Source organism: Salvia miltiorrhiza, chromosome 7 (genome assembly GCF_028751815.1).
Source record: "Salvia miltiorrhiza cultivar Shanhuang (shh) chromosome 7, IMPLAD_Smil_shh, whole genome shotgun sequence".
NCBI classification, from domain to species: Eukaryota; Viridiplantae; Streptophyta; class Magnoliopsida; order Lamiales; family Lamiaceae; genus Salvia; species Salvia miltiorrhiza.
In genome coordinates this window covers 51,250,811-51,366,057 of record NC_080393.1, presented here as the reverse complement: position 1 = coordinate 51,366,057, position 115,247 = coordinate 51,250,811, and the positions used below count along the sequence as shown (strand labels likewise).

At 36.8% G+C, this 115,247-nt stretch overlaps 8 protein-coding genes across 14 annotated transcripts; 3 read left to right on the top strand and 5 right to left on the bottom strand.

Moving 5' to 3' along the window:
• Nucleotides 1-9,207: 9,207 nt before the first annotated feature.
• On the top strand, nucleotides 9,208-13,207 carry LOC130994710 (probable phospholipid hydroperoxide glutathione peroxidase). The gene is made up of 6 exons (XM_057919783.1): nucleotides 9,208-9,729; nucleotides 11,212-11,288; nucleotides 11,785-11,846; nucleotides 12,071-12,189; nucleotides 12,712-12,879; nucleotides 12,955-13,207. The coding sequence occupies exons 1-6, from the start codon at nucleotides 9,496-9,498 to the stop codon at nucleotides 12,982-12,984; spliced, it is 690 nt and encodes a 229-aa protein (XP_057775766.1). The 5' UTR covers nucleotides 9,208-9,495; the 3' UTR covers nucleotides 12,985-13,207.
• Nucleotides 13,208-23,117: 9,910 nt separating this feature from the next.
• On the bottom strand, nucleotides 23,118-23,965 carry LOC130994708 (dehydration-responsive element-binding protein 1B-like). The gene has a single exon (XM_057919782.1). The coding sequence runs from the start codon at nucleotides 23,821-23,823 to the stop codon at nucleotides 23,221-23,223; it is 603 nt and encodes a 200-aa protein (XP_057775765.1). The 5' UTR covers nucleotides 23,824-23,965; the 3' UTR covers nucleotides 23,118-23,220.
• A 26,446-nt stretch (nucleotides 23,966-50,411) lies between these two features.
• Nucleotides 50,412-52,964, bottom strand: LOC130994707 (dehydration-responsive element-binding protein 1B-like). Its single transcript, XM_057919781.1, has 2 exons — nucleotides 52,213-52,964; nucleotides 50,412-50,633 (listed from the first exon to the last, which is right to left on the bottom strand). The coding sequence occupies exon 1, from the start codon at nucleotides 52,831-52,833 to the stop codon at nucleotides 52,246-52,248; it is 588 nt and encodes a 195-aa protein (XP_057775764.1). The 5' UTR covers nucleotides 52,834-52,964; the 3' UTR covers nucleotides 50,412-50,633; nucleotides 52,213-52,245.
• Nucleotides 52,965-57,908: 4,944 nt separating this feature from the next.
• On the bottom strand, nucleotides 57,909-58,675 carry LOC130994359 (uncharacterized). The gene is made up of 2 exons (XM_057919406.1): nucleotides 58,374-58,675; nucleotides 57,909-58,263 (listed from the first exon to the last, which is right to left on the bottom strand). The coding sequence occupies exons 1-2, from the start codon at nucleotides 58,673-58,675 to the stop codon at nucleotides 57,909-57,911; spliced, it is 657 nt and encodes a 218-aa protein (XP_057775389.1).
• Nucleotides 58,676-66,051: 7,376 nt separating this feature from the next.
• Nucleotides 66,052-70,016, bottom strand: LOC130994706 (uncharacterized). 4 transcript variants are annotated; one of them, XM_057919780.1, is made up of 7 exons: nucleotides 69,821-69,983; nucleotides 69,190-69,226; nucleotides 68,905-68,978; nucleotides 68,676-68,821; nucleotides 67,985-68,349; nucleotides 67,586-67,628; nucleotides 66,052-66,718 (listed from the first exon to the last, which is right to left on the bottom strand). In XM_057919780.1, the coding sequence occupies exons 4-7, from the start codon at nucleotides 68,794-68,796 to the stop codon at nucleotides 66,255-66,257; spliced, it is 993 nt and encodes a 330-aa protein (XP_057775763.1). In that variant the 5' UTR covers nucleotides 68,797-68,821; nucleotides 68,905-68,978; nucleotides 69,190-69,226; nucleotides 69,821-69,983; the 3' UTR covers nucleotides 66,052-66,254. The 4 variants fall into 4 exon arrangements, with proteins under 4 accessions (XP_057775763.1, XP_057775761.1, XP_057775762.1 ...); XM_057919778.1 differs by lacking the exon at nucleotides 68,905-68,978 and having other exon boundaries at nucleotides 69,821-69,984; XM_057919779.1 differs by lacking the exon at nucleotides 69,190-69,226.
• Nucleotides 70,017-90,495: 20,479 nt separating this feature from the next.
• On the bottom strand, nucleotides 90,496-92,246 carry LOC130994705 (protein COFACTOR ASSEMBLY OF COMPLEX C SUBUNIT B CCB1, chloroplastic). The gene is made up of 4 exons (XM_057919776.1): nucleotides 91,921-92,246; nucleotides 91,615-91,739; nucleotides 90,894-91,046; nucleotides 90,496-90,815 (listed from the first exon to the last, which is right to left on the bottom strand). The coding sequence occupies exons 1-4, from the start codon at nucleotides 92,242-92,244 to the stop codon at nucleotides 90,629-90,631; spliced, it is 789 nt and encodes a 262-aa protein (XP_057775759.1). The 5' UTR covers nucleotides 92,245-92,246; the 3' UTR covers nucleotides 90,496-90,628.
• Nucleotides 92,247-104,267: 12,021 nt separating this feature from the next.
• Nucleotides 104,268-107,550, top strand: LOC130994703 (probable glutathione peroxidase 8). Of its 2 annotated transcripts, XM_057919775.1 has the most exons (6): nucleotides 104,276-104,431; nucleotides 105,160-105,236; nucleotides 105,699-105,760; nucleotides 106,514-106,632; nucleotides 107,007-107,174; nucleotides 107,288-107,550. In XM_057919775.1, the coding sequence occupies exons 1-6, from the start codon at nucleotides 104,393-104,395 to the stop codon at nucleotides 107,318-107,320; spliced, it is 498 nt and encodes a 165-aa protein (XP_057775758.1). In that variant the 5' UTR covers nucleotides 104,276-104,392; the 3' UTR covers nucleotides 107,321-107,550. The 2 variants fall into 2 exon arrangements, with proteins under 2 accessions (XP_057775757.1, XP_057775758.1); XM_057919774.1 differs by having other exon boundaries at nucleotides 104,268-104,431; nucleotides 107,007-107,550.
• A 1,955-nt stretch (nucleotides 107,551-109,505) lies between these two features.
• On the top strand, nucleotides 109,506-115,110 carry LOC130994702 (DNA glycosylase/AP lyase ROS1-like). 3 transcript variants are annotated; one of them, XM_057919772.1, is made up of 21 exons: nucleotides 109,506-109,704; nucleotides 109,963-110,059; nucleotides 110,659-110,709; nucleotides 111,026-111,433; nucleotides 111,511-111,618; nucleotides 111,746-111,836; nucleotides 111,910-112,216; nucleotides 112,289-112,368; nucleotides 112,483-112,567; nucleotides 112,645-112,736; nucleotides 112,822-112,890; nucleotides 112,986-113,022; nucleotides 113,098-113,180; nucleotides 113,362-113,541; nucleotides 113,652-113,688; nucleotides 113,958-114,015; nucleotides 114,083-114,141; nucleotides 114,215-114,280; nucleotides 114,354-114,468; nucleotides 114,553-114,591; nucleotides 114,836-115,110. In XM_057919772.1, exons 2-21 carry the CDS (start codon nucleotides 109,987-109,989, stop codon nucleotides 114,961-114,963), a joined length of 2,166 nt encoding a protein of 721 aa, XP_057775755.1. In that variant the 5' UTR covers nucleotides 109,506-109,704; nucleotides 109,963-109,986; the 3' UTR covers nucleotides 114,964-115,110. The 3 variants fall into 3 exon arrangements, 2 of the variants coding, with proteins under 2 accessions (XP_057775755.1, XP_057775756.1); XR_009091888.1 differs by lacking the exon at nucleotides 114,836-115,110 and having other exon boundaries at nucleotides 113,666-113,688; nucleotides 114,553-114,576; XM_057919773.1 differs by lacking the exons at nucleotides 114,553-114,591; nucleotides 114,836-115,110 and having other exon boundaries at nucleotides 113,666-113,688; nucleotides 114,354-114,492.
• Nucleotides 115,111-115,247: the final 137 nt, after the last annotated feature.

The window sequence follows — 115,247 nt, the reverse complement described above, 5'->3', positions numbered from 1 at the left end:
ATAAGCGATTTGTGGGTAAAGCTCGGTTATAATCTTCTTGGCATAGAGATTGCCTGAGAAAGCTCCAAGAACTGAATCTTTGGCATCTCTAATCCTCTTGTCGCAGATTGCAACATCAATCGGTTGATCTGTCCCGGGTGAGAGGGCAGATTTGATTACCAACTGAATTGCTCCGATATGAATCCATTTCATCGTACTAGCGACTTCTGGCTTCATTCTTTTGAGATCCCGCCGGATGTCTTCGGCTGGTACAAGTTGGATCTCCATCTGGTTGCTTGTTATTTCAATTGAAAGCGCCAATTCTCGACTGGTAACGCCGAAATAAACATGATGCCTCCTTTTGAATGGACTCAAGCTATGTAAAACTTGATTCATTCTTCCACTAGAAAACCCTTGGTATGTTTGTACCTCTTCGGTTTCCTTCTTGAGTTTTTTCACGAGCTTCTTCACCACCTCTTCTTGTGGAATCAGAAAATGGCTGGTAAATCCCTTCTGATCCTCTTTTTTAGTGCAGAAAACCTCGTTCTCTTCTTTAGTCCGGCTCGTCTCCGGTTGATCCATCAGTCCAATCGGAATCTTCAGAGCTAAAGACTTCTTCTTGCTCGTATATACTCTCTTCAGAGGGTATATCTTTGAACTGATACACGGGTATCAATTCCTGGTGATAGAGGGCGTCTTCGATATCCGGTGTGGATTTGAATTTCCTTATCCCCTTTTGCTCGTTGTCTGGGCAATTGGTAGAAATATGCCCCTTTGCACCGCACGTCCAGCAGTTGCAATCTTTGAAACTTTCATTTGTCTTGGCTTGGGTACGCCTGAAAGTTTTTCTTGTCGGGATCCACTTTTGAGATGGAAACCGGCTCCTTGATGGTCCGCTCCGTTGGCCTGATTTGTAGGAGCGTGCCTTCTGTCTGGTCCACATAGTTCTTGGCTTCCAAGAACTCCTCTTTAATCTTTTTTCATAGGGTTGGTACCTATGTTTCTTTCTGCTCCTCCGTTGATACAGCAACTCAGCTCCAATCTCTGTTGGAAGATCAATGTTGTCGCACATCAATGGAGATCTTTTGTTGAGTCTTCTCAATTTTTTGAGATTTATCTGGTCTGCTGCCTTCTGACACCATTCGGACAGCTTCCTGTGAACATATGACATCCTTCTTGATGCACTATCAAGAGGATAATCTCCTGGTGACACGTACTCGTTGATGAGCATCTCCCTCCATGGACTCGGAAACTTTGTGAAAAAGAGGTCCTTGGCGGTTTGATCATCAACTACCCCCATATGGACATATAGGGTGTACAGGCGCAGATATTCATCGAGAGCTTTTGTCTCTAGCACTACCAATCGTAGATTGTAAAGTGCCTGTCGATATTTTTTGCGCTTCTCCTCTGATGATCCTTCGAAAAAACCCATTCCAAGAAAATAGATTTTAATCTAATGGGTGGCCTCCTCAAGGATTTCTGAAACTGATGTTTTGGTAAACAGCTCATTCTTCTCCTTGGTTGCCGCTTTATCCCAGAATTATTTTGCCATACCAGCAAAACTTGCCTCGAAGATCTTGATAAATTCTTCTTTGTCATATTCTATCGTGGCAATCACGATCTTCATTGTTGAAGCCCATTCGTCGATGAGTCCTTCCCAATCTTTGAAACTGGCTTCATCGAGGTTGAGAATCAATTCGTATGGATGGATTGGTTCAAGTGTGGCTTTTCCTACAGGGGTATCCCGCATTTGAGGCCGTCGTCGTCTGGTTCGTTGATATTGGCTCGAATCTTCTTGAGCCCCATCCCTCTTTGACGACTCTGCTTGCTGATGCTCGGCTTTAGGCACCTCTCCTCCTTGGTTCATCTTTAGATCAACCATATTGAGGTTAGCAAAAGATTCTGCTAACTCTTGTAGATCCTCTAATCCGATTCGATCAAGGTTATTCATGTTATTTTCCTTTCATGAGTCGAATTATATCCTTCGGCTGCAACTCCTTGGGCGCTGCATTGAGTGGTAGTGGATACGTCGGGTCTTTGGACCATTTATTCCGAATTCTTCCGGAACATGGTTTTCTCCGTTCGATGTCCTCCACCCTTTTCAAGATATCACGCAAGAGGTTTAGTGTTTCCTCTTGTTTGAGTGATATTTTGCTCATTTCCATTGGTAGTTCATACAGCTTGACGCCATAATACTCCACCGTTCTTTGAATCTCCCGCAAGTTAACGTTGTCGGAAGAATTTGGCTCGATCTTTTGGTAGCTAGGATAAGCTACCCCGGCTTTGTCATTCTGTTCCATCAGATGTGATATTGATGGAGGTTGGCTCTGGCTCGTCTGTTTGCCGATTTGGCTTCGACATTCTCTAGTAGGGCATCAAGATGCTCCTGGATGTTCGTAATGATCTCACGAACAGTCTCCTCGTCCTCGGTAATGTTGAGCATAAGAGCTCGCCAATACCATCGTAATTCACCCATTAGGCGACTAGCCTCTCTTTCCAAAATTTGGAAAGATATCCTGTATACAAGACATCTCGGACACTCGTCCGGATCCATACCAATTCAATGGAGTCTCCTCCCACATAGGTTAATCATAAAATAAATTAAATATAATATAATTCCTCAATTTTAACCCGCTCTGATACCATTTTAGGCGAGCGTGGGTTTACATATGTTATAATTAGGGTAATTTGAAAAGACAATTCCAAAAGTGGGGTTGTTGTGCAATTTATTATGTGATGAGGTCAATTTTACATTTTCAAGAAAAACAGGGGTATAATTTAAAATAGTCAAGAATAAAAACATGGGCAAATTGGACACAAATCAAAGTATTTGATATAATTTGGATTTTTAGAAGTTCATGGGGAAAATGGATTTTGAACATAGTTGGTGATATTATACGCAATTATCCCTATAAAATACTATTATTGTTTCCTTATTCACCGTCCATTCTAACATGATGAATCTATTGACCAAAAAATTCACCGATGACTTATATAATGATTAATACATTAATGTAATTAAATCAATACTCGATCTATGATATTGCTCCAACGTCAAACGGAGGATCTAAAGTTGAATTTTTAGATTTAAGGTTATTATTTTCATAGTCAAGTTCAAGAATCTCGGGTTACAATTTAAAATTTGGAGTAAGTTTCTTTAGATGGTGACAACATACATTTTTTATACATTCCACCAGTTTTATTTAATCTAATGATTTTTAAGGTTTTATTCATGCGTAATAGTTAATGATAGAAAAAGGGTTTAAATGAAATTCTTAATTAATGTGAAAATAGAAGATTGTTTTCAACAAAATTGATTTATAATCTATAAAGTGTAATGTTAATATTTTTATTTGAATTAAATAGCTTCACGTTTTATATTTGCAGCCTCGTTATGAATGGATGCGGCCGTGCATGCAAACCTATCAAGGACAGATTAATCTTTACGTCCGTCATGAAGTTTTGGCAGAGGTGGTAACGTGCTTGTACTCATTTGGGGCACATGTTTTAGACAAGTTCTTAGCTGGTCCTTTTGAACAGTTACTAAATATAAGGAGAAAAGAGAGCGCAAATAATGCATTGCACCATCTATTGGCGAGGGAGTTGACAGACCCCAGTTTCTCAACCTTTGAGAGATGGCTCCATATTGGTGGTACAGACATAAGATTTGGGAGGTCTGATTATGCTCTTGTGACTGGTTTACAGTTTGGGCCACACAAATTCAACCTAAATGTTCCACATGTGATTCCCCGTGACGACATTTATCATAGATTATTTCAGGGGGAAAAGGTGACAATCAATAAGCTCCGTGACCGATTTGTTGCCCATCAGTTGGGTAGGGACGTGGATGACTATGTTAAGGTGGCAAACTTGTTGGTGGCTTATTTGGTAGTGATGTGTCGGGACAAGAAAAAGGTGGAAGATTGGAGTTGGGTATTAATCGAGGACCAAGATCAGTGGAATAGTTTTCCATGGGGCTCCTACTCATTTCAAATACTATGCCACGAGATTAGTGTTCTTAAGAAGCACCCGAGCGAGATAGGTGGCTCGCGAAAGACATATCATTTCAGCGGTCTTGTGTGGGCGTTTCAAGTTTGGGCCTATGAGGCCATTCCGAATTTGGGAAATATGTGCTGGCTTCATGAAACTCCTTTCAAAATACCTAGATTTTTTATGTGGAAAACTTGGAAATCACCTGCTGACTATACGGGATTTTTTGATCAGAAGGTAATATTTCTCACTTAAAAAGTGTACTATATTTATAAATGTTTGTTGAATATATATTTATCTCGTTGTTTTCTTTTTTTTTGTAGCATATTTGTTATGCTTCGTTGGAGCCTTCTGCGGCAGAGTTAGATGCGGATTGTTATCGAAGTGCTATGGCTGATGACGCATTGATTGTTCAATATATGCCTGCTGTATATTCCCGAGCTACGGCTTCTTTGCCTCCACGTGTCCCTGTGTTGAATCGAGTTGCAAAGGCAGCAGGAAAGTTTACATGTGGAACTAGTTCTACTGAAGTGAGACCACAATCGAAGCGTGTGAGGCGTGAGACTAATTCAAAGGAACATGTGTCCAATGAGCTATCTGATGAGTTGATCAACCGTGTAGCTGACAGAGTCCATCGTACCATAGCCGAGGATGAGTCAGACACGGGTTTGATTGCCCGTGTGGCTGATAGAATCCATCGTACCATAGCTGAGGATGAGTCAGACACATGTTTGATTGCCCGTGTGGCTGATAGAGTCCATCGTACCATAGCTGAGGATGAGTCAGACACGGGTTTGATTGCCCGAGTTGTATCATGATTTCTCATTAATTATAAGTATATGATTCAAAATAATATAATTAATAACACCTAAAAATAAAAAATTACACAAATATAAATAAAAATTAAAATTATTACCTCTTTGTATGCTCTTTCTTTCAAATATACATTTTCTTCATAAATTTCATAGGATGAATGTCAAGATTTTTCCTCACTCGTCTTTGGCAATGTAGTTTTTGTTTACAAATTTGATACAATAATTAAGGATAGTGATATCGAGATTCTAAAATCTACCATGTAATATACATTGCAACTTTTATAATTTAAAAAAAAAAATTATGCATGCGCGAATATGATGCTACACTATATATGCATTGTGATATAGACAATTCATTCACATTTTTTCTTTTGGTACAATCTGAGATATTCACGTGAAAGTTAACGGTGTAATGAAACATTCATCGTAACATATACATGTTCTGTATATAGTAAAAAGTAGGAATAGAATTAAGTTGTGAGGTGGAAATAAATTGGAATGGGAAATAAGTCCAACGCACTCCGAATTTATAACAACCGGAAATTACAATTGGAAAACACCAATTGAAAGTTAAGTAGCAATCGGAACAAACATATCAATTGAAAATTTGAGATATTCAACAATGACGCAACAAAAATTTCACTTCATAAAAATTTGAGATATTCAACATTGCTCTATAATATGTCCTATCACTTCATAAAGACCATGATCAACATTCAATTTAATCCTAAAAAAAACCTTGCAATCTGTCTTTGTTATGTGTGTTTTTCTCTTTGTAGATACATTTAAATTGCTTGAAGAACTACATGTACAGTTTCTTCTAAGTTCTTCACATGCACAAACTAAAACTCTAGACACCAACCACCCAACAATATTATGTATTGTAGTTGATTTTTTAATACTAAACTTGATTTTACGAGCATGTTTTGAGTACAAATCGTAGATATCTTCAATCTTCTCGTTTTTTTATACCAACTAAAGATTAGAAATACTATCAACATCACCTACAAATATTAACTTCAATATAAATCACCACATTTGCAAGGTATATAACTTACACAGAAATGATACTTTTCTTATTATCAATGTTTACTTTTATTCAATGTAACTATTACTCTTGATAATTATCTATATCATCATATTTGTAAGGTATATAACTTTCACAGGAAATGATAACAGCAATGCTAACTTTTATTCAATGTAATTATTATTTTTGTTAATTATGTGGTACAGACAAAGAAAGTGGAACATATGCAATAATTAGTGATTTAGAAATTTACTTTGATCACATGAAATAATTTCTAAATCATTTTCACCATGTTCTTCAACATTCAACTCCATGAATCATCAGATTACATAGTGTTTGTATAATCATTTGTTTAATCAATATTATGAATCTGCATTCTTCTAAAAACAAAGACAACAACAACAACAATAACTTTTATTTAATCAATATGTTTAATCAATATTACTCTTGATAATTATCTATATCATCAGATTACATAGTGTTTGTATAATCATTTGTTTAATCAATATTACTCTTGATAATTATCTATATCATCATATTTGTAAGGTATAAAACTCCAATCAGAACAAATTTAATCAATATGAATTCTACTCAAATAATATTAGGTCATTATTATTAGAAAATATCATCAATTTAATAAAAGTAATACTTGTTCTACACAAAAGTAACTTTTATATTGAAACAATGTAATCATTTGAATTATACATCAATTTTATAGTGAAACAATGTAATTATTTGGAAGGCAATGGCGGCCTCTGCATGGGTTCAACCATTAAGCATTTATGTGCTTCTTTGCTTTCCGGATCCCTCGAGCGGGGATGGGGTTTTAGGCTTTGGGTGATGGTTAGTCCGAAGCTTGGAACCTGATTTTCTCACCCGACTTCGTTTTTGGTTTGGAATTGGGGGGTGCTCCTTCATTTTCTGATCTTCGAATCTCTTCATTATTGTAGCTTGGATTCTTGTTTTTGGATCCTTACGGGTATTCTTTTTTTCTTTTTGAAGTTTTTCTCACTGGGTTTTCTTCAAGAAGGTTTTAACGAGGCCCGACCCTTGGTCTGCGTTCCTGTGCTTTCAAAAGTTGTTACTTTCCTTTTTCTTTTCGCTTTTTAATAATATACATCAATTTTAATATATCAATATCTAAATTTTTAAATCTGATTTCACAATAATTTTACATTCCAACAAATTGCTTCGAAGAACATACAATTGTAGGAAAATTGAAAATTCGATTTTGTATTACCACAATTAAAAACCCCTAATTGATTTGAACAAAATTAATTAGGTCAAAATTATGAATTTAGGATAGATAAAAATTTGAAGTTGTACCTTAGGCTCTTCCTCGTATGTATCGCAAGCATTGTATCGCTAGGTCGCAACCGTGAATATGTTGAAATTTGTTGTGTTCGTCTTTGGCAGGAGACAACCACCGCCTCGATTCAACTTGAAACCTTTGTGTCGTTGTTTCTCGTCGAACACAATCCAAAATCAGCGAACGTTGATTCCAGTAAAGGCTAAGAAGTTGACGAATGAATTAAAGAGATAGGTGTGCGACACAACATGGAATGAAGGAGAAGAATCAGATGGATAAATAGTACAAATCTATATATTTATATTTCGGCTCAGGATTTATTGGTCGGGCTGGTCATGTGATAAATGTATTTAGTCTCCACATGTAGGGATGTCAATTTAGCCTGAAACTCGTGGGCTGACCCGATTAACCCGCTAATTCGAGAGGGTTAGGTCTAAAAATTTTCAATTCGATAAAAATTACAACCCGACCAGCTTGTAACCAAATAGCCAGACACCCAATAGAGTCGATCCAAAATTAACCCAAAACCCTATGGGGCTAACCCGAAAATAATGTGTTTGCTTGATTATATGAAAATTTTCTAGTTATTTGATTTTCAGCTTTATTACTCTCTCCGTCCCATTATTAATGGCACATATTTCATTTTGGGTTTGCTCCAATATAAATGGCTCGTTTTCCTTTTAGGCAATAATTTTACACTATAAAACATATGGCCCCACATACCTTTATACACTTTTAACTACAATCTTACTTTTCTTAATTTCCGTGTCCAAAAACAACGTGTCATAAATAATGGGATGGAGGGACTACTCTAATTATGAAAATTAGTATAATACTCCCTCCGTCCGCCAAAAGTGTACCATTTTTACTATATTTGGCGTCCGCAAAGAGTATACCACTTTCCTTTTTTGGAAATGGTCCCACCATCCACTTTAATATTTTATCCTTACAAACACTCTTTATTTACAAAAAAACCACTCCAAATTCAATTTCAACCACACATCTCATAAAGTGGTGGGACCCTTTCTCCACTACATCAAAATCATTACCAATTTTATTAAATCCCGTACCTAGCCAAAGTGGTACACTTTTGGCGGACGGAGGGAGTAAGATATTTTTTTAAAAAAAAATTGTGAAATGTATTTTAATTCAATATTAGAAAGTTATACTAATCATTTCACTTCTTTGTATTTTTAATCCAATACCTAACATAACATATTTTTATATCTCTAAGACTTGCATATTACTCCCTCCGTCCCATCTTTTAGTATCAAACTTTTCTTTTTGGTCGTCCCACATTTTAGTATCCATTTCTATTTTAAGTAAAAGTAGGTGGGATCCTTACTCCACTTTAATTATTTTAACACTCACATAAAAGGTGAAATTCTTATTCCACTCACAACCCACTCAATCACTTTATTAAAACTCGTGCCACTCTCAAATGGATACTAAAAGCCGGGACGAAGGGAGTAGTTATTATGTAAGTCGATGTTCAAATGTTATTTATTTATGCGTGTATTTATTTATTACAAATATAATATTATCAAAAACAATATACTCCCTCTGTCCCAATATTGTTGGCCACATTTTCTTTTTAGTTTGTCCCACTATTGTTGGCCACTTTCCTAAAATGGAAATATTTATCACATTCAATCTCTTATTTTATTACATTCTCTCTCTTACTTTATCATTCTCTCTCCTACTTTATCACATTATCTCTCCTACTTTATCATTATCTCTCCTACTTTATCACATTCTCTCTCCTACTTTATCATTTTATACTATATTACCCACACACTTAAAATACTAATCTACAACTCCTTAATTCCCGTGCCGAAACCAAATGTGGCCAACAATATTGGGACGGAGGGAGTATTAGTTAATTTTTTAAAATAAATTTTTGAGCCCGATTAGTCCGAAACTCGAATATTTAGAGTTGGAGTTGAAAATTTTTAACTTAATTTTTTTTTTAACCTAATTAGTCCGCACTCAAATAACCCGTAACCCGATACGGATAACCCATAATTCGATGGATTGGCTAGATTGACTGGCATACCATACCAACTCTAGATAACGTGAAAAAAAGGAAAAAGAAAATAGAGGATCGCCCAAAGACGGCGATCTAAATGCTAGTTTTCTTCTAGAATGATCCTCGCCGTCTAATTCATCCTCGCGAAATCGGACACGGCTCTGAAGCGTGGCACGTGGCGCAGTCGCCACGTGGAAACCGGCATCTTCGTGCACGCCATGCGCCACCGATTTCTGCGGCAGCAAAGATAGCGTTGCAGCTACGACGTCGCTGTCAGATTTCAATTACGCAAATCTAGTTGGCCCCATTAATATTAGTATTAAAATATTAATCGTCGTAATAAACCATGTCCCGTTGCGCAAGGCATCTCTTCAAATTCAAACCCGCAAACTTTTCTTCCATTTCCAATCGAACCCGTTTCAGCTCATCTCTATTCGGAAAGTATCATTTGCGTTTTCAGCAGGAACAAGCGGTTTCCAATTCTTCGACTGGTATTACTCAAAGAAAGAATCTGCTTTTCAGTCGTGCGATGGCAACTCAGTCAACCCCGCCTCAATCCATCCATGATTTCACTGTGAAGGTATTCAATTTCATTGGTTTCAGATTGATGTGCTCAACATTCTCCGTTTATTATGGAAATTGCTTTGTTTCTGAATTTGTTTGCTGATGGATGCTGGTTTTATGTTGGGATCTTACTTTTTGCTAGATTGAATTGTGTTGCTTACTGGTGAAATTAAGCAGGAAGTGAAGTATATTTAAAGCTTGAATTGAGGGGTGTTTAGCTTGAGCTGTTTCTAAAAATGACAAAAAATTTACCTTTTATTCACCTTTTACTTTTTCACCTACCACACTTAACAGACAAAATATCAATTTCTTAATTCCCGTGCCGAAAAAGAAATGGGTAATTCTTCATGGGACGGAGTGAGTATATTTTTCGTTGAAAACCATAAAGGTAAATTTAACTATCAAACCCTATTACAATTAGAATTGGAATTGTTAATTTAATAGAAAAGCCTTTGATTTCTTGGAGAAGGTTTTTGGGAGGAAATTGCTGACATGATGTGTGGGAAATCTTGATGGATTAGTAATCTTTTTGGAGAAAGTAACTGAGGTGGTGCCTAATACAGTTTTTTTGAGGCCCTACGCCTTTTGGCCACTATAGAGTAAAATAAGATGTAATTAGTCACTTCATAAGAGAAATAAGAAGTGAACTATTTGAGTTTTTATAGTTTTGTTTTATAGTTGTATTTTGTGTCCTTTGATTTTGAAAGTGGGTAGTATCATTTAATCCCTATTTGGAAACCGAACTAACTGGTTATAGTAAGCACCAAGGGGTTAAATGAAATCTGGGTCTTTTATACATATGTTTCTAAAGCATCTACCTAAGTTTGCATATTCTTAAAACAGTAAACATGAATGACACATAAATCCACGAATAGATAAATGTAACACATGAACAACCACATTAACTGAATGCAGCTGTTCCTGTGTTACATTGATTTGTTCATGGATTTTATTGATTTATTGTCGCAAGCTTTGAGTGGAAATTTCGAAGGGACTTGTGGGAGCAAGTAGCCACGTGCCCTTTGAAAAAGAAGAGAAAGGAAAAATTGCAAGTTGCTTGAGGCAGATAGGAACATGTTGGCATTGTTGTACCTGCCTACATTTGAGGCAATCTATATACTTTAGAACACTTGTTACTTTGAGGGGGTAATGCCTTCATATTTCGCGTTGAGAGATGTCCTAATTAAAGATTCAGCTCTTCTACACAAGAATGGTTAAATATTTCCTGGTGCTGGAGAGAAGAGTTCTCTTTTCGAACAAAAGGCATACCTTTTACTTCATAAATTTTGTTTTCATTTTTCTTTTGAATCTGTATAGATGGAACAGTTGCTGGCAGGGTGTGTAGCGCCTAAGCTTCCAATGTCTGATCAAATTATTGAAACATGTTTTCTTTCTAAAATGTCAATATATGGTGGTTCATTTTTTTGATAATATGGTTTTTAACGAGGTTTCTTTCATCGTGTCTATTGTTATTACATTCTTGGACTTATTTGTGCAGGATGCGAAAGGCAATAATGTTGATTTGAGCGCTTACAAAGGGAAAGTCCTGCTAATTGTGAATGTTGCATCACAGTGGTATGTGTTACGTTCATCTGATTCTTTTGATTCTTTTCTCTCCTATAAATGCAACTCACTAGCTTCTTTTTAGTTTTTATCCACCATTGCCTCGGTTGTTTATGCTAAAATGAAGCGAGTCTTTGCAGCAGACATAAATCTATGTTCTGCTCCTGTATTTCTGATTTTGCATTGTGAGATCGAGCGAATAATGTGGCTTTTATAATTTTTTTGGGGTGGTATATGATGAGGTTTAGGTTTTTGCAAAGAATGTGTTGAAAGAAAGAGAATCACCTTCTGTATGGTAACCGTGTTTAAGAGTTTTTGGATTGTTATTCTTAAACAACACGAGGAAGTTTATGTCTACTGGTTTATGGTTGCTTGACTAATAGTGATATTGGTGATATTGGAACCTCTCCAAGTTGGTCAACATTTTCTTAACTAGTTGCCAGTATACAAAACCTCCCGTTCATGTTTCTGGAAAAGTAACTGACTTGTGCCCTATTTTATGTGGCAGTGGGCTGACAAACTCGAATTACACAGAGTTGACGAAGTTGTACGAGAAATACAAGGATCAAGGTATGATCATGTTTACGGTTTTTTTGTTTTTTGGTTTGCGTGCTTTTTCCTTGTGATGAGTTGATTTCCTTTAGGCATCTAAATTTGATTATCTTTCCTCCCTGCTCTTGAGATTTAACAAGTTTTGAACTGGTACTAAGATATATATATTTTTCTCAGAGTTCGAATATAGGGATGGTCATAGTCTTAGTTTTCTGATCTCTTATTATTTTCTTGTTACTTAGGTTTGGAGATATTGGCATTTCCTTGCAATCAGTTTGGTTCCCAGGAGCCTGGAACCAATGAAGAGATTCAGGAGTTTGCTTGCACTCGTTTCAAGGCCGAGTATCCAATATTTGACAAGGTATGAAAGATTTTTTGGTAGCCCCATTATGGCCATATTTTTTTTTTTTAAATGATAGTTTGGATGGTGTTTTTTCGTTCTTTTAGGGGAAATGGGTGTAGGCTTAAGTCACTAGCTACATTATTTGAACATTAGAATCGTAATATTGACTGTAAACCTAAGTGCAGTTAGTTTATCTGTTTTGCAATATCTTATTTGGTAGAATTCTTTGCGAGTATTGCATTACTTTTAGTAAACATATATTGATAAGTTATTCACTTGTTGAAGCTACCTAACTATGCTTAGGTTCGAAATTGAAAAAATAAGACGAGAAAAACAAAGATCGATGGATTGTGTGGTCAAAATAAAATTTCTTATTGTGAGAACTGTGAGATCTCTTGCACTGAACATATAAAGTAACTTCACTGAACCTAAAAACTAACTGCACTGAACTCTACACTCAACAAATATCGCGATTTGAATTACTTGAAAGGTTTACTGCAAGAGTTCTCAAGGTTCTCATGAGCAAACGCGTGGACGCAGGTTGAGGTGAATGGCCCGAATGCTGCTCCGATATACAAGTACATGAAGTCGGTGAAAGGTGGGCTTTTCGGAGATAGCATAAAGTGGAACTTCTCCAAATTCCTCGTGGACAAGGAGGGTCGTGTGGTTGACCGCTACGCGCCCACCACATCTCCTCTCAGCATAGAGGTAATTTGTGGGGATTGTTGAGGTATGCATTCGGTATTACTGAAAGAGCTTAACTGGGTTTCTGTATTTTTGCAGAAGGATGTAAAGAAGCTCTTAGGTTTGTGAATGGAGTCGTCGTTGTGAGGGCTTTCCGGCATAGCTTGTCAATAACCACCCTGGAGTGAATAAGCAATATGTATTTGCAATGTACTTAATTTCTGGGGTTTCCAATAGCTGATCGATCAGGCCTTCTTATGTATACTAGTACGATTCTACTTGAAATACTTGTGTCCATTTATTCTTGGGTATACTTGAGTTTAATGTGATTGCATTGTGCGTTCGATTCGTATATGATTATTGCTGAAATTCAAGAATGGCAAGGGAAGTAATAGGGTCATCTTGTCTTGGAGTGTTTTATGGCACGTGTATATTGCATCGATTTATAAGATGTGTTCTCTTTCGTTGTAAGTTTTTTATGAAAAAAAATGAGGGATATAAAAATTATGGAATTTTTTTATTGTAAATTTATTATTTGAATATGAAGAATACGAAATACGAGGAAAAGTTACTATTCAATATGTCGGTGGTATTTTATGTACTTCCTTTCTTTTCTTTTATTATAAGTGGTTCAAAATTTTTTGGCATGAAAGTTAATGAAAATGTGTAAATTGATTAATAGTGATAGGGTTTATATTTTTTTAAGGGTTAAATTTTTTTATTTATAAAAATAGATTATTTATAATGGGACGGTTCAAAATGAAATAGATTATTTAGTTAAAAAATGAAAGAATTTAGTTTTTTTTTTTTTGAGAAACGCATCACATAGCTCACGAAACAAAAGAGTTTACATCAGCTGGCAAAAAAGAAGAAAAAACAGCAGAACAACGAAAAGAAAGGCTAAACTTAGCAAGACGATCAGCAATCTTGTTTCCTTCACGCGGGGTCCAGCTGAACTCGCAATCTCTCATCAACGCAGCCACCTTAAAAATCTCAGAAAGGGTGTCGCCAACATAGGATAAATCCGTATCTCTTTTAGAAAGACGCCAGAACAACGATTGACAATCCGTCTCAATAATAGCACTCGAAAAACCACGCTCCTTGCACAATAAAAGACCTTCCAACACAGCTATTGCTTCCCCTTCCAAAGCAGAAAAAACACCCTGTCTATGACCGTAACGACAACCCTCCATCTCACTGTCTCCATTAGATATAACAACCCCAAACCCCATCCCTGCAACTCCATCCAAAGCAGCATCACAAGAGATCTTGAGCTGCAAATCTTGGTTGTAGGTCAAAGTCACAGGTTTAGCAGCAGCCGACCCCAAACACACCCTCCTAGTCCAACTAGCTCGCTGCGCCATCCCAACACAATCCTCGTGAGATAAAACCTTCCCTTGAAAAACCAGTAAATTTCGAGCGTACCACAAAGACCACAACAGAGAAGCAAAAGATTGGTGAACTTCCTTTTGAGGATTCTGTCGGATTCTTTCAAACCAGTCCTCCAAAGAGATCAATCCATCCGGCGGAAGTGGCTGGATTCTAAGGACCGAGCTTTCCCAAAAAAAAAGAGGGCAATATCTAAGAGCATGCTCTGCAGTTTCCTCAGAGGCTCCACATATGCGACAAATCGGATCAATGTCAATAGAACGTACCACCAGAGCTTGAGAAGATGGGAGAGCTCCCGAGAGACATTTCCACAAAAAAAGCTTAACCTTTGGGACTACCTCAAGACCCCAAATCCAATTCCACAATGGATTCACCAACCGAGAGGAAGAAGCCTCATTGCGTTGTCGTAAAGAGCAAGCAAGTAAGTACCCAGATTTCACCGTAAAAGAGCCAAACTTTCCAGACAGCCAGAAGGGAGTATCCGGTCTAGAATCCAACAGTTTCACATGAGAGAGGTCAGTAGCTGGTAAAATGCCCTGAAGTCTGTCACTATCCCACGTATAATCATCCATGGAGAACAGAGAATTAAGCTTAGAATCCTTCCATTGCTCTTGAACATCAGCCACCTTAAAATTCCCTTTGCAATCCGGAAGCCACGCATCTCTACCAATACGAATTCTGTCACCCCTTCCCACTTTCCACGCAATACCTTCCACGAGCAGATCACGTCCCACTAGAATGCTTTTCCATGTAAAAGATGGGTTGTGGGCATTTCTAGCAAGGAGAATATCCGATCGCGGAAAATAGCGAGTTTTGAGAGACCGAGCCAACAAAGAATGAGGATTTTGTAGAATGCGCCAAGCTTGTTTGGCCAACATTGCTTGGTTAAACAGACTTAAATCTCTGAATCCAAGACCACCCACACTTTTAGGAAGGCACAAATTCTTCCACTTTTTCCAATGGATACGTCGTTCTTCATTTTTTTGGCCCCAAAAGAACGCAGCTGCAATACTATTCAAGCGTTGACAGATTTGATTCGGAATAGCAAAACAGCTCATGAGATAAGTAGGAATTGACTGGAGAACAGCTTTAATAAGCACCATTTTACCTGCACCCGAAAGAAAACGTCTCTTCCAATCTTTAGATTTCTTCCTCGTTCTATCCACAAGTGACTGAAAAATCTCCACTTTAGAGCGACCCACCGTGCTTGGAATACCAAGGTACTTCCCCTGATTAAACACACAACTCACCCTAAGTTGAGAGGAAAGGGCTTGTCTCACATCCCCAGGAACGCCCGTACTAAAAGAAATAGCCGATTTCTCAAGACTAACTTTTTGTCCAGAATCCGCCTCATATTGCTTTAGGATACCCTTCACCACTTCAATCTCATTCTGGTTTGCCCTTCCAAAAATAATGCAATCGTCGGCAAAGAGAAGATGAGACACCCGGGGGGCAGTGCGACAAAGACGCGCTCCATGAAGCAGCGAACGTGTCTCTGCACGCCTCAGAAGTCCAGATAACGCCTCCGCACAAAATAAGAACAGGAAGGGGCTCAGCGGATCACCCTGTCTCAAACCTCTGCTGGGCTCAAAGGACTTACCTGGATAACCATTAACAAGAACACGAAAAGAAACCGACGTAACACATCGCATGATCAAGTTAACCACAGGAGTAATAAAACCCAACTGACACAACATTGATTCCAAGAAATTCCATTCGACTCTATATAAGCCTTAGCCATATCCAACTTGAAAGCAAAACCCCCCCTAGCTTTTGGAGTGTAGATTTATTGATAATAATTTTACCACGATTATATATGAAAGTGAATTTCAAATCGCATAATTGTGTGTAACAATACTATTTGCATAATTTTATAACTTTATTATAGCAAATAATTTGCCTCTTAAAAATATCCCAACTACTACAGCTCCCTCGATGTTTGTAATCATTTCAAGTGGTCACTTAATTGTGTATAAATTACTTAAAATTTTAACAAATTCTCAAAATTTTAAAATTTTTATTAAAATTACTCAATTACTATATATTTTTTTCTTATTTTGTATATTTGCCCATTTTTCATCATGGTGACGTGAAAAATATATTCGTTTGACATGAATATACTTGCGTTTCATAAATATGACCGTGTGGAAAAATAAAACTGACATCGTATTGTATAATTGGATAGAAACGATGTCATTTTAGGCCCAAAGTTTGTCCAAAAAATGGGCGAATATGCAAAATTAGAAAAAAATAATAGTTGAATAATTTTAATAAAAAATTTAAAGTTCACATATAAAATAAAAAAATTATTGAAAGTTTAGTAATTTTTAGGCAACTAACCCTTCATTTTTTTCAAAACTTCATCTGAAATTTCGTAGAACTTTATCGAATTCTCACTTTCCTCCCAATCTCACTATAGTCTGTAACTCACATAGTCACATCACACTTATTAAAATGACAATCACAATTTACTAAAACAAATGGCAATTGCAATCCCGATCGAACTGTTTATTGTTCAATCATCATTCTTCAATTTCTGCAATTTATATAGGGAAAATGTGCAGATTAGCCCCCGAAGTAGTAGCCCCTATAGCGTAAAACCCCCTTTAGTCACTGTGTGTGAAACTAAACCCCTGAACTCCAAGAAAAGGGTGCAAATTCCCCCCCTCTGACCTAACGTCATTAACAGTCGTTAGTTAACTCTTTTTTTTAATTAACTCTCATCTCTCTCACTCAGCCCTCTTTCTCTCTCGGCCACTACACCGCCGCTATCGGTGGTTGAATCACCAAGTTGTTGGATCATCTTTTATCAGCAACACAAACGATTAATCCAATTCCAATTCCAATCAAATCGACATTATATAGAAATAACGAAAATAAGGAGGTTATGATCGTTACATTGTGAGAGGCGTCAAATTTGGCGATGGCGCCGACGCCTTGCCAAACATCACAAACTCGTGAAGCTTCAAGGCGACTGGCTTGCTTCTGCGGCATGATTTGGGGGCGACCTTCGCGCTGTCTTTTGTTGAAGCAAATCATAGAGGACGACCGCAAGTTTGAGAGAGAGCAACCGGTGGTGATGGAGAGCGTGCGCGGCGCTCTTCGTTCGAAATTCGAGCGGTGGAGGCAGGCCGGTGCTAAGGTTCAATCCTTCGTCCTCTTCAGAGGAGAATCGAGCAGGAGGCGGCTCTCTAGCCAGGTGCGGCTGCACTGGAACCATGGATTGGCTGTTTGCCGGCCTTTTAGCAGCGGTGACGGAGATTTCGCCGTATTTGAGAGAAAGAGGCGACTCCTCATCGAGAAAAGCTAGAGCTCGCGATCTGTCACAGATTGAGAGAGAGAGCATGCGGTGGGTGTCGTTGGCGGTAGGCGGCCGGTTTGCCGGATATCGCGGCGGCGATTTCGGACGGAAGGGGGGAATTAGGGCTCGCCCTTGACACTGAGCGTGTGCAGCTTAGATAGCTCCGGGGTTTAGGGCCCAGGAGAGAAGGAAAGGGTGGCGCCCTCGGCCAGCCTCGCCGGAGCTTGAATCAGCGGCAGCGGCGATCAGATTTTGGAGGAGGAGGGCTCCCTATTTTTTTGTGCGTGACTTTTTGAGAGAAAAGAGAGATGAGAGATAATTAAAAAAAAAGAGTTGACTAACGACTGTTAACGGCGTTAGGTCAGAGGGGGGAATATGCACCATTTTCTCGGAGTTCAGGGGTTTAGTTGCACACACAATGAGTAAGAGGGGTTATACGTTATAAGGGCTACTACTTCGGGGGTTAATCTGCACCTTTTCCCATTTATATATTTGGTGATCTAATTAATAGTATTCTATGTTAATTAAAGCAGTAACGTTGGTAGCACGAGGTAAATTCGGGTACCCTACCCGTGGGACAAAATCATTCGAAACCCCCACGCTCGCCCCGCCTACATGCTGTGGGTACCCGAATACCCGCAGCGGGGTACCCTCATATCTCGTAAATTTTTGATTGTTTTTAATTTTGCGGATTTTTTTGTTCCGCTGGAGGATATTTTGTCCCGCAATTAGAGCTGGCAAAATGGGTCCGGCCCGCCGGGCCTGCCCTGCCCGCCCGTGTTTAGGGTTGGGCTGGGCTGTACAAAATGTAGGCCCAAAAAAATCCGGGCCTAAAAAGCCCGCCCAATCAGCCCGCTGGGCTAATCGGGCCTGGGGCTAAAAAGCCTGGGGTTTTCAGGCTAAAAAGTCCGCCCGGTTGAATTTTTAAAATATATTTTTATTAATTTAATTATTATTAAATATTCTATTTTTAATTTTAATATACTAAAATTTGAGGAAATTCTATTATTGAAATGGGATTATAGCCAAAAAATACACGAACTTTGATAAAAGTTGCAATTTTCACCTGAACTTTCAAATTAGCCAAAATATACCTGAACTTATATTTTTTGTTGTAAATTTCACCTCGACGGAGTTCAATCATTGCAAGTTCAGGTGAAATTTACAACAAAAAATATAAGTTCAGGTATATTTTGACTAATTTGAAAGTTCAGGTGAAAATTGTAACTTTTATCAAAGTTCGTGTATTTTTTTGCTATTTGAAATTGGGGGACATAGTGATTGGTATTCATTTCGCAGGTTAGAGAAATAGTTTGTAAAATCAATATATTATTAAGATAATTTGTAGTGTTCAGAATTTCATATTTTTTTCATTCGTTCATCACTTTTTGTGCTTTCCTTGTGCATTATTGTTGGATTATGAAATGAGTTCGATTTATTAAATTATCATATAAATTATTTGATAAAACAAAATGTTGATGTCTGTGTTCCCACATTTGAAATAGCCGATTGGGGAGAGTTGGAAATTCTCACATTTAAAATGAGTAACAAGTGAGTATAAATGAGATATTTCTAATTTCTTTGCTTATCTTGTTGACGATTGTAGTAGACTTGTAGGATTTTATATTTCTATTTTGTCTATAATTATTATATGGATTTATTTTAGTTTATTTAATTTTTTGTAAAAAAAATACTAGGATTTAGTGAAAAAAAAATTATTGGGCGGGTTTGGCCCGACCACCCAGTGGCCCGGTCGAGGCTGGGCTGGGCCTGAAAATTGGCAGCCCGGTCGATTTCGGGCTGGGCCAGTCCAACCCGGTCGATTTCAAAAGCCCGCTGGGTCAGGCCGGGCCAGCCCGACCCGTTTTGCCAGCTCTACCCGCAATGTGCGAATACCTTCTTTACCCGCGGGTATTTTGTCCCTCATTTTAGAAAAAAATTGAAAATATCATTTCTATTTCATCGATTATCCATAAAACCTATGACGAAGAGATAATAAATTAATTATTAATTAGAAAAAAAAATTTAAAATATCCTTTCTATTTCATATTTCCTAAAAATTAATTAATAATTATAAAAATTATTTATTTAATTAAAAATTTCATGCAGGTATGCGGGTACTTCGAGGGTACCCGATACCCGAGTTCTTAGAAAAATAATACCCGCTCTCAATCATCTTTCTTGATTTTGCGGGTATCGAGTATCGGGGCGAATGAGGGATATCCGATCTAGGGATGGCAATCGGGTACGACGGGTACGGATAGTGACTATCCATAGTGGTTTTTAACCACGAAAACTATCCATGGATATCAAATGGTATCCATACCCACTACCAGCTACCTGTCGGGTATCCGCGAACCCGCTATCTGGCGGGTATCCGTCACCCGCTATTCGTCGGATACCCACTATCCGCCGGATACCCGCCACCTACTATCCGCCGGATACCCACGAAACAAAATTTAAATATAAATTTACAACAAATTTAATAGAAAAAAAAAATCAACACAAATAACATAGTTCAAATCCACATGTTGAAATCCACAAAGAACAATGTTTAAATTCAAATTCATCAACTAAAATATAAAATCCAACAAAATTCTATAATTGCTCAACAAAATTCAAATTTAAATTAGACTATTAGAGTTTGGGGTCTTGGTTGAGTTTCTGTCTGGGCCTATTTTAAGATATAATATGCTAGTCCATAATCTCAAAATATATATTCAAAGCCCATATTTTATGGATTTTTTTGTGGATATTTGACGGATAATTGACGGGTAATTGGCGGGTATTTTTCGCGGGTAAACGGGTTTCGCGGGTATGGATAGTAAATATCTAAACCCATACCCACGAACTAAATGGGTAGTAAATTGCAATCACGAAACTATTCGTGGATATCAAATAGTATCCAAACTCACCCTAATAGGTTCGGGTTTTCACGGATATCCGTTACCCGCAGGTAGATTGTCATCCCCAATCCGATCCCCACAATCCGAATTTACAACCCTAATGAGGAGGATCTGCATGTATAGCCAACGCTAATGTGTTGTAGGAATAGACAATACATTGTACTATTTTGGTGTAAATATTAATGCCACACACATATCAATATCATATATGTGGTGGAGTTTCGTCAAGGACGACTACGTGGGGACAACAAATCTCCCTTCTCTTTCATCAACACATGAGTTCTCAATGAATTCTTCTCCATTCTTAATTAATTACCTCCCACGTAGGTCCAGCCATATGAACAGGCTAGTGTCACAGATTTATGATCAATTCACGAAATCATTCCCACCTTCAATTTCATGCAACCTCCATATGTTAAAAAACGAATGATTTATAATAAAATATAAAATAAATGCTTTTTAAAGTATATTTATCAAAAAAGTATAATAGATATTGAAGATATTTTTTTAACCGATAAGAGAAATATTAGCTCTACCGCATTAGTAATGTTCCGCTACTTTTGGACACAAAAATTTAAAAAAATGTAGTTTGTATATAAAACGAGTTGACAAAAAATATTTAATGATTATTTTAAATGAGTTGATGTATAAAGTGATCAGGTAAGCCCATTGTTAATAATATTTTAAAGGGTTAAGTATCAGATTGCCCCCTATCGATGGCGTCCCTATCGCGTTTAGCACCCTATAGTCAGGGTAAGTGCTGCTTACTACCCCAACGTGGCAAAATCGAAGCAATTTCCCCCCCAACCTTTCGATGGAGGCAGCTCTCCCCCCTGACTTTAGGGGGCTAAACGCGAGGGGGACCCCTATCGATAGGGGGGAAATTGCTTCGATTTTGCCACGTTGGGGTAGTAAGCAGCACTTATCCTGACTATAGGGTGCTAAACGCGATAGGGACGCCATCGATAGGGGGCAAATTGGTACTTAACCCTTAAATGCTTTACTTTTTACTAACAAGTGTATGAGACATTACTTGTGAGACATATGAGGGGGTGGAGTGTTTGGCTAAGCTTATTTTAAAGAGCTTATATGCTCTTGAAACTTATTTTCAAGAGCTTTAAAGATGTAGTTTTCTAAGAGCTTATATAAGTTATCAAAATGTTAATTTGGATAATTGAGCTTATAAGCTAGAGAGAAAATTTTTAGTTAGAGAGAGAAAATCAAAGAGAAGTGAAATTAAAATGATATATAATTAAAATAAAAAATCATAGTTGAGTTATTTTTGTAAAATGAGTGTTGCTTATAAGATAATGAGAAAATAAGTTGGGGTATATGAACTTATTTTTTAGGGAGCTTATAAGCTCTTAGAGCTTATTTTTACAACTTATAAGCTTTTTAGAAACATATTTTGCCAAACACTTTGAAGGAACTTATAAGTTGTTTTAAAGAGCTTATAAGCTTAGCAATATAGTGATTGGCACATTATTAATGGAACGTTGGGAGTAATCATTCATGGGACATAATGATATTTGGTATATATAATGAATTATACATTAGTGTTTATATATTGATTTTTTATTTGAAAAAGTTATTTATTAAAATGAAACGTTCCAATAAAAAAAATGTGGCATATTGAAGAGGATGGCTATTAATAGCATGATGCTGTTTTTTTTTGGTCTTTAATTACTTACAAGACATTCCCTATAAATTCCGAATTGACTTTATTTATAAATATCCAACACCATATGGCATATGATGCGCTTTCCATACTTGTCTCTGACCTCTTATTAATAATGTGTATCATGTGATGATATATATATAGTCATTTTTGTTTGATTCATGTTCTGTTTTAGTTTTAATTACATGTACGATAATAAAATCCAAGATGTAACAGTTTAGTAACCAAGGATCTCAAATAGTTTAATTTAAAATATATAATATATATTTTTATTTTCATTCATAAAAATATAAATAAAAAATACTCCCTCCGTCCACGAAATGAGTACCCATATTTCCTTTTTCGTTCGTCCACGAAATGAGTACCCATTTCTCTTTTTGGCAAGTGTACCCCACACATCTCTTTAATTAATACACTCAAAAAGTAGGACCCTTAAACTATTCACACTACACTCCATACATTTCTTAAAACCCGTGCCGTCCACAAATGAGTACTCATTTCGTGGACGGAGGGAGTACTATATATACTGTAACTTTAAATTTATCAACCCTAATAATTGAACTAAAAGTACAATTTAATGATAAAAAATAATTATATACCTTAGTTAAATGTATTGAACCCTAGTTCAATGGCAAATTCAGGATTTTCAAATTAAGGATGCGATAAATAATTATATAATTACCAATATGAAAAAAAATTAATAATAAAAATAAACATATTCAAATATTTTTTAATTTTAAAGTTTATGGTTTGTTTTTAAATTTGATTTATAATTTTCTTTGAGGTTATATGTGTAATTGGGGTGTAAAAACTAAATCTAAAATAATTTAGATATAAATATTAATACGAACTTTTTTATTTTTTTGGGGATGCAGCTACACCCCATGTTCCTAGCTGGATCTGCTAGTGGCCTAGTTAATAATCTTAAAATTAAATTATAGCATACAATAAAATAAAATAAAATAAAATGAAAGTGAAACACTGGATCTCACATGCCAATGGTGCATGTTTATTTATTAAGAACATGTCATTTGTTGACCTCTTTCACTTTCCTTAATTTGCTAAAAAAAGAGTAACACACGAATTTAATGTCAAGTGTAGCTCCACAGTGGCATTTCAGCTTCCACTTGGGCGTCGTGACTGTAGAGAGGCGGCGGCGGCGGCAGCATCAACCCCTCCGCCATGCCGGAAAGCAACCCATGCAACCCTAACAGAGTTTCCTCGTCCACAAAAAATGAATTCTCCTCCAACGCAGCCGAGTGGGGGCGGAAAGCGACGGCCGCCTCCGCCGCGGCCTTCTGAATGTCGTGGGCGCTCGAGGAGGCCGGGGCGGGCAGCCGCCACGCGGAGTCAGCGAAATTGAGGCAAGCCGCGCGGCCTCTCAATGCAATGGCGGCCACGTCGTGCGCGCGCGCCGCCATTTCGGCGGTGGCGAAGGTGCCGAGCCAGATTCTCGACTTCTTGTTGGGCTCCCTCGTCTCGCAGACCCACTTGCCGGAGTTCCGCAAGCGGACGCCGCGGTACACGGGGTGGCGCGTCTCGCGGAACTTCTTCCTCCCCGCCGGCTTCTTCGGGCTGTCGGAAGCCAGAATCACGGCGTCGGTGGATGAGGAGGGTGGCCACGTGTCCGAAAACATAGCCGCAAATATATGAAGATCGATGAAGTGAAGGAGTGAGTGAAGATGTTTCAACATTGAATATTTATGTGCGTGAATGCGTAACCAATAATAGCGTACCTTCTATTTGCGAAAATATCTCAAGAAGTGAGATATTTTGAACACTTCACGTCGGCACTATATCACAAATCTCGTATTTCACCCCATATTTGTGGTGGCTTCCCACGCTCCTTTCTTTCATTTCACTTTTTAACTTATATATGAGGCCATTATTGGACTAGCAATTTGCAAAATCAAATATTTCAGTGATTCCTTTTCATACGAGGATAAGCGACTTAATATGGTTCCTACACGTACGCTCATATTCTGAAAGCGACGATAATACAATTCATTAATTATTCCCTTCGTCCATCAAAATAAAAAAATCTTACTTAAAGATAGATACATATTTTAATAAAGTTATTGTAAGTATGATAAAAATATAATTTATAGGAGTAATGCTAGTACAAAAAAGTATAATGAAAGTATATTATTAATTAAAAATTAGAATAAAAGTACAATTTATAGTTAAATATAAGAGAGAAATGTATGGTGTGGTGGTTTCAATAAATGAAATGATTTTTTTTTGTGGATAGGAAAAAGGGATAAATATGATTATTTTCCACGGGTACGAAATACTCCAAAATAGAGGTTGATTTTAGGATTTTTACTTAGATTTTTTGGTACTTCAGCGTGAGGGATTTTCAATTCACAGATACATCGGTTTTATCAATATGCTTATTCCTCATGCTTAGGTATAAAAAAATTTAAGTCAAAAGTCCTAAACTCAATTTCTATTTGAATGTATTTCACATCCGTCAAAAAAATCATAAAAATTAAAAGACAGTATATAAATTTTTTAAAAATATTAAAGTTCACGAGAAAAATCAAAATTTATTGATAATTCATGTATATATTTTACAGTAAATATTTATTTTTATTATAGCCTACAACGTCTGTCATGGGGATTTCTCATCGTATCACATGTTTAGTGAGTAATTAAGAAAACCCCTGTTTTCTTGTTAATGGCCATTATGAATCTATGATTAAAGACAAGAAATTGTACTGTTATTTCGATGCTAGCGCTCCATGTGAGGCACTTGATACTCTCCCTTCAGCTACATCTCTCTCTCTCTCACTTCTTCCGTTTCATTTTGGGTCGTCTCATTATAAGTGACTTGTTTTTATAAACAGAAAACTTTAACCCTTTATAAACTATAAATCCCACAACTTTTAATCAATTTACACATTTTCCTTAATTCTCGTTTCAAAAAGTTTTGAGCCACTTATAGCGGGATGGAGGAAATAATAAAAAATAAAAGATAAAAATAAGAATGAACCTATCACCTTAGCTTTTACTCCTTCCGGTCCACAATATCGATTTTATTTTTGCCATTTTAATTCGTACACAATATTATTTTTATTTTCATTTATAGCAATGAGGTCTATAAACTCTATTTATAATAATAATGAAATCTAAATTTACCTCATAATAATATTCACTATTATTCACTATTTCTTTAAAAATTTTGTCGTTCATGAAATGAAAACGATACGATGAATGAAGGGAGCATATTATAACACTTGTTAATGTCACAGGTTACTTTAATCTCAATTCAGTTACATCATTGTCAACTTAATTAGTCCGCTCGTTATTATTGGTTGACCCTTATCACTACCCAACAAAACAAACTTACTTGTCCATCTATATCTGATTCTGATTTAATTTTTCCCTTTCCTATTTTGGCCATTTCTGGTCGCACTATATATTAAAATTATAGAAAATAAATTAATATAAATTTTTACCACAGTAAATAAATTAAAGAATGATAATGACAAGACAACTACCTAACATTTCAATTTTTTACAATAGTAAATTGCCTAACATTTCAATTTTTCAGTTAGCCCAACTTTTAAATTCATATAATTTTAATTAAAATTATCAAAGTCTAGACGTTGATGATATATTTACATGAATCGATGTTAAATACTTACTAACGACGATAAATTATGCCCGAACAATTTCATACAATGGTTGGTAAGTTAGATGTCAAAATACATTACCAATGTCAAGTACTTGACGATGACTCATAGGACCTTGAATGAAAAAGAATATAAAAATTGCCCCGTAAAATCTCAAATAAATGAGAAAATTTTGAATCATTAATCGTATTATATCATTGCCCGCGATTCTTTAATTCGTTCTTCTTGATTTAACACTTGTAATTGGCCCGATAAGAACACCTCTTTTTATCATTCATGTTCCAAAATTAATATCACTATTTAAAAATGATTTATTAAAAACTTTAAAGTGCGGTCTAATAAAATTACTCCATTTGTCCCTGAAATAAGTTCATCTTTGGGGACGGCACGAGTTTTAAGGAAAAGTGGTAAAGTGTATTAATAGTGGAGAAAAATGTGTTATGATTAGTATTGAGAGTGGTGAAAAGGTGAAAAAGTGTTATACTCCTTCCGTTCACGAATTAAAGCCCTACTTGCACTTAAATTTTTGTCCACCAATTAAAGCCATATTGTGCTTTATGTACCTTTTTACTCTTCTTCTTTTCCTATATTTACTACCATTTCCCACTAATGGACCCACCTTACTACAACTTTATCATTTTTATATTCTATATTTATTACATTTTATTACCAGTGGACCCACCACACAACACCTTTAACACTTTAGTCAATTACTTTATCACTTTAGTCAAATACCCTTATAGTATTTCATCTACAACACATTTTTCAGCTTTCTTAGTCTCTGTGCCCACCCTCAAATGGGGCTTTAATTCGTGGACGGAGGGAGTAATTAGTATTGAGAGTAGTGAAAAAGTGAAAAGTAAGAATAAATAAAGTATTATTAATGGTGTGGTAGTTATTCAAAAATAGAAAGAAAGAAAGAAGAACTTATTTGGGGGACGTCCCAAAAAGGAAAAAGATGAGCTTATTTCAGGGATGGATGAAGTATTATTTTAAGATAAAAAATGTAAAAAATTTGAAACTTGTGTAGAAAAGATTAAGAAAATATTCAATTTTACTGTTTATCCCTTAATTCATGATCATTTGACCAAGTACAACAATTCACGATGAAACATATTATTGGTTGTGAATTGTCGTATGGGACGAATCACAACCATATATATAGACTCAAATAAAAATTATTATTATATAAATTTTAATTAACATTTATTATGAAAAATTAAAATTTAACAAAATTACATATCCTAATTATTTTATACAGCTATGCATCCATGTAGAGGTGGAAAATCGGGTTGCGGGTATCGGGTATACCCTCACCCGTCCCGATACCCGCGCGGGTATCGAGTACCCGATACCCGCAAAATGAGGGTGGAGGGTCGGGTGCGGGTATTGCATCCTCGAAAATTGCGGGTAGAGGGTACCCTCGGGTATACCCGCAGATACCCGCACTACCCGCAGATTTAACATTATAAAATTAAAATTAATAATTTTATTTAGGATTTTAGGAATTAAACCCCCAAAACTCTCCTAGCCCTAATTTTTCCCCTATTTCGTTCCTGCTGCCCTGGGCCTGGCCGCTGCCTTGGCTCTCGACTCTCTCCCTTCTCGACTTCGCCGCCGGCGCCGCTGCCATGCGCCGGCCCGTCGCCGCCGCTGAGAGTACGCTGCTGTGCTGACTGCTGCGCGGCTGCGCCTGAGAGTACGCTGCATCGCGCCCGGCACGTCGCCACCCCCTCGACGCTTTCTTCCTTCGCGCGGTCGCCACCACCGCCCACCGGCGCTGCCCGCCTCTTCCCGTCTCCGGCAGAACGCAGAACTAAGGTAATTTCTCAGTTTACTTGAATTATTTCTCAGTTTATCTGATTTGACTTATTTCTTGTATTTCGTCAAGTGTGTTAGAAGGAGTTTGGCGTTATGTTTGATGATGTGAATTATATGCAACTACATGTCTAATATTTCTCTACAAGAGTATTTATGCATATCATGTATGATGTATCAATCTGATTGTGCGGCAAAATTTTTTTTGTGAAATGCGGGACGAAATACCCTCTCGCGGGACGAAATACCCTCCAGCGGGACCAAAAACCCGCAAAATTACAATTAAAATCAAAATCGCGGGACTGTGAGGGTACCCTCATACCCGCAGCGGGTATCCGCTGCGGGTATTCGGGTACCCGCATCGAGGAAGAGGGTCGGGTGAGGGTGCCGTTTTCGGCAGTTTTCGTCCCGCGGGTACCCGATTTTCCAGCCCTACATCCATGTGCGTGAACCAAATGGGTTGGACTAGCAGTAGAGTCTCTGATTAATATAGATTAAAGATCTTAGGTCCATTGTTTCATGTTCTGTAAATCAAATTATTTACTTGTTAACTTATACTCCGTATATATATATATATAGGGTTGGGTTCCGGTAGTATCCAAGCTTATAATAGATCCGTAGATCCAAATCTAGACCACACATTTATGACATATGGCGCATTAAGATGGTGACACGTGGCAAGAAGCTTCCAAGCATTTCAAGGCAAAATCTGGAGATGGGTAAAATTGGAATGTAATTTTCGGATTTAATAATTAAAAAAAAAATTAATTTACTCAAAATAGATATATTTTAGATGCATAAAGTTTAATACGAAAATGCATGAAGGTTCATATAAAAATGCATAAAGTTTCATATAAAAATGCATAAGATTTCACCCCACCCCACCCTACCCCACCCCCTCACACCCCTGAACCCCACCCCACCCCCTCACACCCCTAAACCCCACCCCACCCCTGCCCCACCCCCCCAACCCCCACCCCACCCCCCCTCAATTTTTTTTTTTCAAAAAACTGATTTTCTAATTGCTGACCCACCCCCACCCACCACCCACCCCCCCTGCCCCCCCAATTTTTTTTTTAATTTTTTCAAAAACTGATTTTCGACCATTGACCCACCCCCACCCCACCCACCCACCACCACCCACCCCTCCCCCCAAAAAAAATTTTAATTTTCAATTTTTTTAAATTTTTGGGGATGCATAATTTCATACACTGATATGCATATATTATTACATGAAAATGCACAAAACATTAACTACAAATAATTATTTTTGCAAATACACCCTAAAATAAATACTAAACACTAAAACCTATATACACTAAAAACTACACACTAAAACCTAAAACCTAAACCCTAAATACTAAAACACTAAACTCTAAACATCATTAAACCCTAAACACTAAAACCAAAACCCTAAAATAAATACTAAACACTAAAACCTATATACACTAAAACACAACACACTAAAACCTAAAAACTAAACCCTAAACACTAAAACACTAAAATCTAAACATCATTAAACCCTAAATACTAAAACTCAAACCCTAAAATAAATATTAAACACTAAAACCTATACACTAAAACACTACATACTAAACCCTAAAAACTAAACCCTAAACACTAACCCTAAAAACTAAACCCTAAACACTAAACCCTAAACACTAAAACACTAAACCCTAAACCCTAAACCCAAAACACTAAATCCTAAACACTAAAAACCTAAACACTAAATCCTAAACACTAAACCCTAAACCCTATACCCTAAACCCTAAAAACTAAACCCTAAACACTAAAACACTACACACTAAACCCTAAAAACTAAACCCTAAACACTAAAAACCTAAACACTAAACCCTAACCCTATACCCTAAAATAAAATATTATAAAACGTGTGTATATAAAAAAGAAGAATGCATAATCAAGAACAATAAAATGCATATATTATTACATGAAAATGCATAAAACATTAACTACAAATAAGTTTTTTTGGGGGGGTCACCAATCAGAAAATCAATTTTTGAAAAAAAAAATTTGAGGGGGGGGGGGGGTGGGTCAGCAATCAGAAAATCAGTTTTTGAAAAAAAAAATTTGGGGGGGTGGGGGGTGGGGGTGGGTCAGCAATCAGAAAATCAGTTTTTGAAAGAAAAAAAAATTTGGGGGGGAGGGGGTTGGGGCAGGGGTGGGGTGGGGTGGCGAAACTACCAGATTTATGAAAATGAAGTGCATTTTTTGTATAATTTAATGCATTTTTATGTGAAAACTTTATACATTTTTGTTTGATTTTATATGCATGTGAAACATGCCTATTTTTGGGGGGTGGTAATGGGGAGGGTTGGGGGGTGGTGTGGGGTGGATTGGGGGTGGTATGGGGTGGGGTGGTGAAAATACCAAAATTGTAAAATCAAATGCATTTTTCTTCTCAAAGTTATGCATTTCATATGAAAACTTTATGCATCTTCGTGTGAGACTTTATGCATCTAAAATACATCTATTTTGAGAAAATCTAAAAATATATATATATATATATATATATATATATTTTTAATTTTTAATTTCGAAAATTACACTCCAATTATACCCGTCCAGATTTTGCCTTGGAGTGCTTGGAAGTTCCTTGCCACGTGTCACCATCTTGATGCGTCACATGTCATAAATGTGTGGTCAAGATTTGGACCTACGAATCTATTATAAGAATTGGATACTACATGATCCCACTCCTATATATATATATATAAAGTGTGATCACTGCATTCTTGAGATATTTTCAAAAGTTCTTAATTAAAAAATTAAATTTTTATTCTCCCCAAATTTATCGTGGGTTCCTACTTGTACCCCGCTGATTTTTGGATTAAATTTTGCAAGATCAATTATTTCAATCATTCTTTTCACATGAAAACGAATAATGCTTTGTGAAAATAATATGCTTGTTAACTTTAGTGGATGGAGCATGGAGGTAGACTACTAAATTATCTGATTAAATCAAGTATTTACCCCGTTTATCTTAAAATTTAAATAGATGAACAATCCAAGACCAATTAATTATGGTAAGTGATTAAATAAGAATACTTCACATCAATAGATATGGAATATGATTTAGGGAAAATATCTCAAAATACTCCAAAGTCCAAAGACTCCAAACTATCAGCGTCGCTTGACCTAGAAGTTTGTGTAGTATCTAAGCCCGGCCCATTACGTTGCAGCGTGGGCAAGTTGAAATAAATCAAATTTGTTACTCCCTCCATGGGATCGAAAATGAGACTTTTTATTTTACACCAAATTTAAAGAACTAATATTTAGTGAAAACGTAAAATAAAAAAGTGAATGAAAAAATGAAATAAAAGAGAGAGTGAATAAAAAGTAGCTTTAATTTATTTCAAAAAAAGAAACACATAAAATGAATACGCATCAACTTCGGTGGGACAGAGAGAGTATCAATTAAAACAAATTACAGTAGAATATACTCTACAAATCAATAATATTGTTATTGTAAAATTTATTAATTTAAGGAAATCTATACTATATTAAAAAAAGCATTTTCCAATTTGAAATCAATTTCAAAATTAAGTAGCAATTTTGTAGTTATAATAAAATTGAAGTTTTATGTTTAAACTATATTTTTCTTTTTATTTTTCATTTCTTTAACTTCTTATTTGTTGTTTTATTTCTTCCAGAATTATGAAATTCGATTAATTATAAAATATTTAATATGCATATCAAATTAAAGATCACGATAAGAGCTTTAATTTGATATATTTTATATAATTATTTGATTTAAAATGTACAAATTAAATTTTTTAAATATTAAAATTTTATAAATTTCTCTCTCCTCTCCCATCTTTTTGAAAAAAATGTATTTTTAATTTTTTTTATTAGTATTTTTTTATTTTTTAACTTTTTTTTTGCTTTTCATAAATTTAATTTTTATTATATTTATGAGTATGATAATTAAATTAGTATTAATTTTTATATAAATATAAAAAATAAAAAATATTTTTCCATGCATTGCACGGGATGCATGGAAACCAGAAACTCTAACAACATCTACCCTTGAGAGAAGACCTTACGAAACCTGGATAATTTCGACCCTTACGAAACCTGAAAAACTGATACCAGATGATGTGAACCTCGCCGGTCTTTGTGTGAACTTTGCCGGACCGAACAAGTAAATACGCGCGGAAGACTTGAAAATACGCAAGATAATTAACAGGAAAGATAAAGATGGAGTATCCCAAAATATCTGAACCTAACCCACGAAGTAATCTAGGCGAACGAATCCCTAAACCCCAACGTATGATTGACGCAGCAACTCGGGGACGCTGAATGACACACGACGAGGGATGATGAACTCGCCGATACGCCGATAAGTTGAATTCGTCTTGGCACAAACAAGAGGAATTCGAAGAACTCAATAGAGATTAACTCACAATTTCATATATCAAAATTAGCTAGGTTTTTTGTTCACATGTAGCCATATATATAGGCAAACTAAAACCCTAATCTAATGAAGAAAATAACGTAAAAACAAGAAAACTAAAAGAAACTTGTTCAGCATGCTTTGACAACTCTTGAGAATGCAGCTCTGCAAAACGCCCGCTCTGGAAAACGCCACTCTGGAAACGCCAACTCTGTTCTGAACGTTAGCTCTGCTCTGGACGTTAGCTCTGCTCTATACTTCAGCTCTGCTCTGAGACTTAGCTCTGCTCTGGAAGCTTATTCTGCTCTGTTCTGGACGTTCGCTCTGCTCTGCAGGTCTGCTCTGCTCTGCAAGTCTGCTCTGCTCTGTAGGTCTGCTCTGCTCTGCAAGTATGCTCTGCTCTGGTCTGCAGGTCTGCTCTGCTCTGTAGGTATGCTTTGCTTTGCAAATCTGCTCTGGCGCAACTTCAGCTCTGGCGAGATTGGCTCTGGTCTGGCGCAGGATTCAGCTCTGCCCTGGCGCGAGCTTAGCTCTGATCTGGCTGCATCACTAACCCCGGTGGCTAATTGGCAGATAGCCGATGTGCATTTCTGCAAAGGAGAGAGAGATTCTCGACCGATTGCATCAGTGCTTATATGGAAGAAAGTTTCTTCACCTTGAACAGCATCGACGATGCACAAGAACAATTCCTTCTGCATTCGAAAATGAGGTCGGAAAAAAGTAAGACCGTATGTCGGATTGTCATTGAAGTAGTCTTGCATAAGACATACATGGGCCTCCTTACGATCACGGTGGTCGTATGATCGGGGACGTTTGACACGCGCCGGCTCTGGCGCCGGTTGGGAGCAGTATGGAGTAAGCACTTGTTTCTGCAACTCTACCCACTCCACGAACTTTTCAGCTACATCGTCGTAATCAGGCGAAGAATTGCCGGGGTTCTGTCATTTTTGGAAGAACAAAGATGAGATTTTTTAAGAAAAATTGAAGGAGGTAGAAGGAGTGGGTTGTGATGGATGAGGGAGGGAGAAGTAGTATTTATAGAGAGAAAAGAGAGAGAAAAAAAAAATTAAAAAAATGCCAAACGGCTAAAATAGCCGTTGAATAAAAAAAAATAATTTACCCAAATAGCTGTTGCCATTTTTAAAATTTAAAATTTAATTTTTTTTTATTTGAGAGCGTGCCGTGCTTGCGCTGCTCGAGTGCTACACGAGCACTCGAGTATGGCTCGAGTAACCTCCCCCCCTCCGCAACGCCCCTACACGAGTGCAACGCTCTACTCGAGTAAGTCATCGAGTAGAGCGTTGCGGATGCTCTTAGTCTGTTTTTCTGTGCTTTCAAATATTCTTAGATTTTTTTTTCTTTTTCTTTTATAAAATCATAATTTAATAATATATATTCAATCATACATGTTTCGTGGTGGATGGGCAGTGAAAATTGATGGTGGACAAGACAATAATATTGTACTGTATTTTGGGTGGGAGAAGCTGGAGCTATTTATGGTGGTGCTTCCTCAAGGTTCCCAGTGTCCCCAGTGTGGCCCACAATCTCTCTTCTCTTCAACAAATTGAAACAAAATGAATTTAATCAATCAATTGAGAAATCATTGTCAACGTAGTCCGGCCCACAAGCCACAATCACAATCATATACGATTAATGTGTATTAATTCTTCGTCTTTGTACATGCTGCTTATAATTGCCTATATATAAATTCCCAAACAGACTACTTTATTATTTCTTCGTCTCAACTAATTTGATTAATACTTTTTTAATCATTTTAATTAAGTTGATCGATTTTTTTATATAAAATAATTTTTCACTTTATTCATTCATTCTATTATTATTATCAAACACACTTTAAATACTAAACATTAATTCCTTAAATTACGTATCAAAAAAAAAATTGATGAAGTTAGATGAGATGAGAAGAATATTAATTAAATTGTTAATTGCCTATATCTACACGAACTAGCTTGATTATCTGAATTCCGAAAATATAATTGAAAGTTCGTGATCTTTTAATGATACTATATTATTGAGTTTTGATCGGAAATGATAAAAAAAAAAGTATGAAAGTTGATGTCATGAAATTCTATATATATATATGGGTGCGCTCTAATGAGACCCTTATTTTTCGTGAGACACTGAGACCCTTATTTTTCAATTAATAAGACATATATACTGATGAACAAGGCAATATATACTGATGAATAACAAAATTTAAAAAGTTGGTAATGAATAAGACATATATACTGATGAACGAGGCAGTATATACTGATGAACAATGCAGCATATGCTGATATATAACAAAATTTAAAATATTTCGCTCCCTCCACCTCCAAGATTCGAACACTGTGAAAAAAATTCATCCTCTAGTTACAATATCAGCCATAAGATTGAAAAAATAAACGCACGAGATCGTGTCTAAAATCTCACTAAAAACCCAACACTTTAATTAATATATATATATATATATATATATATATATATAGGGTCAAGTTAAACAGAGAATTATTATATATTTCATTTTGAACAAATCTATACATTTTACGAACAGATCAACATAACTAAGGAACAGACGTATTTAGTGAAAAAAGAGAAAAACTTGCCACCAGCAGGATTCGAACCCAGGGCAAATTGATGTTCATGCAGTAGATTGATTTGTTCGTAAAAATTATAGATCTATTCGTTTTTATTTCACGAATTCTCTATTCTCTAAATATTTAGCATTCTCTGTTTAACTTTTCTCTCTCTCTCTCTATATATATATATATGTATATATATATTGACCACTTTCGATGACCAAAACCCAACAATATAGGTATCATTAGAGAGCTATTATCAAGATGTTTTCAAAAATATATTTGAATTGCCCATCGAATTTCATACAATTAAGTTATTGGTCAACAGACTTTTGCAATCAGGTTAAATTCCAAAAAATTAAAAGTTCATTTATTTTTTAACCAAAAAAATAGATCTAAACAAAAATTAAAATTCGAGTATAATTTATGTATTTACAGGCAATTAACTCTTAATCAAAAATATATAAGCCCCTTTCTATATATATATATATATATATATATATATATATATATATATATATATATGCTGCTTCTCATACCTAAGAGCATCCACATCGGCTTAATCGAAGGGGCTTACTCGAGTAAGTTCGGCGATGAGTAAGCCGATGTGGGATGGGGCTTCCTCGAGCCTTACTCGATAAAATATGAGTAAGGCTCATCCGCTCTTTTCCCCCCATCGCATGTAGTACACGCGCAAGTTTTTTTTTTTTTAAATATATATAAAAAAATTGAAAATTATCTGGAGGCTGCGGTTGTGGCACCATTGAAGGGGGATGAAGAGTGAAGATGAAGCGCAGAAGGCCTATTATGTTAAATGAGTAGTTATAGTTTTAAAATTATAATTGGGCTAGCTGAAAATGTTTGGGCTTCTATTTTAAATGATCATTAGTTTTAATTTTAAAATTATAATTGGGCTGAAAATGCTTGAGCTTCTATTTTAAATGAGTAGTAAAGAAAAACTGAAAATGATTGGCCTTCTATTTTTTATTGTAATTTTTTCAATTTTTTAATTTTTAAATCTATATTTTAAATTTAGTAATTTAAAGTAATATAATTTAAATTCAAGTAATTGTGCAATTTAAATTAAATGAAAAATGTAAAAATCAAAACTAATGGACATGAGTAAGTGGATGAGTCTCTCCAATGCAGGCTGCTTACTCATAAGTGGTCCCCTACTCCGTTGAGTAAGCTCCTTACTCAACGAATATGGATGCTCTAACGTCTTACTTAGATTATTTTTTTTATTATGATGTAATTTTACATGTTATATATATATATACACATTAAAATTAAAGTTGTGAGAGGCAAAGGATCTCACGAGTCGATGATGCTTACTTATTAAATTATGATTATGTTTTTTCCGTATTTGTTAAACTCCACAGTCACATATCAATTATCATCTTCCATTTCACTCAGCCGCCATGCGAAATTCAGGCAAGCCGAGGCGGCCACATCGTGTGGCGGCGTCGGAATTCCGGCAGCGGTAGATGGGGCGGCGGAAACTTGTTCTTGGCAGCTAGAATGATTTGTTTATGATTGATGAGGATTGCAATTTGCAGGTCATAAAATCATATGTTTTGGAGAAATGCTAGGTAGGTGAAGAATATGAACCAAGTAAGCGAAGAGTGATGAGTATTTATTTTCAATAAGTTATTGTGGGGTATATCAAAATATTCAAAACGGAAATAGACTGCCCTAGGCATGCACTTTCTTGTTTGCCCCCTAATTTTTCGAGGTTCCCATTTTTGGGTCCAATTAAAGCCTAAATGGATGAGTGAACCCTTGTTAATTATTTTAAAATTATATTATTAAAACATATAATAAATTGAGAGTGAGACATAATTGGACACAGTAAATTGTGGGACATAAGATCCCATTTGCTTTCTTCCTTTTCATTTCTTTTCACTCCAAGCGCATCAACAATGGAGGCTTGGCGAGCGGGCGCCGCCCCATGGGGCCCGCTCTCCCCACCCCCCCATGTCGCACCTCACGGGTGAGCTCCTGTCTCCTATATGCACATGGGGCTTAGATGGAGATAGGATTGCGAGCGTACACTGCACGGCCCAATAAAAAAATATGTCACATAAAAAATATATATAGATTTGGGAACGACTCTTTTTAACGAAAATGGCATTTTTTTTTAGAAAGCCGTTGCAACGACTCTTTGATTTTCTTTTTCTTTTTATTTATATTTTTATTCTTTTTTTTTCTTCTATACATACTATCATCTCCCAATTCAATTTCACACAACATTCTTCCTCCTCTTCATCTTCTTCCTTCTATTTTATTTTAGAATGAAAATTTAAAAGAGTAAAAATTTAAAATGCCCACTTCCTTATCTTTTTTTGTAAAAATGCCCTCTCTTATTATACAAAGCATTTTATGCCCTATTCTTTAAATACCCTTTGATGTTGATGGGTGTGCTTGGTTTTCTGTGAAAGTCTTACACATTTGACCGATTTGACAGCTATCAATCATAAAAGTCAACGATTTGACAGCTATCAGTCAAGAATACATATGAACAATGAGCGGCTAGATCATGTGTCCGCCCGGGCGGACACATAATTTCACCGGGCGGACACATTATTTTATCGGTCGGACACATGATTTGGGTGGCAGATCATGTGTCCGGCCGGTGAAATTATGTGTCCGCCCGGGCGGACACATAATTTCACCAGGCGGACACATCATTTTATCGGTCGGACACATGATCTGGGTGGCAGATCATGTGTCCGACCGATAAAATAATGTGTCCGCCCGGTAAAATCATGTGTCCGACCGGGCGGACACATAATCTAGCCATCCACGGTCATATGCACTCTTGACTGATAGCTGTCAAATCGTTAACTTTTATGACTGATAGCTGTCAAATCGGTCAAATGTGTAAGACTTTCACAAAAAACCAAGCACACCCATCAACATGAAAGGGTAAAATGGGTACTTCACATAATTAGGGCATAGAATGCTTTGTATGATAACTTAGGGCATTTTTACAAAAAAACTTAAGGAAGTGGGTATTTTTGCCTATTAACACAATTTAAAATGCCATATTTCTTAAGTTATATGTGAAAAATGTCATCTTTTATTAACATAAGCATTCTATACCCTATTCTTTAAATACCCTTTGATTTGATGGGTTTGCTTGATTTTTTGTGAAAGTCTTACACATTTGACAGCTATCAATCATAAAAGTCAACGATTTGATAGCTATCAGTCAATAGTACATATGACCGGTGGGTGGCTAGATCATGTGTTCGCCCGAGAGGACACATGATTTGACCGGGCGGACACATGATTTCACCGGGGGGACACATGATTTTATCGGTCGGACACATGATTTGAGTGGCTAGATCATGTGTCCGGCTGGTAAAATCATGTGTCTGTTCGGTGAAATCATGTGTTTGCCCGGGCGGACACATGATCTAGCCACCCACCAGTCATATGTACTCTTGACTGATAGCTGTCAAATCGTTGACTTTCATGATTGATAGCTGTCAAATCGATCAAATGTGTAAGACTTTCACAAAAAACCAAGCAAATCCATCAACATCAAAGGGTAAAATAGGTACTTCACATAATTTGGGCATAAAATGCTTAAGTTTATAAAGTAGGACATTTTTCATATACGACATAAGGAACAGGGCATTTTTGCCTATTAACACTATTTTATCTTCTTTTCATTTAAATTGTGCTAGAAAAATAGAGGATAATTGAGGAAATTGGTGAAACAACCACCCCCAACATCCGTCTCCGGCTAATCCAAATTCATTAGACGGAACCTTCTCAGCTCGCCGTTCTCTTAATAATCAAACGTCGTGCTTACGACGGGTCTTGAGGAAAATAACTTGAACGTCAATTTTGCGGCGATAACGAACGATGAGGTGGAGGAGATACCCGTCATACCGACGACGATCAAACAAAGAGGTGGCTACACTCAAGCCGAGACGACACTTGACTCCGTGAAGGGAGCCGACCAAAAGGATGGCGTATATTGGGGCGGCATCGTCACCAAATACAACGAGCACGGCCTCCCAACACCATTCCACGTGACGTGAAGCAAATCAAGTCGCACTTTCAATGCGTCCAAAATGAAGTCAAGGTGTGAGAGGCCATCTACAATTAATGCCGAGCAAATTGGGCCTCCAGTATGTGATCATCGCTCAAACGCAGCAGTTGTATGCATCACAGCATGATGGTGTATTCAAATTAATATATATCCCTATGCTTGGAATGTGCTCCGTGAAATTCAAAAATTCGCATCCATTGGCTATGATGTCCACTTTGCCAAACGTTCAAAGTGCTCGGACAGTCGCTACACAACGACTCTAGAAAGCCAAGCATCTCAGCGAGACTTCAAGGCCAAAAGGCCTCTAAGAAAGATAAAAGAAAATGCAAGAAGAAGGTAGAGTCGTCCGTCGAGCAGAAACGAGTTGTCGAGGCCATGGAAAATATGGTGAAAGTCATGAGGCTTTTCTCCTAAACCCAACAGGACCTCGCGGATGGCATCATCATGGGCAAGGACACGTTGTAAATAAATCACGATGAGTTGGAGTTGCAGTACTTGAAGCAGGTTGAGGATGTGAAACGTCGCTATGGATTAATTTATATTTTTATTTTTAATGTTTTTTTTATCTTGAATTAATTTAGGAATTTAATTTTATGTTAATGTAATTTTAATTTTTAATCAATGCAGTGTTAAATTTTAATTTAAAAGAAATTTATGTTATTGAATTTAATATTAAAATTAATTTAAAAGAACATTAAAAATAAATTAAGAGCCCAGATAGAGAGAGCCCTTATGGGGAAAAAAAGGCTCTTAGGTACTGATGATCACTTTTAAAAGTTTATATGGTGAAGCTGAATGCTCTAACTTCTATCTCACAAATTGTTGGATTAAAATAAACAATTTCAGCTCTTTTGATATCAAAATAGTACTATCACTATTATTGTTTTGTAAACTATATGCCCCCGTCTTTTTTATCCTTTCCACTTAAGATTCTTATGGTAAGGGTATAATGGTCAACTAATTTTGTTTCCTGAGTTCATGTGATTTCTTCTTCTTCTTCTTTTTCTCCTCCTCCTCCTCCTCCTCTTTCTTCTAAGTTACGTGATGCGTCGCGGCGTGGTGGTAGACGATGGTGGCTGATGCGCAGTTGCGACGGTTGCCGCAGCAACCACCGGTGATTTCTCACGTAATAATTCAACAATTTTGATAGAATATTGATGGATCTATAGACATAGAGGCTATGGTGGTTGTTTATGACGGAGTTTACCGGAAATTAGAGAAGGAGGTGGTGGATTACAGAGAAGTTCGCTGGAAACACGAAGAAGAAGGTTGCAAAACTGGTGGAGGAAAATTGAAAAAGATTTTACTGTCAAAATTAAACCATGCATATCGTGTCAGTAAATCCTGCATATTTTGTTAATGAACCCTGCATCTCATATCAACGAACCACGCATCATTTTTTTTTCCTGAAATCTGCTATATTTAAATAGCATGAGAGATTTAGATTTATATGATTATTCAGTCACTTTAATTTCTAATGATAAAGTTGTCAATCACTTTCAAATAATGAAGACTCGTCGAAAATCGGAGAATCGCCGGAAATTGGAGAAAGGGGCGGTGGGTTACAGAGGAGTTCGTCGGAAACACGAAGAAGAATGTTGCAAAACTGGTGGAGGAAAAATTAGAAAGGATTTTGCTGTCAAAATTAAACCATGCATATTGTGTTAATAAACCCTGCATATAATGTCAATGAACCCTGCATCTCGTGTTAATGATCTATGCATTATTTTTCCTGAAATTTGCTATATTTAAATAGTATTGAGAGTTTTAGTTTTATATGATTATTCAATCACTTTAATTTCTAACGACAAACTTGCCGATCACTTTCAAATAACGAAGAGTCATCAAAAACTAAATTAGATATTTATATGTTTTTCTTTTAACTTTAAAACTTTACAATGTTTCGAAATGTATTACATTTAACATTAAATATTTTTTACGTTTAAGATTATGTAATTATTTGTCGCACCTCAAATTCAAAATCTTGGATCCACTACTGGTCATACACATGGTTCTTGCAATTAGTCATGTATTGTTCTATTTGATATTTTTGTGCAATTAGTCGTGCATGATTTTGTTTTATAATATGCATTGTTCTGTTGTGCAATATGCAGTGTTCTGCTTCGTCATATGCATGATTTTAGCAAGAAACGGAAAAAATGACTGTTTTGCCCCTCCGTATTTTTTTTAACAATGGAATCTTTTAGTGTCAGCGCCATGTGCCGTTCATCTGTGCAGTCCGTCTTTTTCAATTAATGGTGTAGATTTGGACCTATATACTACCTAAGGGAAGGGCTATACCGAAACCCAATATATATATATATATATATATATATATATATATATATATATATATATATATATATATATATATATATATATAGGGGTGGGCTACCGTGAGAGCAAATCTTAAAATAAGAAATAAGAGCAATTTTTAATGTATGAATTTTATGTAGAACACGTATGAATTCGCTATATAAAAGTATGAATTGTGAAAAATAAATTTTTGCTACCTTTGAGATTCGAACTCATGACCATAAATCCATCCAACAGGATTACGAATCAACCGTAGATTTTGATGATCTAAGGGCTGAAAATTATTCTTATTTTATATCTTAAGAAATGCTCTTATTTTAGACCTTTCCTATATATATATATATAGGGGGCCGCTCCAATGAGACCCCCTAATTTTAGTGAGATCTAGGGCACGATCTGGTGCGTTTATTTTATCAATCCTATGGCTGATATTGTATCTGGAGGATGATTTTTTTTTCACAGGGTTCGAATCCTGGAGGGAGCAGAATATTTTAAATTTTGTTATTCATCAGCATATACTGCATTGTTCATCAGTATATATGTTTTATTCATTACGAATTTTTTTTCATTAGATATACGTTTTGTTCATTAGTATTATATGTCTTATTCATTGTCCTAGTGTTTCACGAAAATTATGGGGTCTCACTGGAGCGCGCCCCTATATATATATATATATATATATATATATATATATATATATATATATATGGATGAACTCCAGTGAGACTCTTATTTTTCGTGAGACACTGAGACCCTTATTTTTCAATGAATAAGACATATATACTGATGAACAAGGCAGTATATACTGATGAATAACGAAATTTAAAAAATTGGTAATGGATAAGACATATATAGTGAAGTGACCCGGGTTCGATCCCTCTTGGGAGCGAATTGGAGATTGGAGATATAAGGTGGATTTGGTGAATGGGGAGATAAGGTGGTTCTTGGAGTGGATGGAGAACTAATTACTAACATCTAACATGACTTTGCCCGATAAAAAAAAGACATATATATTGATGAACAAAGCAATATATACTGATAAACAATGCAGTATATACTGATGAATAACGAAATTTAAAATATTTCGTTCCCTCCAGAATTCGAACCCTGAGAAAAAAATTCGTCCTCTAGGTACAATATCAGCCATAGAACTAATAAAATAAACACACGAGATCATATTTAAGATCTCACTAAAAATAAGGGTTCTCATTAGAGCGCTCCCATATATATATATATATATATATATATATATATAGGAATGGGATCATATAGATCCCAATGCTTATAATAGATCCCTAGATCCAAATCTTGACCACACATTTATGACATGTGGCGCATCAAGATGGTGACACGTGGCAATGATTCCAAGGCAAAATCTGGAGGGGTAAAATTGAAATGTAATTTTCGGATTTAATAATTAAAAAAATATATATATTTTTTTAGATTTTCTCAAAATAGATATATTTTAGATGCATATAGTTTCACACAAAGATGCATAAAGTTTTCACATGAAATGCATAACTTTGAACAGAAAAATGCATTTAATTTTTCCAGTTTTGGTATTTTCACCACCCCACCCCATACCACCCCCCAATCCAGCCCACACCACCCCCCAACCCTCCCCATTACCACCCCCCAAAAATAGGCATGTTTCACATGCATATAAAATCAAACAAAAATGCATAAAGTTTTCACATAAAATGCATTAAATTATACAAAAAATGCATTTCATTTTAATAAATCTGGTAGTTTCGCCACCCCACCCCTGCCCCTGCCCCCTGCCCCCCCCACCCCACCCACCCCCCCACCCCCCAAATTTTTTTTTTCTTTTTTTCAAAAACTGATTTTCTAATTGCTGGCCCACCCCCACCCCCACCCCCCACCGACCCACCCCCCACCCCCCTCCCCAAAAAAAATTTTATTTTTTTATTTTTTTAAAAACTGATTTTCAAAAAAAAAATTTGGGGGGGGGGGGGGGGGGGTGGGTGGGTGGGTGGGGGGGTGGGGGGTGGGTGGGTGGGTGGGGGGTCAGTGGTCAGAAAATCAGTTTTTGAGAAAAAAAAAAAAAAAAATTGGTGGGGGGTGGGGGTAGGGGTGGGTCAGTGGTCAGAAAATCAGTTTTTAAAAAAATAATTTTTTTTTTTTTTTGGGGGGGTGGGTGGGGGGTGGGGGGTAGGGGGTGGGTGGGGGTGGGGTGGGGTTCTGGGGTGGGGGGGGTGGGGTTGGGGTGGGGTGAAATCTTATGCATATTTATATGAACCTTTATGCATTTTTATATGAAAGTTCATGCATTCTCGTATGAAATTTTATGCATTTAAAATATACCTATTTTGAGAAAATATAATTTTTTTTTTTTTTGAATTTCGAAAAGTACATTCCAATTTTACCCCTCTCCAGATTTTGCCTTGAAATGCCTTGCCACGTGTCACCATCTTGATGCGCCACATGTCATAAATGTGTGGTCTAGATTTGGATCTACGGATCTATTATAAGCATAGGGATCCACCGGAACCCAACCCTATATATATATATATATATATATATATATATATATATATATATATATATATCCATTATGGTTTAGATATCGTCCATCTTTTTCATTGAAATGCATCAAAATATCTTTTAATTCTAGTGCATACCGTGGCTTTACTGTGGCTTTTCAGTTTGAGAAACATATAAATTTATTCTTCTGCTGATATTCATAATGAACGCCCCAAAGGCCAAAACAATTCGCAGAACAACAGTGGCTTTACTGTTACATGACAATATATATCACAAAAGAAAATGGTATTACGTAAATATATAAATTTAGAGGTTTTCTAAAATTATGCTTTATTTTTTTTACATATAAATACCCGACATTTTAAATTTTCTAATTTGCACACAATTTCAAATTTTCTAGTCGAAAATTTCAACGTGGCCGAATCAACTACAAAAAAAAAACGATATAATATTAGAACACACCATATTAATAAAAAACGATGTTCTGATGTATTTTAATAATGCATTACGCACTTTTTTTTATCACTTGTTTGACCACATTGAAAAATTTGACTGCCAACTCAATTTTAATTTAGAGGAAATTTTAAATAATATGAAAAATAAAATAAAAAATAGATTTTTAGTTAAGAAATTAAAGGATTATATATAATTTCAGAAAACTTACAAAATTTATATACTCTCTTTGTCCCTTATATTTATGAATTGTTGTAAATATATATAAAATATATATTTCCCTATTAAATGACTTAACTCTAAACCTAACCCTAGTTTTGTATCTCCTATAAATAGAGACATTTAGTCCTCATAATGATACGCTCATACAGATTTATTCTCTGTACGCTCTCTACGCTAGTCTATCTTCTTCTCCTCTTCTCTTTAGTTTATAACACGTTATCAGCACAATCGTCTCTAATCACGATTGTTCTACATTCATTGTTGAAGGTATGCCCTAGGAAAGAATCGTGTCTTTCCTGCAAGGTACTAATAAATTTATTGAATTTGATTTTGATATTTGCAATCAAATTCATTAAAATTATTTTTATTCGATTGCTTCAATTTCTAATTAAATCTACGATTTTAGATCTGTGAATGAGTTTGTGATGAATTAGTTCTAATCACGGCGGCTGCATATTATATTAAACATTCGATTTTTATAATGATGGATCTCTAGTAATTCACAATTATTTATAGAGAGAGAGAAAGACTTAAATTGTGTCTTGTGTTTGGTAATCACAATTCATATATCAAAATTTGGAACACGAAAATTGTCAATTATAGTAGTATTACCTCTAGTTTTGTCTTTTAATTAATAAAGTTGAAGGCAGATTTGTTCATCAGCAAATTAAAGTTTTCTTTATACTATGTTGCTCGTATATACGTTCGTCTGTCGCTTGTTTGATTCTATGTTAGTCTATATTACACATAAATAATACAACTCGCCTACTTTAATTGCTTTATCAATCGAATTGCCTGTTTTTAATTGATTTATTTATTAATTATTATTATTATTATTATTATATTGTTTCCTGAAGAAACAATAATACATGAATTTACAATTCTTAATAATCTATAAGATTATTAAAAGACAATGTGTTTCCGATGAACACATTTGAATTTATTTATTAATACAATCCCTGAAGGATTGCTTTATTTTATTAATTCATCATTATTGAATGAATTTATAATTCTTAATAATCTTGAAGATTATTAAAAATAAATCGTTGAAGTTCTTGATAAAAATACAACGATATAGCTTCATATTAAATATGAAATATAATGTGTTCCCGATGAACATGCGAGATAAAATTAATATTCCGGAAGAATATTAAAATATTGAGATTGAATTTTTATTTTAAGCTTTATTTTGATATTTCCTTATTATTTAGTATTTAATTTATTATTAAATTGCTTTACTTTATATTGAATTAATATTGATGCTCCCAAAGCAGCACAATTAATATTCCTGAAGAATATTACATGTTCTTGAAGAACAATTTATATTTTAGGTGCTATATGTTTATTTTTGAAGAAAAACAACATATACACATAATTTAATTATTACAAGCTCTTGAAGAGAATTGATCTTCTCAATTCAATTGTTTTTGAACTATTATTGAGAATATGAGTTATACAATTAAAAATTGATAACATTTTTGTATGGGCTCCGGAAGAGCTTCATTGATTTTCCCATGAGAATTGAATAATTATACATGATCTATTGTTTTTATCACATAATCATGTCAAGATGAATTTCAAATTCATACACCCAAATGATTTTAAAATAACTCAAGACTTGAGTATTTGGGTTGTCTACATTACAATTAGTGCGTGATTAAAATACCTCCCGAAGAGGATTTTCCCATCTACTAAATTCTTTTATCACCATTCAAATGCACTCATAGCTCTATGAAAATTATATGTATACTTTGTGAAAAATACATATATAGAGCCAATAATTGAGGATCAATTCATATATTGATACTTTGATTATCCAACTTGAAATATTTTTCGGCATTAGAGGGAGATATATGTGAATGATGAATTATACAATGCCGTAAATTTCTTGTTGGATTAATTATGTTAGATTCACGCATTAATGAACCAAAAGTTCAATAAATTATTATTGACTGCCAAATGAGTGAAATTTCATATACATGTTATATTGCACCACAAATAATTGAAATCCTAGATGGACGAATTTAATTCAATGCTCATTGACGCCAGAAGCGTAAACGACTTATTGGTGCCCAAGATAAAATATCCACAGATTACAAAATCAAATAAAGAAATCAAATCATTCCAAAAACCTCATGAAGAGGATCGTCCATGAAGACGATAATCCCAATACATTTTGCACGTGCATTAAATTATCGTAATATTGAGATTATGAAACAACTAGACCAAATATTATGGGAAATGGTGAAAATTTAGTTTTTATAAAGTTGCCATGAACTTTGGGAATACGTGAGAATCGTATAAAAGAAAAATGATAGTTGTCGACAACACTTTTTGCCTCAACAAATTGTTAGTTCAATTTGAAGATTATTTGGATCCAAAACAAATGATATTAGAGTGCCAGAAGCACTGAAAAATATAGAAATAAACAATGAGGCAGAGCCGAACTCGCTAAATGAAAATAATAAGATGTTAAGCGAGATTAGTAGCTCAAGGGTTTGAGAAACCCAAAATCAATCAAATATATTCTCATGTTATACGTGGCATTATGTTTCGTTATTTATATAACATTTATGGCAGTAATCATTGACATAGATATCAAATTTATGGACGTTATGGTTATATTATTATATAGGCCATTAAACATGGATATATATGTGAAAGTCCATAACCGATTAAATGAATTCTTTCCGAAGAAAGAACATTTGTGAATACTCAAAACTTGAGGAAGTTAACTCATGTCTAAATATGAGTTTTGAAAAACTTAGTTAAACTAAATATCATCTCGACCCGAAGATCGAGAATCTCCCAGATAGAGTATTTCAAACCAATTGACTATATTTTATATGTATTAGTCGACCTACCCAAAGAAGATTTTGAATAATAGCACATCCTTTTAGCTATCAAACGATTATTCTATCACTTGAAGTTGATAAAGACACACCTAAACCAAAAGAAAATAACGAAGTTATTTAGGACCCGAAGTTCCTTACTTGTGTGCTATTGAAGCACTGCTTTTATCATGCATGATATACAATTTGAAGTTGACTTGCTAGCAAGATTTAATGTTTCTTCAAGAAGGAGAATTTTAAATGATATTAACCATCTTATTGGTTATATTCAAAGCAAATTACAATTGGTCTATGTTATGAAAGAAATCGAAATTCAAAATTGATGGATGATGTTGATTATTTATTTAATTTCGAAAACTATAGTGAACACATTCAAGATTGTTATCTTGAGGGGGAGCATGATCTTTTAAATAGTTTCGAAAATTCGACTTTGAAGGTCAATGGCCCTGAAGGCCAAATGGTTGTACTCTTTTTCCCTTACTAAGTTTTTTCCTACAAGGTTTTCTTAGTTAAGGTTTTTAACGAGGCAACTAGTGTAATATATGAGTAAATATACGTCTTGTACTTTTTTCCTCTACCGAATTTTTCCCATAGGATTTTTATGGAGAGGTTTTTAACAAGGCGTGAACATCTAGACTCTAACATCAAATAAGGAGTTTATTTGAAGTCATATTGCACACAACTCAAAGGATACATGAAGTTCGATCAAGCGATAAATTGGTGGACTTATTCACAAAGGCATTACCAACATCAACTTTCAGAAAGCTAGTACACAAGATCGACATGCATCGACTCAAAGATATACAACGATCATTTTCAGGGGGAGCAGCTGTACTCTTTTTCCTTACACTAGGTTTTTGTTTCATTGAATTTTTCCTAGCAAGGTTTTAAGGAGGCAGCATATTTTTAGGATTAGTCATTTAAGGGGGAGTGTTGTAAATATATATAATATATATTTCCCTATTAAATGACTTAACTCTAAACCCTAACCCTAGTTTTGTATCTCCTATAAATAGAGGCATTTAGTCCTCATAATGATACGCTCATACAGATTTATTCTCTTTACGCTCTCTATTCTATCTTCTTCTCCTCTTCTCTTTAGTTTATAACATGAATGCATTTCTTTTTTGATATGTACTTCAAATTAATTATACACACTCTATTTTTGGATATTGCTCCACATATAATTTTCATAATTTTATTTTTATACCTTACACTATTTATTTATAATTTTTTTTTATAATATCTCAATATAGGATTTTTTTTCACTATTAACATTTATTTTTTATTAAAATTTATATCGTGATCAACTATATATTTATGAGGTACGGATGTAATATTTATAAACAAATAACCAAAGGAAAAGGTATGGATGTGTCATGTAAAAGGGCCCAACATGAATAAATGGAAATAAAATAAAACAACAATAAGAAAAGTTAAATTAGGTTTAATTTGGTTATATATGGCTGTGAGAAGGCGAGACTGACAATTTATTTCTAAACAAGGGACAAAATCTGATCCGGTTTTCATCACTGAAACGCGGGCCCCACGTGCTCACCCAAAACCCTAAATGCCTCTATTATTTCGTGTTTCTATTTTGGGATATTTTCTGCTAAATATAGATTAACTTTCAATATTTTTTTATTTTTTCCATATATTTAAAATTTGAAAAAAGATACGGCATATTTCAATTTTTTCTAATTTTTTTCATAGTAACTCTTTCCGATGAAATTAAAGTTAATGTACATAATAATGCTAACATGCAAAATAACTTAAGTGAAAATCATTCTCTATGAATTGAGGAGACATAATAAAGTTGATGTAAAATTCCTCGTGCTTAAGTATAAAAAGTTTAAGTCAAAAGTCCTAATTAGTTTTTATTTTGGTGTATTTCATACCTGTGAGAAAAATCAGAAAAAAGTTGAAAGGTTATGTATTTTTTTAAAAAAAAAAATTAAAGATCGTGGGAAAAATCAGAATTTGTTGAAAGTTTGTGTATTTTACGACAAATACCTCTTCTATTTTCTATATTATCTCGTGTATTTTTTTTAATAATACTATTTGGATCAATTTGATTCGAATTATATATATTATATTGAAAATAAAACTTTTATTAAATATTTATATTTTCAATAAATTTTTTGACTTATTTTCTGATTGTGAATTAATATTATTTTCTTTGGAACAATAAAGTAATTAAGTAAATTATAATTTCCGTATGTTCACGCTTTAATTTTTTTTGGCCATGATTAAAATGAATCATGCTCTAGTAATACATCTAATTAATCTTTTCTTATTTATAAATTTTATGAATTTGTACATGTATTCTTTTATTCTTGTTTAAAAAATTATTTTCGCTTAACCCATTCCCTGTTTAATGATTCAGAAATACTATGATCCACTGATATTTTATAGCGCAGCATATCTTTTTTAATATTTGATTTGCATTAACATTTTGTTCGCTTTTTTATTTCAAAAATGTAATACTCTCTCTCTCTCTCCATCTTAATTCAATAGGTTAAAAGGCTAATACTCCTTTTATTTGGAAGGTATGAGAGCGGAGTACCTTTTTTATATATCTTATCAAACGTAATATTGATATTTAATAAAATAATATATATGACAGTCAAATTAAGATATCACATATTTATCCCATATCACGTAGTAAACGAGCTCTAAGGGGCTGTGACTGAGTATTTTTATCCTCAAAAGTAGATTTTTACAATCTCACCCTATCAATGAAATATGAATCAGTTTAAGTGATAGACATAATCAAAGGTCTTGAAATATTTCGAAATTTTAATCTATAAAAATAAACAAAAGGTTAATTTTATCATTTTTATCTATCAAAAGTAATCCGTCAAAAGTAAGTGCATCTAAAGATCTTAGTTGTAACATGTCTTCACGTTGAATTTCTTGCTCACATTTCCTTTGAAAGTTTGGAGCACTAAATTAATTTCGTACGTGTAAATCCTTTTATAAGTAGATCTGTTATGTTTCTTAAATCTCACAACTCTAACAAGATAACTCTCTATTCAACAATACTTTAAGGAGGTTTTACTTTGCATGATTGAGTAATTTTACCTTTAATAGGATTTCTTCAATCACACCCTTTCAATAGAATAAAAATCAAACAAAAATAGTTTTAATATAAAAATCATCAAGGGCCTTGAGATATCACAAAGTTCGAATCTATCAAATAAAACAAGAGATTAACCTTACTATTTTTATCTACCATTACATAATTGTAAAAATGCATGATCTAGTATTTGTTATCCTACGGAGTATGATTTCTCTAATCTCACTCTTTCAATGAAATGTAAATCAAACAAAACTAATTTAAATAATAAAAAATAATCAAGAACTTTGAAATATTTCAAAGTTTCAATCCATCAAAATAAATAAAAAAAATTAATTTTTATCTATCAAACTTAATCCTAAGAAATAAACGTCCCTGATAAGACTACTTTAAATTGTTCCTCAATTGTTGCTTCACAATTGATCATATATATCTGAGTCGAATCTATCTCGTATCTCCATAGATAGTACACACACTGTTGTTTGCAAGTGCAACAGCTGCCTCTAATTAAGGAGGGATACATGAGCTGCCAACAGATTCCTCATATGCTATGCTTATTGACCTGCGAATTTCAGAGCATTAAATTCTCATTCTACAGTGGAGTTAGAAATACAAGTTTGTTTAATTGTGCAATGTGTTTAATTTAATTGCGTTTATGATTTTTTATTCGACTCTCATATTTATCCATATATTTTTTTAGTACGTTTCTTGAATTTATGTACATCCTATTTTTGGATACTACTTAATACATAATTTTAACAATTTTACCCTTATAACAACACTATTAGTTTATCTATAATCAAATCGACTTAACAATATCATTCGTGTGAAATCCTTTTCTACTATCAATACTCTAAACAACTTTTATTAAAATTATGTCGAAAGCAACTATCCATATTTATGAAAGATGAAATGAGTATGTTATACCTGTGTTTAGGAGTGTGTATTTTTGGTTTTCGGTTCGATTTTTTTGCTAAAATCAAATCAAACCAAACCAAATTTATATTTGGTTTAAAAAAATCGGAACAATAGAACTGAAAAATCAAAATAGTCCCAAAAACCGAAAGAATCCTAAAAAGGAAAAAATTACGAAAAAAATTAAATTAAATTGTACTCCTTAATATCATAATTATATATAAGTATATATACATATTTTAATATCAAAGTTATATATCAGTATGTATGTATATTTGTATATATATATTAAGTAGGTGGGCTAAAATAAAAATATCTCTTAAAATATAAAATAGGAATCATTTTCAAGATCATCAAGATTTACGGTTGATTCATCACTTTCTTGATGAATTCATGGTCCTGACTTCGAATCTCATAGGTAGTGAAAATTTTATTTTTCGCAATTCATACATTTATACAATGAATTCATACATTTTAGCTGGTTCGTATTTTATATTTTAAGAGTTGTTTTTATATATCCTAGCACCTCCCTATCAAGTATATATATATAAGAGAGGGCTAGGGTATAAACACTTGTTAACATATAAAATATGAACTAGTTAAAATGTATGAATTTTATGTAGAAGACGTATGTATGAATCGCGAAAAATAATTTTTTTGCTATTATATTACTATATAAATATAATTCGGTTTTCAATTTTATTCAGTTTTTACAGAATCTAATCGAATCGAAAAATCAATTTTATAAAATAAAACCGACCAAATCAAACCGAAAAACTAAAGAGGTGGTCTCCTGTACAACCCGGGTTGTACCCGACCCAGATCCTGACCTAATTGGACTATCCTGACCTATTTTTTCTTGAAATGACACTAACACTATAACACGATATTGGAATGATACTAACACTATTTTGTTTTACAAATGACAGTAACACTATATATTGAAATGATACTAATACTATGTGTAAAATAACACTAACACTATACTGAAATGACACTAACACTATGTAAATGACACTTACACTTGACATTCGGATAGGATAGTCTAATTGGGTTAGATCCGGATCGAGTACAATTCGAATGTACTGTACACCAAAGTGTACAGAAAATTTTGTGAAAACTAAGAATACCAAAATCATATTTTAATATTTCGATCTAATATTTTCAAAATACCAAAGTCATGTGCAATATAGTACTATATCTGTGTAGTTTTCTCCTTACCTTACCTTGTTTGTGGCTAAAAAAGGTAGAACACGTTTTTAATGCTTTGGGATAGAGTAACTCCAGAGTGACATATCATCTTGCATTTGGAAGTCATCATTGTAGAGAGGAGGCGGCGACATCATCAACCCCTCCGCCATATCCCACATCAATCCTTCCATTCCAACCACACCTTCTTCCTCCATGAGCAATGATATCTCCGTCGTCGTCAAGGCGGCGGTTGTGCGGGGACGGAAGGCCTCGGCTGCCTCGGCCGCGGCCTTCCGAATGTCGTGAGCGCTGGAAGATGCCGGAAGGGGCAGCCGCCACGTGGAGTCGGCGAAGTTGAGGCAGGCGGAGCGGCCCCTCAGCGCAATCGCGGCGACATCATGTGCACGTGCGGCCATCTCGACGGTGTCGAAGGTGCCGAGCCAGATTCTCGTTTTCTTGTTCGGCTCTCTGATCTCGGAAACCCATTTGCCGGATTTCCGCAAGCGCACGCCGCGATAGACGGGGTGGCGCGTCTCGTTGAACTTCTTCCGGCCGGCCCGCTTCTTGGGCTGGTCGGAAGCTAGAATCACTTCGGTGGCGCTGCCGCTGGAGCCGCCGAAGTGGGATAAAGAAGCAGAAATGCCAAGCTTATCCATGTAGTAGCTAGTGTTTGGGGTTTGTGAGTGAGGAGTTGAGAGTAGAGTGTTTGCAATTCAACATTATATATATTGGGAGTGATGTTTATAGTGATGGAGATGTTTTGGTGTTTGGTTTTAAAAGGGCAAAAGGCAGGTCGAGGAATGAGGGATTCAATAATAGCGTAGTAGGCGAAGCTGTTACGTTAACTTATATCAAATGTCTACCCGACCTAATCTAAGATGCCAACACGTTGCCCAAGTCGTTTTTCTTCAATTCAGTGCTTTCGGTTTTATAAGAGCATCTTTGTCACACCCCAATTCTGGAAAAAATAATTGCAATCGAATCACAACAAATTCATAGAATTAACACAAGGGAAAAATTTGATTGACACCCGAATAGTAGGATGACAAGTCGGACAACGCCCCTTTGGATCATAAATTTTATTTCATGCTTCTGACAACCGACATTCATTAGCATAAAACTAGGAGTTAAGAGTCTAGTTCAATCAGGGATATCATTTGAAATATGACATTAGATAAGAGTAAATGCTACAACGGAAGTCTAAATAGGAAATTGAACCCTAGCCCCAGCTCAGTCCCGTCAGCACTAGCCAGTCAACCTGAAAATATTTGAAAGTATTTGAGCTAAGTACTAATATATTTTGTGGGCATGCATTTTCTAAAACATTTCATATTTTCGTAAAGACAGTTTATCCAATTATACTTGACATAGAAAGTTTTAAATATTTTTGTTTTATTATGTTTTATTCTACGCTGAATATGCATTTAGATGAGAGAGGAGAAGTGGTATCACCTCCTTCGAAATTGCAAAGAAACTGTTAAAAGAATTGTATTTTTTTTTCTTTCCAAATGTATTTACACTGCATTTATTTGTTTACATTCTGCTTCTTTTCCTTTCATTTTCATATTTTTTTTTGTTTTGCTTTTCATTTTTCTTACATTTTATTTAAATTTTTTTATTATGTTTTATTCTTAAATACATATATAATTACATTTTGTTTTAAATAATTTTTATTTATATTAATTATAAATAAGTAACAAATTAATTTATACTCCTCCGTCCACGAAAGAAATTCTTATTTTTCTTTTTTGGGACATCCACAAAAGAACTTTCTACTTATTTATGGACTATACTCCACCACTCTTAATACTAATTAAAACAACATTTCATCATTCTCAATATACTCAACAACCTTTTCTCCACTTTCAATACACTCAATAATTTTTTTTTTAAATCGATCTGTGTCACTCCTTCCTAGGGGGAGTTCTTTCATGGATGGAGAGAGTAGTATTAAATTATAAAAAAATATGAAATTTAAATTAATGTGAATAAATATTAAATTGATGAAAAATGGGTTTAATATAATGTCAGCAGTAGGCATTGTTGGAGGTGAAAATAAAGAAAAGAAATAATTAAGATGATGTGTATTTGATGATATCAGCAAAAACTTGTAACTAAGCGGGTACGAACAGAGATGCTCTAAGAGCACCCGCAACGCTCTACTCGATCGCCTTACTCGAGTAGAGCGTTGCACTCGAGTAAGGCGTTGCGGGGTGCCCTTACTCGAGGCTTGCTCGAGTGTTCGAGTATGCACGAAGGAAGGGAGTGTATGGCGCGTGCAATGCACGCGCCCGAATTTAAAAAAAAAAATGAATTTTGAAAAAAAAAATTGACTGTTATTTTCTTGGAATTCGTGCCTTAACCGTCTGAATTTTTTTTCTCTCTTCTTCTCTTTAAAAACCCTTCTCTTCTATTTCTTCTCCACACATCTTCTTCATCTACAATTTTCTTTCTTCCATTTCTCCTGATATTTTCTTTCTTCATACAACCCTTACTATGATCCTAATTGGAGCCCCAATCTCTCCGCCGATTATCACCCCGATATGGGGGGATCAACTTGGAGGAGACCCCAGCAAGTGCCGAGGATGCCCCAGCAAGTGCCGAGGAAAGTGCCTCCAAATCAAAGAAAGGCGGTCGGAGGAAGGAAATCGCCCACAAAATCAAGCACGACAAGCCGACGGCGGAAGGAAGACTCCGTCATACTTATCTTCCCGAGCATACGGATCTCATCGTCCAAGTTTGGACGGAGGAGACGAACGACGCCATCCGTGAGACGGATCCAAAAGGGGAGGCGTATTGGGGACGGATCCGCGACCGTGTCAACCCCTTCATCGGTGTCGAGCTTAAAATCCGGCAAATTCAAGGCCACTGGGCCCGAGTGAGCGCGGATGTGCGTCTCTGGGAATCTATTTGGGTGGAGACACGCAACAATTGGCCTTCCGGCCATTCTGACGATATGCTCCGTGACAATGCCCAAATCCTCTTCAAGGAGCGAAGCCCACAAAAGGCCGCATTCAACTTTTGGAACGCGTGAAAAGTTCTCCGGAACAATCTCAAGTTCAAGTCGATGTACCTCGCCGGAGACATGCATGCCTCCAAGAGGACAAAGACTACGGAAGAGGGCGGCTTTACCACCTCGGCGTCGGGCGAGAAGATCTCCTCTTCCCGGTCCATTGGCAATGCGGCGGCGAAAGCGGCAAAGGGGAAAGGGAAGGCATCGGCGTCGCAGATGAGCTCGGAGCCTCCACCCGAAATAGTGGAGAGGTTGGACAGGTCCGACCAACAGATGAGGGCATTCACCGCCCAGTACACCAGGAGGAACGATATCAAGGAGAGAGAGCTCGATATGCAGCTCCTCAACACGGATACGACGCACATGACGGACACACAAAGGGCATTGCACGCGTCCATGGTCGCCGACGTGCTCAAGCGTCGTGGTCTAGACTAGAATTTTAATTATGTAATTTTAATGATGTTTTAGGTGTTTTTAATTTTTATGTAATTTTTAATGATGTTTTAGGTGTGTTTAATTTTTATGTAATTTTTATGATGGTTTAGTTTAATGGTGTTTTTAACTATTAGAAAAATATGTTATTTAAATTTGAGTAAAATTAATTTAAATGAAAAGCCTAAAAATCAAAATTAAAAAAATCAAGTAGGCTATCAAGTAACCCCAATACAGCACTACTTACTCAATGTGGTCCCCTACTATCAAGTAAGCTATCAAGTAAGCCCATTGCGAATGCTCTAAGTAAGTTGTTTTAATTTTATACTTTTTGATCCTTTATTTTTGTTTTCGAAAATGTGCATGACTTTTATGAAGCCACGTTAAAGGCAGCTATTTTTTATTTATTTACCAAATTTGTACTAGATTTGTTTATTTTTATTTTGAAAATAGAACTCCTCTTTCTCTTCAAAAATGCATGGCCTTTTATTTTGTTTATACATTAGGGCGTGTTTGGTATCTTGGGATAGATATAACAGTATTGATTAAATCCGGTTAGATATGCTAATTAAACAAAGATTAATTACTATAACCCGTACAAAAGCACTAATACGCCCTAATCCATGCAATCAATATCAGGTGGGTTTGTATATTTGATATCAAATAGAAGATATAGCGTCAAAAAATAATGTATATATAGTGTAGAGTTATAATTTAAAATAAAATATATATTACGTATTCTATTATTAAAAAATAATAAAAATCAAAGAAAAAAACTATGTGGGCGGAAAAATTATTAAAAGACTTTTTTACCTCAACATTTTTATTGTAATTTTTTTCATAACGTCAATCCTATCATTGTGAATTCTTCTTTGTTCTATTTTTTATTTTGTTCTATATTAAACTTAAATAGTGTATTTTAGTTAAAATTACATGTTTTTTTATTATATTTATAAATAAGATAATTTAGTTGGTATCAATTTTATATATATGAAGAAATATAAAAGTATTTTCCGTGCATTGAACGAGATGCAAATGCCAGTAATATACTCCATCCGTCGTGCATTGCACGAGGGAGGCACGAGTTTTAAAAAAATTGTGTTGTTTATTTAGTTAGTGGAGAAAGAAGCCCACAAATAAAGAAAACTGGAACAAATTAATTAAGTTAGTGAATGGAGAATGTGGCTCACATGTTAGTAAGTGGAGAAATTGACACACAAATTTACTAAAAATAGATTATGACAACTTTTTGTGGACGGACCAAAATAGCAAGTTAATTAGGACAACATTTCAAGGACGGATGGAGTATTAAAAAGGCAACTTTAAGTTGAAATCAATTTTAAAAGTAAGTGGTAATTTTGTGATTATAATAAAATTGAAGGTTTATTTGTCAACTACTCCCTCTGTGCCGAAAAGAAACATGACATTTCAGCTGGGACGGAGAGAGTATATTTTTTCTTTTTCTTTGTCATCTTATTTTTCTATTTTATTTCTTTTCAATGATTAACAAAATTCAACTAATTATAAAATATTTGGTCAAATTAAAAATCACGACAAGTGCGTTAATTTGATATAATTTATGTAAATATTGAATTTAATATATAAAAATTATATTTATTTAATAATTAAAATTGTAAAAAAAATCTCTCTAATCTCTCATTTTTTGTTGAATAAATTTAATTTTTATTTTTTATTTTTTTCGCTTAACTTATTTTTTTTCTTCATAATATCAGTTGTTATAATTATGAATTCTTTTTTTTCATTATTAAGTTCAAATATATTCAGTTAAAATTTTATTTATAATATATATATAAGAGGAGTTTTTTACCGGTAAATTTTCTCTATGCTTTCAATTTTTTCCACCAAATTTTCTTTCTCTGCTTTTTTCTTATTCTAATTCTTTTCAAAAGTCGTTCACTTCAATTCAAGAAAAAATATTCAATATTAATAATAGAAATATAAATTTTATAAAGAACCAAGAAAAAGCAAAAACGAAAAAAACCCTAGAAAGCACAGAAACACAGACTAAGGGCCGAGCCTCATTAAAACCTATCGTGGAAAAACCCCAAGGGGAAAAATCCAGTATAGGAAAAAGAGTGCCCGTCAAAGCCGAACACAAAGAAAGGGAAAAGAGAAACGATAAGATAGCTTCAAAGACTCCGGCCTAACCATTGTCCCTAAACCATCCGGTTTTCTCCTCCCCAACAACAAAAAGAACTAAAGAACAAGCAACAAAGGAACGGCAACAGCCAGCTCAATCTGCCGCAAGAAGAACTCACGAAGCAACTAGTCGACCACGCGAGTGAAGAAAGGAAGATAAAGATCCTCCATAACCAGCTGTCTAATATCTGCAACATCATGAAACCAATAACCTTCATCTTTAACATGAGAGGCCAAACAATCCGCGACTCTATTGCGCTCACGATAAATATGAGAGATGCGGTAAGAAAAGGTAGCCGCATAAGATAACGCCTGAATCCAACGAGCTTTGAAACGCCAAGGAACACTTAAAGAGCGAGAGCTCAGGAGACTAACAGTGAACGTGGAGTCGGCCTCAAACCAGACTTGCTGCCAACCCGTTTTATGGGCGCTCTCTATAGCAATAATGAGAGCAAAAAGCTCCGCTTCAAAAGCCGCGCCCCTACCCCCAGAGAAATGAAAGCAGCCGATCACCTCATTGAAAGCATTACGTGCAACCCATCCAGCGTGTATGATGCCATTTCGGATGGACCCATCAGTATTAATTTTGACCCAGTTGGGAGGAGAGGGAGCTGCCACGTGATGTAGATGTAAGTCAGAGGCCGCTTAGCCTTGCCGGGGATCGAGAGAGCTCTAAGAATTAGAAGGTCCAAAATAGAATTGTTCATCGGCCCTAAGTCGAAGTTATTTGCCGCCTCAGTCAAGAAAACCTTGAGCTGAATCAGAACAGCATGTCGAGAAGGGGCTCTAGCGTTGAAAATAATATCATTGCGATGATTCCATAAGCTCCAAATCAACGAAACGACCCCAACCTGCCAAATGTTATACACTTGTTTTCCAGCCTTAAAACCCATAGCATATCTGATGAAGCTGCCAATATCATAATAATCCGACAACTCTAGATTAAACTAGCTCATGAAATCCTTCCAAATAGCCTTAGAAAGCGAGCAAGACCAGATGATATGGTCTGTTGTTTCCTCATTGCCGCAACAAAGGGAGCAGTGGTTATGCCCCAAGAAACCATGTCTTTGCAGTGCATCAAAAGTGGATAACCTTCCTATAATAGCGCGCCAGACTAGCAATGATCTGCGCGTAGGAATAAAAGGGGCCCAAATCTAGCCACCCCAATCAACGATAGGAAAATAGGGGCGAATATGATCAAAAGCTAGAGCCGCGGTAACCTCTCCAAAGCTCGAATGAACCCAAGCTCTATCATCTTTCTCAGCAGAAATAGGGGTCATGATGATATCCAAAGCCACGGTTGGAAAGGCACTGACAAAGCTCTCGGTAAGATGCCAAGTACCATCAAAGAAATAATCTGAAACCTTTTGATGAAATAAAGGTAGCATGTAATCCGAAATTTTCAGCCTCTCAGAAAGACGATAATCAAGCCAATTGTCTCTCCAGAAATAAATAGTGTCACCCAGCCCAACCATGCAGAAAGAATCAGCAGCCAAGGAGCGAATGGAGTGACGAACCCCAGTCCAAATAGAAGAAAAAACCCACCGCGAGACCGGCTCCATAACTCTGGTGAGATACTTTTCCGAAGAAGAGAGTATCCAAACGAGCCCAACTTCATGATGTACCAGCCAAGTCTATACATAAAGCAAGAGTTAATATCCAAGAAAGATTTAATACTGGCTCCTCCTTGGCCTTAATAGCCCTCATTTTGTTCCAATTAACCAAAGAGACCGACTTCTGCAAAATACTCCCTGTCCAAATGAAAGATCTACAAGCACGATCAAGTTCATGAAGCAGCTTAACCGGCCATTTGTACACGAGCATGCTATGAACAACAGAACTGTTGATCACCGAATTAACCAGACAAATCCGACCGGCCATGGATAATTGCTTTCCTTGCCAACGCGGGAAGTGCGCCAAAATTTTATCTTTAATCGGGGCGAGCTTTCTAGCTGTGATGCCCGGGGACGAAGTACGGAGTGATCGCCGGTGCAAAGAGGCACGGACAAAGAGCGGCTCCGGTTAAGACTTCCAAGCGGAGGGGCGCAAGGATGAACCGGAACACACCCGAACGAGAGGGATCCCGAGAATATGCAGGTATGAGACTGCATATTCGAGGAGAGCTTAAATGATTTGATAGGTGCTACTCATATCAACAAGATGCATCTTCTTTTCTGGTGCCCATGTGGAAAAAACTCCAAGGTTAAGCGTGCTTGGCTTGGAGCAATTCCGGGATGGGTGACCCCCTGGGAAGTTACTCAGGGAGCTTGCGAGTGAGGACAAAGCACGCTAGAAAAGACTCGTGTTGGTCTGTGGGGACAGCCGTCAACTCTGGAGCCGGGCTGTTACAAGTGGTATCAGAGCCGAACCTCTCCCAGTACGGTGTGGTTCGGGGACGAACCAAGCGGAAGCTGGTGGGCCTGTGACGCCTGGGGACGAAGTACGGAGTGATCGCCGGTGCAAAGAGGCACGGACAAGGAGCAGCTCCGGTTAAGACTTCCAAGCGGAGGGGCGCAGGGATGAACCAGAACACACCCGAACGAGAGGGATCCCGAGAATATGCAGGTATGGGACTGCATATTCTTGGAGAGCTTAAATGATTTGATAGGTGCTACTCATATCAACAAGATGCATCTTCTTTTCTGGTGCCCATGTGGAAGAAACTCCAAGGTTAAACGTGCTTGGCTTGGAGCAATTCTGGGATGGGTGACCCCCTGGGAAGTTACTCAGGGAGCGTGCGAGTGAGGACAAAGCACACTAGAAAAGATTCGTGTTGGTCTGTGGGGACAGCCGTCAACTCTGGAGCCGGGCTGTTACACCAGCAGTGACCCGTCTAACAAAAATAGGGAGCCCAAGATAAATAAACGGAGTGGAACCAGCGCCGAAACCCAAGGCCCGAGAGATCCGCCGTTTCCGTGCTGTAGATACCCCTTTTCCAAAAATGATGGTTGACTTATTCTTATTGCAGTGCTGCCCAGAAACAGAAGCATAAATTTGAAGAACCGAATCAATCATAACACTATTTCTCTTAGAAGCTTGACAAAATAAGAGGACATCGTCAGCATAAAGAAGATGGGACAGGAAAAACTCTCTTCTAGAATAGCGCATAGGAGTAATGAGCCGCCGAATCTAAGCATCTAGAAGGAGTTTGCTCAAAACATCCTCTGCTATGCCAAAAATAATAGGAGAATGAGGGTCTCCTTGTCGAACACCTCTACTGCAGGTAAAATAACCGTGAAGAATGTCGTTAAAACGAATCGAGATACGAGCGGAAGTGAGAATCGTGTCTATCCAAGAGCAAAAAATATTAGGAAAGCCAAAGTTCTTGAGCACATCCGGATAAAATCCCAGTTAAAGGTATCAAAAGCTTTCTTAATGTCAACTTTCAGAGCCATATTCTTGCCCTTACAAGATCGTTCCATGCAATTCACGCCCTCGAAAGCAAGCATGATGCACTCGTGAATGGCGCGACCCCTGATGAACCATAATTGATTATCAGAGACAATGTCAGGAGCAATTCTGTTGAGCCGAACCGCGAGAATCTTAGCAATGATTTTAAAAATGAAATTCCCCAGCACAATTGGCCGATAGTCGGAAATATACCGGGCATCTTTCTTCTTGGGTAAAAGACTAAGCACGTTAGAATTCATGCCAGTGGCCAAATAGTGATGAGTGAAGAAACGTTGGACAACCATAATGACATCCACCGAGATAACATCCCAGGCCTTGTGATAAAACATCCCATTAAAATCGTCAGGTCCGGGAGAGCTATCCTTATCCATCGAGAAGACCGTAGCTTTAATTTCCTCAACAGCAGGGACACAAGTAAGATCAGAAGCCTGATCCTCGGAAACCAAAGAAGGAATGTAGTTCAAAATTCAAGACAAGTCCTGATTGAGCGGAGCGTCCTGAGAGAAAAGCTCCTTATAGAAATGCACAACATGATCAGCTATGCGATCACGATCGTCCACCAACTCCCCTTCAATGTCCAGATATTTGATAGTAAGAGTAGAGCTTCGCATTTTCACCATGTTATGAAAGAAACGAGTGTTACGATCACCATCGGTAAGCCAACAAACCCTGCTCTTCTGCTGAAGGAGAGCAGGTAGTCGAGAAAGAATCGAGGCAATCGAAGCCTGAAGTTGCGCCTCGCTATCAAAAAGAGCATCTGAATAACCATTGTTGTCAACCTTAATCTGCAGCAAAGAAAGTTTAGAATTCAAGTCCGCCAGCGAAACATTGAAATTACCAAAAACCTCCCGATTCCAAATTTTAATATCCTTTCTGAGACGCTTGAGCTTTTGCATAAACCGAATCATGGGACAACGGCAATCAATAGGGGCAGACCAAGATCTAGAAACCATAGGAAGAAAGTCAGAATGATCACACCACATATTTAAAAAACGAAAAGGCTTTGAAATCGCAGCGGAAGGAGCCGGATGTGCCTTAAGCAGAATAGGGGCGTGATCCGATCCATTGCAAGGAAGCACAATAACATCCGCTGAATGCCAATGATCAACAAAAGCATTGGTAAAAAGAACTCTGTCCAACACGGATTTCGTAGTAAGAGGAAACTGGTGACGATCCGTCCAAGTGTAAAACGGTCCGCTAGAGTCGGCTTGAATGAGCTCATTATCGTCAATAAAAGCCTGAAACGCTCTATAGGAGATACAAGAGGGACGTCTGCGACCTTTACGCTCATGCTAGAGTCGGCTTGAATGAGCTCAATATTAATGCTAAATTAAAGATTACGAAATGATCTTTAATTTGATGTAAAATTATAAAAAATGAATTTGAAACGAATACGTTATGATTATTTAAAATGTTAAAATTATTTTTTGTTATCTCATTTATTTCTAATGTTGAACATGACACTATTTATTCATTTTATTTTTGTTAGTTGGTGAAAAAATAAGTAGATTAATATCCTTTTTTTCCTTTCAAAACATTTTAAAATAATAGTAGTAGTTTTTAATGCAATTAAGGAGACTACTTAGTTTATTTCAAAAACATGATTGTATAATTATACTTATTTTAAATTGAAAAGTATTTTTAAATAGTAGTAGTAGTTTTTAATGCAACTAAGGAGAATAAAATTTGTATTAATTTTAATATGAATTTGTACATAAAAATTTAATGAAATATCTAAAAATAGAATTTAAAATATTATATAAATTTATTTAATTATGTGTAAGATTTATCTATTTATTTATATAAATAAATTTGTGGTTATATTTTAACTTTTATCGCATTTTCCTTATTTCAATTCAATTAGAATTGGAAAATCAATTTTGAAATCCCGAATTCAATTGAGATACTCCTAATTCGAAATCATCAAATTAGAGATTGAATTGATTAAATTGGATATTCAAATTTGAAATCTCCAACTCAATTAGATCAATTAGAATTTGTGTATTAATTCAAATTAGTCGTTTGGCAACCATCGTATGCTAGTCAGAAATGATGAAGCATGTCACTCAATTCGTGGCAGTGTGTGTGGTTTGCAAAAGAACAAATATGAGACAAAATCTCCAGCTGGGTTGTTGACAGCCTTGTCAATTCCGGCTCAAATTTGGAATGATATTAATCTTGATTTTGTCTCAAGCTATCCACACTCAGGTTTAGTGGATTGTGTGTTAGTCGTGATGAATAGATTCTCCAAGTATGGTCATTTTTTGGCTCTTCACCATCCTTTCACGACGAAATTCATGGTGAAAATCTTCATTCGTGAGATAGTTCACCTACATAGTATTCCAAGTTCAATTGCATCTGATCGTGATCCTATTTTTCTTAGTTCATTTTGGAAAGAGTTGTTTCACATGGCCGACACTACTCTGTAGATGAGCTTGGCGTACTATCCCGAGACTGATGGCCAAAAAAAGTATTGAATAGATGTGTGGAAACTTATTTGCGTTGTTTCTCGTTGAAGAGTCATAAACAGTGGGCTAAGTGGTTATCATGGGCTGAGTATTGTTACAACATAGGATTCCACTCTACAACAAGTACAACACCATTTGAGGTTGTTTATGGTCGTCCTCCACTTGTGCATGTGTCATTTTCTGCCAAGAGAAGTTCGAGTGCAATCGATGGCAGATTCATTGACGTCTTACGATGAAGTTCTGATGCATTTGCGCTATCATTTGGAATGCGCCCAGCAAAGGATGCTGCGTGAAGCTCATAAGCACATGCGTGATGTGGAGATACATGTCGATGCTCTTGTTTATCTAAAGTTTCGGCCCTATCGGCAGTCAACTTTGTTAAAAAATAGAAATCGAAAGTTGATGCCACATTTTTTTAATCTGTTTGAAGTTGAACCAAGGGTGGGTTCTATTGCCTATCGCTTAAAGCTTCCACCCGATTCTAATATCCACCCAGTATTCCATGTTTTATTATTGAAGAAAGAGATTGGTGTGGTACAAGCTGATCTGGTCCTTCCGGAGGATCTCATGGCAGTAGATCCACCATTTTTACCATAACATGTGGTGGATTGAAGGATTGTTGAGCGTCGTGGACAGTCAGTGGAGCAAGTTTTGATCAAGTGGGATGGGTTAGATGCGTAAGAGACTACGTGGATGGATATATCTGACGTTCAAGGACAATTTCCCTACTTTAGCCTTAAGGATAAGACTGTTTCGAGCGGTGGAGTACTTGCCGCCTATGGATGGTTTATGCATGCGGGAAACGCATTGTTGTCGACTATTTATTTGTTTGTTTTGTTATGTAGTCTATTCCCTCCGTCCCCCATAAATATGCTTAGGTGCTTCCAGCATGAATTTTAATGAAAAGTTGTTTAGAGTATTGATAGTGAAGAAATAGTCTCACATTAAGGGGGGTGTATTCGTTCAGGATTTTAATAGATTTCTACAGACTTTTAAAATCTGGGTGTATTCGTTCAAGACTTTTAAAAGTCTATGAAAATCTGGGTGTATTCATTCAAGACTTTTAAAAGTCTATAAAAATCTGGGTGTATTCGTTCAAGACTTTTAAAACTCTATGAAAATCTGGGTGTATTTAAAAATCTATGGATTTTAACATTGGATTGATTTCCATTGATTTCATTCAAAAAATACACATGAACAAATCCGAGCTCGGACCACGAGAATTCGGAAATCTTGAAATGCCAGCGCCGGCTGGGATCCAGCGGCCGCGGCTCGAAGAAGCCAGCGCCGGCTGAAACCCAGCGGCCGCAGATAGCAGGTAGAAGAAGCCAGCGGGGCTCCCAGCGGTCGCTGGCACCCAGCGATCGCTGGGTGCTGGGTCCAGCGCTCGCTTGAGCCAATGGATGCTGGGATTTTTTTATTTCAAATCCGTAAAAATCACGTCAAATTCATGATAAAATTCATCCAAAATCTATGTAGATTCCTATTAGAATTCCAAAATACACGAAAGAATCTATGTGAAATTCATAGACTTTTAAAATCCTTTGATTTTAAAAATCTACAAAGTTCCTGAACGGATACAACCCCCTAAGGGAGCGTTTAGTTTGGTGGATGAAATATATAAGATTGATAGGATTGGAGGGGTGATTAAATAATCCACTCAATTTTGGGGTGATAAATAATCACTCAACTGGATGATTAGATGCGGGTCGTATTATCAATCACGGACTCAATCATGCAAACCAAACATTTGATTAAGGTGGATTATTTTATCAATCATACCTTATCACTCAAACAAAAACGCCTCCTAAAGGTATTGATTAGTAGATTGTGTGTAAAATTGTAAGTTATAATGGTAAAATTGTGAAAATTTTATGTGGAATTGTGTCCAAAAATAAGGAGTCCATAAATTTGTTGGACGTACCAAAAATAAAAATCATGCATAAATATGGGGGACGAACGAAATATTATTTATTTGTTCAAAGTCATTATTATTATTATTTTGGTTTCGAGTCTCACCCAATGTTGCATAGGCTTTAGAGATAAGGGTTTTACTCCCTCCGTCCTATTAATAATTTCTCAGTTATTATATAATTATATTGAAACATCCCACTAGTAATGTCCTATACCTACTTTAGTAAAAAAAATTAACTATTTAAATATTATTAATGATGGACCCAACTAATTGTGTACATCAATTTACTTAAAACAATCCTTAAATATCTTCTATCAACTCACTTTATACCTTAACTATATTTTTTCTTAATTTTTGTGCTCAAAAGTCAAAAGTAATCGAACATTACTAATGAGACGAAGGGAGTATTATTTATAGTAGGAGAATAGGTTAGTAACGTATCTTTCGATCAGTGTGTGTTTAGGACGGTTATCCGTAGGCCTCATGGGAGGATTCATGTTCAGTTTTATTTCTATTGAATTTTCTCGCAATATTTCGCCTTTACTCTATCAGGTCCATAAACACACCTACGGTTAAAACTTAAAAGTAATAAACAATTCCCCATCATTATTTTGGAGCATTACCTGGAAAAGAATAATAAGATGATTTGTGTATGCAAAATCCCAACTTATGGAGTTTTCAGATGGAGGTAACAGAATCAGCATCGCTGCTCTCACTGTCGCTGCTGCTGCTACTCCTGCTTCCGCTTCCGCTGCCACTACCGCTGCCACTGCCACTGCCGCTACTCTCACTCCCACTGCTGCTATTGGAGCTCGAAGTCTGGCCTTCTCCTGCTTGTGCGTTAACCTGCGCTCTCAGTGCTTCCGCAGCATTTGGTCCCTTATCAGCTTCGTCGTCGCTAACATCAACATCAGCAATCTCCTCATCCGTGTCAGTTTGATGTGGTATGTTGATGTCGAAATCGAGTTCTTTTACTTCGATTGTGCTTCCATCAGCCGCTGCATTACCATCATCTTCATCTGCATTCATTATATCCAGATCTTCTTCGTCTTGGTCATCAATCTTCAACTCCGGTGACGGGTTTGATGAGTTTGGCTGCGCTACAGGGATTTCAGCAGCCTTATCCGGTCTAGGTTTTGCATCTGATTTGAAGAAAAACAAGTTCGCAAATGTGTTACACGTGTTACTACAATACTGATATTACGCAAGCCATCCCACCGAACGTCACCAAGAAAATAACCACCCCAAATGCTTTCAACTAAACTAAAATGAATTTCAAAACTCTCACTCTAAGAGTACTATGTTTAATCAAAAATCAGATTGTACTGCGCAACACCAGTGTTTATTTTCTATAAAAATAATATAATGTGTATTAGAACTGCCTTTACTCATCAGAAAACATCACATAAAAATAACAGATACAACTCATGACACCAAGTCATAGATAAAATTGTGCTATCTAAGAGCATAATAAATTCCGGAAAGAAAAAGAAAAAAGGTGAAAACACATGTTGCCCGACTAAAAATAATATAGAACACGTTGATAGAGCTACCAGCCTACCACCATCTTTATCTGTGATTTACCCGATAGCAGATCTTGGGCGTCGCATGACGGGGTCCCTTAGCTTTCGCTACCCACTCTACCCTTACAACTTATTAGAGCTTCTCTCCCCACACCCAAAAAAGAAATAGATAAAACAGAAACAGGCATGTAAAGCTGAACTCTATTTTTCTGACAATACTTTCAAACTGAACTAGGTGAAACTGGACTAGAGGTATATCATAAAAAAGCCTAAAATATGTATCACAATTCACAACCAATAAATTTTCTTTTTTCACAGATAGAGAAAAGACGTTTCACCGTTTTTAGCTGTAAGTTTTTTCCTTGAGTCTATGACACTAAAGTTTAGCCATAAATCGATTAAATGGAATTGCCTATGGTTAAACAGGGATGAGGGTCAAATTCACATGTAGTGCAGATGCTAATATTTTTGGATTAACATACATACCCGAGCTTTTGAAGTCCCCAATCTCAATTCGTTCAACTTCAACCTGCAAAAAGTCATGGAAAAAAGAAAAAGTCTATTTATTCAATCCGATAGCAAGATACAAGATACCACACCACTTCAAGATACTTGCTCCACAATCTGAATACAAGTTTTTCATGTAATATGGATAAAACCAATTATGCACCTAAAAAGGCTGTGAAATGTGCAGTTCGCATTAAGTACTAAACAGACTCCTGATCCACAAAAAAATATCATAAGTAACTATGAAATCAGTCCAAGCGAATCATCTTTGGAGCTATCATGTGTGCGCCTACAATCAGCCATTTCAAAACTAAAATATTTTGACTCTCTAAAATGATCGAGAAGAAGACATCAATGCAGTTTAATAAAAGAACGTACAGGCAGAGCAGGAAATGGGTCCTTGTTCAAAGGCTGATGCTTAATCCCTTTCACAATTGGTGGCGGACTTGCATCAGCCACTCCAACTGATACAACCCCTGGCCCTGGCCCTGGCCCTGCAGATTCACCCATCATCCGATTATGCCTCAATCGCTTGACAGCACGGTGCAACCTCTCCAACCGAAAAGACTCGCCATCAAAGAAAAGAACAGCATCATTATCCTTGCAATCCTCACTAGTTCCCTCAAAGGTTACCTTAGGCTTCCCAGGTTGTATATTTTGAAACTCCACAGAGACCTTATTATCCTTGCTTTTGTGCAGGGTGCCTCGCTGATTCTTATCGATTGATGCTGGCTTGAACTCATCTGCAAAGAAGGGGGAACAATCCAAATCAGGTGCATAGCTTCAAACATTGAACTCTCAGAAAACACATTTTATTGCAGTAATAGTTTAAGCAACCATAACTCTTGAAAGTAAAGAAAGATAATACAGATGACTAAATGTACCTATGCTTTATTTCGATTACCAAAATTATACAATAAAAAGAAAGAAAACCCCTTCAAAGTTCAAACTAAAGAAAAGAGATTAGGAGTCTAACACAATAAATTAGGAAATTTTAGTACGTGAAATATTTAAAAAATTGTGCATCCATGTGAAGAAAGTGGAGAAGTATAGTAGTAGCAGTACTTACAGCGGAAAGTGCAAAATTTTGAGGGATTGTGATCACTGAAGGATGAGCCTAGGGTTAGGTTGTACCACCGTTCAGCTTGGGGTGCAGTGCTCGGTTCACTCGAGTTGTTCATCCCTGCCATTCTATTCTATTTTGCACCGAAATTACTGACCCAAAAGTAAGATATTCAGGCGAAATGGTTCTGGAGAGGTCAGAATTGAGCGATAAAGAAACAATTGGATGAGCTTACTCTCGTTTTTTCTGATGGAAAGCTTCAAGCCAAATTTAGAATAGCACCTGCCACCTTCACAATAATCTAACTTCCTGATGAGTGAAGATAAGGCAAAAGTTACTGAACCAAAACCATAACACAATTTCAGAAATAAAACCATGAATAGAAGGACCAATTTTCATGTGATTCAAGAAAGCAACTTTAGGTTTCGTTCAATCAACAACAAACCCACCATATATTTTACCAAAATTCATAATGCGAAAACATTGTTGGTTATAATTCAGCAACTATTAAACAACTTACACAAACATCTTCTGATGCTACCATCAGCATTAAGTAACTGTAATTAAATAAAACAAATATAGTCAAGCATCCAGTAACAGTAGGGTTGATGAGTTACCATCAACAAGCCTAACACCATCATCATGAGTAGCAGAACAAACAGCATCAAATATTTGACAATTAAGTGATTAATTCAACCTCGTAAGTTCATACTGAAACATAGCCCGATTATCCAAATGCTATCACTCTACCATCAACAAGCCTAACACCATCTAACACAATCAATACAACAGTTGGACCATAAGAAGCAAAAATTCCATAAAAGTACTCAAATCATTTTTCCAAATACAGCAGCTTCTGATGCTAGCAGCAACATTCAATCAATTTGTTACTCCCTTAGATAATCAGACAAATTCTTCATCAAAAAATTGGCAAGTTTCACAACAAGACTGATGATAAAAGCAATTCACTTCATACACAATAACTAACATGAATTATTCTTAGATTCCATATCGTTTATGTAACCACAGAGGCAGCGCAATTTCTCTAAAGTGGAGCCAGCAATCAACAGACATAAGAAATCGTCAATGGCGAGGCATGTATTCAAAAATTAACCAAATCTGATAACGAGAGCGAAAGAATCAGCACATACCGAGGGTCAACATGCGGGGGCGGCTCGGCAGTTGCAACTGCTCCGGTGGAAAGGGCGGCTAGTCTCGTTGCTCTTCTCCTTCGCTCATTTCTGACTCGGCTCCCCCAAAATATTAAAAATTAAAAATAAAAATAATTATTTGTGTTCCAAATAAAATGGTATTGATTGCGTCTTTAGGCCTCGACGTTTTGCTACATAATTATTTGGCCCTTATTTGATTTTCTTTTTATAAGTAAAAATGGTAATCTCATACTCCCTCCGTCCCGCGAAGCTTGAGCAATTGCGTCCAAAAATAACAGCTATAATGAAAAACAGTAAAGAACGCGAAATTTACGTGGTTTGATTGTAAAGATCTACGTCCACGGGATTGCAGAGATTTACGTTTTTATTATGTATGCTAGGGGTGGGAAGATAGGGTTCGGGTATAGGGTACCCGATTATCCGATCCGAAAAAATCGGGTATCGGGTACCCTATACCCGAAAAATTAGGGTTCGGGTTCGGAATCGGGTATTTAGGGTGGCAAAAAATTGGGTATCGGGTATACCTGATCGGGTATCGGGTATACCCGAAAATACCCGAATTTTAAGTTTGAAAAATAGTGATATTAATTAACTTTGACTTTGAGAATCAAGTGAGTCCAACCTCTTACGCCCCCAGCCCTACTTCTGTTCCCCACTCCCGCATCCTGCCGCCTCCAGCCTCCCACAATCCCACTCCCTCCCTCCCGCCTCCGGCCTACCACCCAGCGACCCAGCGGCACGCCGGCGCCCCTCGCCCGCCCTCACGCGCCTCCACTCGGCCTCCCCCCTATTAGGTTGTCCCTCCGCGCGCCTCCCACTTCCCGTCACCATTTTCCGTCAAATTGCATCGCGCTGCAGCCAGCAGCACTCCAGGCTTCCACCGAGTCTCCGACAGCACAGCAGATATGTTGCTGCTTCTTCTTCTTCTTCTCTTTTTTTTTTTTACATATTTCTAATTTCTCGGTTTTGAGCACAAACATATTTGGTATACACGATTGACAATTGAATGTTATTTGGTATTGGTATACACAATTTTATTTGTGTTTTGAGCACAAACAGATTTATTGGTTTTGAGCAATTGACATTCGAATGTTATGGTTGATTGGTATACATATTTGCATATGGGCACATTTTTGAATTTTTTTTAAAAAAATCGAGTATTATGGTACCCGAATACCCTATTAAGCCAAATCGAGTAATTCGGGTACCCTAATACCCGATTTAGCCGAATTCACGGTTTGACTTTGGAAATTGACATTTTAACCGGGTAATTTAGGGTACCCGAATACCCGAGTCGGGTATTAGGGTACCCGATTAAGAAATCGGGTTTGGGGTTGGGTATTGGTTTCCGGCCTTATTCGGGATCGGGTACCCAATTTTTTCGGGTAGGGTACCCGATCCCGACCCGATTCCCAGCCCTAATGTATGCGGAGAAACTAACAACTTACAAAGAGTATTGAGAGCTGGATGATCTAACAAATGAGAACATATGCCTTTATTTATAGGCAAACTACTAAGAATCCTAATATGAAAAGGACTTTGCTATTGAATCCTATTCAAATTGGGCTTTCTCATGTTTATCCGTGTGCAGTCATCTTGATCTTGAGCTTAAATCCTCCTCTAAGTGGGATCCTTCTTGTATTCTGATAGGCATGGAGTAATCCCTACGTTTCCCGGTTGATTACAAGCTAAACAGGCCTGTTTCGGGATATTTACCATCTGCCGGGTTGAATCGTCCTTGTTTTGACCAAATCAACTCTGTCTGGGCTAGAATTAAGCTTATACCCGTTATTAACATCCGATAAATAAGGAGTGCATATTTTTATCCTCATCAGCTCCTCCCCCTAGTCTGGTCGAGACATGGCTTTTAATGTCTCGACCAAACTAGAGAACTAGTCATGCAGGGTGACATTCTCTAATTCCAGCTTTGTCCTTCATTGAAAATGAAATTTAACATCAAGTAAATGCTTTATTTCTTATTCTTACCTGGTAATTTTATAGCAATATGGCCGTTTTCAGCTTTGCAGGATTGATTTCATTGACACAGGGATGATTTTCAGGGCACTCGTACAGGCTGCTTTCGATGTTGTGACGAAGTGACAAGTATCTGGACACGTTTCTGCGTGTGGAAGACCGTTCGCTTTCTCACACTCTCGCCTTCTTATACACGCTAGCCTATTCGCTTTCTCGTCCATGTACTTTACCGCGATTTTGATAAAATCCTAATTTACCTTCATTCAAAATTTTACCTCACATTTCTAGCTGTTACAAGACTCGGGCCCTCCACAGTTCATGCGTCGGAGCTTCAGAAGATAGGAGAAATTTTGCGTCTTCCTCACCCTGATTTCACTCTTCGCACTCAGAGTGCCACTTTCGAAAAGCCTGATGACGAAAACCTTCTTTCTACCATCATTTCCATGTGGAAAACTCAAGTCATTTCAGGCCTGCGATTACCTCTTCCTCTATTTTTAATAGACGTTCCCAATTTCTTCGATATCTTCTTTTCTCAAATTTCCCCTTCAACCATTAGGCACGCCCTAGCCTTCCATATTATGTTGACTTTCTTTGGGATAGAGAACACTGCTAGGGTGTTTTATGAGACCCAAGTGATGAAAAAATCTGATATTTTTTAATACTTTTCTTCCGTCTCTTCATATAATATTCACTTTTTGGACTGTTTTGATTTTTACGATCGAAACTGGAAACATAGATATTTCTTCGTTAGCCTGAACCAGGGGGATTGGGCTAGAACATATCACCTGTACAATACTAGGTGGACTAAGGAGAAAATGGATCATGTTCCTCCCACTACTACCCATTTGCAGTGGGTAAAAAACATTCTTCCTCAAATTAAGGGTCTAAACCTTAAGCAAATTTATAAAGATAATTCAGCCCTTGCTCATTCAGGGCTGTTTGAGCTTTTTCCTATTGGAGATATTGGTAATTTACTCGTTATATGCAGGTTTGAGGGTGTATCAGAGTTGATTGACTCATTATTCTTGTTTACTTGTTTGCAGACATGAGGTGGTAGGAACGAGTTAAACTGAGGTGACTAGAAGCCTTAAACAGGGCTGCTTCTGTCAGCACCCCTGCTCTGGGGACCGGCCCTGCGGAAGGGATAGTAGTCACCACCTCTGATTCTACCCTAATCGAGGGAAAATCAGGCACGGCTGGCAGATCTAGCACAGCTGGAGAGTCGCAGGGATCTTCTGCAGTGCACTCTCTGATACCTGTCTCCCCGTTTTTGCAGGTTCTTTTGCCCCCTTCTTCCTCGGGTAGACACATGTCTACTCGATCATGCTTGCACAAGCTCAATCTTACAGGTTTGCTTAGGCCTCCATCGGCCTGCCTAAACCTTAACAGGTTTGATTTCGCCTTCATTGGCTCGCCTAAACCTTAACAGGTTTGATTTCGCCTTCATAGACCCACCAAAGCCCTTACAAGTTTATTTAGGCATTCACAGGTCTGATTATGCCTTCGCGGGCTCGATTACGCCCCTACAGGTTTGCTTTCGCCTTCGTTGAAACACCTAAACCTTAAGCAGGTTTATTTGCAACTCTACAGATTTGACTCTGTTTTGCCAAGATTATCTAGACCTTTACAAATTCACCAATGATTTTCCCTCAACAGGCCTGCCTATGCTTAATTTCCAAGCATATCTATGACTTTAAACAGCCCTGTCAGTACATTCGGAACATGTTTACATCTTTCACATGTTTGTTCAAGATGTCACAGGCTTGATCACACATTCGCAGGCTTGCTTACGCCTTCTCAGGGCAAAAATAGAAAGTAAAAAACAAGCCAACACCTGGACTAAGTTGCGACAGAGTTGTGCAGCCCTGACAACGTAGCCTTAGTTATAAAGATGCGGCCTAGCTGTACAATCCCAATGCTTCAGCCTAAAAGTGTGATGCGACTTTGTCGAGAAGACTATTTTGAGGAACAGGGTCGCAACCCTGCAAAATGATTCTAGATGATGATCAAAGCTGTTCAAAAGTATTCAACCCTGCGAGTTCGAAAAATACACCTTGTGGAGTCCCTTCCATCCGAAGAAAAATGTAGACATTAAGAAAAAGAAGCAACAACGATGTTACGTCGAATTTAGCCCTGCCACTTGAAGTTCTTTAGTCTAGCCAAAACACCAGTTGCCGCGTTTTGACCAGACTAGGGGGGAGAAGCTGATGAGGACAAAAATATGCATCCCTTGAAGACCGGGAGATTTAAGGCCTGGATTCAACGAGAACAACCCTGTTTCAGCCCCGCAGCCGAACAGCCCTGTTTTAACCCTGTAGCTGAACAACCCTGATTTCTCGGGATTTGGAGCTATCTTGAAAACTATCAAATTCTAGATAAAGAAGAAGATTATCATGGAAAAGAGGATAAAATATGAAGAATTATTGTCCTACTATAAGTCTGAATAGAGTCTTTATCCTATTAGAATTCTTAGTATTTTGCCTATAAATAGAGGCATGTATTATCATTATTGATTCATTTAGGCATGATCGAAACCGACTGACCCCGATCGATCCCGAACGATCAACCCTGTACGAATGTAATCTTTCCCTAAAAGATAGTGAACCCCCTCCTCCCCGCCTCAAAACCTCGTGGATGTAGATCTACAATCAAACCACGTAAATCTCGTGTTCTTTACTGCTTTCTGTTATAACCGTTATTTTTTGACGCAACAGAATGTATCACTTTTAATATAGTTTTAATTAACTAATTTAATTAAGTGGTGGGTTCAGGCGACTAAAAGCTTTCGGCGTGCGACTTTTTGGCCCAACGCCCCACGGCCCTGCCGGCGTGCTCCCTCTGCGTCGAGCCTCGCCGTCCGCCTAAGCCTCGCCGCGACACCGTCGCCCTGGCACTCTCCTCGGCGTCGCCCAGATGAGGCTACCTCCCAAACTCTAAGATCTGAGACTTGAGAGCGCTAGCAGTTGCAGAGATTGGAGATCGGAGCTCTTTGCGCTGCACAACTTCTCGCCGACCATAACCTGCGCGACTGCACCGCTCTGCCACCCTAGGCGGTTCGCCCAGCCAGTCTCAGCGCCTCACCGCACGCAGCAGCAGCAATTCCGCCGTCCAAAAGCAGATCGCTGAAATTTCGCTGCATCCGACGACGCCGTCGCGTTTGTAGCTGCCACAGTGGAGATCGCCGCTGGAGTTCTACTACTCGCTTGAAGTCGCATGTTGCTGCGGCTCTGGAAGTAGAGTCAAGGCTGATTCCGCCACAGTGCTGACGATGGCAGGTTATGCCGACCGGTCGGCACTCAACCTCCCTCCTATTTCAAATAACTTTCGGTCTTCTCCAACGAACCCTAAGCAGCAGGAGGCTGCAACAACACATATTTCTGCCGATGAGAATCAAAATCACGTTGATGTTAATTCTTTACCTACTGCGCGTGCTCTTCTCAATGCAGGAACCTCTGCTTCTGACCAACATGTTCTCGCCGCTGAGCAGCAGACTACGGGAATGCCTGATGTTGCGGCTTCGGAAGGCAACATCAAGGCGTCGTACGCTGCTATGGTCCGTCCTCGTACAGCCCGTAAGCCTGATATCTTGGCCAACAAGTTTGAGGCTTTGAATTCAGAGAAGATTGGCAATAAATACAACTTAGATATCCCTTCTGAATTCTACAAGAAACAAGTGGAAACTTTTGATCATGCTCTCATTGGGCGTCTGTTGCTTCGAAAGGGGGACAAACCGAGAACTTCTTTCGGTCTTAAGGAAGAACTCCAACAGCATTGGAGCATTAAAGGTAGCTGGACGCTAACACCTATGGCCAAGGGTTTCTATATTATTAACTTCAGTTCTGCAGCGGATAAGGCGATAGCTAAGCAGCGCAATGGTTGGGATTTGACGCAGGGCGCTTTTCGGCTACGAGAATGGACACGTTTCTTTGATCCCTACAAAGAGATTTCATCGCTATGTCAAGTTTGGGTGCGGCTTTACTATCTGCCGATTGAGTTATGGCATCCTGAGGTTTTCTCGGCTATAGGCAGAACCATCGGTCTTCCAATTAGGTTTGATGGTCCGTCCGTGTATAAAGAAGTCGGACACTTTGCAAGAATTCTCGTTGAAGTTGATTTGGCTCTTCCTCTTCAAGATTCTATGACCATCGGGTGTGACAATAATTCTATTTATGTTGAATTTTACTATGAACAATTACCACTTTATTGTTCTTCATGCAGAATTACGGGGCATAGCCGGGACAAATGTATCAAAAGCAAAGCCAAAGATCATGCCAATCAGTCGAAAAATGATGCCACTGAGAAGGAAGCGGGGTCTAAAGATGTAAATCCCAAGGCTTGTGGGAAAAGTTGGCAGCCTACTGGAAGACCTTTACGGGTTTCTTCCCCGAAAGGAAGACAAAATCTGCAGGGAGAGTCTCTTGACAAGGTGTCAACTGATGTTAATCCCTTTGGTCCTTTGGCTGAGGAGGATCGGGTGATTCAGGGGGATTTTTTAGCGGATGATAGTAGAATGACGGAGAGGCATAGTGATGACGCGGAGGTGGGGTTGCATAACTCCCGCTCTCCGATTCACGAGGATAGTTACACTGCTCGGGAGAAGTGCTCGGGGAAGGAGGCTTCGGATCTCTTTGGTCCGGATTTGTTGCATGCAGTTTTTTCGAAAACAGTGGAGACGGGTTCTAGCAGTTGTGAGGAAGTGGATGAGGAAATCTTTGCTGAAAATTTGGAGAATGATGTCCATGTTTTCGAGGGTTCCGAGTCTAGGGTGGATTCAGAGGCTTGTCCAACGGAGCCTACTGTTGATGAGATTAGGTTGGATTTGGCTAAAAAACAGCGCAGTTGGAGGCAGCTATTAAAGCTCAGCGTGTTAAGGAGGCTCTTCAGTCAAACAGAGATTGCGCTCTTAAACGGCCGCGTGGTAGGCCGCCTAAGCGACAGGGTACTCAAACCGGGAAGAACGACCCGCCGGCAGGAACAATTAAATCTAGGCTGCGTGGAACAGAAGAGGTGGAACGTAATCAACAATCTGAGGATTTGATTAACAAACGTATGCAAGAGGCGAAAGAGTTGGGGCATAACCCAATGGGTTACGTGATTGAACAGCGGACGTCGAAGAGCGGCAAAGTTATGAGTAACGTTGCTGACTTTACAGCTAACAGTTGGGCAGCTAAAGTGGAGAGGGGGGAGTCCCAATCCACTAACACTCATTAGTTTTTATGAACTTGCTTGTTTGGAACGTCCGTGGGCTCACGGATGAAACCAAACTTCTTCTGAAATAGCATTGTGCCTCTTTTTCTCCGTTGGTGGTTGGTATTCTGGAACCTAAAATGGCTTTTCATAATTGCCCTGCTTCTTTTTGGCGTTCTTTGAATGTGGTTCCTTGTCATCAGAACTCCAGAGTTGATATGTGTTCAAATATTTGGGTGTTCGTTCATCCTGTTGTTTCTGTCAGAATTGAGTTATCTACTGATCAGGTTGTTTTATTGAGTTGTGTTTGGCTTCATCATAACTTTAGAGTTGCTGTGGTTCACGGCTCAAACTCTCATATTGAACGGCGCACTCTGTGGCTGGATTTGCTGAATTATTTTGATGGTCAGACGGTTTTCATTGGTGATTTCAATGCTGTTAAGGGAGCTCATGAACGGATTAGCTCCCGTCTCCCAAATGCAGCCGCTTGCAGAGAGTTCAACGATTTTATTGCTGCTTCTGGGTTTGTGGAACCCCAGACTTCTGGTCTTCGATTTACTTGGTCGGGCCGGAGGTTTATGCCTTCTCATGTTGAGTCAGTTCTTGACAGGGCAATTATTTCGACTTCTTTTTTCGATAAATGGCAGTCTATTACGTCACATGCTCTTCCCCGTGTGACGTCTGATCATGCGCCGTTGGTGCTTATTTGTTGTCAAGCTAAGCAGACTAGTCGTCGTTTCTTCAAGTTCTTACATATGTGGACTAGTCATCCGGATTTTGAGAGTTTCGTTGAAAAATCTTGGCGGGACACGGTGGACACGCGATGTCCGATTTATAGGGTTATGTTTAAGCTTAAATGGCTGCGAAAAGAGCTGCAAAATTGGAATAGAACTGTCTTTGGGAATGTTGATATTTTAATCGCTACTGCGCAGCAGGAGTTATTGGAGATTCAGGCTCAGATTTCACAGGAAGGATATACGGATGCGCTTTTTGACGCTGAGGTTTTAGCGCAGGCGAAAATTAATGTGTCTTTATCCAGAAAGAATAGTCTGCTTCGTCAGAAATGTAGAGTCAAGTGGCTGCATGATGGAGATCGGAACAACTCGTTTTTTCACTCCCTGCTTCGTTACAAAAAGAGATCTTATATGATTGCCCATCTTGAGATTAATAATAAGATGGTTTATGATCAGGAGGAGATTGGTGGTCATATTGTCCAGTTTTTTACTAGTCTCTTTGCTGAAGATCAGACAGCGGAGGTGGATATTGTGCAGATTGAGGCTGTAATTGAGCACACGGTTTCTTCGGCTCAGAATGCCTTACTGTCTAGGATTCCTGATCAGGAGGAGATTACTGCTGCGGTTTTTGACATGGATCCACAAAGTGCTGCGGGTCCGGATGGCTTCTGTGGTCGTTTCTATCATGCTTGCTGGAGTATCATTAAGCAGGATATCTGGGAGGCTGTTAGGAATTTCTTTGTGGCTTCCTATCTTCCGACGGGTTGCAACTCCAATACTTTGATTCTCATTCCGAAGAAAGAGACGGTGAATTCAGTTACTGATCTGAGGCCTATTGTGCTTTCGAATTTCCTTTTCAAAATCATTTCGAAAGTTTTGGCTACGAGGCTGAGCGGTGTGGCGGCGGAGTTGGTCTCCAAGCACCAGTTTGGTTTTGTTAGCGGTCGTTCCATTCATGACTGCATTATGCTTGGTTCTGAGGGGGTGAACTGCCTCAAGCGTTCTCATGGGGGGATTAACATGGCTTGTAAGATTGATATCAGAAAGGCTTTTGATACCTTACGTTGGGATTTTCTTCTTAAGGTTTTGCGAGTTGGAGGCTACTCTGAAACTTTCATCAGATGGATTGATATTATTCTTCGTTCTGCTAGACTTTCAATTCTTTATAACAACAATCTTTGTGGTTATTTTCAGTGTTCTAGAGGCGTCAGGCAGGGGGATCCTTTGTCCCCAATTTTATTTGGAATTGCTGAAGATGTGCTCAGTGTCCTCTTCCAGAATTGTGTTGATTCTGGTAATATTGTTCCAATGAAAATTACCAGAGGTACTGCTTTCCCTACGCATCTTCTTTATGCAGATGATATTTTGGTGTTTGGTCGTGCAACGACTGCGAATGCTCGTAAGATCACTCATATTTTGGAATTTTATGGCTCTCTTTCCGGTCAGATCTGTTCTATGGAGAAATCTCACGTTTATTTTGGGGACAAGACTCCTAACAGGTTGAAACGTCATATCATTAATATTTTGAAGTTCAGGAAGGGATCTCTGCCGTTCAATTATCTAGGCGTGCCTATTTTCTCTGGGCGGGTCAAAGCCTCTTTCTTGCGTGCAATTCATGATCGGATTATTCTCAAGTTTGCTAGATGGAAGGGCATGCAACTTTCTATGGCTGGTAGAATTTGTTTGGTGAAGTCTGTGATTCAGAGTTCTATTACGCATTCTATGATGGTTTATCGCTGGCCGAGAAGTCTAATTAAGGAGCTGGATTTGAAGTGTCGGAATTTTATCTGGAGTGGCGATGTCTCCAAGAGACCCAGCTGCCCGGTTCGTTGGGCGAGGGTGTGTGCTATTAAGGAGGAGGGTGGTCTTGGAATTCGTTCATTTGATATTATGAACAAGAGCTACTTGATGAAGATGGCGTGGAACATTATTGGTGGGCAGAGTTTCAGTCATCAGATTATGCGCAGTAGATATTTAACGCCGCTTTGTCGTCCTACAAAGGCGACGGCGTCTTCGATCTGGTTGGGCTTGAGGCCAGAAATCACTGAGTTAGTTGATGACGCTTATTGTTATGTGGGTGAAGGAACTTCGATCAATTTTTGGAAAGATGACTGGCTTGGTTACTCTCTTGTGAAGCGCTGTGGTGTCCCGGATTTTCTTTTACAGACGCTGACTTGCTCAGTGGCGGATTATTTTTATGAAGGGGTTTGGCATTTCACTCAAAACTTCATAAATGTCTTCCCAGAAATCGTTTGTGATATCCTACTTCTTCCTGTCGGGGAGGGTTCGGATAATAGGTTTTGGAAGAGTTTTGTGCATGGTACGGTCTCTGCTGCCGCAGCTTTCTCAAAACGCTATCATGGGTTTCCTTCTGTTAAGTGGGGTTCTTGGATTTGGGAAAATTTCATCCCGGTTCGACGTTCGTTGCTTTGTTGGAGGCTGATTCATAAACGTTTACCTACTTTTGATTGCCTCATTAAGCAAGGACTGATTATGCCTAATTTTTGCTGTTTTTGCTATAGGAGTGGGGAGTCTATCGATCATCTTTTCTGGCAATGCAGCGAGCTTAGACATGTTTGGGAGGAATTCCTAAACTGGTTTAATTTTAATGGTGAGCATGTTGATATCAATAGTTTCTTAGTTGCAGCGTGGAATCATAAGCCTAGCTCTCAAGTTCTGACGTACTGGAAGGCTGGTATTATTTATCTTCTTTGGGCTATTTGGCATCAAAGAAACGAATGTGTGTTCAAAGGGAAGGTTTTTAGCAGGCAGCGTTTGCTTCAACACATCAGGATTGATTTTAAAGAAGTTGAAGCTAACTTCAGCAAGTTGGGTTGTATGAATAACAGTTGGTCGGATTATTTGATTATTAGGAGGATTGGGGTGGCGTCTAGAGTATCGCCGCCTCCTATTTTTGTGAATGTGCATTGGTGGCCTCCGATTCTACAGTGGATTAAGGTCAACACTGATGGCTCTGCTTTGGGAGCTCCGGGGAAGATCGCTGCTGGCGGGGTTTTTCGGGATAATCATGGTTGTGTCCGTGGGTGTTTTCATCAAGATGGCGGCAAAGGGTTTGCCTTTGAAGCAGAGCTTCTTGCGGTCATTCTCGCGATTCAAATTGCGCATGAGCGGAACTGGAGGTTTTTATGGGTGGAATCAGATTCTACTTATATTGTGAATCTTTTGGGAAGGCGGGATTATTTGGTTCTGTGGCGCTTCGTGGCTGCTTGGAAGAAGACCTTGGGTTTGCTTAGAGATTTAAACTTGCAGGTCACTCATATTTACAGGGAGGGCAATAAGCCGGCGGATATTATGGCAAGCGATGTGGTGCCAAATGGTTGGTGGCTCCATGCGATTGAGGCTATCAAGACGGCGGTAGGTCTTGACATGGCTTCTCACAGCCACGTTCGTTTACGTTATTGATGAGTTTTGGTTGTGGTTTGGCTTGCGCTTGGGTGGAGCGGTTCTTCTTGGCCCTCGGTTTTGTTTGCTCTGCGGTTTCGAGGGGTCACGGCGACGGCGTCTTTCCGGCCATGTACCCGTCCTCTTCTTTTCTTTTCTGTTGTTTTGTTCATTTTCTGTGCTTTTGGGAGCCGGGATTTTTTAGGGGCGATGGTTCGGCCGGAACTTCTGAAAATTTTCCAACTCAGCTTCTTAGGCACCTTTTCTTAAACGAGTACTCATTTTCCTCTTGTTGAGGTTTTAATGAGGCTCGGCCCTTAGTTTGCTCCCCTTTGTACTCTCAAGGGTTTGGGTTCCGCCGTCTTTTTCTATTTTCCTCTTTAATAAAAATTCTATTTAAAAAAAATTAAGTGGTGGGTTCAGAATGACAATAATGATAGATAAGAGGTAAAATTGATGGTTATAATTAAGATTGTATGGGTGAAATAAGAGTCTCACTCTTATTGTAATTTTAAATTGGTTAATTTGATTGAGTGTTCGGTCTATAATGATAGTTGGTAAATAGAGGTAATATTGTGGGTTATAATTAAGTGGGTTGTATCGGTGGAATAAATGTCTCACTCTTATTGTAATTTTAAATTAATTAATTTGGTTGAGTGGTGGGTCCAATAATAACAATATTGATAAATAAAGGTTAGACTTAGAGGGTGTTTGGCTAAGCTTATTTTAAAGAGCTCATAAGCTCTTGGAGCTTATAAGATGTTTGAAGAACTTATAAGATGCAGTTTCTTAAGAACTTATAAGTTGTCAAAGTGTTTGGATAATTGAGCTTATAAGCTAGAGAGATGATTTTTAGTTAGTGAGAGAAAATCTTTGTCAGAGAAAGAAAATCGAAGAAAAATGAAATTAAAATGATATATGATGAAAATAAAAAATCATAGTTGAGTTATTTTTGTAAAATGAGTGTTGCTTATAAGATAATGAGAAAAATCATAGTGAAGTGACCCGGGTTCGATCCCTCTTTGGAGCGAATTTGGAGATTGGAGATATAAGGTGGATTTTGGTGAATGGGAGAGATAAGGTGATTCTTGGAGTGGATGGGGAACTAATTACTAACATCTAACATGACTTTGCCCGATCAAAAAAAAAAGTTGGGTTGGGTTGGGAAGCTTATAAGCTCTTAGAGCTTATAAGCTCTTTAGGAGCTTATTTTGTCAAACACTTTGAAGGAGCTTATAAGCTCCTAAACAACTTATAAGCTGTTTTAAAGAGCTTATAAGCTCACCCAAACACCCTCTTAATGGGCCATATTTACTAGAAAAATGAAATATAAAATAAGTATTTTTTTTTTATGCAGATCAAAATGAAAAATATATATATATATATTTAGTGGACGGAGGGAGTACTACCTTTTTATAATATGAAAGCGTCAAATTATTGGCCACATGCAAGTTAAAAGATAAAATTTGTCATATTTGTTGTTGAAGTGTTCTTAGAGCATCCATATCAATGAGGCTCATCCGTCGACTCTAGTCAGCCATGGCGATGAGCCTCCCGATGCAGACTACGGTGACTCAAAGCACGACTCATCTCAACGAGCTTGGCTCGTTCGCCGGAAATGATATATGCGTGTTTACACACGCTAAAATTAATATAAAAAAAGGAAAATACATACTTGAACTGAAAGCAGCCGCACAGAAGGAAAGATGATGGAACAGCATTGAAGAGAGAGAAATGATGATTTTAGGGTTTTGTTGGTTTGGGCTAAAGTTATATATATATATATATATATATATATATATATATATATATATAAGGTTAGTGGGCTTTTGTTGGTTTAAGTTTCAGTTTTTGAGCCTTTAAAAATTAGTTTGGACTTTTGCTAAATTTTAAAATGATCCATTTAATTTTTTAACTTTCAGTTTTCTCAATTACTTTAATTTTAACAATTTAAGTTAATGTAATTTTAATTTAAGAAAATGTGTTATTTAAATTGGTGTTATTTAAATTAAAGTAATGTAATTGAAATTAATGCAATTTAAATTCAAATAATTGTATTATTTTAATTTGTGTTATTTAAATTAAGGGTTAATGGCATGTAAATTACCAAACTATTTTCAAATTCTGGTATAAATTCTGAACTTAAAAGTGTCTCATGTAAATAGCTGAACTATTAATTTAATCTAATTTTGTAACTCTGGTCAATTTCCGGCAGGGATATTTTGGGTAATTTGCACACATGACTTGTTTATGTTGAGTTGGAAGTCGGATGTGACGATGTGGCATCCACCTGGATGCCACATCATTGATACGGCGTCGTTCAGTCCTAGAGACTGTTGATGAACCGAAAAGTCCCGCCTTTTCCTTCATTTTCATTCCTTTGCAATATTTTTCATATTCACTTCACTTTAATCAATACTCTCACTTTTGCCAGCGATTCCCAGCCTCTATCCTTTTTATCCTCACTTTCAGTCGTCAATTTTGTCGTATTTCACAGGCGACACTCGGTCCCAGTTCTTAACCCTTGTTTCGAAGCGAGAACGTGGGGGTCTGTCGATTTGTGGTCCCAAGCAGTAGAAAAATGGTGAAAAGGTAAGTGAGTGCTCCATTTATTATGTTTTGCCCTAACTTTGATTATTCCTTTGTATCTTTATTGTTTTCGAAACTGTACTTTGTCGATTTTTGTGAGACTTAGGGTTAGACTGATGTATATTGATTACCCCAACTGAAATTTTGGTAGTTATTGTCTGTTAACGGTTTTTAGGGTTTTGTATTTCGTACTGATGTGTAATTTTGTTAAATTTTTGCGTATTTTAATTGTGCAGTGACGATGGGTTTGGTTTGCATATTTGCCATGGTGGTAAGTTCATTAACTTAGAATCTAAACAACATTATATAAGTGGGGTGTTTCACCGAAAGATTAGGTTAGATCGTGATAGGTTTGGGTACTTTGATCTTGTTGATTATGTCAAAGAATTGGGTTATGTGGCTTGGGGTGGGTTATATTACAGAATACCAACAACTCAGACACATAAGTTAATAACAAATGATAGTGGTGTTATGGAAATGTTGACATGTATGGGTGGACATGGAATCATTACTGTTTGTGTAGAGGATGGTAAATTTGTTTCAGATAAACAAGAGGGAGGTAAAGTTTGTGAGGATAGAACGCCTCAAGTACAGGTTGAGCCTAAAGGGAGTGGTAAGGATTTGAAAGAAGGGTCCATTGCGGGTGGGAATGGTTCTGAGGGTGAAGGGGAGGGTTTAGAAGAGACAGTGGTAGCCACTGATTGGGGTTCAAATGATGATGGAGAATGGGGGCCTCTGGAAAATGCAACGTTTTCTGAGATTGAAGATTATATCAACGGGGAATTTTTTGACAGTGGTAGTGATAGTGAAGAAGAAGATTATATACCTAGTGACAGTGAGTTATCTGATGTTAGCTTAGGGGACCTAGATTATATTTCTGATGAAGAGAACATTCAAATGCGAAAGAAACTTAAAACTGTTGATTGTGTTTTTAAATTGATGAATGAAAATGGTGGCTTCGAAGCCGATGTAGAACATGCACACCATTCTGATTATGAAGATGATGAGAAAGAATATGTCTCTGATGACACTGATTCTGACTTTGAACAAAGGCTGAGGAAAAAGAAAGTGGTTTATGACCCTAGATGTGACCATAGCAAAATGCAGCCTGTGCTTGGCATGTATTTTCAAGATGCTCTTCAGTGTAGGGTTGCCTTGACTACATGGGCAATTGAAAATGGTCGATATATCCATTTTAAGTCCGTGACTAAGAAAAAATTATTTGCTAAATGTAGTGATCAGCAATGCCCTTGGCAGTTGTATGGTAGTTCTGTCCAGACAATGGGTACGTTCATGATTAAATCTTGTGTTTGGGAGCATACTTGTGCTAAGGCAATGAGTAATAAACTCTTGACTTCTCAGTGGATAGCTAAAAGATACGTGAACGTATATAGGGTTAGATATAACCTTTCGGTTAAGGATTTGAGTGCAGACATTCTGGAGAGGTTTAAAGTGAGGGTACCAAAGGATAGACTTTACAAAGTTAGGAGAATGGCTCAGGAGATGGTTAGAGGTTCAGTTGACCAACATTATCAAATGATCAACAATTATGTGGCTGAGTTGAGGAGAGTGGATCCAGATGGCAGATACGAGCTTCTTCTACAATCAGATAACACTTTTAAAGCCTTTTACATGGGATTGAGTCCTTTGAGAGTAGGTTTTAAGGCCAGTTGCAGGCCTGTAATTGGGATTGATGGGTGTCTTCTGAAAACGTATTTGGGAGGGCATCTTCTCTGTGCCACAGGGAAAGATGGGAATAATGGCATGTTTCCAATAGCTTGGGCTGTTGTTGAGTCTGAAAATGAAACTTGTTGGAATTGGTTTTTGCAAATATTATGTGAAGAACTCCAAATGGGTGATGGCACTGGATGGACCTTCATTAGTGATCAACAAAAGGTAACGAAACTCGAAACACTACTATACTTTAGTACTTTTAATCAAATCATGATATCGCTGTAAGAACGTTAAGTGTGTCCTTTTATTTTGCAGGGACTACAAAATGCGGTTGCAGCTTTAGCACCAGAGGCTGAGCATAGAAACTGTGCTCGTCACATATATATGAAGTGGAAGAAGGTTCACAAGGGCCAAACCCTTAAAAACCTTTTCTTTCGAGCAGTTTATGCCACATTCGAAGCCGAATTCAAACTTGCGGTCCAAGACCTGATGGATGAATCACCACCAGCCTTCGAGGATTTCATGGCACGCGATACTTCCAAATTTTGTAAGGCCTTCATCTCAACACACCCCAAGAGTGATAGTGTAGATAATAACATTAGTGAGTGCTTCAATGGTTACATATTAAATGCTAGGGGTAAGCATGTTATTCACATGTTAGAAGAGATAAGGTCTTCGTTAATGGTGAGGCAGGTAGAAAAATTTAAAAACATGAGTTCTGTGAAGGGTAGGTTGACTCCGAACATAGCTAAATTGTTGGAGAAAAATGGCATGTCAAGTGCTTATTGCATTGCACTTCCTGCCTTGCATGATTCATTTCAAGTGCAATATGAAGGTGACACATTTATTGTTCATGTAAAAACTGGAACAAGTGGGGAGAACAAGTGTTCTTGTAGAGAGTGGGATCTCACAGGGATCCCTTGTAAGCATGCATTGGCCGCTATAAAATACATGGAGCTTGACCCAATCAATTTTGTGTCTGAGTGTTTCACCGTGGAAAAGTATTTGTCTGGTTGTGAGCATGGTATAAAACCAACTCATGGGCCGAAGATGTGGCCACAAGTTGAAGGTCCTATTGTCAAACCACCCCCTAAAACAAAGATGCCGGGCAGACCAAAGAAAAAGAGAGTGCGAGCACCAGAAGAGAAGGAAGGCCGAATGACCAAGCATGGAGTGATGATGACTTGCAGTAACTGCAAACAACATGGCCACAACAAACGTCTATGCAAGAATGAGGCAGTCATAATCCCACAAGGAGAAAAGGTAAATAGTTAATGGCTTTCCAGTTACATGATTGAATATGAATCTTCATTTGCATATGTCTTAGAGGAGGAGAGGTAGGCCATCCAAACAAAGGGCAGGGGGACCAAACACTAACAACGCACCTGTTTCAACACAATCGACTGGAAACAAAGCGAAGTCAAGCAACAAAAAAGGCAATGAAAGCAACAAAGAGCAGTTAAGCCAGTCCAAGAGGAAGTCAAGCCATTACAAGGGACGAGGGGCTGCCCTCAAGGGGATTGGTGTCTACATCAATGAAGAAACAGGAAACTCATTCTATCATGTATGTCTTTCTGTTAGCAAGTGCAAACATGTATGTCTTTCTGTTGGCTCAAAATCATTCAACTTTCATGTAGGGTTCTAGTACAAGCAAGAAGGTAACCCAACTGCACAAATACAAAAAACCAAGAAGAGTTGATGAAGGTGTATCATCTTCCCAGAAGGGTCAGCCAAGCGCCAATGAAATCCCTACACAGGAGAGTAGGGATGATGGAGGACCTACAACACAAGACCTTTGAAGATTAATTGAAAAGAAGCTATTACCTTTTTGTAATCTCTTTTTTGTAAACTGAAAATACTTGTCAGCATTTGTGCTTTGCTCATTGATGTTGAGCTCTTTTGAAGATATTTTAGGGATAATTTGGCTACTATTTAATGTATATTTTGGTGTATGGCAGTGTATCAAACAATATGCTATGATATGATAACTATTCCAGATTTATATTCTGAGTTCTCCATTCTTATTCTTTCCTTGCTTGTATAAACCTGTTGGAATTGGTTCTGAATGTATGTCAATACAAATAGGTTTACAGCTAAAAATGAATTACTCATTACTAAACATGAAATAGATACATTACTTACTTACATTAACAAACCAAAAGGAAGACATTATATGTCTTCATTACCAACCAAGTACAGAATATAAATAGGTCTATATATTGCAAAAGGAAGAGAACATAATTCTCTTCAATCTATCTATCTAACTAAAACCTACACCAACTGAACTACCTTACTTCAGAACCCACAACAAAGCAAACAACAAGGCCACAACGCAAAGAAACCATTTGGTTGTCCGAATCTTGAACAACAGACCACGTACAATTCCTTCCAGTGTCTCATTCCTTGCCTTTAGTAGATCAAGCTCAACGACAGCTGAATTCATTACAGCCAATCTTGATTCCAACCTTTGACTGCTCAAAGTAGCCGCCATTGTCGCTTGATTCAGCTCTAGCCATATCATTCCGAAGTTTGGATATGCACTCTTTGTAGTGGTCATTCAATTCCGGATCAACCCACTCCCATAACCCACAATCTTCGGCAGACTACATTCACAAAAACAAAATCGAAACATTTACTTACATCATTATATGAAAGGAATTAAATACAGAGTTAACTTCAACTAACCCCTCGACGGCTGCAGCAGTAGAATCGCCGCATAGGGTTGAGAGGGGTGTGAGAAGTTCTCAACGACGCAATGCCGTGTTTGCATAGTTTGGGCAGCCCAGTGGAGCTACCCGAACGCGAATTGTATGGTGAGTTGAACCCCAACTCAGACGAGCTTGAGCTCGAAAAGGATTCTCCGGTCTCGCTATTCCACCATTTGCTCATGGTTGTGTCGAATTAATTTAGGGCAAGAAGTGTGGAAATGTGGAATTAGGTTTTAAGGTTCTAATTTATAAAAAATTCAGTCTTCAGCCTAAACGACGACGTATAGACATTAATTTAAACGACTGTGTTTAAATGTTTGTCCGGTGAATCCAGGTAGGATTTCCAGTCATCCACGTCACTAATTTTCAATCGGCAAATGACCGGAGTTACAAAATTAGATTAAATTAATAGTTCAGCTATTTACATGATACCCTTTTAAGTTCAGAATTTATACCAGAATTTGAAAATAGTTTGGTAATTTACATGCCATTAACCCTTAAATTAAATGAAAAAGGTAAAGATCAAAATTAATTTATATGAGTCAACAGGATGAGTCAGACCAAAATAGACCTTAACTCATAAGTGGTCGTGGAGCATAAATGAGTCAATTACTGACTCAACTAATGTGAATGCTTTTAACTTTATTTTAAACGCTCTCATTTTGATTCTCAATATATTATTCACACGTTATAAAATGATGAAGTTAATGTCACTTTTTGCTCCAACATAAGCACACTTTTATGTCTGTTCCAACTTCCAAATATTAAGACTGCTTACATCAGATACCTTACATTTTAAATGAGTTCGTATTAATGTCTCCATCACTAATTTCAAGCTCAAATTTATTAGAGCATCTCGAAGGGAGGTTCCAAAAAAGATGCATCCCCATAAAAAATCATTGAGGTGTTGTATGGTGAGTAGGTATAACAAGGAGTAGGTATAACAACGAGAGAGGGGATGTAATATTGCATCCTCTAGAATTTGCAGAAAGTGGGATCATTCGATTTTTTTTTTATTTGTTTTATTTTTATAATTGATTTTACCAATTAATTTCTTCTCCTATTTTTTTCTCAATAATTTTAGTTTTTTTCCATTCATTTATATTAATTATTAATCTCAACAATTGTGTAGTAGTTCTTGTGATTTACATTTTTTTTTATTTCGAAAGCTACTACCAAATAGTAACACTTTTTCTTCATTTTACTTTTTTTTCATGAATTCCTATTTTTCTTATTTATTATGCATTCCTATTTTACTTTTTTCATGTTATACGATTTATATTAAATTTTAAAAAATCTTATTATTTGCTAATTTTGTTTTATAATATTTATAAAATAATTAATTTAATATTGAATTAATTGAAAGTCGTGGAACGTGGAAAGTCACAATGATGTCAACAAGAGTTTGAGGTTTAGAAGTGAAAATAGGAGAAGTGAAACACGGTGATGTATCTGTGATGATGTCAGCAAAACCTTAAAATGAAGATGCACTATTGGAGATGGCCTAACATGGCAATCGAAAATCCACGCCAATACCTATATGGTGAATAGGCAACTATGAATTTTGTAAAGACTCGTTTCATACGAGTGATTAAAGTGTACAATATAACTATAACACTCTAATATCATATTTAATAAAAAATAGTACGAAACACACAACCCTTTATAAATTCAAAGTACAGTGAAATAATACAAATTTGTGTAGTTGAATAGTTTTCATGCCACCTTTGAGATAGTATACATAATACTCCCTCCGTCCCAATAAAAGTGGCCACATTTCCTTTTTGGGTGTCCCATTAAAAGTGACTACTTTCTAAAAATGGCAAAAGTTTACTTTAATTAAGTCAACAATTACTCACTAATTTGGTCAACAATTGTAGGCCACTTTTTAAAAATGCCAAAATTACTCACTAATTTGGTCAACAATTGTAGGCCACTTTCTAAAAATTACTCACTAATTTTGATGGATCACACTCAATTAAAACATAACAATCTCCTTCTTAATCTCCGTGCCCAAAAAAAAGTGGCCACTTTTATTGGGACGGAGGGAGTACCAAATTACCAATCTTAATTATAACAGATAATATTAATTTATTATTGGCTAAAATTGTCCTAATATCAATTAAAGTGACATTAGTAAATTAAATAATTTAATTATAAGAACATCTTAAGGGCAAAAAATTTATAAATAATCTTAATATATCATAGCAAACAACATATTATATTTTATAAATATTTTAATGCATTCTATTAAATACGACATATTACACCTTATGCCACACCACGTGTCAAACGACCCCAAATTGTGAACAATACTATGTGATTTAGGAAAAATATAACATTATGACATTAGGCTCAAATCCAAATGCCTAGCTAACATGAAGCATGAGAGAGTCCACAATGGGATCTTATTGATTAATAAGCTATCAACTTTACACAGCTCATATCGAGAACAAGAGTAGAAATGGTTGAAAGATACATTACATTGTTGAAGGCCAAAAATCAAAATTGTATCCTTCTCATCTTTCAAAGAGGCCCTTCACATACACCATGCCTTTTTCACTCAGCTGAAGCTCCCTTCTCATTTGCTCCACCTGCTGATCATCACCTTGCACAATTATTTCCGATAGGGTTCCGTCCTCGCCCACCAATACTTTCACCTGGATCTGCTCCTTTCTAGATGCTTTTGTCCAATAATAAACTCCTCTGTTTCATTCACACGCGTTAGTTTCCTAACGTGATCAGACTACAAAAACGAATAGCATTACGAATTTTCTCACTTACGCCAAGGGACTCAATATGGTTAGCCAGAACCAATTGTTTCCAATATCTGGATAAGTTATTGTAAGAACAAGTGCTACACTTGCAAGACTTATACATGTGCAGAAAGTGAGCAATGCTGCTTGACCTCGGCTTGGCACCATCATCCCTTCAAATCTGAAAGACAATAAAAATTGTGAGAAAAGCTAAGAGAGAGAGAGAGGGAAATATTATTTTTACATCAAATAGATATACCATCATAATCAGGCCATTGATCAACTCAAAAAACAGAATTCATGTCAAAGAAGGCAACAAGTACAGTTCTCAGCAAATACTAGAAATGCTTGTAAACCTGCATATTTAATTATTTATAGATTAGAGAGCAGCTCCGACCGTCCATAAATTAAAACTTGAATGAGTGGAAATCCCCTTTCCTCAAGTGCAAGATTTCAAGGTTAAAATGAAGAAAAACATCTCTAACATTGAGCTAATTTGAAGAGCGGATCTTACAAAGTCCATAAACACATGTACATATAGAGGTAAGAAAGATATATGTAATGCGGTAATCCCATGCAACCTTCATGTCATGTGACCGACCCTCACTGAGTTGCAGCTCTACCCATAATCTACAGATACTCTTTCGTTTACTTCCCCAATTCAAGATGAGATGAACTATCTAATCAGCCTTATCACATGAAATGATGAAAATACTCGATAACAGAAAGCAGTGGTATTGATTGCTTACACTATTGTCTCTCCTCTATCCGACACTACAAAATTGTTGCGAGTAAAGAACGACAGAATTTCTCCTGCAACCTGGTTAGGTGCCTTCTTCCCCTCCCCTTCTCCTATGAGCGTCTTCTTGACAACCTGATTCAGTCACAAAAATAAGGAATCAGCGTGCCCAAAAGATATATGTAAAAATTCGATTTCAATTAAAAAAAGACAGGAACAACGAAAAAAGAGAGCAACAAAACAACACTAAAATTTCCTCATACTTTTCCGAGGCCAGTTTAAAAGCAGAAATGACTGAAGCTAGAAGTATAGTGACCTTGGATTTTACTGAACGCTTGATGAGGGACCAAAGACCAGGAACGGAGATGACAAAGAGACCCAGAGAAGTATAATAACTAGCCAATGAGTAGCCAGTACTTTCTGCAAGCAAAAAGAGAGACTGTGTATGCTGAGGTAGATGCTCCACAAAATCTGAAGAAGACAACAAAGCATCGCCCACGGAAGTAGATAGTCCAACTGCAAGGCTCCTCTGCCTTTTTGGCACTCGGACATTTCCAGGCCATGAGTGAATGTACTGTTGGTCTTGGGTTGAAAATGTGCAACGATGAGATAGAGGAGATATTAGAAGCTTCGTTGCCATTTCTGATTACTTCGAGAATAATAAAAAATAATCAGTTTTTTGAGAGCTTATATATTCTTATCTACCTCTCAGTTACACTCCACAAGCTCTCAATATGACTAGGCCTCAAGTTTAATTTACTTCAACGACCATCATGTATCAATTAACCAAAGACTCAGTCAAAGCCAAAAATAGGGATATAGCTAATACTTCTATGATTGATGTAGTTGAACATTAACTTATCAAAAATTACGAAACAAAGATCTTAGTTTGCTCATACAAGGTTGCAAGAAGCACAGGGAAAATTGGAATTAACCATAGCAAACGTACATTTGGATGAGGCCATTAGAGCATAATCATAATGCCTCAAATCAAAAGTATTAGGAATAGATTAATTGAATTGGCAAAAGATAACTGAATTATTAAAACATGATGCAGCATAAGCAAATACAAGCGCCGTGACTGCAATTAGGGATGATGGTGCTACATCAAAAGCAACTACATCTTGTTTCCACATCCTATCAATATAGAGAATTGAAAAAAAATCTTAATGTGCTGACTATGTGGTTGATTTTGATTTCTAAAATATGGATAATGGTATCTGATATATATTTTTTGATGAATACAAATCCTGTGAGAATGATTATGGTTCGAAACAAAAAGTCATTAAGTTTCATGGAAAATAATTGGATTTGGATTTTGGTTCAATACAAAGTTCATTCTTAAATTAATTTCAGATTATCTAGTTTTGAAATTAAAATTAAAGAAGTATGCAAAACTTCCATATGCCGTCTTCAAAGCTAACTTAATGTAGGGATTTCACCAGGATAATCTGAGGCCGTCCTATTTTCACTAAATAACTATCAAGATGTAAATAACTCTAGGCTTAATTGTTTATGTTTAGTTAACCAGTAACAAATATCAATCTAGTCAAGCACAATTCAATTTATTTGGCATAGACACATAAACACACACACACAATGCATATCTCCTGATGTCAGTTCACAACACTAGCACCTCCGCAGCGACATGATAAGAAGAAGGAAAACAAAAGTAGAAATAAAAGAACTCACAGCTGTAGGATTCGTGGAGGTAAAGGGCGGTGGAAGGAAGCAGCGGCAGGTCGAGATGCGGAGGAAGAAGGCAGCGGTGAAGCCGTCTCACAGCTACAACCGCCGACGTTGAGCTAGGCAAAGGATAAGGGGAGGGGGAAATGAGGTAGTGAGATGAGATGAGTGGCGGTTAGATATGGGGTCAGGATCCTGTGTCCCCACTCCATGTACCAGTGGCTCTATACTACGTCGTTTTGGGTTTAATTCCTTTCCCCCCTTTTAATCACGCTACGCCTCGAAGAGAAATCTTCTACTTTCCTTGGCTGTGGATATCATCATCAATCTTTTTCTTGCTTGAATCTTTTCGTCTTCTACTTGACAAACTTCGTACTCGATTTTCTGTACTTTTATTCTGCCACAAGAATCAACTTATTGTGTGGGGAACATCGCGACATCCATCTTCGGCGCAATCGAACGGTTTACCTTGAAGATTTCGTGTGTATTCTCCTTAAATACTTGGCAACCCTAGCGCTGCACGTACCCCTCGGCCAGCCATGGGAGCCTCCTTATGGAAACTGTCGGTTCTCTCACACTCACCAACTGTTCATAAATATAGTCTGTAACCTTGATTCGCCTTCAAACAACGGATCTGTTCCACCGCATGATGAATGTCGTAATTAACGTGGTTCAAACAATCGATTTATGATCATCACGAAAAGCTACAAAAAAAGAGAAAAAAAACTTGAACTAGCAGCGATGCCCATAGACAAAATCTGCGCAGTTGTGTGGATGCATTGATATAGTTAGGAGGTAATGCTTCGGAGAGGTCTTAAATTCAAATATTTCATGTTTTTGAATTTTTTTATTTAATTATGTAATTTATCAAAAAAAAAATCCAAACAATTGAAAAATCAGATAATAAATTAAGGGTTAAGTAACAATTTCACCCCTAACGTGAAGGCCCTTCGAACGTTTAGCACCCTATGGGCAAGGGTGTGTCAACTTAGCTCCTGACGTACCTATTTTCCTTCAATTAAGCCCTCCCTATGGGCAGGGGTGTGTCAACTTAGATCCTGACGTACCTATTTTCCTCCAATTAAGCCCTCCGACTTAACGGGGAGTTAACACTGTTAACTATTTTTATTTATTTTATTTTTTTTATTATCGTCCTCGCTCTGTTCTCTCTGTTTTCGCCGACAATCACAGCACAAGCCACCGCCGCAAACAGCGCAGGTGCCGGTTAAGATGGCTGTCTTCGCCGATTCCGGCAACACCCCCTTCTCTATGACACGACGAAATCTCCAGCCCAGATTCCGGCAAGGGTAAAGCCGAAAGGAGTAGACCAGATTTGGAGACACCTGAGAATCTTCCGCGTTGCCCGGCGATTTCTGACAACTCCTAGTAAATCCAGACGATTCTCTACAATTTCCTACAAATTCATGAAGTTGGCCTGTCAAGCGCGTCCCGATGCCTCATCCAGCCGGGTACAGAGCCCGCCTTCATAGCCAAAGCAATCGGAGAGATACACCACGAGATCAAATCCACAGACCTGCAAATCACCTGCTTCAGAGACAAATCCTCCCACCCAACTCTTATTCTCAATTTCGCAAATATCAATGCATTTCCATGGTTGTTCCCATCAATTTGGGGGTTTTGATTTTCCTTTTTTGTTGTGAATGAAATTGTGCAGGTACATGATTGCAAAGCAGACAAAAGTCCTCGGAATCTCACGAAATTAGGACTAGGCACCACAGTTCATCTCCCTCCCAAGACCGGCGGTGGATCAACAAATCAGGTGTCAAGCTAGCTCGGAAAGGTCACGAATGGAGTGGTCTCCACCCCGACCAATCACTGCCTGGGCCCTAGCTTCCACTATCCAAGCCCGCCTCCTCCGTCGCCATTGAAGGTCGGCGAGGTTTGTCGCGTCGCTACATACTCGACTGAACAGGGCAGTTTTCTCGCTGGTGAATGGGAAGAATGTGATCCCAAGACATTCGAATTTCGAGAATTTAGGGTTTGATGAAGAGAGCGGTTACGGAAATCAAGTTAATCAGCCCTGAAGATTAGGTTTCCAACAAGTTTCTGACAAGTTTGGTGAAGAAGAAAGTGTGGGTCCCACCACCAACAAAATAAAAAATAAAAAATAAAAATAGTTAACGGTGTTAACTCTCCGTTAAGTCGGAGGGCTTAATTGGAGAAAAATAGGTACTTCAGGGGCTTAGTTGACACACCCCTGCCCATAGGGTGCTAAACGTTCCAAGGGCCTCCACGTTAGGAGTGAAATTGATACTTAACCCATAAATTAATAACAATTGTGCTTACTTAGATAATAATAAAATTCGGACCAATACAAATTAAGGTTCAGCTCCATCATTTATCTTTTAATCATGTCCAATTATTACAGGACCTCAAATTCAACTCAACTAATAAACCGACCCTTGTGATGTGCAGACGAGACGGGTCATTTAAAATTTTATAAATATTATAAGGTGAATGATAATTATATTTATATAACAAATATATTATCTTCGTTCATCAAAAGATTTCATATATTTCATTTTTGAAATGTTCATAAAAATATTTTTTACTTATTTTTAAACTATACCTCACCATTTATAAATAAATTTGTTAATTGCCTTAGTGAAATTCTAATAACTCTTGTATTTGAATAATGGGCCGAAGGACTAAATTGCAAAGTTCAAAACATAGAGGGGGTTTAAGAGCAAAACTCGTGGTTACTTTGTAGATTAAGTCATGACCGTAAATCTAGATCTACGGTTGAGGTTTTAAGTTGAGCTCAGTTAGTTATAACTGTTGCTGCAGTTCATCTTCTTCGCATAGCTCATTTTGCAGGTAGGTTTTGAGCTTTAGATTTGCAGTTTCAAAGTTTGAGCGAATATGAGAGTTCTTGTATTCAAAGTTGAAGAGAAATCAATAAAAGTCTTCCTCTGTTATCCTGTGGATGTAGATCTGAAAAGATCGAACCACGTAATTGTGTTTGTTCTTGTTTTTCTTTTACGCTTGATTTCTTTGTTGTTGTGTTGTGGTGTTCTTGGTTTTCTTGTGTTTAACCGGTGTTAAATCCTAACAAGTGGCGTCGTTTGTGGAAAATGGACAACCGAAGTTCAATTTCTATCAGAGATCGAAGAGAAATTGATCAAAGTCTGATCTGATGGGATCTACAAAATTGGAGACAGAGAAATTTACGGGTAAAAACGATTTTGGGCTTTGGAGAATTAAGATGAAAGCCCTCTTGACACAGCAAGGGCTTACATCGGCATTAAAAGAAGGAGAAGCCGGAACTTCATTCATTGCCACAGATTCTGATGACAAGAAGACAGAGACAAAGGCAGCAGAAGTTGCACTCAAAAGGATTGAGATCCAAGAAAAGGCACATAGCCTCATTATTTTATGTCTATGAGACAAGGTCTTTAAGGAGGTAGCCAAGGAAAAGTCCGCTGCTGCTGTCTGGCAAAACTAGAGTCCCTGTATATGGTTAAATCACTAGCAAATCGGCTATATATGAAGCAAATACTCTATTCCTTCAAGGTGGTGAAGGATAAGTCAATGGAAGATCAACTGGAACAGTTCAATAAAATCATTGATAACCTAGAAAATGTTGAAGTAAAAGTCAGTTATGAAGATCAAGCAATCATCTTGCTCAATGTCTTACCTAAATCCTTTAATCATCGAAAGGATGCAATATTGTATGGGAGAGAAAAAGACATCACAGTGGAAGAAGTTCAATCTGCCTTGAAGGCAAAGGAACATCATAAATCTTCCACATCTAAACAAGAGGTGATAGGAGAATGTTTAACAGCTAAGCAAAAGAAGCATTGGTAAGATTCTGGAAAAGGAAAGAACACGAAGGTCAAGAAAGATACCAAGAAGCCTTGGCAGAAAAAGGAAAAACAATAAGAGGAAGATGATAACACTAAGTGTAATCATTGTAAAAAGGTTGGTCACTGGAAGAGAGATTGTCCAATACAAAAGAAGAAAAATGCTCAAGGGCAGCCAAAACCATAGGCAAAACGGGCCCATGAACAGTGTGATGTTGCAGAGGCTTTGAATGTGTGGAGCAATCAATTGAAGAGCAATGGTTCTGGACTCAAGGTGCTCATTTCACATGTGTCCCTATGAATCTTGGTTTACTGAAATAGAACACCAAAAAGGAGGAACTGTGTTGTTGGGCAATGATCATGCTTGTGCAATTAAAGGAATTGGAAGCATTAAGCTTAGACTTCATGATGGGGCCGTCAGAACCATTCAAGAGGTCAGATATATCCCTTCTCTCAGAAGAAACCTTATATCTCTAGGACTTTTTGAGAAGAAGGGTTATGAATGAAAATCTTCAAAAGGCGAGGATGGACATCATGAGAGATTCAGTGGTGATAATTAACGGTGAAAGAAATAATAGGTTATACTATTTGAAAGCAGAAACTGTGGCTGTGCAATCCAAAACAATGAGGAAACAATCAGCAATGAGAGTCCCTTAAGAAACTACATGCTGGCAAGGGACATGAAAATGAGGAACATTAATCCACCTTCAAGGTATGCTCATGCTGATATGGTGTATTATGCTTTGAGTGTAGCAGAGGAATTTGAGTATCAAGAACCTAGAAACTACTCAGAAGCAATGAAAGGTTTAGAAAGTGAGAAGTGGCTGCTAGCTATGAAAGAAGAGATGGAATCCCTTGAGAGAAATGGCACTTGGGTTTTGGTAACTAAGCCCACTGGCAGGAAGCTGGTCACTTGCAAATGGATCTATAAAAAAAAGGTGGAGTGTTTCGAGAAGGAGCAGGTGAGGTACAAAGCAAGGCTAGTAGCAAGAGGGTTCACGCAGAAGGAAGGGATTGATTATAATGAGGTGTTCTCACCTGTGGTGAAACACACCTCAATCAGAGTTCTTTTAGCAATAGTAGCTCAATTTAATCTGGTCCACACATTAATATATGTGTGGGCAAAAACTATTCTCTACACTTTTATTGTGACACGTGTTGACATTTGCATTATGTGTGGGTAAAAATCTATACCCACACATAACCTCACTTTTAACCACATTTACGTGTGTGGCTGAAAATCTAAATTCTTGTAGTGGCAGTACGGGGCTTTAAGCCTAATTTGAGTGTTTTATCTCAGTACTATATATACTTAAGATATGTAATCTGTAACCCTAGCCACATAATAAAATCTGTTATCTTCTCTGCAGAAATCATTGTATGGATTAAAGCAAAGCCCTAGGCAGTGACATATGAAGTTTGATGAGCATATGGAAAGAATAGGTTTCTCTAAATCTGAGTATGATAGTTGTGTGCATCTAAAAATGAGGAATGGAATTACGGTAGCCTATTTGTTATTATATGTTGATGATATGCTCATTGAAAGCGAAGATAAATCAAAGATTAAGTAAGTGAAATCCGATCTGAGAAGCTTTTTTTATATGAAAGATCTTGGGGTAGCTAAGAGAATTCTTGGTATCGATATAAGAAAAGATAGATCTGCTGGTATTTATGGCTTGGGCATGAAGAATACACTCACAAGGTGTTGAAAAGGTTCAATTTACATGAGTCTAAAGTGATGATAGTTCCTTTAGCAACTCATGTTAAGCTGTCAGATAAGCAATGCCCTCAAACCACAAAAAAACAAAGGGATATGAGAGATGTTGCATATTCAAATATGGTGGGCAGTCTGATGTATACTATGGTGTGTACCAGACCAGACATCTCTCATGCTATTAGTGTTACAAGCAGGTATATGTCTAAACCTGGAAGAGAACACTGGGAAGCTTTACAAAATATGCTCGGATATCCGAAAGGTAGTGCAAACAGAGGGATTTTATTCCAGAAGGAAAAGAGTGTTTCTGAAGTAGCTTTAATGGGATATTGTGACTTAGATTATGCAGCTAATCTGGACAACAGGAGGTCTCAATCAGGCTATGTGTTTACACTCTTTGGGTTTGCTGTGAGTTGGAAATCTTCTCTTCAACATGTTGTAGATCTCTCCACAACCGAAAATGAGTATATGGCCATTACTAAAGCAGTTAAGGAAGCTATCTTGCTAAAGGGTTTACTGTCATATTTTGGCATTTTTCAAGGTTGTGCAGAGATAAACTGTGATAGCCAGAGTGCTCTTTGTTTGGTGAAGCATCAGACTTTCCATGAGAGGTCCAAACACATCGACATAAGATTGCATTTTGTGCGAGATATTATTGAGGAAGGTAGCGTCAGAATGAAGAAGGTTTCCACATAGAAAAACACAGCTGATATGTTAACCAAAGCTTTGCCATCTTCTAAGTTTGGTTATTGCCTTGAGTTAATAAAGGTTGTTCGCAAAAACTAAAGTCTGAGGTCGTCGGGCCTTGTTTCACTGGGTGAGAATAATCGGAAGTGCAGAGGTTGGTTGTTGTTGAGTTCAGAAATTCTCTAAGGCAAGGTGAAGAATTGTTAATTGCCTTAGTGAAATTATGTTAATTATGGTATTTGAAGAATGAGCCAAATGACTAAATTGCAAAGTTCAAACACGGAGGGGTTTAAAAGCAAAACTCGTGTTTACTTCGTAGATTAAGTCATGAAGATCTATGGCTGAGGTTTTAAGTTGAGCTCGGTTAGTTATAATCGTTGCTACAGTTCATCTTTTTCGCATAGTTCATTTTGCAGCTAGGTTTTGAGCTTTAGATTTGCAGTTTCAAAGTTTGAGCGAATCTGAGAGTTCTTGTATTCAAAGTTTGAGAGAAATCAATAAAAATCTTCCTCTGTTGTCCCATGTGTCGATGTAGATCTGAAAAGATCGAACCACGTAATTGTGTTTGTTCTTATTTTTCTTTTGCACTTGATTTCTTTGTTGCTGTGTTGTGGTGTTCTTGGTTTTCTTGTGTTCAATCGATGTTAAATCCTAACAACATCATTTACCTTTACATTTCACCTTTTTAGCACTCTCAATATAAATTACAATACATTTTCATCACTCCTAATAAACTCAACAACTTTTTCTTTAAATACAATATAAATTACAATACATTTTCATCACTCTTCTTTCATGGAAGGATGAAGTATATTTTATAAAGGGGTTATTGCCAGAAAATACATATACTTTGTCAATTTTCTAGTTTATATCATGACTTTATAATTTGGCCAGAAAATACATCAATTTTCAATTTAATTGCAATTATAACATGACTTTATAGTCTGGCCAGAAAATACACCAAATTTCAATTTATTCTCAATTATAACATGACCTTATTTAGATTATTTTTCATCATAGATGTATTAATATTTATTGTATTTATATTAAATTTTTATGTATAAAATATTTTTAATTGATTGATTAATTTTTATAAAAATTAAGTTAGATGATTAATTATTTCATAATAATTATTTCATAATATATATACATATATATATATATATATGTATGTATTTTTAAGCCATCAATATAATATCTTGTCTTTATATATATATATATATATATATATATATATATATATATATATATATAGGGAGAGGTTCAAATAAGAACCACTAATAAAATAAGAACGGAGAACCACAATTATCGTGAGAACATAAGAACCAATAAAATTACTGCATCTGCTATACAAATTAATGCATCCGCTATTAAATTTAATGCATCCGGAAAAAATAATTTTTTTGCTCCCTTCAGGATTCGAACCCAGCACCTGCATCCATCCACCAAGATGATGCATCCACCGTAGATCTTGATGATCGAATGGCTTAAAATGGTTCTCCGTTCTTATTTTATTAGTGGTTCTTATTTGAACCTCTCCCTATATATATATATATATATATATATATATATATATATATATATATTTGATTTTAATATTCTATTAATATATTATATATATAATAAGTATTTATTTATTTAAATTGTGAAATTATAAAATATTAGGACCAATTAAAAAAATTACGTACATATATAATAGAAACTATGTAAAAAAGTAAATAATATTATTAGTATTATTTACATATAGATGTATATTTATCAAATATATATGTATTTATATAGATGAAAAGAAAATTAAAAATATTTAATGTATTAAACTTGATATTATTATACTAAATTAATTACAAGGTCATGTTATAATTGAGAATAAATTGAAACTTGATGTATTTTTTGTCCAAACTATAAAGTCATGTTATAATTGCAATTAAATTGAAAATTGATGTATTTTCTGGCCAAATTATAAGGTCATGATATAAACCAGAAAATTGACAAAGTATATGTATTTTCTGACAATAATCCCTTTTATAAATAATAATGTTGAGAACTTAATGAAATATCTTAATCCTTGTTTTGATGATGCCAAAATCCTTAGGTTTTCCTTGTAATAGACTAGAACTGTTCGAACTCAAGTGTTAGAGTTCTTTTCTAGTTTAGTTGCTGTTCTGAAGGCTGAAGATTGAAGACTGGATGACTGAAGACTGAAGTTGCCGACTGTTGACGAATTAAGGCGGAGTCAAATACAGATATTTGACTGAACAGTCCAAGAATCAGTTACGACTAATTACTTAATGCGGGCTACGTGGATTCAACGGACTGATACTAAAGTCAAGTATCAGTTAAACATTCTTCCCCGGACTGAAGCTCCAAAGCTTAAAAGAAGTCACGCACTCCAGAAGTCTAGCCGCATTAAATGCAGAGATTTCAAGGATCGTCCTTTCTCTGCAGAGTCTTCCTTTTTGGTGATTACCTTTTCAGATACGTCGCATCTCCTGCTCAGAAAGTAGCCGTTCTCACCAAACAAAGGAACATCGAAGATTGAAGCCTCAGCAAAGTTCAAATCTATCTCAAACGGATGAATTCTTGAAGACCATTTCAGCCAACTCTATTCAAGACCTCTCCTATAAATAGAGCTCGAGGATCACTTTAATCTTCACCAATTCAACTACACAAGCTGAAACGTTGCCGAAATTGTCACTCAGCAATTCAAAGCCATTCCAAAGTTTGAATCAAAGAAGAGAATTACAAAGCCAAAAATTAGTCACTACTGATTACATACATTCTCTTAGAATTTAGGCAAATATTGTATATCAAAAGCCTAGGTATAACTGATTACAGAGAACTTGTTCTTTGTAATCTAATTGGCAAGTTTTCGAACCTTTTTTCAACTGACCGAATCGAGAGTTTGAGCCGAGAGGAGTTCAGACCAGTGTTCTGACTCCGAGAGATCTTAGTCTTTGCGGAAAGGCATAGTTTTGTCTCAGTGAAGCTAAGAGTGAGAAACTCAACCCAGTGTGTTGATACCAAAGAGAGGATCTTTGGTTGTTTAGGTTTGCTGTGCACCCGTAAGCACATGCCTAGTGAAGTTGTCAGTCTGATCAACTGACCGTGGATGTAGGAAGTGTTTTCCGAACCACGTAAAAATCCTTTTGTTGTTTATCGCTTTCAGTATTTACCTTTCCTATTTGTGCACAAACCTCTTCACAACTGAAACTGATATTAAGTGAAACATAAATCTTGACAACTTGTTTAAATCACAAAGGCTATTTTGAAAGATAAGTTTTCTGTTGCCAGTGTTATTAGTCTAACTGATAAATCTTCGGATAGTCAGTAAGATTCATAACACTCCTCTGTTTTACAAACTCGACTGAAGCCTAACGTGTATCAGTTAAAGTCTTTGACTTAACTGATAACTCTTTACTGAAGAGTATTCAGTATCAGTCGCCAACCTAAGTTTAACTAAACTCTATTTACTTAAAAGGTTGTGTCAGTTTGTTTTCGATTTAAAATAGCGTATAGGTGTATTCCCCCTCCCCCCATACACCTATTCGAGACCCTCAAGGACCTAACAAATAATAAGATAAATATAAAGTAAAATTATACTTCATTACGAAAAAGTAATATATTCGTGTGTTGTATTTATATATTCTATATTTGTATGACTTGAGAACTCTTAACTTTTACCGATAATATTTACTAAGCATTTTCATCATGCATATAATATAGTTGAGCTATTATCTTATTTTTTAATTTTATATCTTTTTTGTCCTTTAGTGCTAATTTGGTTCAAGTAGAGGAATGGAAAGGGAATGAAATCAAATAAAGGAGAGGAATGGTAACAATAACCATTACTTTTATTGAGTGTTTGGTTAAACAATGAAAATGAATCATTAGTAAGGGATTCCCTTTCTTTTTTGTTTCCCCTCTATTTTGAGGGGTAACAAATTGGGTGATTGAGTTACCCTCAAGTAAGGGTAATTGTTAACTCATTAATCAAACCAAATAACAAGTAATAGATTCACTTAATTGAATCCCTTTCCAACCTCTAAAAACACCCAACCAAACGTGGGCTTAGTTAGGATCAGTAACGATCGGTCGTTGATAATTGTAGTCGAATGTCTTGTTAAGACGATAACTAATTTAGTACTATTCTCTCTTATTCATTATTTAAGTCGTTCTGTACCATTTATGTTTTTGTATCTTGTTAATAGTCACTATTTTCCGTCCTGTAAAATAGTCATAATTTTTTTTGAAGCGTCAACAGAAAATAGTCATATTATATTTATAGACACTACCCCCAACAGATTATCATTCATATATTAACTTATTACCTATTCTACTGCATGATGGGACTCTTTCTATCTCCACTTACAATACAAGCATTATTAACACTACTTTTATGGTGAGATCCTTTCTCTACTCATAACAAACATAATCAATTTTATTAAAATTCGTGTCACTTCCTCCTACGTCTATTTTTACATGACATTGATTAAGGTTAATTTTGGCAAGAAAATAAGTTATTAATATATCTGTTGTAGCTTAGACTATTTTTATCAACAACCTGTATCAACAAAACTTCTTATTAAAAAAATTATTTCTCTCTCTTCTACATATAAAACCTAATATTTTTATCAATGACCCACTTCAATATTAGGATTATATATTTAATTTTTATTTAAAAAATTACATGACCAATAAAATGCTACCAAGTGTCAAGAGGCATGAATAATGGAATAGTACTTGTCATGGATTGTCCGACAAAGATAGTACTAGTATTTCAAGTAACTATTCAACTAGCATAGTTGCTACTTCGAGCTCTGAATTTAGAGTTCGGAAAAGTTCATCAAATTAATATTTAGGGTTATTCAGGAATTTGAATGGCGTCGGCTCAGTCTGCATTTGATTTCACCGTCAAGGTCAGCTGCTCACTTCGCCCCGTACTTTTAAGGTTAATGGATTGGAAATCCCCAAAACAAAATTGCTAATTTGATAGATTCATATCGCATGCTTGTTGACGATTTGCTTCTATTTGTGCCTGTCGATTCCGAAGACTGCACCATTTACTTAGGGTTTCTGCTGTTTATGCTTAAGTTGTGCTAGAATCATCACTAGGTGTTTGATGTATTTCCCCTACGAATGCTTCGCGTAATTTTTTTACGTGTTTGTGGTGTTTCAACTATTAAGTCCACAGTCACACTTGTAGAATCAGAATCATGCTCATAAATGTATCTATGAGAAATCAATCCCGGTTTCGATATATTTAGCCAAACTCTGGAACCGCGCAATAATGTTGCCCTTAATGTCCAGTATCTTTTTGTAGAAAGTCGCATATGATTTGACACTTGGGTTAAGCTTTCTACGATGCTGTTAGCAGTTATTTGTTTCTCATTTTCCTTCGAGTAAGAGTGTTTGATAGCATGATTTCCTCAACGTCTGTTAAGATTGAAGTGAAAAACCTTGGAGTTGTGGCCTAGACGGCTTGATCTGTAAAACTGTTTGGCTCAGCTGAAGCATCTCATTCAGGACTTCTTTTGCAATCATATCAAGAACTTAACTTATGAAGGAGCTTTATGGCAATTCATTCCACATATTTGGCTCAGCTGTATATAACCGCTGTTGGAAAACATTTGCTTGTTGCTTTCAGGATGCTAAAGGAAATCAAGTGGATTTAGGAATTTACAGAGGCAAAGTGTTGCTGATTGTGAATGTTGCCTCCAAATGGTAGCATTTACTTAGTTTCTTTTTTTTTTTTTTTAGTATTGTCTCCTTTGATTAGCTTGTCTATGAGAGTTCTCAGAAACATGGTTAAGCCAAATGTTTCAATATGGAAGTTGGTCTATATAATGATTAAATTTTTTGACTAGTCCATCAAGATAGATTAGCATCATCTTATTGTTTTGTTAACTAAACTGTTTGTATTATACACTTCTAGGCATAGTTCAATTTTCAGAATTTTTTCTATGTTCCTGCATGTAACTGGTTTTTTGCATGTAAGTTTATATTAGTAATTGTCCAAATTAGTGAAATGTCGACTTTGAGGCAGATCATGTTCATTTATTTTTGAGTTGGGTGCTTAATAAACTATACATTCATTCAACCAAGTTTCCTACCCATTTCCATTTCATCAAGGCAGTTTGGCTATTATTAACTGCTTTTTGTATGTGTCTTTTAATTCATTATTAGTGGGATGACCAACTCGAACTACATTGAGCTAAATCAGTTGTATGAGAAGTACAAAGATCAAGGTATGTTTTTCTGATGTAGACATGTACAAATTTCCTAGTGTGATATTGGTAGACTCAAGAGTATCATGCCAAGGAAAGTTAAACTCAGAGAGAAATGTTTGGAGAAAAATGGGAAAAACAATCAAGACAAGGAAGAACTCCGGAAGAATTTCGTAATAAGTTAATAACTTATACTACCTAAATCTACGAGTGCAAAGAAAAACCAATAGAAGACTGGCTTAGAGGGGGCACTTAAATAAACTATTCAACAACTAAGAGTATAACTCCAACTAATTCCACTGGTTCCATCCCTTTCCACCCCAATCAGTTACCGTGCTGATTCTTATGAGTTGTATGATAAGAAGATAAAAACCTATCTGCTTTCCCACCTCTCAATGGAACTTGTGTACTTGAGTTCATTTGGTTCTTCTGCTGGTTTGTGAAGGTGGGGAAGGAGGCCCAACATAAGTATTTTGGTAATGACAGGCCTTAATGGACAATATAGCATTGTTTGTAGGATATCTGGATTGAATGAGTATTTTTCTTTTTTGGTAAAATGATCTAGCTTGCATTGTAAAAATCAAGATCGGCTATCCCTGTGATTGTAAGTAAGCTAATAACACGAACACTTATCTCCATAGGTCTAACTTTGTAGTGCTTCTTTGTAAAAAAAAAAAGTTCGTATTTTGGAGTGAGGCTTCAAGGGTATTCTGCTTGCTTTTCCTCAATTCCTTTCAAATGATAAGAATTCTTCTGGCGCTGTATTCAATACAGGCCTGGAGATTCTGGCTTTCCCATGCAATCAATTTGGCGAAGAAGAACCTGGAAGCAATGATGAAATTATGGATTTTGTCTGCACTCGATTCAAGTCAGATTTTCCCATCTTTGACAAGGTAAACTTTGGACTACATTGTAAATACTTACATGATATCTATCCTTTAACCTATTCTAGCATTAGTCTTCCCAATTTGTGTCTATACTTCATTAACATCATAGTCATTTTGAGGTTTTCCTCACCCCGAAAACTTAGCCACTACAAGTCCACGCATATTGATTTTTCCACGCTGTGACATCATTCGTGTCTGTTAAAAGTTAAAACCATCTGTCCCGATTGAGGGCTTTCCGGGCATTCATGTAATCTGGTACTGTTAATGTTACTCCGCTGTAGGAAGTTGCACAGTAAAGCATATCAATCTAAGCTGCATAGTAGCTTTAAACAATTTAGTAGTATATAATTATCTTTTAATGGCTGCTTTGCTTGTAGTAGATTGAGGTCAATGGAAATGATGCTGCTCCATTATACAAGTTCTTGAAGTTGGGAAAGTGGGGGATCTTTGGTGATGACATTCAGTGGAATTTCGCCAAGTTCTTGGTCGACAAGACTGGGCACCCTGTTGATCGCTATTACCCCACAACATCACCTCTTACAGTTGAGGTACTCGATCACCTAAAAACGAATATGTTCTGTGTCTACCTCCCTTTCCTCTACGGCATCATAAATGTGATTAATATGATACAACGCCATTGTAACCATTTTCTTGATCGCAGAGAGATATTAAAAATCTCTTGGGGCTTCCATGAGTCGACTGATGAGAAATCCATGCTCTCGGAAGGTACTATTATCGAACCTTTGATGGTGATTAGTTCAATCAATGTGTCTGTTCCGTTTTGTGGAAACTGATTATTGAGATCTAAATAGTAGAAGCCTCATGTAACTATGATAACTCTCTTGTAATGTAATTGCTTGAAAATGAAATAACTCGTGAACTTTGTATCAACTTTTTTTATTGCAATTCTTTTTTGACTCTTTAGAAGCTTTGTTCATTTCACTTTGTCTTTGCAAGTAATAAAGATGGGAATTGAAGAAAATAAATATAGAATTCTTATGGATGGTATTCATAAGGAATGCAGTGTGAATGATGTTATAATTTTTTGCCCCGTTTTGACTTGAATGGAAATGAGTTAACAAGGGTTGGACTACTATAAGGCCCAAAATCCACTCTTAATTTATTAGGCCCAAATTCTACAATGTCCCATCAATTTAAACCCTATGCAAATCCAATATCGACGTGTAGAAAATTAAATCGTATAAACACATTGTGACACACGCGCGAGAATATAAATAAATAAATAAATAAAATCTGAATTCAAAAAATTGACCATTCAACACATTTTCCTTTTTTTTTTTTTTTTTTCAATATAGACTATCTATATGTATCCTATCTCCCATTCATTCAAATCACTCCCAAAATCATTCTCCTTAGGCAATCATCAAAGGACCAACGCGTATTTGGAGGAAAGAGAAGTTGAGCGATATCATGTTCACGTGCATCATTTTGTACAATATGATTATTTAAGACGAAGGCGAGCACACAACAGAATGGAAAGAAGAGGACGTCGACGAAGTTTCGAGTAGCTTAGCCGTAGCTCGTCCTCGCACTGTTGCTCCGCTGAAATTTCGCGCATATGTGGCACGACAAGCCTCTATGCGAGACTACAACATACACGTTCGCCTCGCTTCAGATTAGAAGGAGCACATTTGGTCCCGTTTGGGTCCGATTCCACCTTAAAAAAATTTATTGTACTTTTTATTTGAATTATTGTATTTTATTTAAGTCTTTAATTTTATTTTAATTATTATACTTTTAATTTTTAATTTCAATGAAAATTTCAAATGTTGAAATAGAATTGTAGAAATTGGATTTAATGAAAATTGAGATTTTAGCGTCTCTTATAGCACCAATGCACTGTGGAGGGTAGGCATTGTGGACCACCTTATAGCGCTTCCCACTGAAGATGCTCTAAGATCTAAACTTCTCAAAAAGATTATATCAAAGAAAAATGGGGTATTACTTAAACAAAGTTATTGAAAATACTCTATCCGTCCTTCAAATAACCTTCTATCCTTTTTTGGGATCGTTCCACAAATAATTTTCTATTCATTTTGGGATACTACCCCACCATTAATAATATCTTATTTATTTTTATTTTTCATTTTTTATTTTTTATTTTTTCACCACTTCTAATACTGATTACTACTCCATACGTCCCACTATTATTGTCCCATAGTTTTCGGGCACGAGAATTAAGGAGATTGTGTAAAGTGGTTAAAAGTAATATAAGACCCTGCCTTTCATGAAAATGAGACAATAATAATGGACAACTCAATATAGTAAGTGTGACAACAATAGTGGAACAAAGGGAGTATAATAAATTTTCACAACTTTTAATATTAATTATAATATTTTTTTTACCACTTACAATACACTCAATAATTTTGTCTTGAAACTCGTGTCTCTCCATTCTAGGAAGTTATTCAAGGGACAGTAGAATTAATGAATAGTATTCTCTCTGTCTCAATTCAATAGGTCATGTTTCCTTATTAAGACGTCTCATTCAATAGGCTATTTTCTAAAATTAAAAGTCAATGCATAATAATAAGTATTTTCACATGATTTATTATTTACATCAAATGTCATTGTATCTCAAATATAATTATCTCTTCTTTATTTATCTCTTCTATTTTTTTAAATAATTATATTTTAAAAAAAAATATTTTTTTTATTTTATTATAAATTATTTATTTTTTACTAATATTTGTGTTCAAATCTTATGGCCTATTGAATTGAAACGAAGGGAGTACATTTGAAAGGAAAGAAAATGTAAAATGCAGTGTGTAAAGAGAGAGCATTTTGCATCTATGAATGAAAATGTACATAAAAGTTGCATCTTTAGACACTATTAGCTTATAAATAACCCACGCCTTTTCACCTTCTTCTCCAAAATCATACTCTTACACTAGACCGGCTCTCTCATCTAAATCTTCCATCTCCCACGTCACCACATCACACGCCTCATCTCTCGCTCTCAGCTAATCTCAGCAGCTGTGGGCAGAGTATGCATTTTGCATCTAATTACAACTGCAATCTTTGCCTGAACCGCACCGCCGTCAACACTTGATCTCGGTTCACTCATTTTTCGTTTTTTCCTGGAAATTTCCTTTGAATAATTTTGTTTTTTCTGGTTCATTATATATCTGTTCCATTTCGTACTCTACAGTTAACATATAGTATATAAAAGCTGCTAATAATGCATTGCATGTGTGTTTTGTCTCATACAAGCTAAGCTAATCTTCATTCTCGAATGTTTTAGTTAGTTTAGGCCCTTGCACGTACAATATTTAGTTTGATTTTTTGCCCATTTTTCTCTCTCTTTATTTGCAGAAAAGAAGAAGTCAGGATCAGAAAATGGGCGAGAGTTCAAAAGAGGGTGGCCGTGCTTGCCTCAAATCATGCAAACCAAACAATATCTCTCTGATCAGTAAATTGCTTGCTGTTTTTATTCAATTATATTGTCATTTTCCATTTTTTCTGAAACAAATAGCAAATTAGCAATGGAAATGCAAATTGGGTTTTTTTTTGTGTTCCACTATAGGGTGTTTGGCTAAGTTTATTTTAAAGAGCTTATAAGCTCTTGGAGCTTATAAGATGTTTTCAAGAGTAGTTTTTAAGAGCTTGTAAGTTGTCAAATTGTTTGGATAATTGAGCTTATAAGCTAGATAGAGAATTTTTAGTTAGAGAGATAAAATCGAAGAGAAATGAAATTAGAATGATATATGATGAAAATAATAAATCATAATTAAGTTATTTTTGTAAATGAGTGTTGCTTATAAGAGAATGAGAAAATAAGTTGGCATAGAGGAACTTATTTTTTGGGGAGTTTATAAGCTCTCAGAGCTTATTTTTACAGCTTATAAGCCTCTTTTGGAGCTTATTTTGCCAAACACTTTGAAGGTGCTTATAATCTATTTTAAAGAGCTTATAAGCTAGCCAAACACCCATGTATCTTTAATTTGAGCATTTTAGTCCAAATTAAGTTGTGCCTTGCTTGCTTCTACTACCTAAATTTTGCATTTGCAGCTTATACAAGGCATCGTTGGCGAAGCAAGATAGAAACCAGAAATAAAAATGGTAAGTAACACATACAGATTGCATTTATAAATGCTCTATAATATATACATATTTACTCAAACGATCGATCATGCACTGCACAATCTAGAAAATCTTGCACGGATTTTTTTTTTTGTCCCCTGCAAATTTAGCTTGATGATATTCCTAATTAGATTATGCTCTAAATTGTCATGTTTTCATTTATACATTAGCATCACAACAAACTACTTGTAGCTCATACTACCAATTGGATCATTTAATAATGTGGCATATCTTTAATTTTATTTCTACAACCTACTTGTGGAAGACCGTTACAGCAGTTTTGTTGCTTTTCCAGAACAAGAACAACATGATGCTTTTATAGAAAATCAATCAGAAAATGTGAGTGAAAAAGGCGAAGCTGAGGATGTACAAGTTTCCGGGGGCAGCTTGATTTCGGCATTTGCTCCAGCTGTACAAGTTTCCGGGGGCAACTTGATTTCGGCATTTGCTCCAACTTTACAAGTTTCCGGGGGCAGCTTGATTTCAGCATTGGATCCAACCTCATTATTTGGATCCACATCTAGGATGCCTAAAACGGGCAGTTATGTCAAACTCTCGGATGTTCCTGCACCAGCAACACCAGATATCGTTGCTAGATATGGCAAAGCTTCTGCTATGGATTCTAAGAAAAGGACATGTTGCAGATCATTAAATCTTGATACAAGAAATCTTAAGAGAAAAGCTGCAGAGGCTGACAAGGACTGTGAGTCTCAATGCATATATAGTAACACTTGAGGTGTTTCATTTCTTGATGTGATCTTTATTCTTCATATTCTATAGATGAAATCTTGACACCTACCGGATGCATTAGAGAGCGTGACGAAGAAGAAAGAGATGGGTTGGATAGGCAGATTAATTTGTTTATGTCCCGCATGAACCAGATCCAAGGTACTTCATCCATGTGCACTAAATTTTAGTCTAGCTCCATTCGATTTTTGTGTGATGAAAGCAGAGAAACATGTCTTGCTTTGCTTGTAAAGCAATAACATCATTGGGTGAGTGATAAATCTTGCAGGTGTAAGAACATTTTCCGAGTGGAAAGGTTCGGTTATGGACTCCATAGTGGGAGCATATCTCGCACAAAACGTGAAAGATGAGCTTTCAAGGTCCAATGGAACTCCTTTTTATTTTGTTTGTTTTCATACCCTTCTAAAAGTTGTATACATTTTATGTATGCAGCTCAGCCTTCATGTCACTAGCTGCTAAATTTCCAAGAGACGCAGCCGGTGCCGCTTGTAGAAAAAGCGTGCAGAAGGGGAAAAGTGGAAAGAAAGATAGATGTTCCAGGATGAGAACCAATACGAAGCATGATCCCGCGCTCCTGAATGTTCTCAAGGATTGCCACTCGAAACATCGCAGCGAAAAGAGAATGTCCCAAACATCAGATGCTGTAGACTGGGACTCGGTTAGGATGGCCACAGTAAGCGACATTGCCAAAGCCATTCAGAAAAGAGGGATGAGCAACAATTTGGCTGAAAGAATTAAGGTTTCTGTTTGTCATAACATAGGATGGCTGATGTGAAGTTGATATAACTGAGAACTTACATTTCTTGTGCAGGATTGCCTTGAGCAATTGGTTAAAAACTTTGAGAGCACGGATATGGAGTGGATACGAGATGTTCCACCTCTTAAAGCAAAGTAAGCAATTATTGTTTTAATCAGAATATTCGAATACCACAAATGTGGTGCACAATCTCTTTAAGGGAAGCATGTATTTCATTCTTATAGTTCGGGTGTTACCTCCCGTTGTAGGGAATACTTGCTGAGCATATACGGGCTGGGATTGAAAAGTGTGGAGTGCATACGTTTGTTAACACTCCGACATAAAGCATTCCCTGTAAGTTTCTATTTGTAGGATCAGTGAATGATGTCATATAGTGATAAACAAGGAATAACTATTTCTTTCTTGATTAGATTGACAGGAATGCTGGACGAGTGGCCGTACGTCTAGGATGGTTTCCCCTAAACGAACTTCCAGAAGGAGTCGAGTTTCACCTACTAAAAGAGTATGAGCTATATATACTATCTAACTTCACAGTTCCATTGATTTGCTTTCAGTAACTGTTGATTAGTAGTATTACTATTATTTAGGTATCGAAAAGTGAACTCCATTCAGATGTATCTCTGGCCACATCTATCTCATCTTGAGTGGTCAATACTGTAAGAACGTGCAGCCAACTCGATAAGTCGACCCTAAAATATTCTTTATTTTACTCAACATTGTTTTCCTAAGTGCTCTTTGTACCTGATGTTAGGTATGAACTACACTGCCAGCTCATCACTTTTGGCAAGGTATTTAAGAGATGAGACGCGATATGTGTTTAGAATTTTCAAAAAACATGATCAAACGTTATTAAATCCTTACAGGTATTCTGTAGAGAAAAAAATCCAAATTGCTGCGAGTGCCCGATGAGAGCAGAATGCAGGCACTTTGCATCCATTCAAGCAAGGTCTGCTTGTATATTTACTGAATCTGTTAAACCAATATAGTTTGTATAATGAAAACCAGCATTATTTGGTTTAGCATTTTGGTAAACCATTTCATGAAAAATAATTCTAAATAACATTATAAAAATGTTGCTTTTCCTGATAAGTCCATAGAACTGATTTTACTGAATGAAATGCATGTAGTGCTGATGTAAAATCGAGAGGGCTCGCTGAAATGGACATAGAAGATTACGGTCTTGTAAGGCCTCGAACTAGGTATCGTACCTCAAATACGGCATCTATCCGAGTGGTCAAGAAGAAGAAGAAGAAGAAGAAGGGGAAGATTAATGTAAACGTAACCTCTTCGAGGACAGAGCATCAAGTGTAAGTCTGCATAAAATCATTTCATAAAAAATTTCAAATTGTAAATTTGAATACGAGCTTTCCTTGAATCTCAATATTATGTATTTTTCTTTCATGACAATTGATCACAGATATGTCCTTCCAGGTGGTCACCATCTTTTGGCAGAGGTAGTTTCTTCAAATTTAATACTATATTAAATATATTTCTTTGAGTGATCTTGAATTCATTTTGATTTTATTATTAATTTTTAGGCTATTTTAGATTACAAATTTGGATATAAAATGAGAACACATTATAAAATTGGGTTAGTTTGTAGTCCAGTTCGGTTTGAAAAAGAACTTATGTCGTTGAAAACTCAAGTTAGTCGAGTTTTAGGACTTGGGTTCACCCCATTGTTGTTTAGGAAGACTGCTAAGTTTAAGTCTCCCTTTTGCAGCTAGAGTCAATAGACCATGGCGACGCATGCCCATATCTACTCGCCGTATGGACTCCAGGTTGACGGTTGTAGTCGTATATTATTTAGGTACAATTATATCATAATGCGATCTATCTCTGGTTCAGAAAGTCTTGGAAAGGATGGGTGTATACACGAGGAAGATGCAGTTTATGGGACACTTCTGGTTAGAGATATCTACAAATTTCGAATTTTCGCCTCTCTATATATAATTTAATAGTGCAACTATGTGTGTTCAGATACCTGCCCGGACAGCAACCGGAGGAACATTTCCACTGAATGGAACATTTTTCCAAACTAATGAGGTTATTGATCTTCTTATATTCATCGTGCAATCGAGCAGACTTTTACGTACCAACGTGTTCTCTTCACGAGCAGGTATTTGCGGATCACGAGTCTAGTGAGGTTCCGGTTAGAATTTCAAGGGCATCGCTGACAAATCTTTCATCCGCGACTTTATATTGTGGAAGCAGTATGTCATCAATATGCAAAGGTTGAAATTAAATTGTATACTAATATAGCAGAGGCGTTTTGAGTTTCTTTCCACTTTATTTCTTGTGATGCAATGTAAATGCAGGCATGACATGTGGTGAAGTCCAGAAATGCTACAACACAGGTAACATCAAAATTACTCTGATTGCAAATAAAATTATTTCCTATGTGTGTGTTATCTTGTGAGAAAATGAGAATAACGAATAAGTCAAATAGCCGTAATTTAATTTATTTGGTAAAATTTTCGCCATTTAAATGGTTATTCGTGCATTGCAAGCAGTTTATTGCTATTCTTATTTCACACTATAAATTTGAATAAATGATTTGAATATTTGACTTTCAGATTCATTCTCATTTCTCATGAACAGGATTTGCATGTTTGCGCGGGCTCAATTTGAAAACGAGGGAACCGATACCTCTCCCGCCAAGATTCCATAATCGAGCGGGAAAAACCAAGAAGCGTGATGACATGCATAAACTAGACTTGGAAAGGTAAATAGTGTCCATATATATTTTGTACCACATCTTAAAGAAATATGATGGCCTTACACATCTTAATTAGCACTAGTGATTTTGCTTACTTGCTTTTGGAGGTAGATTTGTATTAGAGTAAAATTAAAATAATAAAGCATGCAGTGGATCATATTGAAAATGTTTTCAAGTAGAGCGAGCCAGCGCGAGTCATGACCAGAAATCGTGCTTGTGTATTAGCGTTTAAAGCGCAACATTACAAAACAGCAAATTTGCAGTAAAATTGATCTCAATTTAACATTGTCTAAC

Bases quoted from the DNA above. Each gene is read 5' to 3' on its own strand.
- LOC130994359 (XM_057919406.1), bottom strand. From the start codon at position 58,675: ATGGGTTTTAAGGCTGGAAAACAAGTGTATAACATTTGGCAGGTTGGG. The intron at 58,264-58,373 runs GTCAAAATTAAT...CTCTGGGGGTAG, and splicing joins CTCCCTCTCCTCCCAACTGG to GGGCGCGGCTTTTGAAGCGG.
- LOC130994706 (XM_057919777.1), bottom strand. From the start codon at position 68,796: ATGGCAGGGATGAACAACTCGAGTGAACCGAGCACTGCACCCCAAGCT. The intron at 68,350-68,675 runs GTAAGTACTGCT...CCTTCTTTGCAG, and splicing joins AAAATTTTGCACTTTCCGCT to ATGAGTTCAAGCCAGCATCA. The intron at 67,629-67,984 runs GTACGTTCTTTT...GACTTTTTGCAG, and splicing joins ACCCATTTCCTGCTCTGCCT to GTTGAAGTTGAACGAATTGA.
- LOC130994707 (XM_057919781.1), bottom strand. From the start codon at position 52,833: ATGGATAAGCTTGGCATTTCTGCTTCTTTATCCCACTTCGGCGGCTCC.
- LOC130994708 (XM_057919782.1), bottom strand. From the start codon at position 23,823: ATGTTGAAACATCTTCACTCACTCCTTCACTTCATCGATCTTCATATA.
- LOC130994703 (XM_057919774.1), top strand. From the start codon at position 104,393: ATGGCGTCGGCTCAGTCTGCATTTGATTTCACCGTCAAG. The intron at 105,761-106,513 runs GTATGTTTTTCT...TATTCAATACAG, and splicing joins TGAGAAGTACAAAGATCAAG to GCCTGGAGATTCTGGCTTTC. The intron at 106,633-107,006 runs GTAAACTTTGGA...TGCTTGTAGTAG, and splicing joins ATTTTCCCATCTTTGACAAG to ATTGAGGTCAATGGAAATGA.
- LOC130994705 (XM_057919776.1), bottom strand. From the start codon at position 92,244: ATGGCAACGAAGCTTCTAATATCTCCTCTATCTCATCGTTGCACATTT. The intron at 91,740-91,920 runs GTCACTATACTT...TGACTGAATCAG, and splicing joins AGCGTTCAGTAAAATCCAAG to GTTGTCAAGAAGACGCTCAT. The intron at 90,816-90,893 runs GTAAGTGAGAAA...TGAATGAAACAG, and splicing joins ACCATATTGAGTCCCTTGGC to AGGAGTTTATTATTGGACAA.
- LOC130994702 (XM_057919772.1), top strand. From the start codon at position 109,987: ATGGGCGAGAGTTCAAAAGAGGGTGGCCGTGCTTGCCTCAAATCATGC. The intron at 112,568-112,644 runs GTAAGTTTCTAT...TTTCTTGATTAG, and splicing joins TCCGACATAAAGCATTCCCT to ATTGACAGGAATGCTGGACG. The intron at 113,181-113,361 runs GTCTGCTTGTAT...AAATGCATGTAG, and splicing joins TTTGCATCCATTCAAGCAAG to TGCTGATGTAAAATCGAGAG.
- LOC130994710 (XM_057919783.1), top strand. From the start codon at position 9,496: ATGTCCCGTTGCGCAAGGCATCTCTTCAAATTCAAACCCGCAAACTTT. The intron at 11,289-11,784 runs GTATGTGTTACG...TTTATGTGGCAG, and splicing joins GTGAATGTTGCATCACAGTG to TGGGCTGACAAACTCGAATT. The intron at 12,880-12,954 runs GTAATTTGTGGG...GTATTTTTGCAG, and splicing joins CATCTCCTCTCAGCATAGAG to AAGGATGTAAAGAAGCTCTT.